Source organism: Triticum urartu, chromosome 4A (assembly GCF_056163025.1).
Source record: "Triticum urartu cultivar PI428250 chromosome 4A, HENAU_Tu73, whole genome shotgun sequence".
Lineage (NCBI taxonomy): Eukaryota > Viridiplantae > Streptophyta > Magnoliopsida > Poales > Poaceae > Triticum > Triticum urartu.
In genome coordinates this window covers 272,378,029-272,522,207 of record NC_141876.1, presented here as the reverse complement: position 1 = coordinate 272,522,207, position 144,179 = coordinate 272,378,029, and positions in this window count along the sequence as shown.

The following is a 144,179-nucleotide window of genomic DNA, read 5'->3' as shown; positions in this document are numbered from 1 at the left end:
CCTTGGCCAACTTGGCTAGTAGCTTGGCCCATTCATCTGGATAGTCCTCATTGCGCTTGAGGCTAGTGGGGTCAGCAATTTGGCCAGGTGCCAACGGAGGTCTTGGGAAAGGAGGTTGTAAAGCGAATTTCTTCATGTATTTTGGAGTTACATATCCGTACTCCCTCCATTCCCATGCCCATCTCCTTAAGATCCTCTGTGTGTGCACTTTGCGCTGATTCTTGTTCTCCTTGCCATGTCTGGCTTCATCAAGAGTGCAATAGTCCTCATAGATGTCATCTGGGATCTCAAAAGCTGTGTTTACTTCCGGTCTCTTCCCTCCCTCCCGAGGTCTCTTGCCATCAGCCATTTTCTTCAGCTAAGGAACTTGAACAGTAGAATTCTCTAAAGAGGTATGCAATTTGTCTTCGAGGAACGCTGCAAATGAGTTAAGTTGATGAGAACCTAGTGATTCAGGAGCGGACATGTGTACCTGTGAACAGAGTATAGGTGCGAAGAATTTGCAGAGGTCACATGCATTCTCAGAAGTTTTTCAAAATGAACAAGTTTGAGGAATTTGACTAGGAGTGTTATGAGGAATTTCATTAAGCGGTCTTTGACTTAGGTTCCAGAGTTGTATAGATTGAAAATCCACACAATTAAGGAATCTTGAAGAAAAACATTGCTTAGGGAAATAGATCAAGAATGCATGTGAGGTCTTTAACGAGTGGGGAAGTTGAAGAATAAACATCTTTTGAAGATTTTGTGAAAATCATCAGAATCAACAAGGGCAGTAAAAATAGATTTTATTCACCCTTGACTAAGAACACGATGAACTAGGAGTTGTAGATGGGAAGTTCGTCCGTTCAGATCTTCCACGCCCTAACTTGGCGGCGGAAGATAGCTACGGCGGTGGCGGAGTGAAGATTTCCATGGCCGACGTGAGTATGACGGCGACGAGGTCGAGGCAGTGAAGCTCTTCCTCACTAGCGATGATGGAAGTAGCGGCGGTGCTAGGTCTGAGAGCTCGAGCGAGGGGAGTGAGGTTGAGCGGGGTAAATGCAGCCTGAGGAGGGTGAGGGGTATTTATAGCTGAGGTGAAAAATTGTTCGCCTGAGGAAGTTGGATGAACGTGCCCATGGTCCTTCTCATCCTAGTGACATGTGTCACCCACGCATAGTGAGGTGGAGATCGTGTGAGATTGTGGGTGAATAGAATAATCTTATCATGGGATGTGGAACGGTTTGAGCGGCAACAACCAAAAATTCAGATAAGAATATTTTAAAGTTTCGTTCGTAAATTCTTCAGCTGACAAGGACACAATGAAGATTTTGAACGGGTTTCAAATAGAACGCACATGAAGAATTTGTGAATAGACTGGGTTGAGTTTAGCATAGAGGGGGAAGGGTCCAATCACATTCACTTCGCACAAAAGTCAACTTGAAGAATTAGCAATGAGTGAATGCTGTAGAGGATTGAAAACTCAAATATATATATATATAGCCAATGAAGAACACAGTCGGAAAGAGTGAAGACTTTGCAAAGTTGAAGAATTTGAATAACTGAGGAATTTCAAAAATGAAGAAAAACTCAAATTGAAGATTTTCAACTTTTTTTGGTGGCGTGACCCACCGTATAAGAATGATGATTTTAGACGCCACTTACAATTGTCGTAGGGCTCTGAGAATCAAATTCTTCGTTACTTTCTTCACACTTAGAGGGTTAATCTTCATTGATTCAAGAAAAATGTTACTTCGTGTGTTGCACATCTAAGTCATCAATTTTGCATAAGTGTTAGGATGTGTGTCCTTTTCAAAGAAGATTCGAAGATTCTAAGATATTTAGCTCACACCGCAACTTGCTAAATCTATTCTCATCCAAGGCCTTTGTGAAGATATTGGCTAGCTGTTCTTCAGTCTTCATGTGCTCGATAAAGATGTCGCCCTTCAACACATGATCTCGAGGAAAATGATGACGAATTTGGATGTGCTTTGTCTTCGAGTGTTGAACTGGGTTATGAGCAATCTTGATGGCACTCTCATTGTCATAGTAGAGTGGCACATTCTTCACATTGATGTCGTAGTCCTTGAGGGTTTGCTTCATCCATAGCAATTGAGCATAGCACGAACCAATAGCAATGTACTTAGCTTCAGCAGTAGAGAGTGGTACGCAGTTCTGCTTCTTCGAGGACCAACATACTAAGGATCGTCCGAGGAAATGGCATGTGCCTGATGTTGACTTGCTGTCCAAACGATCACCAGCATAGTCAGAGTCAGAATATCCAATGAGATCAAAAGCCGAGCCCTTGGGATACCATAGTCCAAGTATTGGAGTGTGAGCTAGATATCGAAGAATATGCTTCACAACCTTATGGTGTGATTCCTTTGGTGTAGCTTGAAAATGGACACACATGCAAACCAACAATGCCACATCTTTCATACCAAGGCCGGCATCAATGGACGATCCATCAAGGTCATCATCGATGGAGGGAGTTGTCATAATATAGCAAGTGAAGAACTTTGCTCCAAGCTCCAATTACCCAAGACGAAGCATCCACATCCATACAAAGTGCAATGGCTTATTGACTCTGGCACCATCCAAGTCGAGCACCAAGTACAAGTCTCCTTCAAAATCGGCGCCTACGAAGACACCTTGGAGTGCGACGTCGTTCCAATGACCGTTTGTCATCTTCTCCTTGGACGACCATGGCAATTCGATAGAGGAGTCGTCCACAACAGCCGAACGAACCACTACATCTTCAAGATGAAGGGGAAGGAGTACGTCCTCCATCCAATGTCGCCAAGTCAAGTGATCGCCGACAAGCAAGACACCCATCGTGGAGATCATAGTGAGAGAGCGAGCCACCAAAAAGAGAGTGAGTGCCACAAGCCCAAATCGAGTGCCTCCACGATGAGCGAAAACAAGAACCTAGTTCTATTTGCCACCAAACGTGAGATAAGAGAAGTGTGTGAGAACCCATCTAGTGTCCTACACTACGTCCTCGTGTGCAAGGACAATGCACCACAAACTAACACTTCTCACACTCTTCCTCTAGTCTTGTCTTCTCTTTTGCAGGAATTTCAAGATGTTTTCCCCGATGAGCTACCTCCGAGTCTACCTCCTCTACGAGGCATTGAGCACCGAATCGACCTCATCCCCGGAACACCTCTTCCAAACAAAGCTCCATACCGCATCAACCCCGAAGAAACCAAAGAAATACAAAGGCAAGTAAAGCATCTCATAGACCATGGACATGTGCGTGAAAGTTTGAACCCTTGTGCCGTCCCGGTCATTCTTGTGCTAAAACGTGACGGTAGCTTTCGCATGTGCTCCGATTGTAGACCTATCAATGTGATCACCGTTCGCTATAGGTATTCCATTCCACGCCTAGATGATATGCTTGATGAGCTTAGCGGTGCCACTATCTTTTCCAAAATTAATCTTAAGAGTGGTTACTATCAAATCCGCATACAAGAGGGTGATGAATGGAAAACCGCCTTCAAAACCAAGTTTGGTTTGTATGAGTGGTTAGTCATGCCTATGGGTCTCTCGGAGGCACCAGGTACTTTTATGCGTCTTATGAATCATGTCTTTCGCCCTTACATTGGTATATTTGTTGTGGTCTACTTTGATGATATCCTTGTTTATAGCAAATCTCTTAGAGATCATGTCACCCATGTTTGAACCGTTTTGCAAACTCTTCGAAAAGAGCATCTCTATGCTAATATGGAGAAATGCCTTTTTGGCGTTGACAAGCTCATTTTCCTGGGTTTTGTTGTTTCCTCCAAGGGTGTTCATGTTGATGAGTCCAAGATCAATGCTATTAAGACTTGGCCACAACCAACCAACTTGCATCAAGTGCGTAGTTTTCTTGGCCTTGCGGGTTTCTATCGTCGCTTTGTGAAGGATTTTAGCACCATTGCTTCGCCTTTACATGCTTTGAGCAAGAAGAATGCGCCTTTTGTTTGGGGACCATCCCAAGATACCACATTCAATGAGCTTAAGAATTTGCTTACTCATGCTCTCGTGCTTGCTTTACCCAACTTCGACAAGACTTTTGAGATTCATTGCGTTGCTAGTGGTAATGGCATATGGGGTGCGTTAACGCAAGAGAAGTGCCCCATAGCTTACTTTAGTGAGAAACTTTCCGGAGCGCAACTAAATTACCCCATCTATGATGCTTTAGTCCGCGTTTTGCATGAATGGGAACATTACCTTCGTACCCATGAGTTTATCATTCATACCGATCATGAGACTCTCAAGTATCTTAAGGGTCAAACCAAGTTGAACAAGCGTCATGCTAAGTGGAGTGAATTTATTGAGTCTTTTCCTTATGTCATCAAGTACATAAAGGGTAAAGAAAACATTGTAGCGGATGCTCTTTCCCGCATATGCATGCTTGTTACACAACTTGAGTTAGATGTCATTGGCTTCGAGCATATCAAAGACTTGTATGAGCATGATGCAACTTTTGCTACTCCTTATGCCAAGTGTTTGTCGCACACCTCTTGGGAATGCTACTACATAAAAGATGGATATCTTATGAGAGCTAACAAACTTTGCATCCCCGAGTCTTCTCTTCGTCTGTTGCTTTTGCAGGAATCTCATGGAGGAGGCTTAATGGGACATTTCGGTCACGACAAGACGTTTGGCACACTCTCCAAGAACTACTTTTGGCCCAAGATGTTTCGGGATGTCAATCGTTTCACCAACCGATGCTCTACATGTCGCAAAGCTATGTCCAAAGCTCAATCTCATGGCCTCTATATGCCTCTACCAATTCCATACCAACCATGGGAAGACATTAGCATGGACTTTGTACTTGGTTTGCCTAGGACTCAAAATGGGAAAGATTCAATATTTGTCGTTGTGGACCGTTTCTCAAAAATGGCACATTTTATTCCTTGCAACAAGATAGACGATGCTTCACATGTTGCTAATATCTTTTGTAGGGAAATATTGCGTCTACATGGTGTGCCAAAGACTATCGTCTCGGACCGCGATGTCAAGTTCCTTAGCTACTTTTGGAAGACCCTATGCGCCAAGCTCGGAATCAAGCTACTCTTCTCCACGGCTTACCATCCTCAAACCGACGGCCAAACGGAGGTGACAAGCCGCACACTCTCCGCTCTACTTCGAGTACTCATCAAGAAGAACATCAAGGAGTGGGAGGAGTGCCTACCTATCGCCGAGTTCGCCTACAACCGGGCAAGACACTCCACAACCGGCAAGTCACCCTTCGAGGTCGTCTACGGATTCAACCCATTGTCACCATTGGACATTCTTCCTCTACCACTCCAAGAGCGCATCAATTTGGATGCAAGTGCGTGAGGGACACATCTCAAGAAGGTGCATGAAGATACAAGAAACACCATCAAGCGCCAAGTACAACGCCTTGCGACCAAGCTCAACGTCAACAAGCACCCTACGGTCTTCAATATCGGTGATCTCGTGTGGCTACACCATCGCAAGGACTGCTTTCCCCAGGAACGCAAGTCCAAACTTCGACCAGGAGCGGACGGACCCTTCAAGGTGCTCGCATGCTATAATGACAACGCTTACAAGATCGACCTCCCCTGCGACAAGTACAACGTGAGCGATATCTTCAATGTCAAGGACCTCTCGCCTTTCCATGGTGATGAAGAATTCGATCCGAGGACGGATCTTCCCCAAGGGAGGGGAGATGATGCGGAGCATCCCAAGGTCATCCCCATGGACCTACCTACATCTCCCACGACACCACTTGGACCAATGACAAGAGCTCGTGCGAGAGCCATTGAGAATGATGTTAACTCTCTCCTTGTTGAACTTCCCTTTTACCCACTTGAGACATGGCTACTACCTCAAATGGAGATGCTTTGTGTGCTTAGGTACCATGTAAGCAACCAAGGAGAAGTCATGATGCAAGAAGGACATCAAGAGCATGAAGAACATCATCCCAGCTCAGAAGTCCCGGAACAACCGCCCGTGCACCGCCCAACTACCGCCTGGGCGGTATAACCGCTCGACCACCGGTCAACTACCTGTCAAGCTTCTGACATCAAGCGGTGCAAGGCCGGTACAACACCGGTTTATCCCTGCAACAGCCACCTGACTGGTACAACCGCCCCAGGCACCGGTACAACCGTTGAGCACATCCGGAAACGCCTACAGGAACCAGTACCTGAGCTTCCAGTGGTACACCGCCCCATGACCAGTACAACCACCCTGCCTACGCGCAGCGACATGGGTTTCACACCATGTATCCCCCAACTTACCCCTTGGACTATATATACTTGTCCCTTAGCGCCGTACTAGGGTTAGCAAAGGATTAGCTCATATTTGTGTGAGAGCTTTGCTCATCCACTTGGATACCTTCTCCACAGAGATTCAAGCCTCCATCGGAGAAGATCCCCCAAGTGGATTCAAGACCCCTCTTTAGGGAAGAACATCAAGACCTCCTCACGGAGAAGACCGGTTACCGTGTATCGTCCCTAGTTGATCGTGGATCGTCTATCTTACTTTATGTACCCGAGGATCTAGCACATGTGTGACTTATTCATGTTGGTTTGAGTGTTCCTCTTCGTTTCCCCTTGTGTTTCTCTCGTTTGCCCCTTTGTCTTCCTCGTGCTCTTCGCGGGATTCCGCTCTTGTCGTGAAAGATCGGCCGGTTAGGGTCCCTACCCTACATCATTCAGGTCTCCAGCAAATTCTTCAGATGTTTAAGTTCGCCTGGAGACCTCACCCTACATAAGAGATTAGTTCTTTTTCTTCACAACCCACATCTGGAGGGGTGGCAAAGAGTTCATCATTATGCGAGCTCCATAAGAGAAAGGTGGATTAGAAGCCAGTCCACTTCGTTTCACATAAGAGGGGTTAGAGTAGGCATATGAATAAGTAGAGAAATTCTTCGAGGACTTACGAACATAATGATTTGAAGAATAATGCATATATTCATAACCCTTAGATCTTCCCTACGAGATAGAAGTGTTAGCACGGTGATGTTCATATGAGGATCTGGATCCATATGAGGAATTTGATCCATGTGAGGAATTTGGTCCATATGAGGACTTGGAACCACATGAAGACTTTGGTCCATATGAAGAGTTTGATCTGGGGTTCCTATTCTTCACAGGTGGTGTCATGATGACATTCACCTAAAGACTTTCAATACACCTTTTGGGAACCAGATTTTCTTCATAGGGGGACCATTCCTGCAGTTCATGCCAACATATCTAGCAAATACTTCACCATTATGATTTTTGAACAGTTTATAGTTGGAGTCAAATGACTTATCATAAGAATATGAAGATTCACATGTAAAGCCAGATAAAGTGGATGGATCTACTGGAGGTCCTTTTGCAGCAACCCATGAGGTTTTGGGATACCGCTCAGGTTCCTAGTAGGTCCGATCAGCATTGAGTTTCCTCTCAAAGGCAATACCCTCTTTCCTAGGGTTCCTGTTGAGGATCTGCTTTTTAAGCACATCACAAAAAGCCTGATGCCCTTTGAGGCTTTTGAACATGCCTGTCACATACAATTCCTTCAGCCCTGCATTGTCAGTGATACTAGTAGAATCCTCCGATGAGGAATTTGTGATAGCAGAGACAGTTGAAGAATTTGCAGCAATAGAAGCATTTGAACTTTCAGGTGAAGAATTAGCAGATTCACGTTCAATGCATTTCAAACATGGTGGAATGAATTCAACTTGAGTGGAACTGATCTGTTGAGCAAGCAATGACTCACGTTCCTTCTGAAGATCTTCATAACTCACCCTTAGCTGCTCAAGATCTTGCTTTCTTTTAAGAAATTCATAAGAAACCTTCTCATGATCAGAAAAGAGAGTATTATGATGACTTTGAAGGTTGTCAAACTTAGTATGAAGTCTCTGAAGATTATCAGTCAGAGTTTGAGTTTGATCCATTTCTTCACCCAACAGGTCATCGCTTTTGTCTAGCATATTTTGAACCTTTTCAAAAGCCTTTTGTTGTTTCACAGCAATCTTAGCAAGTTTAGAGTAGCTAGGCTTGAGGTTTTCATCAGATTCATCCTCACTTGATTCAGAGGAGGGGTATTTGAGTACCTTGGAACCTTTTGCCATGAAGCAATAGGTAGGAGTGTAGTCATCATCACTCTCATCAGCTGTGTTGGGAAGTCATTTTCCTCAGAATTGAAGATGGACTTGATGATGAAAGCAGTAGCGAGGGCTAGGCTCGCCACACCAGAGTCTGACTCCTCAAATGCCTCCTCTTCCTCATTTTCCTCAGATTCAGCTTCAGAGTCCATTTCCTTGCCAATGAATGCCCGAGCTCTTTTGGAGCTGCTCTTCTTGTGAGATGAAGACTTTGAAGATTTTGGTGATGAGGATTTTGAAGATTTCTTCTTCTTCTTCGAGTCATAAGAACTGTAATCCTTGTATTTCTTCTTCTTTGATTCCTTCTCCCATTGAGGACAATCAGTGATGTAGTGACTGAGTTTCTTGCATTTGTGGCAAGTTCTTTTCTTGTAGTCACGGGATGAGGAATCTGATCTCATGTCATCACCTCTTGAGGATTTACCAAAACGACCATGTCTTGAGAACTTCTGGAATTTCCTCATGAGCATTGCTAGCTCCTGGCTCAGTTCTTTAGGATCACCAAGGCTGCTACTAGAATCCTCACCTTCAGATTCAGAGACTACCTTGGCCTTTAGTGCACGTGTTCTGCCATAGCTCGGTCCATAGAGATCTCTCTTCTCAGCAAGTTGGAACTCATGAGTGTTTAGCCGCTCGAGGATATCAGCAGGGTCAAGTGGCTTGTAGTCTCCACGTTCTTATATCATCAGTGCTGGAGTGTCAAATGAGGAATCAAGCGATCTCAACAATTTCTTCACCACCTCATGGTCGGTGATGTCAGTGGCTCCAAGTTGTTGAAGCTCATTTGAAATGTCAGTGAGGCAATCGAAGGTTTGCTGAACATTTTCATTGTCGAGTCTTTTGAAGCGGTTGAAGAGATTGCAAAGAACGTCAACTCGAGAGTCATGTTGAGTTCAGACTCCTTCGTTGACCTTTGACATCATGTCCCAGATGAGCTTAGCTGTCTCCAAAGCACTCACTCTGCCATACTGCCCTTTGCTCAGATGGCCACATATGATATTCTTTGCTTGAGAGTCGAGTTGCTTGAATCTCTTCACATCAGCAGCGTTAATGGTAGGAGTGACGCGTGGAACGCCATTTTCCACAACGCACCAGAGATCATTATCAATTGCCTCAAGATGCATTCACATCTTATTCTTCCAGTAGGGATAGTCCGTCCCATCAAAGGTAGGACACCCAGAAGAGACCTTGATCATACCTGCAGTCGACATAACTAAAACTCCAGGCGGTTAAACCAAAATCACATAGAACAAGGGAGTACCTTGCTCTGATACCAATTGAAAGTGCGTTATATTGACTAGAGGGGGGTGAATAGGCGATTTTTACAAATTCGTCACTAAGGAATTTTAGGGTGAGGAAATTCCTTAGTCACGAACAACTAGCAACGGAATACGTACTCAGATGCAAGCATAATAGAGCAGTAGCACAGTCATCATGATGAAATGAAAACAAGCACAGAGTACAATTAGCGTAAACACAGGATAGTAGGCTGAAGACAAAGTGACTAAAGAAATAGGATTGAGGAAATTGAGAAAGTATTCTTCAAACAGTAACAATCAAGTACTTCAGCATATGAATGACGAAATGAAAGGGTTGAGGAAATAGAACCAGTAGCTCGGTGAAGACAGTGATTTGGTAGACCAGTTCCAACTGATGTGACAGTCGTACGAGCGGCTAGGTATTTAAACATGAGGACACACAGTCCCGGACACACAGTCCTCACCGTATTCTCCTTGAGCTAAGGTCACACAGACCTCGCCCAATAACTCTTGGTAAGTCTTCAGATGACTTCCAAACCTTCACAGACTCGGTCACTCGGCGATCCACAATTTCCTCTTAGATACTCTAGACCATGATGCCTAACCGTCTGGAGGATGCACAGTCCTCAAAAGTAACAAGCGTCGGTTCCACACAGGAACAATCTCTTCAGTGATGCTCAATCACTTTGGGTTTGTAGGTGTTTGGGTTTGGGTTTTCCTCACTTGATGATTTTCGCACAAAGTCCTGGGAGGATGGGATGCTGTCAATGACAAGTGTCAGTTTCTCGCAGATAAGCTAACCAGCTAGTGGTTGTAGGGGGCGGCTATTTATAGCCTAGGGAGAAGCCCCGGCATGATAAGACATAAATGCCCTTCAATGATATGACCGTTAGGTGGGTAGATATTTTGGGACAGTTGGCGCGTAGCACAGCAATGGTCGGAAATTTGGCTATGAAATTCCTCATGGCTATCATGTTCCTCACTTGTAGGCAATGTGCACTGGCGAATTCCTAACTCCTCAGTCAGAACAAATTCCTCAGAGGCCAGAAGATCTTCATCTCTGTCATTGAACAAATTGACTGAACTGTATAAGATTTCCAATGGCTTCACTCGAAAGGATTGGGTAGGTGTAGGATTTTGAGATGAGCATCACTTGGAAACTTTTTCTTAGTTTTACCTCGACCCCCTTTAACAGTAAGGTGTTTTCTATGACTCAAGAAAGAGAAAAACAGAACTATGAAAACAAAATTCTTCACGCTTCATAATCCTCGCATGAATATCAAGTCTTCAAGGTCACACCAAATTCTTCACTTTCAAAGTCTTTAGAAAGCCAAAGTCTTCAGTTCAAGACATTCATTTTTAGGGGTCGACTTTCGCTATGAATATAAAACTCCTCATAGACTTATATACCCGTGTAAACTCACAAACACATTAGTCCCTTAACCTATAAGTCTTCAATACACCAAAATCACTAAGGGGCACTAGATGCACTTACAGATACCTAAGCCATCGTTCCCCCCTCCCATCCCATCCGCTCACCCATTCGTACACCGAGGCCGGGAAAACCCGCGAAGCCGCACACCCTCCTCTGTCCGCCACCCAGCCAGAGCCTCTTTCCCGACGATGTTGTCCACAGCAACACCTCGACGTCCCCCATCCACAGTACCGGATGAGAATCCGTCATCAATCTCGTCATCCCGCCGGTTCAGCCACCCCGTCCTCCACCTCCATGGAGTTGCCCCAACCTTCCCCTCATCTTTCATGCCAGCTCCATTCCCATGCCGCCGTCTTCATCTGCACCACCGGAAGAGCAGCATCGTCACCGATTCCTCGGATGAAGCTGAGGCCTAATCACCGCCACCAAAGAGGTTCTACACTAATCGCCGCATTTTCTTCTTGATTCGATCTCACGGTGTTGCCGGCGCTCAGTCCCGAGCCGACATGGGTTGGCTCCATCCACGGCGGCGTCATCGGCCACTTCCTCCACGGTGTCGCTCCCTCGGCGGCGACGTCCACATCAGTAGGAGCTTCTGCTGCTTTGGCTCTCACTCGCCCTGGTGCTCTGCTCTTGCTCTCGGTCCCTTGCCTGGGCTGCTCTTGCTCTTGCCTTCGCAGCTGCTCTCGCTCTTGCTCTTGCTTGCGCTATTGCTCTACTCTTGCGCGCGCTGCTGCATGAGCAGCAGATCCCGCTCTCCCTCGAGCCCCTGCAACTGCTACCCGAGATGCTGCTACACGACCAACTGCCCTGGCTCTCGCACGCGCTGCTGCTCCGGGCGTTGCTGCTGTTGCTACTGCTTTTCTGCTACTAGTGCGTTCAATTTCGACAGTAAAAATCAGTTTTGATAAAAAATTCAGTTTCAACAGTTAAATTCAGTTTCGGCAGTTAAGTTCAGAGATGAGCGGCTGATGTATTTTACATCTAGCACTTTGTGGTTATGTATTTTACGTCATCTATTGGAGATGCTATTAGAATTCCACTCAGGTTAACATTGTCTCTCTTGTCCTGCTTCAGCCTCGCCATCGTACAACTCACCAGAGCTGCTCCAACGACGAAACCCTCCATCACAATGGAACAATATCCCGGGCTCCATCTCCAAACCCCTAAGATCTTCTTCCCCTCATCCGACAGCCAAATCAGCCAGAGCATCGTCAGCGACCAACCCAATCACGCTGAGGTCAACATGGCTTCGCCAAAGAGGTTGTACACTTGTTGCATCGCTTTTTTACTCTACATGTTTATATATATTGTCCACTGAGCACACGTAGTAACGTGAAATACGATTAGTTTCTCCTACTATATGACAAGCAGTGAGGTACCAGGCAACTTAGCTATGTGTGATGGACTCTCTTGAACGCCATCATTATTTATCTCTGTGCGTTTGAGCTGCGCATTTGTAGATGGGCTAGGAGTTGAGCTAGTAGGGCAGTGGCCTAGGTCCAAAGTAGTAGAAGTAGCACAAAAACATTTTTTGAGTGTAGGCTTTTCCCTGCTCAAGCTTGCCTACTAGAATCGCCAGTGCTTGAAAGGAAAAGTGAAGGAAAAACATAGGAATTGGAAAGTTTCTTATGGTACTACTATTCATGCATTTGGTTCAAAGGAATGGAGCAAAGGAAAACTGTAGGATTTGTTCCTTTAGTGTCTCCTTGAAAGAAAAAACGTAGGAATTTTAATATCCACTTGTCCTCCTTTTCAAATTCGTATTCATGAAGCACAAGACTAAGAGATAGTAGCATAATAGCATTATAACCGTATATTTTCTTGTGGTTTGACTTAATCTCACCATGCTTCTTTGCATCATGTGATCTTCCAATTCTTGTGAACCAAACACCCAGATTGGCAGAAATCCTATGTTTTAAATTCTCTGTTTTGCACGTGCATTCCTATCCTATTCCTGTGTATTTCCTATCCCTGCATTGTTAGAATCCTCAAATTCAAACAAGCCCTCACACAATTACTTATGTTATAGATATGTGTCAAAGAAAACCTTGTGTGGTTTATCCCACTCATGATGCGTTGTGTTCCACCCCAGCTCAGCTACTCCAACGACGGAAGGGTTCACCACAATAGGGATGCGCCATCCAGACTGTATTTCTCCACCTCAGATCTTCTTCCCTGCCATCGGTAGCCACGACAACTGCATTACCATCATCAACTGAGCAGATGACCTTGAGGACTACACAGGTCCGCAAGAGAGGTCGCACTCTTTCGTGTCTGCTTACGTTATGCATCACTTAATATGATGGCATGCTACTTTATCATCCTGTTCACCTATTAGACTCCAAGTCAGGTCCAAACTAATGCTCAAACCTGAGTTTTTAAATGGTTGTGGGGTACATATTGGGGCAGCAATCAATACTATCTGGTTAACCTCGGGTGTCTACTATGAGTTTCATGTTGGGTGGAAACAAACATTAAAGGAGCCATTATTTGTATTTTTTAACTAAAGCTATTATCTGCCTGCTATCATTAGTTTTGGGTCTATCCATAGTTTGCTACCATCACCCTGGATTTGTGCATGCACTCCTTACATAATCTCACTATGTTTTATTCCTATGCATGCGAGTTATTGTACACAATGGAACTGAACATGTAGAGCAAAAGAGACAAGCCTTGCATGGCAATAAAATTTCATGCAGACATCGCTCCATAGTGGGCGCATTGGCAGCCCCCCTTGACCCATTTTGGATTGTAATCAAAAGGAAGATAACTGTTCTAAGGGGGATTCAAAAGGAGAAGACCACTCCTATTTACCCCCTTGAGGTCTTCGCTCTAACTTGGCATGCTGATGTTGGTAATATCATGCATATGGTGCCTTGCATTGCTTACTTTATACATCAAATATGTCATCTTCTTAGTTTAGACATGCTTTGTGTGAATGACATCTGTTTAGTTTCTTTATCGTATATGTGAATCATGCAATGCCATCTTGTTTAGCCAGGCATCATATATGTGAATTTTGCAATGCCATCTTGGTTAGCCAGGTATCTTATATGTGAATTATATTATGGCATCATTTTTTATTACGTATTAAATTTGTCAACAATTCCAGTACATTCAATTACTCTTCCTGTGCATCAGCCATTCGACACGGTCATGGAAAAATCTGGAGTGGAAACAAGGTCTTCAAAGCAGTCAAAGCTATCAGACGAAGCACATGTCTTACTGGTTACGGATAGCTCCTTAGAGGAGGATTCAGAGATAGATGACCAGTCCTATTCCCCCCCTGAGATGCATGCTCTAACTTGGCATGGTTATATTGCTCATATCGTGCATATGATGTCTTGCATTGGCATGTCATTTGCTTAGTTTAGACATGCTTTGTGTGAATGCCACCTGTTTACTGTCTAATTACCATGTATGTGAATTTTGCAATGCCATCTTGTTGCAAGACATTATATATGTGAATTATGCAATGCTATCTTGTTACAAGGCATTATGTACAATGTCATGTTGTTTAGCCAAGCGTCATATATGTGAATTATATCATGCCATCCTTTTTTGTATTACTCATTGCATTAGTCGACAATGTTTGTATATTCAATTGTTCTTCCTGTGCATCAGCCATTTGAATTGGTGATGGAGAAATTTGGAGTGAAAACAAGGTCTTCAGAGAAGACAATGCTACTTGCTGAAGCAGATATCTTGCTGGTTATAGATAGCTCCTTAGAGGAGGATTCAGAGGCAGATGACCAGTCCTATTATCCCCCTAAGTGTGTGTGCTCAAACTTGGCAGGGTTATATTACTCATATCGTGCATATGTTGTCTTGCAATGCTTAGTTTTTGCATCATATACACAATATTGAATGCCATCTCCTTAGTTGACACATCATATATGCGATTTCCCTCTACTCACTTACTTAGTATATAAATCATATATTTGAATTATATCATGCCATGATGTTTACATAGACAGCATGTATCTGAATTATGGCATGCCAATCCATTTTCTAAAGACATAATATAGCTATATCATCTCATCTTGTTTATATAGTCATCATATTTTGAATTATGTCATTCTATCCGTGAATTATATCATGCCATCATGTTTCCATCGATGGCATGTTTGTGAATTATGGCACGCCAACCACCGATAACCCACAAGTATAGGGGATCGCAATAGTTTTTGAGCGTAGAGTATTCAACCCAAATTTATAGATTCGACACGAGGGGAGCCAAAGACCCAAATTTATAGATTCGACACAAGGGGAGCCAAATAATATTTGAAGGTATTACCAGATGAGTTGTCAATTCAACCACACCTGGAAATTAATTATTTGTAGCAAAGTGATCAGTAGCAAAGTAATATGATAATTTTGATAGTGCTGACAGCAGCAATAGTAATGCTAACAGTGATAGCAGTAATTTTGTAGCAAGTGTAACAGTGATGATAGCAGTAGTAACTTAGCAAGATCAATATAAGATCAATTCGTAGGCATTACATCGGTGACTTGTTGGATGATATTCTTCATGAGACAGTTATAACCTTGGGCGATACAGCACTAGCTCCAGTTCATCAATATAATGTAGGCATGTATTCCGTAAATAGTCATACGTGCTTATGAAAAAAATTGCATGACATCTTTTGTCCTACCCTCCCGCGGCAGCGGGGTCCTATTAGAAACTAAGGGATATTAAGGCCTCCTTTTAATAGAGAACCGGAACAAAGCATTAACACACGGAGAATACATGAAGTCCTCAAACTACGGTCATCGCCGGGAGTGGTCACAGCTATTGTCACTCTGGGATTGCCGGATCATAACACGTAGTAGGTGACTATAACTTGCAAGATCAGATTTAGTACATGGATATAATGGTGATAACATAAACGTTCAGATCTAAAATCATGGCACCTGGGCCCAAAGTGACAAGCATTAAGCATGGCAAAGTCATAGCAACATCAATCTAAGAACAAAGTGGATATGAGGGATCAAGCCCTAACAAAGCTAACTCGATTACATGATGAATCTCATCCAAATCCTCACCAACCAGCGAGCCTACGAAGGAATTACTCACTCCCGGTGGGGAGCATCATGGAATTGGCGATGGAGAAGGGCTGGTGATGACAAAGAACAAAGACCCCCCTCTCCGGAGCCCCAAACGGACTCCAGATCTGGCCTCCCAATGAAGAACAGGAGGTGACGGTGGCTCCGTCTTATGGATCGCGATAATTCTTTCTCCCTGATTTTTTTTGGAAAAATAGGTATTTATGGAGTTCGAATCAGGGTCTGCGGGGCCACCAGGTGGGGACAACCCACCTGGGTGCACCTAGTGAGGGGGCGTGCCCTGGTGGGTTGTCCCTACCCAGGTGCCCCCCTTCGATATGTCTTGGCTCCATAAATTCTCTTTTATTATATAAAAATTCCTTGCAAAGTTTCGTTCCATTCCGAGAACTTTTATTTCTGCACAAAAACAACACCATGGTAGTTCTGTTGAAAACAGCGTCAGTCCGGGGTTAGTTTCATTCAAATCATGCAAATTAGAGTCCAAAACAAGAGGTAAAGCGTTAGGAAAAGTAGATACGTTGGAAACGTATCAACTCCCCCAAGCTTAAACCTTTGCTTGTCCTCAAGCAATTCGGTTGATAAACTGAAAGGGAAAAAGAAAAACTTTTACGAACTCCTTTGCTCTTGTTTGCATAAATAAGCTTAAACATCACCCAGGTATTTAGCCAACATTATAACTAACCATGCCGACAATAACTCTTAAAGATTATATTAACTCATATCAATGACATAATCAGCTAGCGAGCAATAATAAGACATCTCAAATGGCAACATGTTGTTAGAACAACCATGATATAATATGACAATAGTGGTATCTCGCTAGCCCTTTCTAAGACCTCAAAACATAAATGTAGAGCACCTCCAAAGTCCAAGCAGCGACTAAACATTGTAATTCATGGTAGAAAAGATCCAGTCATGATGCACCCAACATTAGCTACACACAATGCATAACTCATGACAGATGTGCTCTCAGGTTCTAGTGCTTGTTGTAGAAGCTGATGACACAACATAAAAGTAAATAGATAGTCCCTTCGCAGAGGGAAGTAGTGATTTGTAGAGGTGTCAGAGCTCAAGTTTTTAAAATAGAGATAAATGATATTTTGAGACATGCACCCTTCTCATTTACTTCACGACTATCAGTTATAAATATCTCCCATGCTAAACAAGCTAGTGGCGGTTCCCAAGCGATAAAAAGTAAAGGTTTTGACTCCATTGGGAGTTTTTGTTTGATTATTTGAGCGATTAACTCTTTTTGTGTTTGTGGTTTGTGACTAGGCATCCCTATTACCGCCCTTTTATCATGCAATGGTGAGTGAATAGACACTCGACCTAAGAATAACCTTCTTAGCATGGAAGATACCGACCACCTCCCATCGTTCCATGATCCAGGCACACAAAAGGATATATTTTTAGAAGTTTCTTAGAGGTGGCACATGCAAATTTACTTAGGACGGCAGGATAATACTACATATAGATAGGTATGCTGGACTCATCTGGAATAACTTTAGGTTCAAGGTTTTTGATGTACAAGCAGAATTCCCACTTAGTACAGGCGAAGGCTAGCAATTAGATTGAGAAGCGGCCAGCTAGAGAGCAACAATGATCATGATCATGCATTATGCATAAGTAACATTGGACACTAGCATGAGTAGGATATGATGACCATGAACATAAATGTCATAGAGGTTATGTTGGTTTTGATTCAAGTACATGCATGAACATGTGCCAAGTCAAGCCACTCGAACATTTAGAGGAGGATACCATATCATCATACTACATCACAATCATTTTAACGCAATGTTGATATCCAAGATAAATCATTATTCACTCGCAGCTACTTATGCATGGCATGAGGAACTATAATCTCTAATTGTCATTGCAAACATGTTTAATCATAATGGGCTGAATCATGGATGCTAGGTTAAACATATTTACACAAAAAGAACAAGTCGAGTTCATACCAATTTCTCTCTGCCACGGCCTGTTCATCGAATATCGTCATTATTACCTTTCACTTGCATGACCGAACGATGTGAAAATAATAATAGTGCAAGAGTGTCATGGACTAAGCTGGAATCTGCAAAACATTTTATTTAACATGAGAAGACAAGGTAAAATGGGCTCTTTATTAGTTCAACAGTTATTCATATGAGAGCCACTCAACATTTTCATCGTGGTCTTCTCCTCGGTACAACTCGAATAAAAGGAAAAGAAATTCAAAGAAACACACTGAAATATTTTTGGAGTTTTTGTTTTCTTGAACAAGCAAATAAAAGGAAAAAGCAAAAACGTGAAAAACTATTTACACGAGAAACCTTCCAACAAGCAAAAGAAGAACAAGGGAATCTTTTTGGGTTTTCTTTTTAATACTACAACTAAGCATGCACAGAAAGTAAATTAGCTACAACTAATTTCTTTGGTTTTTCTAAAGTTTTTGAAACACACAAGAAGAAAGCAAGAAAAATAAAATTTAAACATGGATGATACGATGGAAAAGTGTGAACACCGACAAGATGAATAAGTGGACATGAATGTAATGTCGGTGAGAACACGTACTGCCCCAAGCTTAGGCTTCTGGCCTAACTTGGTAATCGGTCAGTAGTCTGGATAGTAGTTGGCCTAACTTGGTGCGGATGCCTAGGCCTGTCGTGCTGCCTCCACTGCTGCGTTGTGAGCTTGGGCCTCGCTCTCCAGAACAAAATATCTTCCTTTGTTGTGATAGTCAAAAAGAGCAAGCACAGGCAAATATGTGTGCACAACGGATTTTTGGTTAAACAATAGATTATAAGTGAAGTTGTCAACCTTTCCCTTGAGAATCTTATGTTCTTTTAAAGTGTCAAAATCTAAATACTGTGTGGGTAGGATAGGCTGAAAGGGCAAGGGTGCAACACCCAGCCCTCATGCTAAACGCGTGGCATATATTCCACCATAGAAATAGCCATTGTTAGTGTTGTGCTGAAGTCTGCGTGCAACGACTGCTCCAAGGTTACAATTCCTTTCACCAGTGAGAGTGGTGTGTATGAGGCTCAAGTCTGGAGCACAAAGTGTACTACAGTCTTGCTTTCCTACTATACATTTTCCGTTAATGCAAAGTACTAAATTGTGGGAAAATGAATGCTCTTTATTCTACCTTGTGTCACTTCCCTCGTCTCACCGTAACAAAGACTAGACAATAATGTTTGATACTCAGCCCTTGGTGGTTCGTCAAGCGAACCCCGGAATGGGAGTTTGTAGTGGTAAGCAAAATTCTCTAGTGATATAGTGAATGGATTATCATAAAGCATAAACGGCACCCTAGACTCACGGGGAAGGAATTTAAATCCTTTGACAAATGATTCAGTGAGAAGGTGGTGTTGTTCACACTTATCTGAAATGTAGGGACCGAGACCGACATTGTGAACATATTGCTCAAATTCTTCTTTAATACCCACACGCATCATATACTCATCGCAAGGCCATAAGCATGTCTTGGTGGTGGCATCTCGAGTGGAATTTTCACTTGGTTCAACATATGACCGGCGAGCGGAGCTGTCACTAGAAGATGCCCCCAAGGATTGCCTCCTCAAAGAACTCCTTCCAAACAAGTTCATCATGTTCGCGTACACTTTTCTGAAATTTTTTGAGTGACAAAAATTTGTCAACAAAACTTTATATGATTGGTAGCAACTACTCATAGGGATACATAGAGGCCATAGCAAGCATTCAAACTACTTAGAACACTAAGAATTCAACATGCAAGCTCATCTACAGCAACACCAAGAGTAGATAATTATTCAAAATATAAACCACTAAAACAAAAACTATTTGGACAAACGGTGGAGTCACATACCAAGCAACAATTCCCCGAAACAGTTTCAGAAACGGAGCTTCGAGCAAAGAGATCGAAATCCGTGGGTTTGAGAGCAAGAACACGGGAGAGAGCAATGGAGATTTTTTCTGGAGGTAGGTGATGATGTGGTGTAAAGAGATAAGTGAGGGGGCACATGGGGACCACAACCCACCAGGGCGCGCCTGGGGGTCCTGGCGCGCCCAGGTGGGTTGTGCCCACCTAGTGCACCTCCCTCTGATGTTATTTGCACCAAAAATTCAGAAAAAATCGTATTAAATTTTCAGGGCATTATGAGAACTTTTATTTTTGGGTCATTTTTTTTTGACACAGGAAAATCAGAAACAGACAAATCACGACATTTTATTTTATTTAACTAATAAAAACAAAAAACAAAAAGTAGCGGAAGAAGGTAGTTTTTACTAAATTTATCAACTTCATACCACTCAAAAATGATCCATTAATAAGGTTGATCAAGTCTTATTAACAAACACTTTCGATTAACATGAAACCGAAGAACTTTCGTAATCACTAAGTTACGTCAATGGGGATCTGAATGTCCCCAACAATAAGCATTTCATATTTCTTTTTGACAGTAGGTAGAGGTATTTGAAAACTTCCAATAGTGATTGTCGGAGATTTTTCAATAACATTAATACCATTCACTTGGAATTGTTTCTTCGGAAAGTGCACCGTATGCTCATTACCATTAATATGAAAACTGACCTTGCTTTTATTGCAATCAATAACAGCCCTTGCAGTATTCAAGAAAGGTCTACCAAGTATAATCGACATGTTGTCGTCCTCGGGCATCTAAAGTATAACAAAGTCAGTCAAAATAGTAACATTAGCAAAAACAACGGGCACATCCTCACAGATACCAATAGGTATGGCAGTTGATTTGTCAGCCATTTGCAAAGATATTTCAGTAGGTGTGAGTTTGTTCAAATCAAGTCTTTTATATAAAGAGAAAGGCAGAACACTAACACCAGCTCCTGAATCAAACAAAGCCGTTTTCACATAATTCTTTTTGATGGAGCAAGGTATAGTTGGTATTCCCAGATCTCCAAGTTTTGTAGGTACTCCATCTTTAAAAGTATAATTAGCAATCGTAGTGGAGATTTTAGCTTCCGGTATTTTTCTTTTATTTGTGATGATGTCTTTCATATACTTTGCATAAGGAGGCATTTTCAAGATATCAGTCAAGCGAGTACGCAAAAACACTGGCCTCAGCATTTCAGCAAAGCGTTCAAATTATTCATCATAATTCTTTTTAGTTGACTTAGGTGGAAAAGGCATAGGTTTTTGAACCCACGGCTCTCTTTCTTTACCGTGCTTTCTAGCAATCAAGTCTCTTTTGTCATACCTTTTATTCTTAGGTTGTGGGTTATCAAGATCAACAAGTGGTTCTATCTCAACATCATTGTCTGGTTCTTTATTATTTAGTTGAGAGTCTTCATGAACATCAGCATTATCTTTTTCATTATCACTAGGTGAGTGTTCATTACCAGATTGAGTTTCAGCATCTGAGATAGAAACTTCATTATCATTGTCAGGAGGTTTTTCTATTTCTGGTTCACTAGGAGCATGCAGTCCTATCATTTTTCTTTTTCTTTTTCTTTTTAGAATAACTAGGTGCACTAATGTTAGCTCTTTGTGAATCTTCTTCAATTATTTTTGGGTGTCCCTCAGGATAAAGTGGTTCCTGAGTCATTTTACCTCCTCTAGTTGCCACTCTAACAGCAAAGTCATGCATATTATTATTCATTTCATCAAGCAATTCTCTTTGAGATTTAGCAACTTGCTCTAACTGGGTTTGAACCATAGAAGCATGCTTTCCAACACCTCTAACATCATTTGATATTCTAAATAACAAGTCACTCAAGCGAGCAATCATATCAGAATTGTATTTCAATTGTTTCATAACATTTTCATTGAACTGATCTTGCTTTCTAATGTAATTTTCAAACTCGTAAAGACATTGGCTAGGGTGCATATTGTGAGGATTATCATTATCATTGAACTTCATTAGAGAATTTACCTCTACCACCTTAGGTAGTGGTGGTGTATTAAGCCCATGTATTTCTTCAATAGGAGGTAAATTTTTAACATCCTCATCTTTAATACCTTTTTCATTCAAAGATTTCTTTGCATCTTGCATATCTTCAGGACTGAGATATAATATACCCCTCTTCTTCGGAGTGGGTTTAGCCGGTGGTTCAGGAAGAGTCCAATCAGCATAATTTTTCAATATGTTATTCAATAATTCTTTAGCTTGTCCAACAGTTTGTTCCGTGAAAACACAACCAGCACAACTATCTAGGAAATCCCTAGAAGCATCGGTTAGTCCATTACAGAATATATCAAGTATTTCATTTTTCTTAAGTGGATGATCAGGCAAAGCATTAAGTAACTGGCAAAGCCTCCCCCAAGCTTGTGGGAGACTCTCTTCTTTAATTTGCACAAAGTTAAATATTTCCTGCAAGGCAGCTTGTTTCTTATGAGCAGGGAAATATTTTTCAGAGAAGTAATAAATCATATCCTGGGGACTACGCACACAACCAGGAGCAAGAGTATTGTACCAAGCTTTAGCATCACCCTTTAATGGGAAAGGAAATAATTTGAGAATATAGTAGTAGCGAGTTTTCTCATCATGAGTAAAAAGGGTCGCTATGTCATTCAACTTAGTAAGATGTGCCACAACAGTTTCAGTTTCATAACCATGGAAAGGATCAGATTCAACCAAAGTAATTAACTCTGGGTCGATAGAGAATTCATAATCCTTACCATCAATAAAGATAGGTGAAGTAGCAAACTTAGGATCACAATTCATTCTAGTATTCAGAGAATTTTCTTTATACTTGCACAATAATTTCTCTAGATCATCTCTATCTCTGCAAGCAAGAATATCTCTAGTTATCTCCTCACTCATAACATAACCTTCCGATACCTTAAGCAATTCATATCTAGGAGGGCTAGTTCTAGTAGGTGTTTCGGGAGTTTCAGTTTCAAGCTCATCGTCAGATTCAACAACATCATGTTGTATAGCTCTAGCAATTTGTTTATCAAGAAAATCACCAAGTGGCACATCATCATTAAGCAAGGTACTAGCATCATCATAAGCATTATCCATAGCAGAAGTAGCATCATCAATAACTTGCGACATATCAGAATTAATAGCATGTGGTGGTGTTGCAAGTTTACTTATAACAGAAGGTGAATCTAAAGCAGAACTGGATGGCAGTTCCTTACCTCCCCTCGTCTTTGAGCGAAATATCTTAGTCTTAGCATCCTTCAGATTCTTCATAGTGATAATATGATAATAATCCAAAGTGACTCAACAAATATAGATATGCTCCTTTGCAACGATGCCATAAAAAGGTCTTGATAACCCACAAGTATAGGGGGTCGCAACAGTTTTCGAGGGTAGAGTATTCAACCCAAATTTATAGATTTGACACAAGGGGAGCCAAAGAATATTTGAAGGTATTAGCAGCTGAATTGTCAACCACACCTGGAGATTAATTATCTGCAGCAAAGTGATCATTAGCAAAGTAATATGATAATTTTGATAGTGGTGACAACAGCAATAGTAATGGTAACAGTGATAGCAGTAATTTTGTAGCAAGTGTAATAGTGATGATAGCAGTAGTAACTTAGCGAGATCAATATAAGATAAATTTGTAGGCATTGGATCGGTGACTTGTTGGATGATATTCATCATGAGACAATTATAACCTAGGGCAATACGGCACTAGCTCCAGTTCATCAATATAATGTAGGCATGTATTCTGTAAATACTCATATGTGCTTATGGAAAGAACTTGCATGACATCTTTTGTCCTACCCTCCCATGGCAGCGGGGTCCTATTGGAAATTAAGGGATATTAAGGCCTCCTTTTAATAGAGAACCGAAACAAAGCATTAACACACGGTGAATACATGAAGTCCTCAAACTACGGTCATCACCGAGAGTGCTCCCGGCTATTGTCACTCTGGGGGTGCCGGATCATAACACGTGGTACGTGACTATAACTTGCAAGATCGGATCTAGAACATGGATATAATGGTGATAACAGAAACGGTTCAGATCTGAAATCATGGCACCCTGGCCCAAAGTGACAAGCATTAAGCATGGCAAAGTCATAGCAACATCAATCTATGAACATAGTGGATACTAGGGATCAAGCCCTAACAAAACTAACTCGATTACATGATGAATCTCATCCAACTCCTCACCGACCAGCGAGCCTACAAAGGAATTACTCACTCCCGGTGAGGAGCATCATGGAATTGGCGATGGAGAAGAGTTGGTGATGACGAAGAACGAAGATCCCCCTCTCCGGAGCCCCAAACGGACTCCAGATCTGGCCTCCCGATGAAGAAGAGGAGGTGACAGCGGCTCCGTCTCGTGGATCACGATAATTCTTTCTCCCTGATTTTTTTCTGGAAAAAATAGGTATTTATGGAGTTGGAATTAGGGTCTGCGGGGCCACCAGGTGGGGACAACCCACCTGGACGCACCTGGTGAGGGGGGCGCGCCCTGGTGCGTTGTGCGCACCCAGGTGCCCCCCTTCGGTAGGTCTTGGCTCCAGAATTTCTCTTTTATTATATAGAAATTCCTCACAAAGTTTCGTTCCATTCTGAGAACTTTTATTTCTGCACAAAAACAACACCATGGTAGTTCTGCTAAAAGCAACGTCAATCCGGGGTTAGTTTCATTCAAATCATGCAAATTAGAGTCCAAAACAAGAGGAAAAGCGTTAGGAAAAGTAGATACGTTGGAGATGTATCAACCACTTTAATAAACACATCGTATAGTTATATCAAGTCATCATATTTTGAAGTATGTCATTCTATCATGTTCAGTTAGCCATCATACATGTGAAATTGTGTCATGCTATCATGTTTAATTAACCATGATATATGTGAAATTATGTCATGCTATTCGGTTTGGTTAGACAACATAAATGTGAACTATTTCATGCCCTGTTTTCATCCCTAGTATCCATTGCACCTGTCTATCTTACAATGTCTGTACATTCAATTACTTTTCTTGTTTATCAGCCATTTGAATTGGAGGGGGTGATGGCAGTATCTGTGGGAGTAAAAACACAGTCTTCAGAAAAGATCATGCTACCTGTCGATGTAGATAGAACCACAATTGTACTTGCCCAAGAACCAGCCCCACCACACATAACCCAGACTCACGCAGATTGTACCCCTACCCAGTTGGACAGAGAACCAGCTACACCCCTTCTAATAACCCCAACCCCAGCAGATAGTAAACCAGTTCTAGTTGACAGAGCACTGTCTCCACCACAGAGCACCCAAACATGAGCAGTTAGTAAGGCAACTGCAGTGCCCAAAGCACGAGGACCACCACTCCAAACCCCAAGTCAACGCTTAAAGTAGAAGAAGAATTGTTCTCAGGTCAGGTTCCATAGCTATGACTCATACTCCTTTGCTCTTGCATCATTGTATTTACTCATAACAACTAATTTAAAATTTGAAGGATGCAATTGAAACTCTAATGGCACAACAGGTATGCTTTAAACCAGTTTCTTTAACGTGTTTGCTGTTGTAACTTGCTCTACATTGATTTCAGTTTCAATTGAATAAACAGTTATGTTCTCGTGCCATGCACATTACAAGTGTTGTTATTGCTGTGTAGTTTCCCACACTTATATTTTTTCTATGCTGCTTTGTCTTAAATAGATATGATTTGAACTGTCTCTATCTTGATTTGGCAACATAAACGAGAATGATATAGACCACACAGTGACCATACTACATAGATATATGTTTGTTTCATGTTGTTATCCTGTCCACCTTACTACTGAACTGGATTACCAAAATGAGTTTCATATACAACATGGTAAACCAGTGATGTGTCTGTTTTTTCTCTTTTAGAATGCGGATAAAATATTGGAGAAGAGTACCCCGTTATGCAATGGTAAAGGAAGTAATGCAGATAAGGTTCAAGATAGTGTGACATCCCTGTTGGTCTCCAAGAAAGCTGATAAAAACTATATTGAAGACACTAAGACAACCCCAAAGTCATGTCTTCATGTAGTGTTCGAGTTACTAGCCACTACTGCTAGCACTAGCTCTTCGAACTCGCTGCCTGAACGTCAAGTTGAAAGACATAGATCAGATGTTCTATGACAGGAAGCCGAAGGACTGAGGAAGTCCTTGTAGAATTCATATGCATACTTTCTGGTGCAACAACAAGCGCTGGAGGATTTAACCGCCAAACAATAGAAAGTTAATAAGCTTGCTTAGCATCTTGCCAGCATTATGAGTACCCAGGATATTGTTTCTTCAGCTCTTCTGAGGTGATTTCAGTTCTGGACTTGTTTTGCTGCGGAGTTTATTTGCACCGCCCGCCAACTTTGACAACCAGTGTATGTGATATGTTGCTTTATTCCCTATATTTGCACTGGTCGCGAACCTTGATGCCCAGTGGATGTAATATGTGTAATAGCCATGATAGCCTAGCGTAAGATGATTGCTTATTTATTTCCTTGTTGTCTTGTTTATTTGTTTGCTTGTAGTCAGTGCAGTTCTCTTTCTGCGGTTTGCTAGTGGCCGCAATAACCTGTTTTTTTAACTTGGCCACAATAACCATGGGCTACATATTTACTGTAGTGACCATGGGCCTTCTACGGGGCATAGCATCAATGGGCCTTCTATGGGTTGTATGATCGATTGGCCAAACATGGGCCAATAACGGTCCGCATTATGGGCCGTAAACGGGCTAGAGTTGGAATCATCCGTTCATGGGCCAACCTTAACAGGTCGTCATTAATCGGCCATATTTGATGACGCTATGAAAACGACCCAATGGATTGACGAGTGACAAACGGGCCAACTGTAACAATGGGCTGAATTTGGCCCACAAGGAGAAAAGGCCAGTAATGGGCCGTAAGTAACCGAATGCTGGAAATGAGCCCAAGAATAAATGGGCCCTGAGAAGGCCGAAAGATAACACGGGCTGGAAACGGCCCAATGGAATAATGGGCCATTAATGGGTATAAAGTGATACACTGTTCATTACGGGCCAGTTTCACCATGGGCAGTTAATGGGCCAAGAGTTACAAAGGGCCTCATATGGGCTGAAAGACGTCATGGGCCATACATGGTTCGGAAGTTACAACGGGCTGGAATCATATTGGACGGCCCAGATGACGCTATTGGGCCTAATTCGGATAGGACGTAATGGGTCCTGACTGAGTGGGCTGTAAATGAGCTATATGCGAACAGGTCGTTAACAGGCTTTCCGTGGGCCGGCCCGCTACCTTTTGACCAAGTCAAATGGGCCGGCCTTTTCACCGGAATGGGCCTCTGTTGGGCCGTGCCACATGTCGACGTATCATAGGAGCCTTCGGTCCAATGAGTGGATGACATCTGTCCCAATGGTGAGCCAACATGTGGTTCCTCTGGCCATTGAGAATTTTACATGTGGAAAATCCCCATTGGTCCGGGATGTTAACGGGTTATCGGATCCAAACCGGAACCCCATAGCTTAACGGCGACCCGTTACGGTGGATGCCACATGTCGGTTGCCCTTGACGAAGGCAATTCTATGACATGTGATTTATCATCGTGGAAGTGGAAACTTCCGTAATGATAATTTTAGTAATTTCATGGAACACTTCTATGACAACACAGGTATAAATATCTTCATTCTGTCATGAAATCGTCATGGATGTACATGCATGACAAAAAACGTGACCTACCGTGACAAACACGTATCATCACGAAAGTGTATTTTTTGTAGTGTACCCCACTGCGACGCCCTATCGACAGCACGCAAGTGCTGATGGATTCGCTCTTGCTGTGCGGCGCGCCGCGCCTCTCGCTCTGCAGCACTCCAACAGTCTTGCTGTGCGGCGAACTGTAGCTTATCGACGCAGACGCGCCTAGCTTGCTCTGCGGGGCTGTGATGCCCGAATAATTAAGCTACAGTAAACCCCTGCTAACGGTGTCATGTCATCACATTACTATTGCTAATCCTCACTTGATCCAAATCACTGTTCGAAATTCAAATTCAAATTTAAAGTCAAAAATTCAAATATGTCAAACATGGAAACTAAAGGGTCCAAAGTGTGGAAAATGATCCCTGGATATTTGTCATGTTGAAATAACATTTTTATAAAGTTTTAAATGCTCTTAGATGAATAAAACAGGGGCTAAAACAATCATTAAATACTTTTAAATAATAAACAAATGTAAAACTATTTTATTTAGTTGCCAAATTATTTGTCGCAGTAATTGTATTACTAATACTAATTTAGGGGCTAGTTGTATATTTTACAAAAACTAAAATGAAAAGAACTAATAGAAAACATAAGCTATAAAAGAGAAAAGGAAAATACAAAATAGCAAAAGTAAAAGACAGAAAAGCCCCCCCCCCTCACTGCCCTAGGCCTCAGACCACAGTAGCAGACCCCGGCCCAGCCCCCTAGTCATCTCCTTCCCCTCCCCCTGTTCATGCGACTGGGTGCCCGGGTGTGTCCCCGCCGGACCAGGTGCGTCGCCCCAGGGTGCCACGCCGACGGGGAGACGATAAGGGTGCCACGCCCGCGCCTACTCAGGATCCCCTACCCACTCGACCACCCGCTCCCTCCCAGATCTCGCCCCCTCCATCCTCGCCTCCCCTACTCCGCCCATGTCTGAGCGGCCTCGCCGCCGCAATGCCTCACCACTGCGGCCACCGTCCTCCGTCTACTGGTGTCTGGGAGGAGCGCCGACGCCGTCCCCATCGACTACGCCGCTGGATTCGGATCGAGGAATGCCACCGATGTCGCCTTCGACTTCTTCCTCCCCGGTGTCGTCTGCCACTGCCGCCATCAATTCCACCACCCTACGATAACCGCCGGCCTCCACGGGCCTGTTGGGGAACGTTGCAGAAAACAAAAATTTTCCTACTCGTTTCACCAAGATCCATCTAGGAGTTCATCTAGCAACGAGCCATCGGATGCATCTACATACCTTTGTAGATGGCGTGCGGAAGCGTTCAAAGAACGGTGATGATGTAGTCGTACACGACGTGATCCAAATCACCGATGACCAAGCGCCGAACGGACGGCACCTCCGCATTCAACACACGTACGGGACGGGAGACGTCTCCTCCTTCTTGATCCAGCAAGGGAGAAGGAGAGGTTGATGAAGATCTAGCAGCACGACGGCGTGGTGGTGGATGCAGGGCATCACAGTAGCAGGGCTTCGCCTATACTACGCGAGAGAGACGTAACGGGGAGAGAGGGAGGCGCCAGGGGCTGGTGTATGAAGTCCCTCCTCTCCCCCACTATATATAGGGGTGCCAGGGGGGCGCCGGCCCTAGTAGATGGCATCTACTAGGGGGGGCAGCGGCCTAGGGTGGGGGGGCTTGCCCCCAAGCAAGGGGGCGCCCTCCTTTAGGGTTTCCCCCAACCCTAGCCGCATGGGCCCTTGGGGTGGCGCCCCAGCCCACTATGGGCTGGGTTCCCTCCCACTTCAGCCCATGGGGCCCCCCAGGATAGGTGGCCCCACCCGGTGGACCCCCGGGACCCTTCCGGTGGTCCCGGTACAATACCGGTGACCCCGAAACTTGTCCCGATGGCCGAAACAGCACTTCCTATATATAATTCTTTACCTCCGGACTATTCCGGAACTCCTCGTGACGTCCGGGATCTCATCCGGGACTTCGAACAACATTCGGGTTACTGCATATACATATCTTCACAACCCTAGCGTCACCGAACCTTAAGTGTGTAGACCCTACGGGTTCGGGAGACAAGCAGACATGACCGAGACGACTCTCCGGTCAATAACCAACAGCGGGATCTGGATACCCATGTTGGCTCCCACATGCTCCACGATGATCTCATCGGATGAACCACGATGTCGAGGATTCAATCAACCCCGTATGCAATTCCCTTTGTCAATCGATATGTTACTTGCCTGAGATTCGATCGTCGGTATCCCAATACCTCGTTCAATCTCGTTACCGGCAAGTCACTTTACTCGTACCGTAATGCATGATCCTGTGACCAGACACTTGGTCACTTTGAGCTCATTATGCTGATGCATTACCGAGTGGGCCCAGTGATACCTCTCCGTCATACGGAGTGATAAATCCCAGTCTTGATCCATGTTAACCCAACAGACACTTTCGGAGATACCCGTAGTCTACCTTTATAGTCACCCAGTTATGTTGTGACGTTTGGTATACCCAAAGCACTCCTACGGTATCCGGGAGTTACACGATCTCATGGTCTAAGGAAAGATACTTTGACATTGGAAAACTCTAGCAAACGAACTATACGATCTTGTGCTATGTTTAGGATTGGGTCTTGTCCATCACATCATTCTCCTAATGATGTGATCTCGTTATCAATGACATCCAGTGTCCATAGTCAGGAAACCATGACTATCTGTTGATCAACGAGCTAGTCAACTAGAGGCTTACTAGGGACATGTTGGTGTCTGCTATTCACACATCTATTACGATTTCCGGATAACACAATTATAGCATGAATAAAGACAATTATCATGAACAAGGAAATATAATAATAATGTTTTTATTATTGCCTCTAGGGCATATTTCCAACAGTCTCCCACTTGCACTAGAGTCAATAATCTAGTTACATTGTGATGAATCGAACACCCATGGAATTCTGGTGTCGATCATGTTTTGCTCTAGGGAGAGGTTTAGTCAACGGATCTGCTACATTCAGGTCCGTATGCACTTTACAAATCTCTATGTCTCCATCTTTAACATTTTCACGAATGGAGTTGAAGCGACGCTTGATGTGCCTTGTCTTCTTGTGAAACCTGGGCTCCTTGGCAAGTGCAATAGCTCCAGTGTTGTCACAGAAGAGCTTGATCGGCCCCGACACATTGGGTATGACTCCTAGGTCGGTGATGAACTCCTTCACCCATATTGCTTCATGTGCTGCCTCCGAGGCTGCCATGTACTCCGCTTCACATGTAGATCCCGCCACGACGCTCTGCTTGCAGCTGCACCAGCTCACTGCTCCACCATTCAACATATACACGTATCCGGTTTGTGACTTAGAGTCATCCAGATCTGTGTCGAAGCTAGCGTCGACGTAACCCTTTACGACGAGCTCTTCGTCACCTCCATAAACTAGAAACATTTCCTTAGTCCTTTTCAGGTACTTCAGGATATTCTTGACCGCTGTCCAGTGTTCCTTGCCGGGATTACTTTGGTATCTGCCTACCAAACTTACGGCAAGGTTTACATCAGGTCTGGTACACAGCATGGCATACATAATAGAACCTATGGCTGAGGCATAGGGGATGACACTCATCTCTTCTATTTCTTCTGCCGTGGTCGGACATTGAGCTAAGCTCAATTTCACACCTTGTAACACAGGTAAGAACCCCTTCTTAGAATGATCCATATTGAACTTCTTCAATATCTTATCAAGGTATGTGCTTTGTGAAAGACCTATGAGGCGTCTTTATCTATCTCTATAGATTTTGATGCCTAATATATAAGCAGCTTCTCCAAGGTCCTTCATTGAAAAACTCTTATTCAAGTAGGCCTTGATGCTGTCCAAGAGTTCTATATCATTTCCCATCAATAGTATGTCATCTACATATAATATGAGAAATGCTACAGAGCTCCCACTCACTTTCTTGTAAACGCAGGCTTCTCCATAAGTCTGCATAAACCCAAACGCTTTGATCATCTCATCAAAGCGAATGTTCCAACTCCGAGATGCTTGCACCAGCCCATAAATCGAGCGTTGGAGCTTGCACACCTTGTCAGCATTCTTAGGATCGACAAAACCTTCCGGCTGCATCATATACAATTCTTCCTTAAGGAAACCATTAAGGAATGCCGTTTTGACGTCCATTTGCCAAATTTCATAATCATAAAATGCGGCAATTGCTAACATGATTCGGACGGACTTCAGCTTCGCTACCGGTGAGAAAGTCTCATCGTAGTCAACCCCTTGAACTTGTCGATAACCCTTAGCGACAAGCCTAGCTTTATAGATGGTCACATTACCATCCGCGTCAGTCTTCCTCTTAAAGATCCATTTATTTTCTATGGCTCGCCGTTCAACGGGCAAGTCAGTCAAAGTCCATACTTCGTTTTCATACATGGATCCTATCTCGGATTTCATGGCTTCCAGCCATTTTTCGGAATCCGGGCCCGCCATCGCTTCTTCATAGTTCGAAGGTTCACCATTGTCTAACAACATGATTTCCAAGACAGGGTTGCCGTACCACTCTGGTGCGGAACGTGTCCTTGTGGACCTTCGAATTTCAGTAGGAGCTTGATCAGAAGTATCTTGATCATTATTATTAACTTCCTCTCTAGTCGGTGCAGGCACCTCAGGAACATTTTCTTGAGTTGCGCCATTTACCGGTTCAAGAGGTAATACTTCATCAAGCTCTACTTTCCTCCCACTTACTTCTTTCGAGAGAAACTCTTTCTCTAGAAAGGACCCATTCTTGGCAACAAAGATCTTGCCTTCGGATCTGAGGTAGAAGGTGTACCCAATAGTTTCCTTTGGGTATCCTATGAAGACGCATTTTTCCAACTTGGGTTCGAGCTTCTCAGGTTGAAGTTTCTTCACATAAGCATCGCATCCCCAAACTTTTAGAAACGACAGCTTAGGTTTCTTCCCAAACCATAATTCATACGGTGTCGTCTCAACGGATTTCGACGGTGCCCTATTTAAAGTGAATGCGGCAGTCTCTAAAGCATAGCCCCAAAAAGATAGCGGTAAATCGGTAAGAGACATCATAGACCGCACCATATCAATAGAGTGCGATTACGACGTTCGGACACACCGTTACGCTGAGGTGTTCCAGGCGGCGTGAGTTGTGAAACTATTCCACATTTTCTTAAGTGTGTGCCAAATTCGTGACTCAAGTATTCTCCTCCACGATCTGATCGTAGAAACTTGATTTTCCTGTCACGTTGATTCTCAACCTCACTCTAAAATTCCTTGAACTTTTCAAAGGTTTCAGACTTGTGTTTCATTAAGTAGACATACCCATATCTACTCAAGTCATCAGTGAGGGTGAGAACATAACGATAACCACCGCGAGCCTCAACACTCATTGGACCGCACACATCAGTATGTATGATCTCCAATAAGTTGGTTGCTCGCTCCATTGTTCCTGAGAACGGAGTCTTGGTCATTTTACCCATAAGGCATGGTTCGCATGTGTCAAATGATTCATAATCAAGAGACTCCAAAAGTCCATCTGTATGGAGTTTCTTCATGCGTTTGACACCTATGTGACCAAGGCGGCAGTGCCACAAGTATGTGGTACTATCATTATCAACCTTACATCTTTTGGTACTCACACTATGAATATGTGTAGCAATACGCTCGAGATTCATTAAGAATAAACCATTTACCATAGGAGCATGACCATAAAACATATCTCTCATATAAATGGAACAACCATTATTCTCAGATTTAAATGAGTAGCCATCTCGTATTAAACGAGATCCCGATACAATGTTCATGCTCAAAGCTGGCACTAAATAACAGTTATTGAGGTTTAAAACTAATCCCGTAGGTAAATGTAGAGGCAGCGTGCCGACGGCGATCACATCAACCTTGGAACCATTCCCGACGCGCATCGTCACCTCGTCCTTCGCCAGTCTCCGTTTATTCCGCAGCTCCTGCTGTGAGTTACAAATATGAGCAACGGCACCGGTATCAAATACCCAGGAGTCACTACGAGTACTGGTAAGGTACACATCAATTACATGTATATCACATATACCTTTCGTTTTGCCGGCCTTCTTGTCCGCTAAGTACTTGGGGCAGTTCCGTTTCCAGTGACCCTTCCCTTTGCAATAAAAGCACTCTGTCTCAGGCTTGGGTCCATTCTTTGGCTTCTTCCCGGCAGCTTGCTTGCCGGGTGCGGCAACTTCCTTGCCGTCCTTCTTGGAGTTCTTTTTACCCTTGCCTTTCTTGAACTTAGTGGTTTTATTGACCATCAACACTTGATGTTCCTTCTTGACTTCTACCTCCGCTGATTTCAGCATTGAGAACAATTCAGGAATGGTCTTTTGCATCCCCTGCATGTTGAAGTTCATCACAAAGCTCTTGTAGCTAGGTGGAAGCGACTGGAGGATTCTGTCAATGACCGCGTCATCCGGGAGATTAACTCCCAGCTGAGACAAGCGGTTATGTAACCCAGACATAGTGAGTATGTGCTCACTGACAGAACTATTTTCCTCCATCTTACAGCTGAAGAACTTATCGGAGACTTCATATCTCTCGATCCGTTCATGAGCTTGAAAAACCATTTTCAGCTCTTCGAACATCTCATATGCTCCATGTCTCTCAAAACGCTTTTGGAGCCCCGGCTCTAAGCTGTAAAGCATGCCGCACTGAACGAGGGAGTAGTCGTCAACACGTGTCTGCCAAGCGTTCATAACGTCTTGGTTCTGTGGGACGGGTGGATCACCTAGCGGTGCTTGTAGGACATAATCTTTCTTGGCAGCTATGAGGATGATCCTCAGGTTTCGGACCCAGTCCGTATAGTTGCTGCCATCGTCTTTCAGCTTGGTTTTCTCTAGGAACGCGTTGAAGTTGAGGACTACGTGGGCCATTTGATCTACAAGACATAGTGTAAAATATATTTAGACTAAGTTCATGATAATTAAGTTCATCTAATCAAATTATTAATGAACTCCCACTTAGATTAGACATCCCTCTAGTCATCTAAGTATTACATGATCCGGGTTAACTAGACCGTGTCCGATCATCATGTGAGACGGACTAGTCAACGTCGGTGAACATCTTCATGTTGATCGTATCTTCTATACGACTCATGCTCGACCTTTCGGTCTTCTGTGTTCCGAGGCCATGTCTGTACATGCTAGGCTCGTCAAGTTAACCCTAAGTGTTTTGCATGTGTTCCGAGGCCATGTCTGTACATGCTAGGCTCGTCAACACCCGTTGTATGTGAACGTAAGGATCCATCACACCCGATCATCACGGCGTGCTTAGAAACGACGAACTTTAGCAACGGTGCACAGTTAGGGGAGAACACTTCTTGAAATTGTTATGAGGGATCATCTTATTTACTACCGTCGTTCTAAGTAAACAAGATGCAAAAAACATGATAAACATCACATGCAATCAAATAATAGACGTGACATGATATGGCCAATATCACATAGCTCCTTTGATCTCCATCTTGGGGCTCCATGATCATCTTGTCACCGGCTTGACACCATGATCTCCATCATCATGATCTCCATCATCGTGTCTCCATGAAGTTGCTCGCCAACTATTACTTCTACTACTATGGCTAACGCGTTTAGCAATAAAGTAAAGTAATTTACATGGCGTTTCTCAATGACACGCAGGTCATATAAAAGAATAAAGACAACTCCTATGGCTCCTGCCGGTTGTCATACTCATCGACATGCAAGTCGTGAATCCTATTACAATAGCATGAACATCTCATACATCACATATAGATCATTCATCATTCATCACAACTTTGGCCATATCATATCACAAACCACTTGCTGCAAAAACAAGTTAGACGTCCTCTAATTGTTGTTGCAGGTTTTACGTGGCTGAATTAGGGTTCTAGCAAGAACGTCTTCTTACCTACGTTAAAGCCACAACGTGATTTGTCAAATTCTATTTACCCTTCATAAGGACCCTGTTCATCGAATCCGCTCCAACTAAAGTGGGAGAGACAGACACCCGCCAGCCACCTTATGCAACTAGTGCATGTTAGTCGGTGGAACCGGTCTCACGTAAGCGTACGTGTAAGGTTGGTCCGGGCCGCTTCATCCCACAATACCGCTAAAGCAAGAAAAGACTAGTAACGGCAAGAAAGTTGACAAATCTATGCCCACAACAAATTGTGTTCTACTCGCGCAAGAAGAACTACGCATAGACCTAGCTCATGATGCCACTGTTGGGGAACGTTGCAGAAAACAAAAAATTTCCTACTCGTTTCACCAAGATCCATCTAGGAGTTCATCTAGCAACGAGCCATCGGATGCATCTACATACCTTTGTAGATGGCGTGCGGAAGCGTTCAAAGAACGGTGATGATGTAGTCGTACACGACGTGATCCAAATCACCGATGACCAAGCGCCGAACGGACGGCACCTCCGCGTTCAACACACGTACGGGACGGGAGACGTCTCCTCCTTCTTGATCCAGCAAGGGAGAAGGAGAGGTTGATGAAGATCCAGCAGCACGACGGCGTGGTGGTGGATGCAGGGCATCACAGTAGCAGGGCTTCGCTTATACTACGCGAGAGAGACGTAACGGGGAGAGAGGGAGGCGCCAGGGGCTGGTGTATGAAGTCTCTCCTCTCCCCCACTATATATAGGGGTGACAGGGGGGGCGCCGGCCCTAGTAGATGGCATCTACTAGGGGGGGCGGCGGCCTAGGGTGGGGGGGCTTGCCCCCAAGCAAGGGGGCGCCCCCCTTTAGGGTTTCCCCCAACCCTAGCCGCATGGGCCCTTGGGGTGGCGCCCCAGCCCACTATGGGCTGGGTTCCCTCCCACTTCAGCCCATGGGGCCCCCCGGGATAGTTGGCCCCACCCGGTGGACCCCCGGGACCCTTCCGGTGGTCCCGGTACAATACCGGTGACCCCGAAACTTGTCCCGATGGCCGAAACAGCACTTCATATATATAATTCTTTACCTCCGGACTATTCCGGAACTCCTCGTGACGTCCGGGATCTCATCCGGGACTCCGAACAACATTCGGGTTACTGCATATACATATCTTCACAACCCTAGCGTCACCGAACCTTAAGTGTGTAGACCCTACGGGTTCGGGAGACAAGCAGACATGACCGAGACGACTCTCCGGTCAATAACCAACAGCGGGATCTGGATACCCATGTTGGCTCCCACATGCTCCACGATGATCTCATCGGATGAACCACGATGTCGAGGATTCAATCAACCCCGTATGCAATTCCCTTTGTCAATCGATATGTTACTTGCCTGAGATTCGATCGTCGGTATCCCAATACCTCGTTCAATCTCGTTACCGGCAAGTCACTTTACTCGTACCGTAATGCATGATCCTGTGACCAGACACTTGGTCACTTTGAGCTCATTATGATGATGCATTACCGAGTGGGCCCAGTGATACCTCTCCGTCATACGGAGTGACAAATCCCAGTCTTGATCCATGTTAACCCAACAGACACTTTCGGAGATACCCGTAGTCTACCTTTATAGTCACCCAGTTACGTTGTGACGTTTGGTATACCCAAAGCACTCCTACGGTATCCGGGAGTTACACGATCTCATGGTCTAAGGAAAGATACTTTGACATTGGAAAACTCTAGCAAACGAACTATACGATCTTGTGCTATGTTTAGGATTGGGTCTTGTCCATCACATCATTCTCCTAATGATGTGATCTCGTTATCAATGACATCCAATGTCCATAGTCAGGAAACCATGACTATCTGTTGATCAACGAGCTAGTCAACTAGAGGCTTACTAGGGACATGTTGGTGTCTGCTATTCACACATGTATTACGATTTCCGGATAACACAATTATAGCATGAATAAAGACAATTATCATGAACAAGGAAATATAATAATAATGTTTTTATTATTGCCTTTAGGGCATATTTCCAACAGGGCCTTCCCCTCAATGATAGTGACACCGCATCCCTCCCTTGCCCTCTCCTGTGCCCTTCAGTCGTCCCATCGACAAGCGCCATCCGCCGCCGCCCGCGAACTCTAGTGGTTGCGCTTGCTGCTGCTCCCGCCCTGCCCAAGCTCGCGTCCGTGCCTCGCCCGGCCGCGCACCCATGCGTTCTCACGCCATGTCGGCTTCCCCATGCGCGCTGCACTTCCCTTGCCCTGCTGCCGCTGCTGCCTGCTGGCCGAGCGCCAGCCGCCGCTCAGCTCGCCGCTGCATGCCACTTCGAGCAGCCCCGCGAGCACCATCAGCCGCGCGTGCCAGGGCTCCGGCCAAGCCCCGCACCGTGCCGCCTGTGTACCCTCGCTGCCGTGTGCCACTGGCCATGATCGTCCGCCGCTTGCCCCTGCGGCCGTCGCGCCTCGCCCGTCCGCCTGCTCTGCCCGCGTGCTATACCCACCGCTCCTCGCGCCCACCTTCGCAGCCTGCTGTTGCCATGCGCCCCGGCGTCGCCCTGCCGTGGGCTACCCTTTGCTGCCTCCGTTGGCCGGCCTTGCCATGCCCGTGACTGGCGCGCCCCTGTCTGTTGATCTGGGCGCCAACGCCCGTTTAGCCCGCCCCGTTAGGCCCCTGGGAGAATGACGCATGGGGCCTAGTCCTAGTAATAAAAGATTTAAAAAAGAATATAGGAAAATAATAATTAAAATAATTAATTAACTTAATTAAGCATGTCAATTAATCCTAATTAATTTTGTTTAGTTAACCAAATTAACTAATTACCTTTGTTTAGTTAATCAGTGTCATTGACAACCGGGGCCCATGTGTCTGTTGACCCAGTCAACTGTCAATGTTGACCGCTAACGTCCTACTGACGTTACGCAGATCTAGTAAACATATTTTTGAATTAAATTAATTCTGTTAATTTCAAAAATCTTTAAAACTTTGAAAAATCATATAAAATAAACCCTATCTCGGATGAAGAAACTTTGTACATGAAAGTTGCTTAGAACGACAAGACGATTCCGAATACGCAACCTGTTCGTCCGCCACGCGTACCTAGCATAGAAAACCTGCAACTTTCCCCCTCCGGTTCATTTGTCCGAAAACCTCAAACACCGGGAATACTTTCCCGGATGCCCCCCCCCTTTGCCGCCATCACCTATCCCTGCGTTAGATCACCCCTGGCAGTGCGTATTGTCTTGTTATGTTTTGTGATGCTTTGTTTGCTCCGTATTTATTGTTTCTTCCCCCCCTCTTCTTCTCTGATAAACCCCGAGACCGGCACTGATGCCACTGAGTACGACTACATCATCGACAACCCCTCCTTCTTGCCAAAGCTTCCAGGCAAGCCGCCCCCTCAATCAACCCGATATCACCTATTCTTCTCTCTACTGCTTGCATTAGAGTAATGTGGCATGTTGCTGCTTTTCGATAATCCTATTCTGATGCATAGCCTTTCTTTGCTACTACTGTTGTTACCTTTACTTGCAATCCTAAATGCTTAGTATATGATGCTAGTATTCCATCAGTGGCCCTACATTCTTGTCCGTCTGCCATGCTATACTATCGGGCCGTGATCACTCGGGAGCTGATCATGAGTATATACTTCATACATATTATATGATACATGTGGTGAATAAAGTCGGGTCGGCTCGTAGAGTACCCGCAAGTGATTCCGATGTGGTGGCTGAAGAGGCAGGTGGTTCCATCTAGGTAGTGGTGGGCCTGGGTTCCCGACGGCCCCCGACTATTACTTTGTGGTGGAGCGACAGGGCAGGTTGAGACCACCTAGGAGAGAGGTGGCCCTGGCCCTGGTCGGCGTTCGCGGTTACTTCAGAATAACACGCTTAATGAGATCTTGGTATTTGATCTGAGTCTGGCCACTGGCCTATACGCACTAACCAACTACGCAGGAACAGTTATGGGCACTCGACGTCGTGGTATCAGTCGAAGCCTTCTTGACGTCTGTGATTGAGCGGCGTGCGCCGGGTTGGACTGGAACGCCTGCTCTTGTATTAGGGAGGCTAGGTCAGCTTCCGGCCGCCCATGCAACGTGCAGGTGTGCAATGGGCGATGGGCCCAGACCCCTGCGCGCATAGGATTTAGACCGGCGTGCTGACCTCTCTGTTGTGCCTAGGTGGTGCTGCGACGTGTTGATCTTCCGAGGCCGGGCATGACCCAGGAAAGTGTGTCCGGCCAAAGGGGATCGAGCGTGTTGGGAAATGTGGTGCACCCTTGCAGGGATGTTTATCTATTTGAATAGCTGTGTCCCTTGCTAAAAGGACGACCCGGAGTTGTACCTTGACCTTATGACAACTAGAACCGGATACTTAATAAAACACACCCTTTCAAGTGCTAGATACAACCCGGTGGTCGCTCTCTCACAGGGCGACGAGGAGAGGATCGCCGGGTAGGATTATGCTATGCGGTGATACTTGGTTAACTTACCATCTACTCTCTTCTAATGCTTCAAGACGGAGGCTGCCAGAAGCGTAGTCTTCGGTAGGACTAGCTATCTCCCTCTTATTCTAGCATTCTGCAGTTCAGTCCACAGATACTACCCATTTCATTGATACCAATGCATATGTAGTGTAGATCCTTGCTTGCGAGTACTTTGGGTGAGTACTCACGGTTGCTTTGCTACTTCTTTCCCCCCTTTCCCAGTTATTGCGATCATATGATAGTGTCCGGGAGCTAGAGGATCCCGAGGATGATTCTACATGGAGTTCGGCTTCGAGGATTAGTTAGGAGGTCCCAGGCAGGAGGCCTTGCCTTTTCGATCGTTGATATTTTTGTGCTAGGCTTCTTAAGGCAGACTTGTTTAACTTGTGTGTGTACTCAGATATTGTTGCTTCCACTGACTCTTGTATATTCGAGCTTATGTATTCGAGCCCACAAGGCCCCTGGCTTGTAATATAAAGCTTGTATTATTTTAATTTGTGTCTAGAGTTGTGTTGTGATATCTTCCCGCGAGTCCTTGATCTTGATCGTACACATTTGTGTGTATGATTAGTGTATGGTCGAATCGGGGCGTCACAAGTTGGTATCAGAGCAGACTGCCTGTAGGAATCCCCCTTCCAAACTCCTTGGCTAAAGTTGAGTCTAGTCATTGAAAAAGTTTTTACTAACATGGCTGTGCGGCTTACAGTCCCACGTCGCCATTGGGTGGTATTAGGATCTTTCATTCCTCGCCTTTACTCTGGGACTCTGATCTCTCTACTATTCGGGTTAAATGAATGTGCTAACTCTGACATTAGGATCTCGTGATCACATCCACCCGGAGAGCCCCCTATTACAGAGGATCACCTGAATTTGCTGGATCAGAAGATTCTAAAGATACTCTCTGATGTTCTCTTGAGACTCTCTGCCTGTCGCTTTTGCAATCCCCTACCACCGATACATCCCTATGGATAATTACTTACACCGATCCTTCTTACTTTCATTCCCAGATGCTCTTATTATTACAAGATGCATCGAGTTATTCTTCGACTTTTAAGAATCTCTTGAACCATTGCCTTACAGATCTTTGCCGCATGAATACCCCTATGCATAATTCCTCACACTTATCGAGTATCCGCTCACCCCCAGTTGATTCATGTATTTCACAAAAGTCTTCGAAATACCATTCAATTTTCCAAAAATCCTCAAAAACCTATTGCTCTTGAAATTCTTGCTCGCTTGCATTATGATTAATCCGATAAGTCTAGTGATCTTATTGGCATCCATTGTCATTATCATTTTGAGTCCTTTGATTCAATATGTTGTGAATGCTCGCAATCCTTAATCAGATCGTAGAATTCATCCTTCCGGCTCAGAAGTTTTTTTAAAACATGGGCTGGATCTCGACCAATCAATTGCCATCGATTGTACCCCTAAGCCTACTCAACCTATCCATCCTTAACCAGAGTGTTGGCTACTGATCCCTTGATTTGGAAATCATAATTTCGTTGTAGTTAAGCATCAAATTATTTAGATGTTTTAATAATCTGATGCCTTTGCATTCTTTCTTCTTCTGGTTGGGTACCAATACTCACATCAGATCCCTTGTGTAACGCCAAATCCATTGTTGGATTATTATCTGATAGAGTCCTTCATATTCAATAACTTTGTGAGTTTTCCTCGGTTACATAATGCCTTTTGGTAAATCGTGTCGTATGCCTTTGGAGACTTTGTATCCTCTGCTTTGTCAACCGTGCTCTACTTTTGAGCTTGTGCTAATTAATCCTACAGTTTGTGGTATATGTTCCTAAGATGCCCCGATGGGTTGACCATATGCCATCCCTAATCTATGTGATCCCAAGAGTTATGTGGGTTATACCCTACCGACGCTTCGTCAGATAACTTTTCAACACTAAACCTTCCAAAATGGGAGGTAAATGTAAGGTTATGCATTGAAGAAGTGGGAGTTGACCTTGAACTTTGTGTTCATGCCCATGCCCATGATGTAGATCCTATCATGGAAGCTTCTTGCAATAATAATTATTTCCCTGATATAATATCATCTGGTATCGATGAATTGATCATTTGCAATCCTGGTTCCAACCATATTCTCTCCTTGATACCATTTCTGGGACAAGGTGAAGTACTTGTCTTCTATGGATCAATACACCAGTCCAACCTTTACTTTGATCTTTCACCGATTATTACACCTGGTATCTCGAGAGTATCACAGGACTGCATAACTTCTTATGAGTTCTCCATCAAGTACTACATTATCACTGATTCCAAAAAAAAATTCCTGGGCTCTGAGTCATTAAACACTCAAGGACACCGATAACAGAATCGAGTCCGCATCACGATTAAACAGCTAATAGTAATCTTCTTTAATTACGAGTTTGTACTTGATCACGTCATTTCTAGCCTGATCAACTATATCATTATCATGCTAAATTTTAACTGTGCTACTTGGTCCTTCTTCATGGAGCACAATTTTCGATGGTTAGCTAAGCTTACGTCGATTTTCCTCATCATATCATTTCGCCTTGAACCGCAAGCTTGATTTCGAGTTTGTGTCATAACCATGGTTCCAATAACCTTCCACTTCATCATTCCTTTGACTTGTTGTCGTCGCTGATTCATTGCATCTTCATGAAATCTCTCGAAAAATGTGTCATGATCATCATCAACCTAATGAGCTCTTCCATGATATCAATCTAATTCATGATGAGAAATACCATCCTTGCCCTTGATGATTTGTGTTATCATCAGCCACTTTATTGCCTTCCCTCCAACACAAACTTGATCATGTTTTGTGCTATACCTTGAGTTCCTTGCTATCCCGCATTTGTTCTTCTTTACCTTGGAATATTACCACCTTTTATGTCAAGAATGTCGTGGGAATTTCACCACCTCTCAAAAATTCTTGATGCAAGCGATACTTATCACCATCACCACTCTTTTCTTGGTCCCCGTGTTGTTTCTAACCGGGATACCAACAAGTGAACGGTGATGTTCTGATTCTGTACTTCTAGCAACCCAATTGCTTTGAAGTTAATGGTCGATAGTTTAATCTTAGACTATTGGTTATTGAATCACCATTCTAACATTGATCATGCTACCTGAGCCAATATTTTGGGTGCACCTTTCAACCAATGTTTAATTGTGTATATTTTCCTCGAGCATACAACATTACATCATTTGATCTGGCAAGTGTTATCTCCTTCACATAATGGTGGAAATCCATATTTTAGTAAAACTCGAGGAATTGTCGCTGAGCCCATCAGCCACCCCCTCATCATTTCCTTGGTTTAATGATGAAATCTTGTTTCGTAACTCGCCTCCGTAGTTCATTTCCTAAGAATTTTACAATGTCGTCTCATCAATTGTGTTGCACCTTTTCTTCTCAGGCATCCTGAGTCTGAGGTATCCTGACACCAATCAGGTCTGAACCTCGGTTAGATACAATGGTTGGGACATATTTCCAAGAGTTATAACATTGGTCCTTATATATCGGTAAGGTGATGTCATGCCTAGCACACCTGTCCGGAGAACCTATTGTTATAGTTTCCTTTTAGCAAGGTTATCCATTCTTCCATGAGGAAATTCTATGAATTATGCTCTAAGTTGTTCCTGATGGATCCTTGGTGCATCCAAAGTCTGACCTTTGCTTGAAAACCATGTCAATGCTATCTGGAAGCATGTCTATGGTACTCCAATTTTCAATAAAAACATTTGAAGCCAAATGCTAATATTTCCTGCTTAATTATCCAAACACCAATGTATGGGTAATGTCATGAAATTTCTCTCCCCTTACCTAAAGAGTTTTTTACATTATATCTCGTCATGGATATCATGCTCTGCTTGTCCTTGGGAAGGATATACCCTTGAAATATGTGCTTAAACAAATTTTCCTTTCCATTGTTCTGTTTAATTTGATAATCATAGTTTCCTTTCAATTGTTTGGTTTAACCTTTCTTGTGATCTATATGATCTAAACAGTAATATTCTCCTGCTTATGTAAACACCTCGGCGTACAATTCTGTCAGCAAGAACTTGTTACTATTGTTGATGACATTCCGGTAGACACCGATGGACAAGAACTTTGCCTATTGGTCCGCCTCGTTCAACGAGCAGGAAAATGGTTCTCTTCGTCTCTCGCCCTTAGTACCAACGTTGTTGCCGACATAACTAACAGGCTATTCTCTGGCATGCCTTGCTATCATTATCGTGCAAGATGGCAGCGCTCTCCCTAATTTTAACCCACATGGTGGGCCCATAACCCATAGTTCCACAGGATCGAAACATGACTCTCATGTACATCCTTGTTCCCAAAGTCAATCCTCATGTTTGGCTTCGTATGTAATTCATGGGTCACCTTCCTAGTGATCTATTCTAGAATCAGACACAATACGTATTCCTGTTGCTTTGAACCCCTTTCATGCCATGTTTCAGGCATCAAAAGATTGCCTGCCCGCTCGAAACTTCCCATGATACCTCCTTAATTTGCTCTTGATATTTTTCTTAAGTTTCAATTCGAGAGTTACTTTCCGCCACCTTCCCCGATGTTATCGACCAGGTAGTCAACTTTGCAGAGGTCCGTTCTCCACCCTTTATTCTTTCGTAAGTACGATGGAGCTCCCGAAGAAAGGATGCCGACTTCACAATATGACCTGAAGCAGAGCAATGAAGACATCAATGTATTGGATCGGCCTCTTTGAGAAGAGCAAGACAGAATGAGAAGACCCGCTAGATTCGTTACCAAACCTTTCCCCCTTTCACTACCTCTTAAATCCCGGGGCAAGATTTCTTGTAGTGGAGGAGAATTGTGACGCCCGAATAATTAAGCTACAGTAAACCCCTGTTAATGGTGTCATGTCATCACATCACTGTTGCTAATCCTCGCTTGATCCAAATCAATATTCAAAATTCAAATTCAAATTTGAAGTCAAAAATTCAAATTTGTCAAACATGGAAACTAAAATGTTCAAAGTGTGAAAAATGATCCCTGGATATTTGTCATGTTGAAACCACATTTTTATAAAGTTTTTAAATGCTCTTAGATGAATAAAACATGGGCTAAAACAATTAATAAATACTTTTAAATAATAAACAAATGCAAAACTATTTTATTTAGTTGCCAAATTATTTGTTGCAGTAATCGTATTACTAATACTAATTTACGGGCTAGTTGTATATTTTACAAAAACTAAAATGAAAAGAACTAATAGAAATCATAAACTATAAAAGAGAAAAGAGCAAAAGGAAAATACAAAAGAGCAAAAGTAAAAGAGAGAGAAAAGCCCCCCCCCACTGCCCTAGGCCTCAGACCATAGTGGCCGACCCTGGCCCAGCGGCCCAGCCCCCTGGTCGTCTCCTTCCCCTGCCCCTGTTCATGCGACCGGGCGCCCGGGCGCATCCCCACTGGACCGGGTGCGCCGCCCCAGGGTGCCACGCCAACGGGGAGGTGATAAGGGTGCCACGCCCGCGCTTACTCGGGCTCCCCTACCCACTCAACCACCTGTTCCCTCCCAGATCTCGCCCTCTCTTTCCTTTCCTCCCCAACTCCGCCCATGTCCGAGCGGTCTCGCCACCGCGGTGCCTCACCATTGCGGCCACTGTCCTTCTTCTATTGGTGTCCGAGAGGAGCGCCGACGTCGTCCCCATCGGCTACGCCGCTGGATTGGGATCGAGGAATGCCACCGACGTCGCCTTCGACTTCTTCCTCCCCGGCGCCATCTGCCACTGCCGCTATCAATTCCACCGCCCTACGATAGCCGCCGGCCTCCACGGGCCTTCCCCTCAACGATAGTGAGCACCGCATCCCTCCCTTGCCCTCTCTTGTGACCCTTAGTCGTCCCGTCGACGAGCGTCGTCTGCTGCCGCCCGCGAACTCCCGTGGTTGCGCCTGCTGCTGCTCCCGCATTGCCCGACTACGCGCCCACGCCTGCTCGCGCCACGTCGGCTTCCCTGCGTGCGCTGCACTTCCCCTGCCCTGCTGCCGCTACTGCCCGCTGGCTGAGCGCCAGCCGCCGCTCAACTTGCCGCTGCACGCCACTTCGAGCAGCCGCACGAGCACCTTCAGCCGCGCCTGCCAGGGCTCCACCCAACCCCTGCACCGCGCCGCCCGCGTACCCTCGCTCCCGTGCGTCGCTGGCCGTGCTCGTCCGCCGCCGCTTGCGCCTGCGGCCGTCGCGCTTCGTCCGTCCGCCCACTTTGTCCGCACGCTATACCCCACCGCGCCTGCTGCTGCCCCTTTGCCGGCATCACCTATCCCTACGTTAGATCACCCCTAGCACCGCGTATTGTCAGGTTATGTTTTGTGATGCTTTGTTTGCTCTGTATTTACTGTTTCTTCCCCCTCTTCTTCTTCGATAGACCCCGAGACCGACACTAATGCCACTGAGTACGACTACATCACCGACGACCCCTCCTTCTTGCCAAAGCTTCCAGGCAAGCCCCCCCCCTTGATCAACCTGATATTGCATATTCTTCTCTCTACTGCTTGCATTAGAGTAGTGTAGCATGTTACTGATTTTCGATAATCCTATTATGATGCATAGCGTGTCTTTGCTACTACTGTTGTTACCATTACCTGCAATCCTAAATTCTTAGTACATGATGCTAGTATTCCATCAGTGGCCCTACATTCTTGTTCATCTGCCATGCTATACTATAGGGCTGTGATCACTCAGGAGGTGATCACGGGTATAAACTTCATACATATTATATGATACATGTGGTGACTAAAGTCGGGTGGGCTCATAGAGTACCCGCAAGTGATTCCGATGTGGTGGCTGAAGAGGCAGGTGGTTCCATCCAGGTAGTGGTGGGCCTGTGTTCCCGACGGCCCCCGACTGTTACTTTGTGGTGGAGCGACAGGGCAGGTTGAGACCACCTAGGAGAGAGGTGGTGTCGGTGTCAAAACCGGCAGATCTCGGGTAGGGGGTCTCGAACTGTGCGTCTAAGGTCGATGGTAACAAGAGACAGGGGACACGATGTTTACCCAGGTTCGGGCCCTCTCTATGGAGGTAATACCCTACGTCCTGCTTGATTGATATTGATGAATACTAGTATTACAAGAGTTGATCTACCTCGAGATCGTAATGCTAAACCCTAGAGGCCTAGCTTGTATGGCTATGGTAATGAGTATTCGGCCTATCTACAGACCTAGCCTTCCGGTTTATATAGACACGGGAGGGACCTAGGGTTACACAAGGTCGGTTACAGAGAAAGGAATCTACATAGTTGGTCGCCAAGCTTGCCTTCCACGCAAAGGAGAGCCCCATCCGAACACGGGTGCAGTCTTCTGTCTTCGTATCTTCACAGCCCGTCAGTTCGGCCCATGGCTAACTGGCCGGACGCCCGAGGACCCCTTAGTCCAGGACTCCCTCAGTAGCCCGTGAACCTAGTTTTAATGACAAGGTATTGGGCGCGTAGATCTATCTTCGGCATTGCAAGGCGGGTTCCTCCTTCCGAACTCCAAGGTTTTCTCCGGATGTATTGAACGTGTCCGAACCTGTAACACACACACCACACACAACCGTAGAGAGAATATAATATTCCAGGAATCCAACCTCCTGTCAACTTTTTACAACGTGACATCATGCTCGCCCATTTTTTGAACCGTTTCTTGTCCCGCCGTTCCATGTTTTGAGGCACGGTTACTATTGGCACGTTCTGTCGAAGCAGAGATCGTGTCCCCTTATCGCGGGATTCTTATTAATACGAGCGCGGGTAACCCAACCGTTCCGTTGGAAAGATTTCTTAGGAATAGGCAGGCTTTCAGGCTCAGGAGGAGGCGTTTAATCCCCGCTGCCTTTATGATGGAACCAAGGGCCGTCTTTGTTACGCCAAACTTCTCCTCAGCCTCCCAAAACTCGAGTTCTAGCACCCAAGATTCGACTTCGTTGCTTGAAGCTTCCCCATTATGTCTAGACCCAACCCTCAAGGCCGATGGGCGGCTTCCTCCGTTACAGAGGAGGATATTGCGGAGCTTCGAGCGGCCATATACCTGACTGCGGAGATCCACCGCAGGCTTCCTGCTCAAGGGCAGGTTATCCCGACCCCCAGATCTGGCGAGAGGGTCGTATTCATCTCACACTTCCTTCGAGGTCTAGGGCTCACTCTTCACCCCTTCGTCCGGGGGCTAATGTTCTATTATGGACTAGACTTTCACGATCTAGCCCCGGAGTCTTTCCTCCATGTCTCGGCGTTTATCATTACGTGCGAGGCCTTCCTCCGAATCCCCCCACACTTCGGCTTATGGCTTAAGACCTTTAGTGTGAAACCAAAGGTAGTCAATGGAGAATAGGTGGAGTGCAGCGAGGCTGTAGTCAGCCAGCTCACCAACACTCCTTGGCCAAAAGGATCTTTTGCCGAAACTTCCAATCAATGGCGGTGTCGGTGTCAAAACTGGCGGATCTCGGGTAGGGGGTCCCGAACTGTGCGTCTAGGTCGGATGGTAATAGGAGGTAGGGGACACGATGTTTTACCCAGGTTCGGGCCCTCTTGATGGAGGTAAAACCCTACGTCCTGCTTGATTAATATTGATGATATGGGTAGTACAAGAGTAGATCTACCACGAGATCAAGGAGGCTAAACCCTAGAAACTAGCCTATGGTATGATTGTTGTCCGTCCTACGGACTAAAACTCTCCGGTTTATATAGACACCGGAGAGGGCTAGGGTTACACAGAGTCGATTACAATGGTAGGAGATCTACATATCTGTATCGCCAAGCTTGCCTTCCACGCCAAGCAAAGTCCCTTCCGGACATGGGACGAAGTCTTCAATCTTGTATCTTCATAGTCCAGGAGTCCGGCCGAAGGTATAGTCCGGCTATCCGGACACCCCCTAATCTAGGACTCCCTCAGTAGCCCCCGAACCAGGCTTCAATGACAACGAGTCCGGCGTGCAAATTGTCTTCGGCATTGGAAGGAGGGTTCTTCTTCAAATTCCGTGTACCTGTTGAATAGTGTCCGGTTTCTTGTAAATGTAGTGCTCCTTGGCTTCTACACCCAATAATGTAGTCCATAATAGTAAAACGAATACGAAAAGTCAGGGTGTTTTTTATATTTACACCCCTAGCCGCGTGAATGAGCCGCCTATTTAAGGGGACGCGGATTTAGATCCAAACCACACCTTCTCCCTTCCGCGAGTATTCATCAGAGCGTATCCGACAGAGATCCATTCCATCATGGCCGGCCGCCGCAGCTCCTCCTCTCGCCCTTCCATCCCTCAGCCTGGAGATTGGAAGAGGTGCTCCATCCCGCACAGCGAGCTAGTGACGCTCCAGACCAAGGGATTTCCCCCCGGCCTATATGGTCCCGGTTCGAGCCGGACTTGCCACCTATAATGGCGGAGAGCAAGCGGAGAGCGCCCCCAATCCCTCCAAAGGAGAGCGGGTATGCCTTGCCCCTTACTTAATAAGAGGGCTCGGATTTCCAATTCATCCGTTTCTCCGGGGCTTCTGGAGTTCTATGGCCTCCAGCTGCACAACCTCACGCCTGCCTCCATATTGCATATCGCGGGCTTCGTAGCCCTTTGCGAGCTGTTCTTGGGCTGCGAGGCTCATTTCGCGCTGTGTAAAAGGCTATTCTGCCTTGTGCCCCGCTCTAAGGAGGGGTCAATATATCAGGTGGGTGGAGCCGAAGTGTGGCGCATCGCCGGGACCGGATATATATCCGGAACCCCAAAGAAGGCGTCCGAGGACTGGCCTTCGGAATGGTTTTGTATAGAGGACGTCCCGCTGCCGGATCCTGTCCGGATCGGCCTCTCTGAGTTCGACAGTGCTCCCCTAAAGAAGCGCCTAAGCTGGCGTCCACGGAGCCCTCAGAGGGAAAGTGACAGGGACGTTATTTACCTGATGGGCCGGATAAGGTTGTTAGCTAATTCCGGACTGACCATGATCGGGGTCATGGCCGCATGCATCATGCGAGGGGTGCAGCCGCTTCAGTATAGAGGCCACCCATGTGGGACTTCAACGAGGAGGACGACGCCACCCGCTACGGTCGTAAGGGGCCGGATTCGGCTGCCGCTCTAATAAAGACCTTGTCCGCTTTGTACAAGGGAGAAGAGGAGGAATTTCTCCGCGTCAACCCACGGGGTGGATTTCTATGTACAATCCCCCAAGTTGGGTAAGTGGACACTTTTACTTGCCCATCCGTTTTATATTCCCATTGTTAAATTTTCAGTCTAACGACTTCAACGCAGGAACTGCGCCAGGCTGTTAAAGAAATAAACAGCCCTCCTCCACAACCCGAGGATTCGGGACGGTCCCTTGACCCGGCCTCTCAAGAGGATCCAGACTTATCTGTGGAGCTGATTGATGGAGTGTTTCATCAATTGAGCAAGGACAACGCCTTGGTGGCCATTACGGCCGATTATCCAGGGCTACTCCCAGCCTCACAGGTAACTGAGACCGGAGTCCCAGCACTTTGAAAAGGGATCTGTCCTCGCGTGTTTTTGATTGCCGTATGACAACCGTGTTTTGCAGGGGAGGTCCTTGAGACGGGAGGTCGAGCCTGCGGCGACTAGCCAACGAGGGGCGGCAAGGCCCCGCGAGCTAAAAAGAAGTGCGGTCCGGACTGAGGCACCGGTGCAAAGGTATAGCGAGCCACCTTATTCCCAGGTGTTATTCCTTCGAGGCATATTAACGCTCGTGCTCTCTTCAGGACGAAGAGACCTCACCGGACTATATCTGGAGAGGCTGCCAATCGCGCCTCCACCAGCCAGGCTCCAAAGCCTGGTCCGGAAGCGGAGGCGAACACGAGGCGCGCACCGGATGCTCCTCCGACGGAGGATACGGACAGGCTGTCTGCCACCAATTCCAAGGTGGAGAGTGCCATGAACCACACGCGTCGCTGGACAGTTCTTCGTGATGCTTGTTTCTCCCAAGAGGCATTGGATGCCTTCAATTCGGGAGACACGTACCTCCGTGCCGCTCAAAATGGTCTAGCCAGAGCCATGGAGCAGTATGTGAAAGACATACGGGTAAGAAAATTTTGGTAATTATATATATGTACCAGTAGCCCTCGAGACTTGAAACAGTTAGAATAACTGATTTAAGGATCATCTGTTATGCAGGTTCTTACAGAAAAGAATACCCTGCTATCCCAGGAGCTGGAAGAGTGCAAAGCCCAACTTGAGGCCGCACTAGCCGCGGCAGGGGAGCCCAAGGAGACCCCCTCAGGTAATATACGCTTCGAAAGATAAGTATTTTGCGAAGTGCGGCGTGGGTGCAAATCTGACAAATGAAATTACAGATGGCGCCGGATTAAATCCGGAAGTGCAACAACTCCGATGCCAGCTGAAGGCTGGTGAGAGCGTGCTGACAAAGGTGAGGCGGGAGAAGAACGATCTCCAAGATGCCAACACCAAGCTGGGCATTGAACTGAAGGACGTTCGTGCCCAGCTGTTGGACTCTGTGAAGGAGAATCAGCGGCTTCGACGCGGCATATATAGTAAGTGCTTAAATGAACTTTGAAAAAAGAGTTCGGCGAGGAAGTCAACAAACAGAGTAATGTCTGTAGGTATGCTAACAGGTCGTCCTGCAGAGGAAATGCCCGGTTCTACGGGTGACCTTCTTCCCGAGCTCTCACAACTGCATGAGCGAGTTTGGTAGGTGATGCAAGGCGTCGCCCAGGCTTTGTGGCCATCCGTCTCCATGCCCGAAGGGCTTGGAGAGCTTGTAGAGAAGCTGAAGGGAGCGCGGCGGCACTTCTGATTGTGGAAGATGTCGGCCTGCCATCAAGGCGCTAGGGAGGCCTGGGCCATGGTGAAGACGCGGTACACGAAGGCTGACCCAAACCACATGGCCGAGGTCGGACCCGTAGGGCCCGATGGGAAGGAGATCCCTGTGAGCTTAGTATACAGCCAAGTAGAGTTCGCCGCAAAGTATTCCCAACAGGACTGTAAACTAGACAGCCTGTTAGATGGTATTGAAGAGGAATACAATTAGTCAGATTGACTATGTAATTTTAATTGACATGTGTAATGCCTTCTAGCCGGATTGTAGATCGTATGTCATGGCCGACCTTTTCGCTTCAACCTCGGGACCTAACAGTCCGGAGTGTGTCCGAATACCCTCGCGGTTATATAAGAACCGAGGTATGCATGGAGACCAGGCGTAGGGGTCATTAGTGCTTGAACAGACAAGTGCCCAACTAGTTATGTTATATTACATGGTTAGTAAGAAACATCTTCCAGGGAGAATAGTTCCGTTAGGGGTTCCTTTCCCTGGGAGGCATGCCCTAAAGTGCATGTCCATTCTGCGAAAAGAGGTGCAGGAAAAACATCTGGGGGCATATAGATAAAAAAGATCATCTTTAGTTCACCGACCGAATATTCCCTTAAGAACGCTAGCTTTCGGCTTCACCCAGTCTGAGGTACACATCCGGCTGACCCGGCAGTAACAATCGCAGAGGTGCTCCCTTTACCACCTAGCCGAACAATCGGGAACGTAGGGGTAAGCACAGGAGCCAGGCAACCCAGCTTGGCCAAAACTTAAGTCATATTGATGCATATCATGGCGAATAAAAGGTACATGCGGAAGTTTGACACATGTGTTGGGCATGAAGCCCGTATAAATAAGCTTCTGTTTAAAGAAGCCCCCAGGTTTAATGAGCGCGGATAGCGCGTCATTTTATGAGCCTTTAAAGGCTATAAGAGAGAGAGGAGAAGGAGAGAAATGTAAGACAGAAAGTATGTAAAAAATGGACAAAGGAAGGAGACGAACACAGAGTCCGCGCTAGGCATAGAATCTTCGGAGACAGGATGCATTCCATGGGTTCGGCTCGAGTCGGTTATCCGATGCATCTCGTAGGCGGTATGCTCCACCAGTCAAGACTTGGTCAATTATGAAGGGACCTTCCCACTTGGGCTTGAGTTTGTCCTTTTTCTTGTCCGGCAGGCGTAGAACTAATTCGCCAACGTTGTAATTTTTGGCCCGTACTTCTCTGCTTTGGTATCTTTGAGCCTGTTGTTGATAGAATGCGGAACGGGCTTTTGCCACGTCTCGCACTTCCTCCAAGGCGTCCAAACTGTCCTGCTGATCGAGCTCGGCTTCTCTTTCTTCGTACATGCACACTCGAGGTGAGTCATGAATTATGCCGCAGGGCAAAACTGCCTCTGCGCCGTACACCATGAAGAATGGTGTGTATCCGGTGGTGCGATTCGGCGTGATCCGCAGGCCCCAGAGTACGGAGTCGAGCTCCTCTACCCAGTGCGTATTAGATTCCTTGAGGGACCGCACTAATCTGGTTTTGATGCCGCTCATGATAAGACCATTTGCACGTTAAACCTGGCCGTTGGTTTGTGGGTGATAGACGGAAGCATAACCGAGCTTGATGCCCATGTTTTTGCACCAGAGTTTTACCTCATTGGCCGTAAAGTTCGTGCCGTTATCAGTGATGATGATGTGGGGGATGCTGTAACGGTGTACAACCCCGGATATAAAGTCTATCACCGGTCCGGATTCGGCCGTCTTAATAGGCTTGGCTTCTATCCATTTGGTGAACTTATCCACCATGACCAGTAAGTATTTTTTCTTGTGGGTTCCACCTTTAAGGGGTCCAACCATGTCAAGCCCCCAGACCACGAAGGGCCAGGTGATGGGGATAGTTTGGAGGGCGGTGGGTGGCATATGGCTTTGGTTTGCAAAAAGCTGGCAATCGACGCATCATTGGACTAAGTCCTGGGCGTCTGCCCGGGCCGTCAGCCAATAAAAGCCTGTACGAAAGGCCTTGCTTACAAGGGACCGAGCTGCAGCGTGATGTCCACCGAGTCCGGCATGAATTTCAGCCAGGAGGTTCCGCCCTTCCTCTTCGGAGATGCACCTTTGAAGGACTCCGGTAGTGCTTTTCTTATAAAGCTCTCCCTCATGGACTTTATAGGCTTTAGATCGCCGCACTATGTAGCGTGCCTCATTTTGGTCCTCAGGGAGTTCCTGCCTGGTAAGGTAGGCGAGGAATGGTTCTGTCCACGGGGCGATGACGGCCATTATTACGTGGGCTGAAGGTGTTATTTTATTGGCAGAGCCTCCAATTATGTCAGAGTGTTCGGTGTCGGGCAGTGCGGTTGGGTCCGGGCTGTTATTGCCAGGTTCCCCTTCCCATACTACGGATGGCTTGAACAGCCTTTCCAAGAAGATGTTGGGGGGGGGACTACATCGCGTTTTGCGCCGGTGCTTGCCAGGACATCTGCCGCCTGATTATTTTCCCGGGCTATATGGTGAAATTCGAGGCCTTCGAACCAAGCTGACATTTTTAGGACGGCGTTGCGATAAGCTGCCATTTTTGGATCCTTGGCATCAAAGTCTCCATTTATTTGGGATATTGCGAGGTTCGAGTCCCCGCGCACCTCTAGGCGTTGAATGCCCATGGATACTGCCATCCGGAGACCATGTAAAAGGGCCTCATATTTGGCTGCGTTGTTGGAGTCTGTGTACATTATCTAGAGTACATATTGAACTGTGTCTCCTGTGGGGGACGTCAAAACGACACCAGCCCCTAGACCGGCCAACATTTTTGGAGCCGTCGAAGTGCATGACCCAGCTTGAATATGTGTCGTACTCTTTAGGGAGTTCGGCATCCGTCCATTCTGCGACGAAGTCAAGTCGGCCAAAACTTGCGACTTGATAGCTCACCATGGCTTGTAAGTTATGTCGAACGGGAGGAGCTCAATGGCCCATTTTGCAATCCAGCCCGTCGCGTCGCGGTTGTTTATAATATCGTTAAGTGGCACTTCCGAGGCTACTGTCATTGAACACTCTTGAAAGTAATGTCGCAGCTTCCGGGATGCCATAAATACCGCGTACGCAATCTTTTGATAATGCGGGTACCGTGACTTGCACGGAGTAAGGACAGTGGACACATAATAGACTGGCTTTTGAAGGGGGAATTTGTGTCTGTCCGTTTCTCGTTCGACGACGAGCACTGCGCTTACGACCTGATGGGTTGCTGCAATGTATAATAGCATTGGTTCACTAATGTTTGGCGCGGCTAGGACTAGGTTTGTTGCCAAGATGGCTTTTATTTCGTCGAGTCCGGCCGTGGCTGCATCCGTCCACTCGAAGTGTTCAGTGCATCGAAGGAGGCGGTAAAGGGGTAGGGCCTTTTCTCCTAAGCGGGAGATAAAGCGGCTTAGCCGCCACGCATCCGGTTAATTTTTGTATTTGTTTGAGGTCCTTCGGCATATCCAATTGTGACAGAGCTCGGATCTTGGCTGGATTTGCTTCAATTCCTCTACCGGATACAATGAAGCCCAAGAGCTTTCCGGGTGGAACGCCGAAAACGCATTTTTCCGGGTTGAGCTTGATGTCGTATGTTTGGAGGTTATCGAATGTTAGCCTCAAGTCATCTACTAGAGATTCGACATGTCTTGTTTTAACGACCACATCATCTACGTATGCCTCCACTGTTTTGCCGATCTGGTTTGCCAGACATGTCTGAATCATGCGCTGATATGTTGCGCCGGCGTTTTTGAGCCCGAAGGGCATTGTGTTGAAGCAGAATGGGCCGTATGGTGTGATGGATGCCGTTGCGGCTTGGTCTGACTCTGCCATCTTTATTTGATGGTAGCCGGAGTATGCATCGAGGAAACACAACGAATCGTGTCCTGCGGTAGCGTTGATAATTTGATCGATGCGGGGGAGAGGGAAGGGATCCTTTGGGCAAGCCTTGTTAAGGTCTTTGAAATCAACGCACAGGCGCCAGGATTTGTCCTTCTTTGGTACAATCACCAGGTTTGCTAGTCAGTCTGGATGTTTTATATCTTTGATGAATCCAGCCTCCAATAGCTTGGCTAATTCCTCTCCCATGGCCTGTCTCTTAGGTTCGGAAAAACGCCGAAGAGCCTGTTTGACTGGCTTGAATCCTTTTAGGATATTTAAGCTGTGTTCGGCCAGCCTGTGTGGGATTCCTGGCATGTCTGAAGGGTGCCAGGCGAAAATGTCCCAGTTCTCTCGTAGGAACTCTCGCAGTGCGGCGTCTACATCAGGGTTTAACTGTGCCCCGATGGAAGCTGTTTTATTGGGGTCCGTTGGATGGACCTGGAATTTGACTATTTTGTCCGCCAGTTTAAAGGAGGTGGACTTGGATCTTTTATCGAGTATCACATCGTTCCTATTCACCGTGGAGCGCAGCGTAGTCAGTTCCTCAGCCGCTAGGGCTTCGGATAGCGTCTCGAGGGCCAGTGCGGCTGTCTTGTTTTCAGCGCGGAGTGCTATGTCCGGATCACTAACGAGAGTGATGATTCCGTTAGGCCCGGGCATCTTGAGCTTCATGTACCCTTAATGGGGTATTTCTTGGAAGACTGTAAACGCTTCCCGCCCTAGCAGAGCGTGATATCCGCTACTGAACGGGGCCACCTGGAACGTGACCTCTTCGGACCTGTAATTATCCGGCATGCCGAACACCACATCTAGTGTGATTTTTCCTGTACAGCGCGCTTCCTGACTGGGGATTATTCCTCTAAAGGTTGTGCTGCTTCGCTCAATGCGGTTCCAGTCTATTTCCATTTTTGAAGGGTTTCCTCATAAATGAGGTTCAATCCGCTGCCGCCATCCATGAGTACCTTGGTAAGACGAAAGCCATCTACTATTGGACTGAGGACCAATGCGGCTGGTGCTCGGGCTGTTCGGAATTTAGGTTCATCTCTGGCGTTAAAAGTAATAGCCGTGTCACTCCATGGGTTTATTGTTGCTACTTGGTAGACTTCGGCAAGGCCGTGGAGTGTTCTTTTTCGCATATTATTTGATGCGAAAGTCTCGAAGACTATTATATCATACTGGTTTCTCTGGGGTGGCTTTCTGTGGCTTCTGGAATTATAAGATCTGCGCCAATTTTTGCCACCTGCCGGAGTATCCAACATGCTCTAAGGCTGTGAGTTGGTGTGGCGCCCTCTGCACTATGAATTTTACAGGGTCCATCAAGCCATCCTTCCAGTACGGTTCCGTGCCCTGTAGAGGGCTTTTGCTTTTTGGTATTGAACCCGGGTGTCTGACGATGATGCACCCTTTTATTTCGGACTGGGTTTGTATTCAGGGCCGGATTGTCCCAAAATTTTGTTTCGGTTTTCCAGGCGCTTTCCATCGCACAGTACTTTCGTACTATGGACGCCAAGTCAGCAAAGCGTGTAATATCACATCGACTTATGGCGTTGAGGATTCCCTTGTCCGTGCAATTATTGCAGAGGAATGAAATTGCGTCTTCCTCGCGGCAGTCCTTGATCCTGTTCATAACCAGGAGGAATCTGACCCAGTAATGATGTACTGTTTCTTCGTGCTCTTGCCTAATTTGGGATAGATCGCTTATGTACGGGTGGGTGGGCAGAATCAAATCCGAAACCTCACCCAATCTGAGACCCAGGGGCCAAGGAGTTTCCGAACTCGGAAGTTTGGATTCTTGGATGCTGTCCAATGAATCTAGCCCGTCACCTGACTTTAAGTTCAGGTCTTGAGAGATGTCCTCCCCTCCGCGGGTATCCTACTTGGAGGGATTGGGAATCCGGACATATCTAGTCCTTAAGATAGATGAAGGGTCGCCGCACTGTCCCTCTACCACGGCAACATGATGGGTGACCTGGGGGGAGTTAATCTCTCTCAGAGCGGGTTTAGACCCAATCAGGTCGTAATCCGTAGCGACTCCCAGGGCGGCGAAGCGATCCAAGAGCTCGTTTAGGGAAGAGAGCTCCATTGGATCTAGCTGCTCGGCGAATTCCGAGCTGACGTGAAGATTGCTTTTGATGACCCGAGAGGTCATCGTCGGTGCAGCAGCCGAACGGCTGGTCATAAGGAAACCACCTAGCCTGAGAGTCTGGCCGACAGCCAAAGCTCCCTTAGCAACGGTGTCGTCTTTAAAGACGGGATGAGGCATCCTTCCTGATGGTGACGGCACAGAGGAACTCTCAATGAAAGCACCAATGTCGGTGTCAAAACCGGCGGATCTCGGGTAGGGGGTTCCGAACTGTGCGTCTAGGTCGGATGGTAACAGGAGGCAGGGGACACGATGTTTTACCCAGGTTCGGGCCCTCTTGATGGAGGTAAAACCCTACGTCTTGCTTGATTAATATTGATGATATGGATAGTACAAGAGTAGATCTACCACGAGATCAAGGAGGCTAAACCCTAGAAACAAGCCTATGGTATGATTGTTGTCTGTCCTACGGACTAAAACTCTCCGGTTTATATAGACACCGGAGAGGGCTAGGGTTACACAGAGTCGGTTACAATGGTAGGAGATCTACATATCCGTATCACCAAGCTTGCCTTCCACGCCAAGGAAAATCCCTTCCGGACACGGGACAAAGTCTTCAATCTTGTATCTTCATAGTCTAGGAGTCTGGTCGAAGTATAGTCCGGCTATCCGGACACCCCCTAATCCAGGACTCCCTCAGGCGGCGAGAGTGGTTTTATGTTACGGAGCCCCGTAGCACCAAGTGGGTAGCTGCACCCACGTTTCACCCTGGCCCACCGTTACAGCTTGCATCATGGGCCAACAAGGGGCTGGATTGGGGATCAGTTGATGAAGTGCGGACTCTTCAAAGCCGCATCCGAACCCTCCTCGAGAGGGACATCGATCTTGTCAGCGTGATTCAAGTAATGCTGATTCACCGAATCCTACCATGCCAGCGTAGGCCTCTCTGTATGTGGGAGTTCAATCCAGAAGGACCACGAACCCTCCAACACTTCTTCGGCATTATGCACAAAGGGATGTGGCAGTTGTTTTTCGGAAAACGAAAACATTGGTCGGACACTACTGAGGACACATGCCTCGACTGTAACCGTCCAGATACCCTGGTAAGCCCTCAACTTCCGAACACCCCTTTTTTAAGTATGCCATAATACATTACTGAGCAAACTATCTCCAGCCCCTCTTACCTCAGACTCAGTAGGCCCCGTGTTAACAAGGATGCTGGCACCGACACCGCACCAGGCGCCAGCAGGGGAGGGCAAGGTGGAGAGTGAGAAGACCCGGGAGGACCTTCGTTCCAGAGGTAAATTAGATACTGAGTCCGAAGAAATCGACATTTCCTCGCCCAAAGACAAAGGCGAAAGAGAAGCCAGTGTCCCTTCTCCATTTGGGAGGAAAAGGGCCACCTCCGAAGGTTGGGAGGGGCGGTCTCCTAAGAGGGGCAAGATGCCACCGTAAAGCGGCTCGAGACTGGAAGGCGACGCCGTTGAATAGCTCCGTCATGAGGACAAGCCCTCAACCAAACCGTAAGTGAATCTGTTATGCTTTGATAGCGCTTCGCCCCTTTCCTGTTACCGAAAAGATATGTAACGTGCCTATGTATTTTTACAGTTCGGCACAGAGTTTCTCTGGGTAATCCTCTTCTTCGGGAGATCTCCTCCTAGAGATGATGGAAAGCGAGACGCCTCCCCAGACCTCCTCGCCCGATAAGGTGGACGACTCTGAGGTGTCATCTCGAAGGGTTTTTCTTGATTAACAAGCGGCGCAGGGGATGAAAGAGGTAATACCCAAAGGTGGACCTCCGATCGTTCGGGATGCGGGGGCCAATAATGAAGGCCCCGGACTGTACGGTTTTCGGGCAACGATGATTCTAGAGACGGGTGAACGGGTTCCTTCAAAGGATAGCCGCACTCCTACAGCGGCTTCCGAAGACCCCGGCAGTGCCGGATATATTGAGGGATATGCTGCGAAAAGCATCTGTCTCGGAGGAACAGCGTACCTTGATGGGTACGGTGGTTGAGAAGATTCTGTTCGCGAAGAGCGGATTGAATGAAGCTTTCCTGAGCCTGCTAAGAGGCTTCGAGGTTTGTGATGTAATGTTTTCAACTATATTTTATTTGCAAATATGCACCTGTGTATAGGTAGCTACCCCTGAGACTTGGGTTGGCTTCCCATGGGAGGCGAACGGAGGATCAAGAAGAAATATTCAAGGACTAATTTTATTAACTTGAACACAGGCTACTTCCCCCCTGGCTACTTCCCAGACTACGGATATTGCCGAGCTGCAGCAGAAGCTTGATGTGGCCGGGGAGGACATTGCGTTAATCAATATGCGTCTTGACGAGTCGCAAGGTATGTATTCGAGGCAGTCCCTTCACATACATTTTTGTGATATAAGCATGACGCTGAGAGTTATGCATGGCTGCAGATGGTGCTGCCGCCGTTGAAATTCTTCTGGCGGAGCTGGCTCGGGCCAAAGATCAGGCCCGGTTTAGTAATGCGGCTGCCAAAAAGGCATCGACTGAGATAAAAGCCGAACAAGCTGCTCGGTGCCAAGACGAGAAGAAGATAGCCACGATGGCGCTTGAACTAAAAAATGCTGCTAGCCGCTATGAACTTCTTGAAAAGGAGAATGAAGCCAAAACGGTTGAACTTGACCAGACCTTACGAGAGGCGAGAGAAGCGCGGTCTGAATCCAGAGCAGGCCGTGAGGAGATCCGGCAAGCTAGGGAGATTGTGGCTGGTAAGCCCTTTTTGCTGCAGGTTAAGTTCGGCGATCCGAACTATGCTTAGCTTAACCAAGTGTGGAGTTCTCCGGACGAGTTTTTAGACTTGTCGAAGAGTTCAACCGATGAGGCGCAGTTTTACCAAGCGCGAGAGAGGTATGCAATGGAGAAGCTTTTTTGGTCACAATTTGGCACGTCAAAGCGCCCCCTGTTGCTGAATGAACAGATGTCCCAATGGGCCGAGCTTCATAGGATATCTCGCGTTGCCATGAAGAACAGCATAATATGGCTGTGGCCGACTGAGCCAGTTCCGAATAGTTACTTTGGCTTGGTGCAGCAGCTTGTTGATGCGGTGCCACGTATCGACGCCGTTTAGCGGTCGGCGTGCATTGACGGTGCACGTATGGCCTTTGCCCGTGTCAAGACATTCTGGGGGAAGATGAAGGCCATCGATGTTGTGGCAAAGAGTCCACCCAAGGGCAAGGACTGTCACGTACCGGAGCATTATTTTGAAGACGTCTTAGAGGCCACCCGCTTGATAGAGGGTCAATGCTTGAAATACATAATGTTCGAGTGAGGTGTATGAGAATTGTAAAAAACAATTTTATAGTTAATCTATTTTTATATTTTGCTCGAAAGTTTGTGTTCCTCCTCTGCGGCCGTTTTAATGTAATCTGAAAGTTTTCCAGTCATCGGCTTCAGCCCCCTTGTAGGAAGTACGGGGGTGTTCGGAAAAGCATCTGATCACTCTTGACCCAACGTCTTGGTCCATGAAGGAGGTGATAATGCGGCGAACCAGGCAATCAGACTATAGGGCGTTAACACTTTCACTTAGCCATAGGAGTTTTATAGGGCGGACTACGATATAGCCCCTGGTATGTGTACGGCTTATTCCAATATGGTGCGTTACATATATGACCTGAAGAAAAAAGGTCCTTCGTGTTACACAGAGGGAATCGCGACAGATTCTGATAAGTCATCGAGTGGTTGACCAGCTCTCGCAACATCATGATAGTCAGTTTTCGGCTTTCTCTACTGAGGTGCTTGACCAGATGAACCGGAAGCACAATCGCAGTAGTTCTCCCTTTACTACCCTAGCCGATAGAGCGGAACGTAAGGTAGCAAGAACAGGAGCCGGGCAACCCAACCATTGACCCAAGACATGATTCGGAGCTGATGCGTATAAGGCCAAACTTGCGACGCCGAAGTACGCTTATAAAGTTGTTCGGACTTTGTTGGCAACTCATTTGTTCCCATACCGAGCCCCTAGCAGGTTGTGCCGAGGTATGGCTGTGAAACAGCTATAGGGGCCAGATTCATTTGTGACAAAGAAACAAATGATTAATGCGGATTATGTTTACTGGGACCTGAGTGGTATGCCGATGATTACTTTATATATAAAAATACCACAACCCCGGCTATTTGACATGCCCCGAGTCGAAGGCGGAGGAAAAAGGCATATTACAGGCTCGAAATAAAGAGTGCGGTCTACAAAAAGTTAATTTGGACCTCCTGTCGCACGTCTGCGCCGCCTATCCTCGGTGAGGGGAATCCTTGACGGAAGTAGCCCCGTAGGTTAGTGTACGGATCCGAACTCCGATAGAGTCAGTTTAGATGTTTGTCCTTCACGTCACCTGTTTTTAAGAGATATTAAAGAAAGAAAAAGGAAAGTAGATAAAAAATGTTACGGGAATGCTTGCCGGCTTGTCCATATTGTGCTTCCACCAATGCCCATGATATCTTAAGTGCATAGTGATGTATGCGCAGTACAAATTTTGCGGGTATATGGGGTGGGCGGCGGAAGCCGAACTGCTATTTCCGCTCCAGGGTTGATCGATCCTCGGGGGGAAATTGCTTCTGACCACCGGTATTTGGTTGGTGAACCTCTTCGTCATCCCTATCCTCCCCTTGAGTTTGGCGCTGAGTTTGCCGGCCTGCTTGATGACCCGATAGCTTCTTTTGGTATGGTTAGCTGATTTATCGGGGTGGCCGTGAATCTGGCAGGGTCGGTCCAATATCCTTTCTAGGTTGGATGGTTCATCTTTGTTCGCCTTGAATGGCTTTTTCCGTTGACCAGGTTTGGGATTGCTGAATCTGGCGTTGACCGCTGTGTCGCGTGATCTTTCATTATCATTGCGGCTGTTGTGTTTGCTTCGTCGTGGTCTGCCGTTGCCATCCCGAATTTCTGAAGTGCCCGAGTCGCTGGCGGTGTTGCTTCTACGAGCGAGCCAGCTGTCTTCTCCCGCGTAAAAGCGGGTCATTAGAGCAGTGAGGGCTATCATGGATTTAGGTCCTTCTTGACCGAGGTGGCGTGCAAGTCATTCATCCCGAATGTTGTGTTTGAAGGCCGCAAGGGCTTCCGCGTCCAGACAGTCGACGATTTGGTTCTTTTTAACTAAGAACCTGATCCAGAGCTTCCTGGCTGACTCCCCGGGCTGCTGGACAATGTGACGTAAGTTGTCGACGTCTGGTGGCCGAACATATGTTCGTTGGAAGTTGTCGCAAAAGGCGTCTTCCAAATCTTCCCAGCTGCCAATAGAATTTTTCAGCATACTGTTTAACCTGTACCGAGCTGGTCCTTTGAGTTTTAGTGGTAGGTATTTGATGGCATGAAGGTCATCTCCATGGGCCACGTTGATATGGAGGAGGAAGTCCTCAATCCATACCGCGGGATCCGTTGTTCCATCGTATGATTCGATGTTCATGGGTTTGAACCCGTCTGGGAATTCATGGTCCATTACTTCGTCTGTGAAGCAAAGAGGGTGTGTGGCGCCTCTATGTTGGGCCACACTGCGACGTACCTCCGATGGAGTCCATTTGCGGTTTTAGGCCGGGGCGTGCCTAGGTTTGTTGCGTCTGAATAGGTAGCCGTCGTCGCGTGTCGAGGCACGTCCTCGCGATCCGTAGATCGATCTTGTGTGTCCTGCTCTACTGTCCAAGTCATGTCGAAGGTCGTATGTACAGCCCCGAGCTGTTGTATTCTTGCCTTTACGGTGAGGTGGGGCGGTCTGGTGTTCGGCTTGAGTTGCCGCTTTATCCGGACAGAGTTGTGGTCGACCTGCCGCATTATGCGATGATGGTACGGGCTCCAGCGCCTCATCATCGAACTGAGGTAGCAATCTACGCTTCGGGTAGCTTTTGGCTGGGCCACTAAGGCCGTATTCTTCGGCGGCCAGGACTTTGGTCCATCTATCATTGAGCAGATCTTGGTCCGCTTGAAGCTGCAGTTGTTTATTTTCCAGGCATGCAGTGTCTATTAGCCGGCGTTTGAAGCGCTCCTGCTTGAGAGGTTCCTCATGCACAATGAAGTCCTCGTTTCCGAGGCTCTCCTCTTCCTCGAAGTGCGGAAGATAATTACTGTTCTTCGAGTCTCCGTGTATGGCCTGATCATCAGGGCTAACTTTCCCATTTTCCCGTTCCCCCTGTTCGGAGGTTACCTTGACGGGGTCTTCATTATTTTCGGCATCGTCCGGAGTATTATTTTTTCCGGTGCCCGTACTGCAGTCTTTGGAACGACGTGACTTAGAGCGGCTTCGAGGAGGCTGGCGCTTGGGCTATCTCTCAGGAGGTTTATCCTCAACTGGATCTTCTTTGTCATCGTTGTTAGTTTTTTCAGGCATGTCCACCATGTATACGTCGTAGAAAGAAGTGGTCGTCCGTCGTCCATTGAATGGCGGGTTTTGGCCTTGCAGCTTGTCGGCATCATCGTCCGTACTAGCGATGTCTTCGGGGACATGGTCAAGCATGTCGGTTAAATCCTCGAAAGTGGCTATGAAGTGGGTGGCGGGTGGGAAGCAAAATTCCCCCTCATCAGCCTCTAGTTCGAACCGTACATAGTTCGGCTAGGAGTCCCCCACCAAGGACAAGTTCTTTAATGAGTTTAGCACATCGCCCAAGGGCGAGTGCTGGAAGATGTCTGCGGCGCTGAACTCGAAGATCGATAAGCGATCAAGTTCGGTATCCGCGGACTCACATGGTTCGGAACTTACACCCGGAGACGAGTCCGGGGTTCCGATGACAAGAATATTGTGTGAGTTGAAGTCCATGTGCGGCTCCAACGTTGGGGAATCTGTGGCCTCTGTGGTGGGGTTGAGCCTCCAATCCTTGGATGCCGCAGCGTGCTTTGGATCTAAGGCCAGAGTGGTCACATGAGCTATCTCCTGGATGCGGTCTGATGACAGTTTAGGTCATGTTCGTCAAGGTGACCAGGAGCGGTCGCCGCGGTCTTGAATCCGGCAAAGATCAAATCTCCACGGATGTCCGCAATGTAATTCAAGCTCCCAAATCTGACCTGATGGCCAGGGGCGTAGCTATCGATCTGCTCCAGGTGGCCAAACGAGTTGGCCCGCAGCGCGTAGCCGCTGAACACGAAGATCTGTCCGGGGAGGAAGGTTTCTCCTTGGATAGCGTCACTATCAATGATTGAAGGGGCCATCGAACCTTTCATCGACGGCACAGTGGAACTCTCAATGAAAGCACCAATGTCGGTGTCAAAACCGGTGGATCTCTGGTAGGGGGTCCCGAACTGTGCGTCTAAGGTCGATGGTAACAGGAGACTGGGGACACGATGTTTACCCAGGTTCGGGCCCTCTCTATGGAGGTAATACCCTACGTCGTGCTTGATTGATATTGATGAATACGAGTATTACAAGAGTTGACCTACCTCGAGATCGTAATGGCTAAACCCTAGAGGTCTAGCTTGTATGGCTATGGTAATGAGTATTCGGCCTATCTACGCACCTAGCCCTCCGGTTTATATAGACACGGGAGGGACCTAGGGTTACACAAGGTCGGTTACATAGAAAGGAATCTACATAGTTGGTCGCCATGCTTGCCTTCCACGCCAAGGAGAGCCCCATCCGGACACGGGTGCAGTCTTCGGTCTTCGTATCTTCATAGCCCATCAGTCTGGCCCATGGCTAACAGGACTCCCTCGGGTGGGCCTGGCCCTGGTCGGCGTTCGCAGTTACTTCAAAATAACATGCTTAACGAGATCTTGATATTTGATCTGAGTCTGGCCACTAGCCTATACACACTAACCAACTACGCGGGAACAGTTATGGGCACTCGGCATCGTGGTATCAGCCGAAGCCTTCTTGACGTCAGCGACTGAGTGGCGCACGTCAGGTTGGACTGCAACGCCTGCTCTTGTATTAGGGAGGCGAGGTCTGCTTCCGGCCGCCCACGGAACATGCAGGTGTGCAATGGGCGATGGGCCCGGACCCCTGCGCACCTAGGATTTAGACCGGCGTGCTGACCTCTCTGTTGTGCCTAGGTGGGGCTGCGACGTGTTGATCTTCCAAGGCCGGGCATGACCCAGGGAAGTGTGTCTGGCCAAAGGGGATCGAGCGTGTTGGGAAATGTGGTGCACCCATGCAGGAAAGTTTATCTATTCGAATAGCCGTGTCCCTCAGTAAAATGACGACCCGGAGTTGTACCTTGACCTTATGATAACTAGAACCGGATACTTAATAAAACACACCCTTTCAAGTGCCAGATACAACCCGGTGGTCGCTCTCTCACAGGGCGATGAGGAGAGGATCGCCGGGTAGGATTATGCTATGCGGTGATACTTGGTTAACTTACCATCTACTCTCTTCTACTGCTTTAAGACGGAGGCTGCCAGAAGTGTAGTCCTTGATAGGACTAGCTATCCCCCTCTTATTCTGGCATTCTACAGTTCAGTCCATAGATACTACCCATTTCATTGATAGCAATGCATATGTAGTGTAGATCCTTGCTTGCGAGTACTTTGGATGAGTACTCACGGTCGCTTTGCTACTTCTTTTTCCCCCTTTCCCGGTTATTGCGATCATATGATGGAGTCCAGGAGCCAGAGGATCCCGAGGATGATTCTACATGGAGTTCGGCTTCGAGGAGTAGTTAGGAGGTCCCAGGCGGGAGGCCTTGCCTTTTCGATCGTTGATATTTTTGTGCTAGCCTTCTTAAGGCAGACTTGTTTAACTTGTGTATCTACTCATATATTGTTGCTTCCGCTGACTCTTGTGTATTCGAGCTTATGTATTCGAGCCCACGAGGCCCATGGCTTGTAATATAAAGCTTGTATTATTTTAATTTGTGTCCAGAGTTGTGTTGTGATATCTTCCCGTGAGTCCTTGATCTTGATCGTACACATTTGCGTGTATGAATAGTGTACGGTCAAATCAAGGGCGTCATAGGCGCGCCATCGATCATGTTGTGCGCCGAGCTGCAGCCTCTCGGTCCTGACATGCCTATCTTGATCTGCGATGCTGAAACACCATGCGCCAAGGGTCTGCTCAATTCTGGCGACGACGCGCATCACGGCGTCGTCCATCGTGTTACCAGGGAGCGCCTCGCCCTTGATGGGACATGGCACCTTCTCATTTTCCTCGTCGAGGAGGTTGATGGCAGAGGCGACACTTTGGTGGGTTGGCATGCTTGGAAAAGGGTGGATGTGCTATAGGTTGCGCTTGTTACCTCCGTGCATCGCACGCCGCCTAGGTTTATGCGCAGTATAGTTGGGTGGCGGCGGGAAACCGATAAGGAAATGGTGGGAAACGGTGGTGTGTTCATAAAACACCATAAATTAATGGAAACTTAGCATGGAAGGTACATCGAGCTAGCACGACGCGTGCGGGCACATTGCCCGCCCAAGGCTATGATCCCTATACTTGTGTGCCCAACAAAGCAGACTATTCACAGTAAAGAATATTGTTCCGTTTATCCTAGTAGAGCAGTGGCAGCAAGCATAATAAGAAGTAGATGATGATCAGATGATCGTTCATCCTAGTTAATTATGCATATAATAGTTTATTTGGTGTGTGGAAATGTCATGTGTGTACTAGCTACCTATGTAATTAGATGTTTGACGCGTATCACACACATCTTGTTTATGTGAAATGTTTCTGTTCTCTTGTCTCAACACAAACAATTTATTGGAATGAATTGTATGCTCTCCATTGCACACGCCTTGATCTGACTAAACCATTTTTGTTGTGTTGCCTAATCGAAAGTAGTTCATCCGAGTGAACCGTATGTCGTATATCGCAGACACCTTGATATGGCCGACCGTTTATTTTGTGTTTCCTAATCACAAACAGTTCATCTGAGTGAACGGTATGCCCTATATCGCACACACCTTCATTTGGCTGCCCATTTCTGTTGTTCCACCTTATCACAAACAGTCTATCCGACTGAACTGTATGTCGTATATCGCACATGCCTTCATCTGGCTGCCCATTTATGTTGTTCTACCTCATCACAAATAGTTCATTGAAATAAGCCTTATGCCCATCATCGCACATGCAACTAAAATCTGAAGCATGTTTGATGTATCCTTCATCGCAAGCGTTTTGCATCTGTTTTAATGGTTTTTTACATCATCATTTGCGATTAATGCATCACACACAGTTTCGTCGAAGGGTCTCTGATCGTAGTGTCGCGAGGTGCGATGCAAATGGTTTTTTAACTGTCACAAAGTGAGTGTGGGTGATAGAGGATTCCTTCCCACATGACCCAGAAGCCGTCGGGGATAGGCCCTACGGTCACACACGCTTGGCAAAATAAGGTCGTGTGCGATGGGCGAGCGATCACATACGGTTATATAGGCCCAATCGGTTTCGGTCGTAAGTACATCCCACGCAGTTAGTCCCAAACAAATGTTTCTGTTTGTTATGTACATTCCACATAGTCAATCCAAGGAATATGTTTCCGTTCTTATGTACATCCCACATGGTCAATCCATGGAAAATGTTTCCATTCGTATGTACATCCCACACAGTCAATCCAGGGAAAACGTTTCCGTTTGTTTATACATCCCACATAGCTTTATGTATAGCCTCGTGTGTGATAGGTGTAACTATTACACACGCTCTTCCTCGGTTAAGCATTTTCTTTTATTCATCTTCGTCACACACGATTTGATGAAGAAAACTGTTTGGCATTGGCCTATCCATGACAAGCGCTTTTACTGCTAGAACCGTTTGCAAAGTTCCATGACCCATTTAGCAGGATTATTAGTTTACAATTAATAATTCCAGTATAATGCAAATTCACATTTCATATCGAACAGTTGTGTGCCAATTTCATATCAGGCACATAAATATATTTTAACATCACAGTACGATAGCTACCTGAAAACAGCACAGTACAACATATAGCTAGTTCACCTTCATAAGAACAATATATTCATTTCCCTAATCGAGATCATCCAGGCTCGTATTATCCACCTCTGCTTTCCATTCACTAAGAACCTCTTTTGCACTGGCCAACTGGGAAAGTGCCTCCTCCTTCGCCAACACTATATTAGAAAAGTCTGATTTAAAAATCTGAGCTCATTCTCCATCTTCCTCTTTTTATCCCACATCTTCAAATATTCTTCAGCGTTGACAACACTTCCTCAAAGCCTACCTCTGTTCTCTTCATCATACATGCTCTAAAGCTTTGCTAGGCACATCTTCAATGATTGTGGCCACTCTTGATCAACCCACTCCAGGTAAGGACACTTCCGTTCATCCTATAATATTTCAAACTAGATCAATAACAATTGTAGGGGAAATGGGTTTCTAGCAACATAGAAAATCACCAAATACATATTTTGAAAAACTAAAGAAACTGGTTAACTATGACATATCTTCTCAAAAATATCAATGGGAAAATGAATTAATTGCTACTGAGACAACAACTAAATTCTGAAACATCAAAAGCTATAATTAACTACAACAATACTACAAGTTCTTAGTCATGTACTATAAATAACAAATTGAACATGTTATGAGGAAGCTAAATATAACTGCAACAACATAGCGACAGTGCTTGGATGACAACAAATTGATACTAACAGGTGCGTACATGCACAAATTTAGTAACATAGAACTAATAGCACTAAGACCGTCCACTATGTATGCCAAAACCGGTGTAAAGACAACTATTGCTACATTTGGCACCGGTGCCCTACACTGGTAAGCCGATGCAGCGGAAAAAATCAGGGACCCGGACTCCTGACCATCTAGTTGCGCTGATGCCTTGTTCCTCTATGCCATAAAGATTTAGCATTTTACTGCTTGGCTGCTCGGATGTGTGGACCAAAGTTGGCTGCACAAATTGCAGAAGCGGTGCCAAATAATTTTCTAATGGCACCGCTGATGAGATGGCAACATTTTTAGATACTAGGTACAAGCTGTGACACTGTCTTAACATGCAGAATAACATAGCACAGTGACAGTGTCTGAATCACATCTAACAAATGATTTGTAACAATGAAAGTGGGGCTCTGCAACTGCCAGAAACTTCCTCCCACTGTCCACAGATTCAAACGCAACACGCTTCATGCATGGAGATTGATGGTGACAACGAGCAGGTAGATCTTTAGCCACCCGGTGCCATTCGTTGCAACTGATGGTCCTAAGGAGCTACAAGAGGAAGAAATGACTCTAATCGACCACCGAGTTAAAATCCTTCATTCCAAGTCATAACCTGAGAGAGAGAAGAGAGGCATATCCGGGTGGTGACGGAGTCATCGTCAGAGGAGGAACCGCTGGAGAGGTCATTGAACAAGACCATGGCGACCCCAGCGGTAGGATGCGAGACGGTGAGAGCGAGGAAGCAGGCGAGGAAGTGGCTATAGCTTCGGAAGGAAGGAAGGAGGAAACAGGGGAAATGTGACTTGTGGTCGGGGCAAAAAGGGGGTGGGGAAGGGGGGACGTGGGTAGATATTTCGGCGGTAGGCCAGAATTTTCGAAATATGAAGGGAAACTTTGCGCACAATGCCGTCGGACACCATTCACTTTGAACGATTGTGTGCATTGCAAACGATTCTTCTGCTTTAGGCGCATGGGATGAGTTTGATAATTTAAATTTTGGTGGAAATTTCCCTGGGTACTGTCCTCATCCACGTCATTGCATAATTTAACAGCGCTTGCTAATTTTGGCACACAAAAGAGCGTACAACACACATACCACACTTACTGAATCGAGCAATTTTAGTAATTAAATAGAGCCAGTTGACCTGAACATTGCTCTAACAAAAGACTAGCATTAAAAACATAGCCTAAGTACGCATAATTTCAACAAAGCCGCCGCCGCATCGGCCCATGCATCGCCGGTGTGAGATGAGACGTTGATGCCTTGTCCTGGCGACATGCCGCCGTTGGTGGACTCCGCGTCCCCCCAGCTGAAGTTGGCCGCGTCCTCGTCCTCGGCGCCGCCCTCAAGGCTATAGTATTCGTAGTAGTGGCTGCGCCAGAGCTCGCGTTGGTACTCCACCATCGATTCCTCGATGGACAGACTCTTCTCCACCTCGACCTCACCCACACGCAACTCCTCCTCCCGGCACTCCTCGATCTTTGCCGCCTCCTGCATCTCCAGCTCCCACTAGGCGATCACATGAGGAAGCAGGTGCTCCATGGCCACCACTGCCTTTTCGGGCGTGGGTTGCATGTTGGATTCCGAGGTGGCCTGAAATATCTTCGTGTGTACGTCCTCGATCTTGGAGTGGATGGCATCGACCCATGCCAGGGCGACATCGGCGGCACAGACAGCAGCTCGAGCACTCTTGGCGTTTGCAGCCGCCGTTGCAGCAGCTGCTGCAGTCGGCGTGGCTGCTGCAGCTGCCCTGTCGGCTGCCACAAATGCCCTCTCGGCGGATGCGGCCGCGCTCAATGCGGATGCGATGGCGCTCTCGGCGTAGGAGGTCATGCTCTCAGCACAGGCGGCGGCGCTAGGGGAGGACGCGGCCACCGTACGGGCCCTCACAAAATGTTCCATGATGTCATCTTTGCAAGAAGGGGTTGCGGGAATGGCGATCGAGATTGCCGGATTCAGGGGTTGCCGACACTGGAGCAGACAAGCCGGCGAAGCTTAAGGAGGAAGACTTTAATAGACCCACAAGTTTTCATCGCAAAGGGTTCCTACAATAAAAACTGTGTGTGATGTTGTTGATATTTTTTATTAGCTATAATAGATGAATTTGGAGTAAAGTGGCAACGGATGGTGTTTTAAATGTACGAGAAATTTGTAGTACTGATACAAATGTCAAAATTTGGAAATTGCAGGGGTCATTTAACCTTTTAAGACATTTAAGTGAATTTCTAGCCATTTAGTGACTATAATTCAAATTTGAACTACATGTACTTGCAATAGCTAACCATAACGGTTTGAAAAGTCATATTTGTGTACTTGTGTGCGAGTTAATTCCATGTGCAATAAATTGGAAGGAATTTTCAAACATATTGGTCTCACGGCTGTGACACAAAGCATGGACTGCCATGGCATTTAAATTCAAAAAAATTAAAAAAAGATCAGAAACACATGAAACCTTGCTTGATGTAATGTCATGCCACCAAGATGACGTGGTAAAAAATTGGCATGTTTGATGAATGTTTGGACACACACCCCTCACAAACTAGAGCAACTCACTAGAAGGCTCGTGGTTCCGAGAGGGAACAATGCATGTTTGATGACGAACGGGCGATAGCTTCCTCTTACGGCCTTCAAAAAAATTCTATAGTTAACGTGCACTAATACAACTGTCATTTGAAAATTTGGAAAATTCTAAGGGTCATTTGACCTTTTAAAGACATTTAAGTGATTTTTCTAGCCATTTAATGAACGTAATTCAAATTTGAACTACATCTACATGCAACAGCTAACCATAATGGTTTGAAAACTCATATTTGTGTACTTGTGTGCGAGTTAATTTCATGTGCAGTAAATTGGAAAGAATTTTCAAACATATTGGTGTCACGGCCTGGACACATGTATGGAGTGCCATGGCATTTAAATTCCAAAAGGTTAAAAAAATCAGAGACGCATGAAACCTTGCTTGATGTAAAGTCATGCCACCAAGATGATGTGGTAAAAAATTTGGCATGTTTGACGATAGTTTCTACACACACCCTCATAAACCGGAGCAACTCACTAGAAGGCTCGTGGTTTCGAGAGGGAACAATGCATGTTTGATGACTAACCGCTGATAGCTTCCTCTTACGGCCTTCAAAAGTTTTCTACAGTTAACATGCACTAATACAACTGTCATTTAAAATTTTGGAAAATTCCAGGGTTATTTAACCTTTAAGTGATTTTCTAGCCATTTAAGGACCGTAATTCAAATTTTAAATACATCTTCATGCAACGGCTAACCATAACGGTTTGAAAAATGATATTTGTGTACTTGTGTGCGAGTTAATTCCATGTGCAATAAACTGGAAGGAATTTTCAAACATGTTGGTGTCACGGCCTGGACACATGCATGGAGTGCCATGGCATTTAAATTCCAAAAAAATTATAAAAAATATCAGAAACACATGAAACCTTGCTTGATGTAGTGTCATGCCACCAAGATGATGTGGTAAAAAATTTCGCATTGACGAAAGTTTGGACATACGCCCCTCACAAACCTGAGCAACTCACTTGAAGGCTCATGGTTCTGAAAGGGAACAATGCATGTTTGATGACGAACGGGCGATAGCTTCCTCTTACAGCCTTCAATTTTTTTGTATAGTTAACATGCACTAATACAACTGTCATTTGAAAATTTGCAAACTTCCAGGGGTCATTTGAACTTTTAAAGAAATTTAACTGATTTTCTAGCCATTTAATGACCGTAATTCAAATTTGAACTACATCAACATGCAAAGGCTAACCATAACAGTATGAAAAGTCATATTTGTGTACTTGTGTGCGAGTTAATTCCATGTGCAGTAAATTGGAAGGAATTTTCAAACATATTGGTGTCACAGCCTGGACACATGCATGGAGTGCCATGGTGTTTAAATTCCAAAAAATTAAAAAAAATTAGAAACATGTGAAACCTTGCTTGACATAATGTCATGCCACCAAGATGATGTGGTAAAAATTGGACTGTTTGACAAAATCTTGGACACACACCCCTCACAAACCGGAGCAACTCACTAGAAAGTTCATGGTCCAAGAGGGAACAATGCATGTTTGATGACAAATCGATGATAGGTTCATCTTATGGGCTTCAAAAGTTTTCTACAATTAACATGCACTAATACAACTGCCATGTCAAAATTTGGAAATTTTCAGGGGTGATTTGACATTTTTAAGAAATTCAAGTGATTTTCTAGCCATTTAATGACCATAATCCAAATTTGAACTACATCTACATGTAGCGGCTAACCATAACGGTTTGAAAAAAATTATTTGTGTACTTGTGTGCGAGATAATTCCATGTGCAGTCAATTGGAACGAATTTTCAAACATATTGGTGTGACAGCTTGGACACATGCATGGAGTGCCATGGTATTTAAATTCCAAAAAAATAAAAAATGATCAGACGATGTAAATATCTGGTGTTCAAAAAAGAAAATGTAAATATCTGGCAAGACAACTGGGCCCCATGAGATTGGCACTCTTTTTCACGCCTCGAGGTTTGGAAGGTGAGTGGCGCGGGTTATTAATCAGCCATGGTTCTGTATTGGAAACCATCAGCTATTAAGTTCACACACGGCTTTTGTTGCGGGAATCGTGTGTAATTCAAACTACAATATTCGTAAATTCTGGTGACTGGCATGTGTGCTGTTCCCGTCGATCTAGATTTCGGACGCCAATAAATACTACCTTGCTCACGTCGTACCGCCTACATTCTCATCTACATCCTCCCCTCGCTCGCCCTCTCTCCCTCTCTCTCTCAAATCTCTGCCATGGCGCCACGGATCTGCCCACGCGCTGACGAGGAAAGTGTCGCACCCCAAGCACGCTCAGTCGAAGAACAGCGACGAGGAGGACCCCTACGCGTCGCCGGACGAGGTTGCGCCAGACCCCTCAACTTTGGAGTGGTTTTGGGGCTAGTACAATCTTTGTCTGTGGAACTCGCTGCTGCCGGCCGAGAAAGGCGGGCAAGTGGCGTTCAAGAAGGAGATGGCGGAAGGAGGAATCCAGGTACCAGGCGGCCTGTGAAGCCCGTGATGCTGCCTAGAAAAAGGAGGTGGTGGAGCTTTGGGGCGGGCACGTCGTCGTGCGGAGTAGGTGTACAAAGACGGGTACTTTGGGAGGAAGGTCAAAGGCTCTAGGCGCCTCATCGCTACATGGAGGTGGGACGATAAGCTCCAGCGTGCCACCGACGAGGAGCTCCGATGGGTGCCCAATGAAATGGCAAGATCATTCGCGCTCGTCCACCAGCAAGAGGCAGATGGGTACGTCAAGCGTAGTGAGGCGGAGGAGGCGGAGTACTGCCTCTGCGCTGGGAAGACGCCGCGCACCAGGGAGATGCTGGCGACGTGCTGCCAGAATACTGCCCCTAGGAGGGATTATTAGTTTTAGTATTGTTTGTTCTCAATTTTATGCAATGCACCTAGTAGTTAAGTATCATCACGTATATGTGATGATATTATATATATATATATATATATATATATTCTATGATGAACTAATGAACAATTAGTATATATTATGAATTCCATTTTCTATTTGTTTTTGTATACTAATTTGTATCTAGCTGTTATCATCCACATATACAGAATGAAAAGCATATACACACACATTGAAATAGAACATATAAGAACGGAAAACAGAGTACACACATTGAAACAGAGCAATAAACAAAGCAATATTATGATTGCTGTGAATAGATAGCGATCCACATCGAAACGACTCAACAAAATAAAACGCGTCCATGAGACCATGACCAGCAACCCTTTCCTATGCTAGCTCTTGGCTCTTCCTGAACTCGTGCAGGCGTTCGTCCAAGCGGTCGACACGCTCACGGTACATCTGGAGCGCGATCTCGAGCCCCAAGTTGGCTATTTCATTGGAGATCACCAGCTCAAGAATGGGACGGCCATGTTCCTCTACTGCGCCCAGGTGGACACCTGGGCCAAGGAGGCGGTCGATCTTAGTGACCAGCGCGTTGGCATCGAGTGGGCCATAGACAAGGCGAACGGCGCAACCCATGCGAATGACACGGCGAGCATCTGGTGCAACTACGGCGCGGCCAACCTCTGGTGCAAGTATGGTCTAGACGGCCTCTGCCCACTCCTAGCGAGGAATGGGGGTACTGACGGGATGTGTACCTGGCTGCGACGCCCTGTTGACAGGAGGCAAGCGCTAATGGATCCGCTCTTGCTGTGCAGAGCGCCGCGCCTCTAGCTCTGTGGCACTCCAACGGTCTCACTGTGCAGCGAACCGCAGCCTATCGGCGTGGACGCGCCTAGCTTGCTCCGCGGCGTGCCATCGATCATGTTGTGCGGCGAGCTGGAGCCTCTTGGAGCTGACATGCCTATCTAGATCCACGGCGCTGAAGCGCCATGCGCCAAGGGTCTGCTCAACCTTGTCGATGATGCGCATCACAGTGATATGCCTGCAATGTATCTATAATTTATGAAGTATTGATGCCATGTTTACAATCATTTTATATGGTTTTGGTATGATTTTCTTCGAACTAACATAGACTAACGTTGTTTTCAGCAGAACTACCGTGGTGTCGTTTTTTGTGCAGAAATAAAAGTTCTCGAAATGGGCTGAAAATTTACGATGATTTTTTATGGACCAATAGAGACCCCCAAGGCATTGGAGTTGGGCCAGAAGAGTCTCGAGGTGACAGCAAGGTAGGGGGCGCGCCCTACTCCCCTGGGAGGGTGCTCCTGTCTTGCTGCTTCCTCATGGACCCCCTTGACGTGAGATCGACGCCAAAACTTCCAATAAATACCCAAACCGCCAAAAAGAAACCTAGATCGGAAGTTCCGCCGCCGCAAACCTCTATAGCCACGAGAAACCAATCTAGGCCCTCTCTGGCACCCTACCGGAGCGGGACATCATCATCAGAGGCCATGGAGAAGGAACCCGGAGGGGGCCATCATCATCATGGAGGCCAAGGACCAGAGAGAGAACCTCTCCCCATAAATGGGGTGTGCCATGGAGGAGCAAGCACAAGGGGGATACTCTCTCCCCCTCTCTCAGTGGCACCGGAGTGCTCCCGGGGGAACCATCGCCGCGGTGATCGTCTTCGTCAACATCACCATCTTCATCACCTTCCTCATCTCTTTTACACGGTCCACTATCCCACACCCTGTTGTAATTGAAGGAAATATGCCCTAGAGGCAATAATAAAGTTATTATTTTATTTCCTTATATCATGATAAATGTTTATTATTCATGCTAGAATTGTATTATCCGGAAACATAATACTTGTGTGAATACATAGACAAACTAAACGTCACTAGTGTGCCTCTACTTGACTAGCTCGTTAATCAAAGATGGTTATGTTTCCTAACCATAGACATGTGTTGTCATTTGATTAACGGGATCACATCATTAGGAGAATGATGTGATTGACATGGCCCATTCCATTAGCTTAGCACCCGATCGTTTAGTATGTTGCTATTGCTTTCTTCATAACTTATACATGTTCCTATGACTATGAGCAACTCCCGTTTACCGGAGGAACACTTTGTGTGCTACCAAACGTCACAACGTAACTGGGTGATTATAAAGGAGCTCTACAGGTGTCTCCAAAGGTACATGTTGGGTTGGCATATTTCGAGATTAGGATTTGTCACTCCGATTGTCGGAGAGGTATCTCTGGGCCCTCTCGGTAATACACATCACATAAGCCTTGCAAGCATTGCAACTAATGAGTTAGTTGCGAGATGATGTATTACGAAATGAGTAAAGAGACTTGCCGGTAACGAGATTGAACTAGGTATTGAGATACCGACGATCGAATCTCGGGCAAGTAACATACCGATGACAAAGGGAATAAAGTATGTTGTTATGCGGTCTGACCGATAAGGATCTTCGTAGAATATGTGGGAGCCAATATGAGCATCCAGGTTCTGCTATTGGTTATTGACCAAAGACATGTCTCGGTCATGTCTACATTGTTCTCGAACCCGTAGGGTCCGCACGCTTAACGTTACGATGACAGTTTCATTATGAGTTTATATATTTTGATGAACCGAAGTTTGTTCGGAGTCCGGGATGTGATCATGGACATGACGAGGAGTCTCAAAATGGTCGAGACATAAAGATTGATATACTGGAAGCCTATGTTTGGACATCGGAAGTGTTCCGGGTGAAATCGGCATTTTACCAGAGTACCGGAACCCCCCGGTAACCTAATGGGCCTTAATGGGCCTAGTGGAGGAAGAGGACAGGAGGCCTAGGGGCTGCCGCGCGCCCCTCCCCCCAAGTCCGAATTGGACAAGGAGGGGGGCGGCGCCCCCCTTTCCTTTCTTCCCTCTCCTCCTTCCCCCCAAGTCCTAATCCAACTAGGGAAAGGTGGGGAGTCCTACTCCCGATAGGAGTAGGACTCCTCCGGCGCGCCTCCTCCTAGGGCCGGCCGCACCCCCCCCCCTTTGCTCCTTTATATACGGAGGCAGGGGAACCTCTAGACACACAAGTTGATCCTCGTGATCGTTTTCTTAGCCGTGTGCGGTGCCCCCTTCCACCATATTTCTCGATAATATTGTTGCGGTGCGTAGACGAAGCCCTGCGACGGTAGAACATCAAGATCGTCACCACGCCATCGTGCTGACGGAACTCTTCCCCGACACTTTGCTGGATCAGAGTCCGGGGATCGTCATCGAGCTGAACGTGTGCTAAAACTCGGAGGTGCCGTAGTTTCGGTGCTTGATCGGTCGGGCCGTGAAGACGTACGACTACATCAACCGCGTTGTCATAACGCTTCCGCTGTCGGTCTACGAGGGTACGTAGACTACACTCTCCCCTCTTGTTGCTATGCATCACCATGATCTTGCGTGTGCGTAGGAATTTTTTTGAAATTACTACATTCCCCAACAGTGGCATCCGAGCCTAGGTTTTATGTGTTGATGTTATATGCATGAGTAGAACACAAGTGAGTTGTGGGCGATATAAGTCATACTGCTTACCAGCATGTCATACTTTGGTTCGGCGGTATTGTTGGATGAAGCGGCCCGGACCGACATTACACGTACACTTACGCAAGACTGGTTCTACCGACGTGCTTTGCACACAGGTGGCTGGCGGGTGTCAGTTTCTCCAACTTTAGTTGAACCGAGTGTGGCTACGCCCAGTCCTTGCGAAGGTTAAAACAACACCAACTTGACAAACTATCGTTGTGGTTTTGATGCGTAGGTAAGACTGGTTCTTGCTTAAGCCCGTAGCAGCCACGTAAAACTTGCAACAAACAAAGTAGAGGACGTCTAACTTGTTTTTGCAGGGCATGTTGTGATGTGATATGGTCAAGACATGATACTAAATTTTATTGTATGAGATGATCATGTTTTGTAACCGAGTTATCGGCAACTGGCAGGAGCCATATGGTTGTCACTTTATTGTATGCAATGCAATTGCGCTGTAATGCTTTACTTTATCACTAAACGGTAGCGATAGTCGTGGAAGCATAAGATTGGCGAGACGACAACGATGCTACGATGGTGATCAAAGTGTCGCGCCGGTGACGATGGTGATCTTGACGGTGCTTCAAAGATGGAGATCGCAAGCACAAGATGATGATGGCCATATCATATCACTTATATTGATTGCATGTGATGTTTTATCTTTTATGCATCTTATCTTGCTTTGATTGACGGTAGCATTTTAAGATGATCTCTCACTAATTATCAAGAAGTGTTCTCCCTGAGTATGCACCGTTGCGAAAGTTCTTCGTGTTGAGACACCACATGATGATCGGGTGTGATAGGCTCTACGTTCAACTACAACGGGTGCAAAACAGTTGCACACGCGGAATACTCAGGTTATACTTAACGAGCCAAGCATATACAGATATGGCCTCGAAACACGGAGACCGAAAGGTCGAGCATGAATCATATAGTAGATATGATCAACATAGTGATGTTCACCAATGAAACTACTCCATCTCACGTGATGATCGGACATGGTTTAGTTGATTTGGATCACGTGATCACTTAGAGGATTAGAGGGATGTCTATCTAAGTGGGAGTTCTTTAGTAATATGATTAATTGAACTTAAATTTATCATGAACTTAGTACCTGATAGTACCTTGCTTGTTTATGTTTGATTGTAGATAGATGGCCCGTGCTGTTGTTCCGTTGAATTTTAATGCGTTCCTTGAGAAAGCAAAGTTGAAAGATGATGGTAGCAATTACACGGACTGGGTCCGTAACTTGAGGATTATCCTCATTGTTGCACAGAAGAATTACGTCCTGGAAGCACCGCTGGGTGCCAGGCCTGCTGCTGGAGCAACACCAGATGTTATGAACGTCTGGCAGAGCAAAGCTGATGACTACTCGATAGTTCAATGTGCCACGCTTTACGGCTTAGAATCGGGACTTCAATGATGTTTTGAACGTCATGGAGCATATGAGATGTTCCAGGAGCTGAAGTTAATATTTCAAGCAAATGCCCGGATTGAGACATATGAAGTCTCCAATAAGTTTTATAGCTGCAAGATGGAGGAGAATAGTTCTGTCAGTGAGCATATACTCAAAATGTCCGGGTATAATAATCACTTGATTCAATTGGGAGTTAATCTTCCAGATGATTGCGTCATTGACAGAATTCTCCAATCACTTCCACCTAGCTACAAGAGCTTCGTGATCAACTGTAATATGCAAGGGATGAATAAGACAATTCCCGAGCTCTTCGCAATGCTGAAAGCTGCGGAGTTAGAAATCAAAAAGGAGCATCAAGTGTTGATGGTCAACAAGACCACTAGTTTCAAGAAAAAGGGCAAAGGGAAGAAGAAGGGGAACTTCAAAAAGAACAGCAAGCAAGTTGCTGCTTAGGAGAAGAAACCCAAATCTGGTCCTAAGCCTGAAACTGAGTGCTTCTACTGCAAGCAGACTGGTCACTGGAAGCGGAACTGCCCCAAGTATTTGGCGGATAAGAAGGATGGCAAGGTGAACAAAGGTATATGTGATATACATGTTATTGATGTGTACCTTACTAATGCTCGCAGTAACACCTGGGTATTTGATACTGGTTCTGTTGCTAATATTTGCAACTCGAAACAGGGACTACGGATTAAGCGAAGATTGGCTAAGGACGAGGTGACGATGCGCGTGGGAAATGGTTCCAAAGTCGATGTGATCGCGGTCGGAATGCTACCTCTTCATCTACCTTCGGGATTAGTATTAGACCTAAATAATTGTTATTTGGTGCCAGCGTTAAGCATGAACATTATATCTGATCTTGTTTAATGTGAGACGGTTATTCATTTAAATCAGAGAATAATGGTTGTTCTATTTATATGAGTAATATCTTTTATGGTCATGCACCCTTGAAGAGTGGTCTATTCTTATTAAATCTCGATAGTAGTGACACACATATTCATAATGTTGAAACCAAAAGATGCAGAGTTGATAATGATAGTGCAACTTATTTGTGGCACTGCCGTTTAGGTCATATCGGTATAAAGCGCATGAAGAAACTCCATACTGATGGACTTTTGGAACCACTTGATTATGAATCACTTGGTACTTGCGAACCGTGCCTTATGGGCAAGATGACCAAAACACCGTTCTCCGGTACTATGGAGAGAGCAACAGATTTGTTGGAAATCATACATACAGATGTATGTGGTCCGATGAATGTTGAGACTCATGGCAGATATCGTTATTTTCTCACCTTCACAGATGACTTAAGCAGATATGGGTATATCTACTTAATGAAACATAAGTCTGAAACATTTGAAAAGTTCAAAGAATTTCAGAGTGAAGTTGAAATTCATCGTAACAAGAAAATAAAATTCCTACGATCTGATTGTGGAGGAGAATATTTGAGTTACGAGTTTGGTGTACATTTGAAACAATGCGGAATAGTTTCGCAACTCACGCCACCCGGAACACCACAGCGTAATGGTGTGTCCGAACATCGTAATCGTACTTTACTAAATATGGTGTGATCTATGATGTTTCTTACTGATTTACCGCTATCATTTTGGGGTTATGCTTTAGAGACGGCCGTATTCACGTTAAATAGGGCACCATCAAAATCCGTTGAGACGACACCTTATGAACTGTGGTTTGGCAAGAAACCAAAGTTGTCGTTTCTGAAAGTTTGGGGCTGCGATGCTTATGTGAAAAAGCTTCAACCTGATAAGCTCGAACCCAAATCGGAAAAATGTGTCTTCATAGGATATCCAAAGGAAACTATTGGACACACCTTCTATCACAGATCCGAAGGCAAGACTTTTTTTGCTAAATTCGGAAACTTTCTAGAGAAGGAGTTTCTCTTGAAAGAAGTGAGTGGGAGGAAAGTAGAACTTGATGAGGTAACTGTACCTGCTCCCTTATTGGAAGGTAGTATATCACAGAAACCAGTTTCTGTGACACCTACACCAATTAGTGAGGAAGCTAATGATGATGATCATGAAACTTCAGAACAAGATACTACTGAACCTCGTAGATCAACCAGAATAAGATCCGCACCAGAGTGGTACGGTAATCCTGTTCTGGAAGTCATGCTACTAGATCATGATGAACCTTCGAACTATGGAGAAGCGATGGTGAGCCCAGATTCCGCAAAATGGCTTGAAGCCATGAAATCTGAGATGGGATCCATGTATGAGAACAAAGTATGGACTTTGGTTGACTTGCCCAATGATCGGCAAGCAATTGAGAATAAATGGATCTTCAAGAAGAAGACTGACGTTGACGGTAATGTTACTGTCTACAAAGCTCGACTTGTCGCAAAAGGTTTTCGACAAGTTCAAGGGATTGACTACGATGAGACCTTCTCACCCGTAGCGATGCTTAAGTCTGTCCGAATCATGTTAGCAATTGCCGCATTCTATGATTATGAAATTTGGCAGATGGATGTCAAAACTGCATTCCTGAATGGATTTCTGGAAGAAGAGTTGTATATGATGCAGCCAGAAGGTTTTATCGATCCAAAGGGAGCTAACAAAGTGTGCAAGCTCCAGCGATCCATTTATGGACTGGTGCAAGCCTCTCAGAGTTGGAATAAACGCTTTGATAGTGTAATCAAAGCATTTGGTTTTGTACAGACTTTTGGAGAAGTCTGTATTTACAAGAAAGTGAGTGGGAGCTCTGTTGCATTTCTGATATTATATGTATATGACATATTACTAATCGGAAATGATATAGAATTTCTGGATAGCATAAAGGGATATTTGAATAAGAGTTTTTCAATGAAAGACCTCGGTGAAGCTGCTTACATATTGGGCATTAAGATCTATAGAGATAGATCAAGACGCTTAATTGGACTTTCACAAAGCACATACCTTGACAAAGTTTTGAAGAAGATCAAAATGGATCAAGCAAAGAAAGGATTCTTGCCTGTGTTACAAGGTGTGAAATTGAGTAAGACTCAATGCCCGACCACTGCAGAAGATAGAGAGAAAATGAAAGATGTTCCCTATGCTTCAGCCATAGGCTCTATCATGTATGCAATGCTGTGTACCAGACCTCATGTGTGTCTTGCTATAAGTCTAGCAGGGAGGTACCAAAGTAATCTAGGAGTGGATCACTGGACAACGGTCAAGAACATCCTGAAATACCTGAAAAGGACTAACGATATGTTTCTCGTATATGGAGGTGACAAAGAGCTCATCGTAAATGGTTACGTTGATGCAACCTTTGACACTGATCCGGACGATTCTAAATCGCAAACCGGATACGTGTTTACATTAAACGGTGGAGCTGTCAGTTGGTGCAGTTCTAAACAAAGCATGGTGGCGGGATCTACATGTGAAGTGGAGTACATAGTTGCTTCAGAAGTAGCAAACAAAGGAGTCTGGATGAAAGAGTTCATATCCGATCTAGGTGTCATACCTAGTGCATCGGGTCCAATGAAAATCTTTTGTGACAATACTGGTGCAATTGCCTTGGCAAAGGAATCCAGATTTCACAAGAGAACCAAGCACATCAAGAGACGCTTCAATTCCATCCGGGATCTAGTCCAGGTGGGAGACATAGAGATTTGCAAGATACATACGGATCTGAATGTAGCAGACCCGTTGACTAAGCCTCTTCCACGAGCAAAACATGATCAGCACCAAAGCTCCATGGGTGTTAGAATCATTACTGTGTAATCTAGATTATTGACTCTAGTGCAAGTGGGAGACTGAAGGAAATATGCCCTAGAGGCAATAATAAAGTTATTATTTTATTTCCTTATATCATGATAAATGTTTATTATTCATGCTAGAATTGTATTATCCGGAAACATAATACTTGTGTGAATACATAGACAAACTAAACGTCACTAGTGTGCCTCTACTTGACTAGCTCGTTAATCAAAGATGGTTATGTTTCCTAACCATAGACATGTGTTGTCATTTGATTAACGGGATCACATCATTAGGAGAATGATGTGATTGACCTGACCCATTCCATTAGCTTAGCACCCGATCGTTTAGTATGTTGCTATTGCTTTCTTCATAACTTATACATGTTCCTATGACTATGAGCAACTCCCGTTTACCGGAGGAACACTTTGTGTGCTACCAAACGTCACAACGTAACTGGGTGATTATAAAGGAGCTCTACAGGTGTCTCCAAAGGTACATGTTGGGTTGGCATATTTCGAGATTAGGATTTGTCACTCCGATTGTCGGAGAGGTATCTCTGGGCCCTCTCGGTAATACACATCACATAAGCCTTGCAAGTAACATACCGATGACAAAGGGAACAAAGTATGTTGTTATGCGGTCTGACCGATAAAGATCTTCGTAGAATATGTGGGAGCCAATATGAGCATCCAGGTTCCGCTATTGGTTATTGACCAGAGACATGTCTCGGTCATGTCTACATTGTTCTCGAACCCGTAGGGTCCGCACGCTTAACGTTACGATGACAGTTTCATTATGAGTTTATATATTTTGATGAACCGAAGTTTGTTCGGAGTCCCGGATGTGATCACAGACATGACGAGGAGTCTCGAAATGGTCGAGACATAAATATTGATATATTGGAAGCCTATGTTTGGACATCGGAACTGTTCCGGGTGAAATCGGCATTTTACCGGAGTACCGGGAGGTTACCGGAACCCCCCGGTAACCTAATGGGCCTTAATGGGCCTAGTGGAGGAAGAGGAGAGGAGGCCTAGGGGCTGCCGCGCACCCCCCCCCCAAGTCCGAATTGGACAAGGAGGGGGGGCGGCGCCCCCCTTTCCTTTCTTCCCTCTCCTCCTTCCCCCCAAGTCCTAATCCAACTAGGGAAAGGTGGGGAGTCCTACTCCCGGTAGGAGTAGGACTCCTCCGGCGCGCCTCCTCCTAGGGCCGGCCGCACCCCCCCTTTGCTCCTTTATATACGGAGGCAGGGGGCACCTCTAGACACACAAGTTGATCCTCGTTATCGTTTTCTTAGCCGTGTGCGGTTCCCCCTTCCACCATACTCCTCGATAATATTGTTGTGGTGCTTAGACGAAGCCCTGCAAGGGTAGAACATCAAGATCATCACCACGCCGTCGTGCTGACGGAACTCTTCCCCGACACTTTGCTAGATCGAAGTCCGGGGATCGTCATCGAGCTGAACGTGTGCTAAAACTCGGAGGTGCCGTAGTTTCGGTGCTTGATCGGTCGGGCCGTGAAGACGTACGACTACATCAACCGTGTTGTCATAACGCTTCCGCTGTCGGTCTACGAGGGTACGTAGACTACACTCTCCCCTCTTGTTGCTATGCATCACCATGATCTTGCATGTGCGTAGGAATTTTTTTTTGAAATTACTACGTTCCCCAAGAGTAATCCCCTACTTGAACATGGTGCTTTATGCCACATATTATGATCCAATGATGTGTTTCCATCCTAAGATGTTTTGAGTAGATTTCTTTTTTCTTTGGGTTGATTGATGATCTAGATTGGTTTGAGTTGTATGTTTTATTTTGGTGCTGTCCTATGGTGCTTTCCGTGCCACGCACACGTGAAGGATTCCCGCTATAGGGTGTTGCAATACGTTCATGATTTACTTATAGTGGGTCGCTAGAGTGACAGAAGCTTAAACCCGAGTAAGGGGGTTGTTGCGTATGGGATAAAGTGGAGTTGATACTTAAATGATATGGTTGGGTTTTACCTTAATGATCTTTAGTAGTTGCAGATGCTTGCTAGAGTTCCAATCATAAGTTCATGTTATCCAAGTAAAGAAAGTATGTTAGCTTATGCCTCTCCCTCATATAAAGTTGCAATAATGATCACCGATCTTGTTAACAATTGCCTAGGATAATTTCGCACACAGATCCATTATTATTCCACACTCGCTATTTATAATATATAGTAATATATTCTAACTTTATGTTAACATCACCTATTTTTATATTTTAATTCTCTGATTTCATGCAAAGCTATCCTCTTCATACCCACAATGTAGTTTTATTTCACGTTTCTAGATGGAAGCAAACGTTCGGTGTACATAGAGTTGTATCAGTAGCAGATAGGACTTGAGAAAATATTGATCTTACCTTTAGCTCCTTGTGGGTTCGACACTCCATACTTATCACTTCCACCTTTGGAAATTGCTACGCTGACTCCTTGCACTCGGGGATTAGCAAGCTCTTTTCTGGCGTCGTTGCTAGGGAGCAATAGCGTGGGGTTGATATCCTCGTGTGTGGTTGTTTGCTTTCTTCACTAAGTAGATTTTTCTTTCCCTTTTGTTTTTGTTTTATTTAGTTGTGGGTGAAACAAAAATAATGAAAAATACAAAAAAAATACTTGCCTCTTATGCCTAAAACCTTTTTCAAAAAGAGAAGTGATTGGAAGGTTATGCATTGGACAAGTGAGGGTCGACCTTGAACACTTGTGTTCATGCTCATGGAAACAATGTAGAAGTTTTGATGGAAGTTTCTCAAAAATAATTATACCCTTGTATATATCCATTGTATTATAAAAATAATGTGCCAATGTTTGGCTTTAGAATGTTTAAATTGCTTGTTTGGTGTGTGCAGCAGAAAAAACAGAAACTTTCGTTGTAGTGACTAAATTTACATTTTTAATTGGAGCGTGATAAAATCAATACTCCTATGCAAATTTTTTATTTTGTCCTAATTTTTCATAATTTTTGGAGTTACAAAGGTATATGAAATTTCCAAATTGCTACAGATTGTCCTATTTTTGACAGATTTTTTTTCTATGTGGTGTTCACTTATTTTGATGAATATATGCGTTGTATAGGGGGGGTATGAACCATGATGAAGTTGGAATACAGTAGATATAATGCTAATATGAAATTGGAATGAGTTTACAATAGTACCTAAAAGTAGTGATTTACTTTATTATACTAACGGGTCTCACAAGGCTTTTTGTTAAGTTTTGTGTGGATGAAGTGTTCGAGGATCGAGGAGTTATAGATATGAGAAGAATAAGGAGAGTCAAGAGTTCAATCTTGGGGATTCCCAAGGCACCCCAAGTAAATATTTCAAGGATACTCAAGCATCTAAGCTTGGGGATGCCCAGGTTGGCATCCCATCTTTATTCCTCAACAATTATAGGTATACCTTGGTTTTTGTTTTTTTCACATGATATCTGTCTTTTGAGTTTATTTTTACTTTCTTTTCCTTTATGCACCATGCTAGTATGAGATAGTCCTTCATTGATTTATAGAATGCTTCATGTGCTTCACTTAAATCTTTTGAGTATGGCTTTATAGAATGCTTCATGTGCTTCACTTAAATCTTTTGAGTATGGCTTTATAGAATGCTTCATGTGCTTCACTTATATATTTTGAGCTTGTATATTTTTCAATCTATATTAATTGCAGAATGCTCTATGAACTTCACTTATATCTTTTAGAATATAAATAAGACTATCATCAAAATTGGGATTGGAAGAGTATCATTAAAATACCATGCCTAGCTAAAAAGGCATTAAAGAAAAGCGCTTGTTGGAGACAACCCAATATTTACCCCTACTATTTTTGTGTGTTCTCATGATTATGCTACTGTAGTAATCATGTTTTATAGCTTTTGTTTCAATAAAGTGCCAAGTAAGACCTTCGGGATGATCTATGGTGGTACTTGATTTGATCTTGCTGAAAAATAGAAACGTTTGTGCTCATTGCCAGAATTTTAAAAAATCACAGAAGCGTGCTTTTGATCTAAATTTTTTACACAAGATTGATATACAAATTGCCTAGGTTGTCCAAATTTTTTAGAATTTGTGGAGTAGCAGAAGTGTGGTTGTTGTTCAGATCACTACAGACTGTTCTGTTTCTGACAGATTCTGTCTTCAATACATAGTTTGCTTGTTTTCTAGTTTCTACGGCTTATATTGCTCAATATAAATTGTAGAAATGATATGGTACAGTAGGCATTGTGGGAGGACAATTATGAATCTTATCTTGACAGTACCAAAGTGAATGATTTGTCTTTATCACACTAACCCATCTCACGAAGTTCCGTTAAGTTTTGTGTGATTGAAGTTTTCAAGTTTTGAGTGAGATGCCGATATGAGGAGAATAAGGAGTGGAAAGACCCTAAGCTTGGGGATGCCCAAGGCACCCCAAGGTAATATTCTAGGAAGACTCAAGCGCCTAAGCTTGGGGGTGCCCCGGAAGGCATCCCCTCTTTCGTCTTCAAAACCATCGTTATACCTTACTCGGAGCTATATTTTTATTCGTCACATGATATGTGTTTTACTTGTAGCATATTTTCATTTTACTTGCTGTTTGAATAAAATCATCGGATCTGAAATCTTAAATGAGAGGGAGTCCTCCCATGGTAGTTAATTATTTAACTACTCATTGATCTTCACTTATATCCTTTTGAAGTAGTTTGTCATTTACTCTTGTGCTTCACTTATATTCTATGAGTAAATGGTTGAATGAATTGAATATCATAAATCTGAAATTATATATGTTTAATATGCTTATCCCATGGGGAGTAATTAATGTCTTCACATATAAGAAGTATAGGTCGTAAAATTTATTGAAAGTTAGCAAACACAACATTGGTCACTTGAACAATTCATGAAAGAATATTGAAGGAAGAGAGATTTCACATATAAATATACTATCTTGGACATCTTATATGATTGTGAGCCCCATTAATTATTTTCAAACTTGAGACTATTAGTTGAAGTTGGACAAGGAAGACAACGTAATGAGTTATGTTTGGGTATTTTTGTATAGAAGTTATATTGTTATGTATCCTCTAACATGTGGTGCTTGCTTAGGATCTTTTGCTAGCCAAAATTTTGTACTAAGTACATATACTAGTGCATCCAAAACCCTTAAACCCCGTTTCATGCCATGACTATCCACCTTATCTACCTATGGATTGAATAAGATCATTCAAGTAAGTTGTCATTGGTGCAAAAAGCAATAAAAATTGCTCCTAAATATGTATGATCTTTTATTGTAAGGGAAAATAAGCGTTGTACGAACTTGTGATGTAAAGAAATAAAAGCGACAGACTGCATAATAAAGGTTGCCATCACAAAGGGCAATACAACGTGACGTTCCTTTGCATTAAGGGTTTGCACACCCAAAATTAAAAAGCACATGACAACCTCTGCTTCCCTCTGCGAAGGGCCTATCTTTTACTTTCATGTATTTACTTTTATTCAAGAGTAAGTAGTATTCCTTCTTATTTCAACCTCAATTATTCTTTAGTTGGCAAGCATGATGTGCTGGGGAAAGATCCAAGCATATATTTCCATTCAAATATACTTGATCATGAATTATTATTATTGATAATTATCTGTATGATAAATAAGTTGGGAGGGGAAACAATAAGCCCCTATCTTTCTCTGTGTTCAATGGATGATATTTATTCTAAAAATAAGCTTTGAGTGTTAGCAATCATGGAAGACTATATGATAGTTGAGTATGTGGAATTTGCTAAATCAAAGCTCTTACATAGACCCTTCCTAAAAATAAGAAGAATTGCAATTGTTTGGTGACTGAAAACGTAGTTTGTTAGTTTTCAAGAAACTTTATGGTCTATAATTTAACATGTGAACAACTTGTTACTTGATCATGAGAAGTTTTATTGAGACGAGCTACTGTTTATGATATATAATGATGCTAGAAAAAGTGTTTGGAACTATCATTGATCAAATGTATGGACTATACTAGCAGTCACACTTCATAAATTATTTATTTTATCATTTACCTACTTGAGGACGAGCAGGAATTAAGCTTGGGGATGTTGATACATCTCCAATGTATCTATAATTTATGAAGTATTCATGCCATGTTTACAACAATTTTATATGGTTTTGGTATGATTTGATTAGAACTAACCAAGACTGACGCTGTTTTCAGCAGAACAACCGTGGTGTCGTTTTTTGTGCAGAAATAAAAGTTCTCAGAATAGGCTGAAAAATTACGGTGATTTTTTATGGACCAAAAGAGACCCACGAGGCATCGGAGTTGGGACAGAAGAGTCCCAAGGCGACGGAAAGGTAGGGGGCGCACCCTACCCCCCCCCCCCTCCCGGGGAGGGTGCTCATGTCTTGCCACTGCCTCATGGACCCCTTTGACGTGAGACCGATGTAAAAAATACTATAAATACCACCCCCCCCAAAGAAACCTAGATCAGAAGTTCCGCCGTCGCAAGCCTCTGTAGCCACGAGAAACCAATCTAGGCCCTCTCTGGCACCCTGCCGGAGGGGGCCATCATCATCATGGAGGCCAAGGACCAGAGGGAGAACTTCTCCCCATCTAGGGGGGAGGCCATGGAGGAGGAAGCAAAAGGGGGAGACTCTCTCCCCCTCCCTCTCGGTAGCGCTAGAGTGCCATGGGGGAACCATCACTACGGTGATCATCTTCATCAACATCACCATCTTCATCACCTTCCTCATCTCTTTTACGCGGTCCACTCTCCCGCACCCCGCTGTAATCCCCTACTTGAACATGGTTCTTTATGCCAAATATTATGATCCAATGATGTGTTGCCATCCTAAGTTGTTTTGAGTAGATTTCTTTTGTCTTTGGGTTGATTGATGATCTAGATTGGTTTGAGTTGTATGTTTTATTTTGGTGTTGTCCTATGGTGCTTTCCGTGTTGCGCACACATGAAGGATTCCCGTTGTAGGGTGTTGCAATACGTTCATGATTCACTTATAGTAGGTTACTAGAGTGACGGAAGCTTAAACCCGAGTAAGGGGGTTGTTGCGTATGGGATAAAGGGGACTAGATACTTTAATGATATGGTTGGGTTTTACCTTAATGATCTTTAGTAGTTGCGGATGCTTGCTAGAGTTCCAATCATAAGTGCATATGATCCAAGTAGAGAAAGTATGTTAGCTTATGCCTCTCCCTCATATAAAATTGCAATAATGATCATTGATCTTGTTAACAATTGCCTAGGATAATTTCGCACACCGATCCATCATTATTCCACACTCGCTATTTATAATATATAGTAATATATTCTAGCTTTATGTTAACAGCACCTATTTTTACATTTTAGTTCCCCGATATCATGCAAAGTTGTCCTCTTCATACCCACAACGTAGTTTTATTTCTCGTTTCTAGATGGAATCAAACGTTCGGTGTACGTAGAGTCGCATCAATGGCACATAGGACTTGAGATAATATTGATCTTACCTTTAGCTCCTTGTGGGTTCAACACTCCATACTTATCACTTCTACCTCTGGAAATTGCTATGATGATTCCTTGCACTTGGGGATGATCACACGACATTGTCCATTGCGTTGCTGGGGAGTGCCTCTGCCTCGATGGGTCGTAGCGCCTTCTCGTTTTCCTCATTGAGGAGGTTGATGGCAGAGGCGGTGCGTTGGTGGTTTGGCATGCTTGGAAAAGGTGGATGTGCTATAGGTTGCGCTTGTTGCCTCCATCTATCGCACGCTGCTTAGGTTTATGCGCAATATCGCTGGGTGGCGGCAGGAAACCGATGAGGAAATGGCGGGAAACGGTGGCGTGTTCATAAAATGCCATAAATTAATGGAAACTTAGCATAGAAGGAACGTCGAGCTAGCACGACGCGTGTGGGCACATTGCTCGCCCAAGGCTATGATCCATATACTTGTGTGCCCAATAGAGCACACTATTCAGAGTAAGAATATTGTTCCATTTATCCTAGTAGAGCAATGGCGGCAAGCGTCACAAGAAGTAGATGATGATCACATGATTGTTTATACTAGTTAATTATGCATGTAATACTTTACTTTGGTGTGTGGAAATGTCATGTGTGTACTAGATACCTATGTAATTGGATGTTTGCCGCGTATCACACACATCTTGCGTATGTGAAATGTTTCTATTCTCTTGGCTCAACACAAACAGTTTATCAGAATGAACTGTATGCCCTCCATTGCACACACCTTGATCTGGCTGAAACATTTATGTTGTGTTGTATAATCAAAAACAGTTCATCCGAGTGAACCATATGTCGTATATCGCACACACCTTGATCTGGATGAACGTTTCTTTTGTGTTGCCTAATCACAAATAGTTCATTCGAGTGAACGGTATGCCTATATCGCACACACCTTCATCTGGCTGTTCATTTCTATTGTTCCGCCTCGTCACAAACAGATTATCCAAGTGAACTCTATGTGGTATATCGCACACGCCTTCATCTGGCTGCCCATTTCTGTTGTTCTGCCTCATCACAAACAGTTCATTGAACTGAATCGTATGCCCCTCATTGCACACTCAACTAAAATATAAACCGTGATTGATGTATCCTTCATCACAAACATTTTGCATCTTTTTTTACTGTTATTTTTACATCATCATTTGCGATAAATGCATCACACATAGTTTCGTAGAAGGGTCTGTAATCGTAGTGTCGCGTTAGCAGTATCCTGCAGTAGTGGCATTTCTTTAAAACATAACCACTGCCGTGCTCAAAAAGATATAAGTGAAGCACTAGAGAAACTGCCTAGCTCAAAAAATTTAAGTGAAGAACATAGAGTATTCTAGCAAAGTACGATATGCATATGGTTCTCTCAAACAAGTGTGTTCAGCAAGGATGATTGTGACAAATTAAAAAGCAAACAAATCAAAGACTCATATAATACAAGACGCTCCAAGCAAAACTCATGATATGTGATGAATAAAAATATAGCTCCAAGTAAAATTACCGATGGTCATTAGAAGTAAGAGGGGATGCCTTTCAGGGCATCCCCAAGCTTAGTTGCTTGGGAGCCCTTGAATATTACCTTGGGGTGCTTCGCGCATCCCCAAGCTAAGGCTCTTGCCACTCCTTATTCCTTCATCCATCATGATCACACCCAAAACTTGGAAACTTCAATCACACAAAACTTAATAAAACCTCCGTGAGATCCGTTAGTATAATAAAGCAGATCACCTCTTTATGTACTATTACAAACCCATTCCTATATTTTTATTGCATTATAACTACTGTATTCTAACTTTACCATGGCTTATACCCCCCGATACAATCCATAGATTCATCAAATTAAGCACACAGTGCAACGAAAACAGAATCTGTCAAAAACAAAACAGTATGTAGTAATCTGAACATTGACCATACTTCTGTAACTTCAAAGGTTCTGAAAAATAGGACAGCGATGGCAATTTGTATATAAATCATGTGTAAAAATCAGAATTTTATCACGCTCCAGCAGAGCACATTAATTCTTCTATTAGGCGCAGAAGTTTCTGTTAATGCACAGAATCAAAGCAACTATCACCCAAATCATCCCAAAGGGTTTACTTGGCACAAGCACTAATTGAAACACTAAAACACAATCATAACAGTAACATAATTGTGTATTTATTGAAAAATAGCAAGGAAAACAAAAAATATAAGATAACTATTATGTTGCCTCCCAACTAGCACTATTGTTTTACGCCTCTAGCTAGGCATAATGCATAGTTTCAAGTGTTGTTATCTTTGGTTTTGATAGCCTTTGTGGGGGTTTTCTCAAACCCGGGAGGTTCTTTACGCTTCCCGTTATTATCAGGGAATGTAGCCATTTTAAGGTCTAGAATATTCAACCGCTTATTACAAAGAGTAATCAAAGTGTTCATGCGATTGAGGTTTCCACTAATATTTTTGAGAGGTTTGTTAGACTTTTGCATCTCAACCAAATTTTTCTGCATATCTCCTAATTTGTCTAATAGTTGAATCCCCTCTTGACTAAGAGAAAATCCTTTTGTGGTGGTGGAACCCCCAATATTACCTCTATTATTTCATAGGCGGTATTGGCATCACAATTAATAAAATTCCCTTTTGCGGCAAAATCCAAAAGTTGTCTATGGTGCATAGCTAAACCTATATAGAAATTGCGAAGCCAAATTTTTAAATCCCCTTTTACGGAACAAACACGGTAAGATTCCATTAATCTGTACCAAGCATCCTTAAGATTTTCTCCCTGTTTCTGTTTGAAGTAAAGAACTTCAAAATCCGGTGACAAAGGAAGGATAATTATGCTAGTCATGATGACAAGGTAGAACAACCAAGTAAAAAGTCAAAAGGAAAATATTTTTATATTTTTATAAAAACATTTTATAAGTGGGGGAGATGAAAACGAGAGGCAAATGGAAAATAATGTAAATGCAAGGAGATGAAAGTTTATGCGTAGGTACTTGATAGTTATTGGTGATGTCTCCCCGGCAACGACGCCAGAAATTCTTCCTGCTACTTGTAGCTGTGTTGGGATTTCCTTGAAGAGGAGAGGATGATGTAGTACAGTAGAGATAAGTATTTCCCTTAGTTATGAAACCAAGGTTATCAATCCAGTAGGAGAACCAAGCAACGACTAGTAAACAACGCCTGCACACAAACAACAAATACTTGCAACCCAATGCGTAGAGGGGTTGTCAATCCCTCAACGGTTATGAGCAAGATTAAACAGTATAGTTTTTGATAGATAGATCGAAAAAAATATAAAATAAAATTGCAGCAAGGTATTTTTGGTTTTAATATATGATAAAAGATAGACCCCGGGGCCATAGTTTTCACTAGAGGCTTCTCTCTTGAAAATAGCATACAGTGGGTAAACAAATTATTGTTGCGCAATTGATAGAAAAGAAAACAACTATGATGATATACAAGGCAATGATCTTATATAAGAATCACGTCTGAGACAAGTAGACCGAAACGATTCTGCATCTACAACTATTACTCCACACATCGACCACTATCTAGCATGCATCTAGTGTATTAAGTTCATGGGAAAATGGAGTAACACCTTAAGCAAGATGACATGATGTAGACAGGATAAACTCACATATTAATAAACCCCATGTTTTTGCCCTTAATAGCAATGATAAATACATGTCATGTCCCTTTCTGTCACTGGGATTGAGTATCGCAAGATCGAACCCATTACAAAATACCTCATCCCATGGCAAGATAAATCAATCTAGTTGGTCAAACCAAACAAATATGTGACGCCCCCGATTCAATCGTACACTAATCATAAACGCAAATGTGTATGATCAAGATCAGGGACTCACGGGAAGATGTCACAACACAACTCTAGACACAAATTAAAATAATAAAAACTTTATATTACAAGCCAAGGACCTCGAGGGCTCGAATACAACAGCTCGAATACAAACGAGTCAGCGGAAGCAATCATATCTGAGTACAGACATAAGTTAAACAAGTTTTCCTTAAGAAGACTAGCAGAAACATCTACGATGATTGAAAAGGCAAGGCCTCCTGCCTGGGAGCCTCCTAACTACTCCTGATCGTCGGCGGCCTCCACATAGTAGTAAGCACCCTCGTCGTAGTAGTAGTTGTCGTCGATGGTGGCGTCTGGCTCCTGGGCTCCACCATCTGGTTGTGACATCCGGAAAGAATGGAAAAAAGGGGAAAAGAGGGAGCAAAGCAACCGTGATTACTCATCCAAAGTACTCGCAAGCAAGGATCTACACTACATATGCATCAGTGTCAATGAAGAGGGTAGTATATATGGACTGAACTGCAGAATGCTAGAAGAGAAGGGGGAAAGCCTAGCCAACCGAAGACTAGCATCTTCAAGCAGCTCCAAGCATATTGCAGCATTTAGAAGAGTATAGAATAGCAATTTATATTTAGCAAACATGTTATAACATTAGCGCCCAGAGATCCTTTCTCGACTCCCAGCGAGAAAGCAATCTCGGAGCCATCATATCCATTTCTCATGTCTCTGCATCCAGTTCTAGTTGTATCGATCAGGATACAACTCCGAGCATCCGTTACCGTGGACAAGGCTATTCGAATAGCTCAATATTCCCTGCAAGGGTGCACCAACTTACCCAACATGCTTGATCAACTCCGACCGGCCGATCAACACGCCGCAGCCCTACGTAGGCTCACTAGAGAGGCTAGCATGCCGGTCTACATCCTAAGCGCGCAGGGGTCTTGGGCCCATCGCCCTTTGCACTCCTGCATGTTGCGAGCGTGGCCGGTGAGCAAACCTAGCTACCTCCTTAATAAAGGCAGGTGCTTACGCAGTCCAACCCGGTGTGTGCCGCTCCATTGCTGACGTGCATTGAGCTTTCGGCTGATACATACGATGCAGAGTGGCCATAGTTATTCCCACGTGGTGGTTAGTGCAAAAAGGCCAGTGGCCTACTCAGATCAAATATCCAAACCGTTAGTGTCTTGGTAGTGTGTCGTAATGAGCAGAGACACGATCATGTGACCCCGTCGCCTCGTCTCACGGACTTGTGGCAAGGGCTAAGAATGCCCGGTCACGCCGCGTGGAAAACTTGCGGGTATCCTCCAGATCAACCCGACTTCACATCACTCGCGGGTACCCTGATCCGATGCCATCATGGTTCTGTGGTAAATCAAAGTAACCGTGTGTCTGAAACAGCATGGGGGGAACCTGAGGAATCACCCTCGGTGGACTCTCACTCGATGTAACCATCAAGGTGGACTTGGAGGAATCACCCTCGTTGGTCCACACTTGAGGGGTTGCACGACAGAGTCGTTATTGGGAGTGGTGAAGGAGAAATCACCCTCGATGATCACGACCGAATAGCTACACAACAGGGTTAACATCAGAAGTGATGACGAGGTATCACCCTTGGCACTTGATAATAACTCTACAAAGTCATACAACTAAGGGGGATGATGTGCGGTGTCGGGGCCTGGACGTCGATCACGTTGATCGAGTCATCGAACATAAATTGGGGCAACTGGGACAAGGTGGGGTCACTGATGGATCTCTAACCAACCTATACTAAGTAGTTTAGAATAAGCAGGTAAGGTATGAAAGCAGGTAACAAAAATAGGGTATGCATTAGAGTAGGATCATACAAAAAGCAGTAGCAATTCTAATGCAAGCATAAGAGAGAAGGGAATGGGCGATATCGGAATGATCAATGGGGGGTTTGCTTGCCTGGAAGCTCTGCAGACATATACGAACCCTCGAAGGTGAAGTAGTCGATCGCCGGATCAACAGCGGTCGGGGTCTACCGAAAAGAAGTAACGGAGAGGAAACACAATAAATAATAGAGCAATCAAATCATCACAAAGCATAACAAGGCAATACGCGGTGTTAGGAGTGACCCAACATAGTACTACATGATACTAGCAAAGGGGGAAAACACTCGGGAATGCTTTTTCAAAGTTTGGCATTTTTGGACAAATGAACTGGAGGGGGCGGTTGCAGGTTCGCTATGCTAGGGACGAGTGGCAGACGAACAGACTGCATATTCGGATTCGTCTCGTCTTTCTGAGCAACTTTCATACATAAATTATTTCCATCCGAGTTGTAGATTATTTTCTATGATTTATAAAAGTTTAAAACAAGTTCTGAAATTATTATATTTAGTTTAGTCCGAATTGACCAAGTAAATTTGACTAGTCAAAAGGGGATGTGTGGCCCATGTGTCTTAGACTATTTACCTAAACAAATAAATAAATCTAACTTATTTTAATGAAGTCTTACATGTCATCTATTACTAGACTAAGCACTAATTAATACTCCCTTCGTTCCAAATTACTCGTCGCAGAAATGGATGTATCTAGAACTAAAATACATCTAGATACATCCATACTTGTGACAAGTAATTCAGAACGGGGGGAGTACTAGCTACACCTAGTAGTACTAATCTAAGTAGTACTAATGTAAGCAAGGACCGGCTACACACTCACGCGCACACACTACACATACACTCAGGCAGACACATAGCACACAGACTCAGGTGCACACACATAGCACGCACACACTAGCACGGGCACTCGGCCATGGCCAGCCACAAGCAGCAGTGTAGCGGCAAGGCAGAGCAGTAGTAGCTAGTGCAGCAGTTGACAGTGGAGCAGCTACAAGCAGCAACAGGGGGAGACAACAGCAATAGCAACTTGAGCAGCAGCAGTGGAAGCAAGGGCAGCACGCAGCGGCAAGCATCAGCAGGCGGTGGGCAGCAGCAAACAGCATCGTCTATGGGCAGCAAGGGGCGCGCGTAGAACGAGGGCAGATGGCGGGCGCGCCCGCGTGTGGTCGCGGGTGTTAGAAGGAAGAGAGATGGATTGGTGGAATAGTTCATTGTATTGCTTGAGGCTCATGGGCATATGTATAGGAGTACATGGTCATCTTGGAGTACAAGGAAAGGCAGAAATATCCTAGTCTATCCTATGTTTCCAATCTAACAATGATACTCAACATCCCCCCGCAGTCACAACGGTAGTGATGCAGACGGTGAGACTGGAGAAGACGAAGGCAAGCCGACGGACACCCCCCATAGTCGTAATGGTCGACGCATCGCTGGAAGTCATGGCTGGAGTGAAAACCAACGAGGTTGCTCAAGCAAGGTGGTAGCCCTTTGTGCCGTTTGTCGAGGTAGCCGGGAGCGTAGGTGGTGTAGCCGTGGTCGAGGTTGCCGTGCGAAGACGCCGTGGTCGATGTCGAGTCAGGGTAGCCGGGATCGAGGAAGTCGCCGTGGAGCTGCGGGCGCATGGGGGCGCCGAGTTAGCATGGGCGCAGTGATGTCAAAGTAGTGGTGCGCCGGGAAGAAGATGTTGTTGACGACGCGCCACGGTGGGTTTGCCAAGCCCGGGGATACATCGTGGACGAAGGAACGCATCGGTGCTGCCAGCATCGGGCATGCATAGACGGACGAAGACGAAGTTGACGAAGCGCCGCAGCAGGCTTGCCAGGCCCGAGGACACGTCGTGGACGAAGGCACGCATTGGTGTTGCCAGCACCGGGCATGCGTAGACTGAGACCTGCACGAGCTGTACGCCATGTCAGAGAATTCGAAGAGGCCAGCAGAGAAGGACTCGATGACGGTTGCAGCGCCAATCGTCGTGGGGCCGATGTCGCCCGTGGTTGTCGGAGTAGATAAAGTGGTCGGGGTAGATGACGACGACGCTAGCGATGGGCTGGTGCTGGAGGAAGACGAACGGGGTGGACGGGCGGCTGCAGCGGCTACGGGGGTAGCGGCGGCGGCCGAAGAAGAGTGGCGGCGGTGGCCTGACGGCGGCGGCTAGGTTAGGAGCGCAGGGTGATGCTCGAAGGAGGCGAAGAACCCGATAGCATGACAAAGACCGGCGCGGACGGTGGCATTCCTGCGCCAGGGGGGGCGCATACCACGTGAAGTCAATGCGCAGGGACGGCGGAGTGGACTGTGTGAAGTGGCGCTACGGCCAAAACGGGCAGTGCAGCAGCGGCGGGCAGGTCAGAGCGACGGCGGGAAGACTGAGGGAATCCTGGACTAAGGGGTCCTCGGGCGTCCGACCTATTATCCATGGGCCGGACTGATGGGCTGTGAAGACATGAAGGCCGAAGACTGTACCTGTGTCCGGATTGGACTCTCCTTGGCATGGAAGGCAAGCTTGGCGACCGACTATGAAGATTCTTTCTTATGTAACCGACTCTATGTAACCCTAGATCCCCCCCGGTGTCTATATAAACTGGAGGGGTTAGTCCGGAAAAGATATACTCATTACCATAGTCATACAGGCTAGGCTTCTAGAGTTTAGCCATTATGATCTCGTGGTAGATCAACTCTTGTAAACACTCATATTCATCAAGATCAATCAAGCAGGACCTAGGGTATTACCTCCATAGAGAGGGCCTGAACCCGGGTAAACATCGTGTCCCCCGTCTCCTGTTACCATCGATCCTAGACGCACAGTTCGGGACCCCCTACCCGAGATCCACCGGTTTTGACACCAACATTGGTGCTATCATTGAGAGTTCCACTATGCCATCGACGAAAGGCTTGATGGCTCGCCTTGTCCTTAAAGACAACATCACCTTCGGGGGAGCTCTAGCCCCAGGCCAAACCCTCCGGCTGGGCGGCTTTACTATGATCGCCCGTTCGGCCGTTGAGCCGACGATGACCTCTCGGGCCATCGAAAACCCCCTTCGCATCAACTCTGAGCACTCCAAGCGGATGGCTCTGACGGAGTTCTTGTCTTTGAACAAACTCCTAGATCACATCGCCGCTTTGGGAATCGCCACAGACTACGATCGGATCAGGCCTAAAACCGATCAAGGAGAAATCGAGACCCCACCGGTCACCCACCAGATTGCGGTGGTCGTGGAGCAGGACGGTGATTCTTCTTGTATGTCAAAGACGGACTATGTTCGGATCATCGTTCTAGAATAGTCGGATACTCACCCGCGAAAGGATGCGACCAGCCCTCCGAACATAGCATCGGACGACGGTCCTAAACAATCAGAAGATATTCCGGAACCCGGACTGTTAAGCCTGGAAGGTCGTCAGACTCCGGATAATCGGTCGGGTCGGGGTTCGGATTTAATTCCACCCACCCACCCGGACATAGACGCTCTCTTGAGCACAAAACAACAGTCTCAGGAAACAGTCCGCCACTTCTGGGCCAGATTCCTCCTTGTCAAGGCAAGGTAAAAGATTGTAGTGACGAGGACGCAATATCAGTGTTCTGCAACAATTGCGCAGACGAAGGAATCCTCAACACCATCAATCGCTGCTGCATACTGAAATTCACTGACTTAGCAACCATTGTACAAAAGTACAGTGCGATGGAAAGCGCCTGGAAAACTCAGGTAGCTCGCTTGGAACCGTTGATCCCAACTCAATTCCCCCTACAGGCGAAAAGGACGCACCCTCCCGCCACGCCCAGTCCAACAGTCAAGAAACACAAAACCGCTATGCAGCACGGCACCATTCTGGAGGAGTGGCTCGATGGCCCATGCAAAATACATACAACACCAGATACAATGGCAACCCACAGCCTTAGAGCATGTTGGATACTACAACAGGTAGCCAAGAGCGCCGAGGACATCCTTATCAAGGACGACCCAGAACGGCATCCCCCAGAAGACGATAAGTCAAGAGTATTGACGGTGTTTGAGACACTCGCTTCAAACAAGAAGCCCAAAAGGGCACTTCGTGAGCTCGCCGAAGTCTGCCAAATTGCTACAATAAACCCCTGGAATGACACGGCTATAACATTCAACGCCGGTGACGAACCAAAGTACAGAATAGTACGAACACCAGCCGCATTAGTCCTCAGTCATATCGTGGACGGGTTTCAACTTACCAAGGTCCTCATGGACGGCGGCAGCGGACTAAACCTCATTTATGAGGACACACTCCATAAAATGGAAACAGACAGGAGCCGCATCAAGCAAAGTAACACAACCTTCCGAGGAATTATTCCCAGTAGGGAGGCGCGATGCACGGGCAAGATCACACTTGACATAGTATTTTGCACGCCGGAGAACTACCGGTCTGAAGAAATAACTTTCCAAGTGGCCCCTTTCAGCAGCGGATATCACCCCATGTTGGGACGGGATGCTTTTACACTCTTCCAGGCCATACCCCATTACGGGTATATGAAGCTCAAAATGCCCGGACCAAACGGTATAATCACTCTCGTCAGTGATCCGGACATAGCACTCCGCGCTGAAAACAAAACCGCATCCCTGGGCCTGGAGGCGCTATCCGAAGCCCTCGCGGCTGAAGAATTAACCGCACTACGCTCCACGGTGGACAGGGACGACGTAATCCTCAACAAACGCCCTAAATCCACCTCCTTCAAACCAGCAGAAGAAATAGTCAAATTCCAGGTTCACCCAACGGACCCCAAGAAGACAGCATCTATCGGAGCTCAACTGAACCAAACAGTTGACACCGCACTACGAGAATTCCTGCGCGAAAACTAGGACATATTCGCCTGGCACCCTTCAGATATGCCAGGGATCCCACGCGAGCTGGCCGAACATAGCCTCAATATATTACAGGGGTTTAAACCGGTTAAGCAAACACTGCGGCGCTTTTCCGAGCCCAAGCGACAAGCCATGGGGGTGGAGCTGGCCAAACTCATCGAGGCTGGATTCATTAGAGAAATCAAACATCCGGACTGGCTGGCAAACCTGGTGATGGTATCAAAGAAGGACAAATCCTAGCGCCGGTGCGTCGATTTCAAATACCTCAACAAGGCTTGCCCCAAGGAAACCTTCCCCCTCCACCGCATTGATCAAATCATCGACGCCACGGCAAGACACGACTCACTATGTTTCCTCGATGCATATTCCGGATACCATCAAATCAAAATGAAGGAGTCCAATCAAGCAGCAACAACATTTATCACCCCATATGGGCCATTCTGCTTCAACACCATGCCCTTTGGGCTCAAGTACGCCGGCGCCACATACCAATGCATGATTCAAACATGCCTGGAGAAACAGATCAACAAAACAGTAGAATCTTACGTCGATGATGTCGTGATCAAAACTAGGCACGTCGAAACACTAATAGACGACTTACGTCTTACATTTGACAACCTCCAGGCATATGACATTAAGCTCAACCCGGAAAAGTGTGTCTTCGGCGTCCCCGCTGGATAACTGTTGGGCTTCATCGTTTCCAATAGAGGAATCGAAGCAAACCCAGCCAAAATCCGAGCTTTGTCACAATTGGCTAAGCCAACATACCTTAAACAAGTTCAAAAGCTTGTGGGTTGCGTAGCAGCTCTAAGCCACTTTATCTCCAGATTGGGAGAAAAGGCACTGCCACTCTATCGCCTTCTACGGCGAACCGACCACTTCGAGTGGACGGACGCGGCAACAGTCGGACTGGAGGAAATAAAAACCCTTCTTGCAAGCAATCCAATCCTGGCCGCACCAAACGCCAGCAAACCGATGTTATTATACATATCGGCAACACATCAGGTGGTGAGCGCCGTACTTGTCGTTGAACGAGAACAGGACGAACATAAATTCCCGCTCCAGAAGCCAGTATACTACGTATCTACTGTCCATACACCATGCAAATCCCGGTGCCCTCATTATCAAAAAATAGCATACACGGTCTTCATGGCATCCCAAAAGCTCCGTCACTACTTCCAAGAGTGTTCGATCACGGTGGCCTCCGAAGTACCACTCAATGACATTATAAACAACCGCGATGCTATGGGACGGATTGCCAAATGGGCCATTGAGCTCCTCCCATTTGACATTACATATAAACCACGTCGAGCTATCAAATCGCAAGTGCTGGCCGACTTCGTCGCTGAATGGACAGAGGCCGAACTCCCTAAAGAGTACGGCACATACTCCAATTGGGTCATGTACTTCAACGGCTCCAAAATGCTGGCAGGGTTAGGAGCGGGCGTCATTTTAACGTCCCCTACTGGAGATGTTGTCCACTATGTTCTCCAAATATTATACACAGACTCCAATAAGGCAGCCAAATACGAGGCCTTATTGCATGGTCTCCGGATGGCTGTCTCCATGGGCATACAACGCCTAGAAGTACGCGGGGACTCAAACCTTGCAATATCTCAAATAAATGGAGATTTCGACGCTAAAGATCCAAAGATGGCAGCATATCGTAACGCGGTCATAAAAATGTCGGCCCGGTTCGAGGGGCTCGAGTTCCATCACGTGGCTCGAGAAAGTAATCAAACGACGGATGTTCTTGCTCATATCGGCGCTAAGCGCAACCCCGTCCCACCTAATATCTTCCTGGAAAGGCTCTTTAAGACATCCGTGGTGTGGCAGGGGGAAAACGGCAATACTAGTCCCGATCCAAACATAACCCTAGATCCCGGAAACACCAATGTCGTCGGGGGCTCAGCCACCGAAATAACACCGTCAGCGCATCTCATCATGGCAGTCATTTCCCCATGGACCGAACCCTTCCTGGCCTACCTTAACAGGAAAGACCTTCCTGAGGACCAGAATGAGGCCCGCTGCATTGTCCGGCGTTCAAAGGCCTACAAGGTTCATGATGGAGAGCTTTACAAGAAAGGCGCCACCGGAGTCCTTCAACGATGTATATCCGAGGAAGAGGGGTGGTAGCTCTTGGCTGAAATTCATGCCGGACTCGGCGGTCACCATGCCGCAGGTCGGGCCCTTGTTAGCAAGGCCTTCCGTACAGGGTTTTATTGGACGTCGGCCCGAGCAGATGCACAAGACCTTGTCCAACGTTGTGTCGGATGCCAACTCTTTGCCAATCAAAGCCATATGCCCCCCACTGCCTTACAAACAATCCCCATCACTTGGCCTTTTGCGGTCTGGGGACTCGATATGGTTGGACCCCTTAAAGGGGAAGCCATAAGTAAAAATATCTGCTGGTTATGGTGGACAAATTCACTAAGTGGATAGAGGCTAAACCGGTCAAAACGGCTGAGTCCGGCCCGGTGATAGACTTCATATCCGGTGTTGTGCACCGTTATGGTGTCCCACACAACATCATCACTGACAATGGCTCCAATTTCACAGCCGACGAGGTAAAAACCTGGTGTACTAATATGGGTATTAAACTCGATTACGCCTCCATCTACCACCCACAAACCAACGGTCAAGTCGAACGAGCCAACGGTCTTATTATGAGCGGCATCAAGCCCAGACTAGTGTGGTCTTTAAAAGAATCAGACAAGCACTGGGTTGAGGAGCTCGACTCCGTACTCTGGGGATTGTGGACCACGCCCAACCGTACTACCGGATACACACCTTTCTTCATGGTGTATGGCACAGAGGCCGTATTGCCCTGCGATATTATTTACGACTCACCTCAAGTGCGTATGTACGAAGAGAGAGAAGACGAGCTTGATCGGCAGGACGGCCTAGATGCCCTGGAGGAGGAATGCAATGTCGCAAAAGCCCGTTAAGCATTTTACCAACAGCAGGCTCGAAGATATCAAAGCAGAGAAGTACGGGCCAAGACTTACAACATTGGCGAACTTGTTCTACGCCTACCGAAGAAGAAAAAGGACAAACTCAAGCCCAAATGGGAGGGTCCCTTCATAATTGACGAAGTTCTCACCGGAGGAGTGTACCGTCTTCGTAATGCATCAGATAATTGCCTCGAGCCGAACCCCTGGAACGCGGCCAGACTCCGAAGTTTCTATGCCTAGCGCCAAACCCCTTGTTCGTCTCCTCCTCCCCTGTAGTTTCCATTATTTTTTCTCTCTTTTCCGATTATTTTCTTCTTTCTTGCTTTAAAGCTTTGGTACGGCTAGACCGCACACCATTGACACATACATCTTTAAATATGTACGCCACTTGTACCTGGGGGCTTCTTGGATAGAGGTTCTTGCCATTCCTTGAGCATCACGCTCCTCACATATGAGTTTTTCCATATGTACCATTTCTTTGCCACTATATGCATCGATATGACTTAAGTTTTGGCCAAGCTGGGTTGCCTGGCTCCTGTGCTTATGCCCTACGTTCCCATTAGTTCGGCTAGGGCATAAAGGGAGCACCTCTACGATTGTTATTGTCGGGTCATCCGGATGTGTACCTTGTACTGGGTGAAGCCAAAATCTAGCGTTCTTAAGGGAATATTCGGTCGGTGAATTAAAGATGTTTTTTAAAAACTCACTCCATTCTGCACCCCAGAAGTTATACAAATTGTGGTGTTCGCATCACAATTCAGACATGCACATTAAATGTATGCACACCCAAGGAAAGGAACCCTTAACGGAACTATTCTCTCTGGAAGATGTTTCTTACGATATTAATGTAATATAACATAGCTAGCCGGATACAACTTGTCTGTTCAAGAAACTATGACCCCTATGCCTAGTTTTCCAAGCATACCCCGGCCTATTCGGCCGCGATGGTATTCGGAAACACTCCGCACCTTCGGGTCCGGAGGTTGAAGCGAAAAGGTCTGCCATGACAAATGATATACAATTCAGCTAGATGAGGAAAGTACACAGTCACTTGGCCTCGAACACCTCTTCCTCTACACCTTCCAACAGGCAGTCTAACTTACAATCCTATTGGGAATATTTGGCGGCCACCTCTACTTTGTCATATACTATACTAATGGGAATTTATTCCGCATTTGGCCCTAGCGGTCCGACACGAGCCATGTGATTAGGATCCAGCTTGGTATATCGCGTCTTCACCATGGCCTAGGCCTCTCGTGCACCCTCTTGGCAGGCAGATATCTTCCACAGCCGGATATGCCACCGCGCTCCCTTGAACAGCTCTACCAGCTTCTCCATGTTTCTTGGAGGGAAGTAGGATGGCCATGAAGCCTTGGCTACACTCCGCATCGCCTGCCGAGCTTGCTCGTGCAACTGCGACAGCCCTTGCAGAAGATCACTTGATGATCCGGACACTTCCTCTTTGGGGCGGTTCGTCAATACACCTGCAATTACAGCTATATCAGCTACCATTACCTCCAAACTTCTAGAAGATAAAAGAGGCCACGTACTGAATATGCCGCCTCGCAGTTTCTTGTTCTCCTTCACAGAGTCGGCTAGCTGCGCTCGCACATCTTTCAGTTCTTCGTCCAGTTTGGTGTTCAAATCCTGGAGTTTCTTTTTCTCTTGAACGACTTTTGTCAATACATGCTCGCCCACTGCTAGTAGCTTTTTGGCTCCGTGTTCTTCGCTTCGAGCGGCGTCCAGCTGCTCTCGTACTTGGTCTAATGACCCAACACAAAGATTAGAACCCAGATTCACACTATCGGTGTATCATTATGAATTTTTTGATAGAGGAAAATATTACCGGGAGATGCCTTGTATTTCTGTAGTTCGGCATTGGCAGCAAGCAACTGACGCTAACACTTTTCTAGTTCCTGAGGTAGCTGTGTATTCTTCTCCGTAAGCACCTGGTTGTACATTGATCCTTACATCAGTTGTTTCAACTCCTTTAAGTCTCGGGGGCTACTGGCATATGGTTATCATAGTCAGACAAAGCGAATTTACCTGCACATCTTTCAAATGTTGCTTTGTGGCCCTGTTAATCCCATCTCGAGCAGCCCGGATGTATGCATCGGCTGAGCTGAAGGCGTTAAATGACTCTTCTGAAAAGCCAGGGTCTTGTAAAATGGCCCGGCGGCACCGATGATTCATGGCGCTCTCCACTTCCGAGTTAGTGACGGATACATCATCTGAGTCCTCAGCTGGAGGATAGTCCGGCGTCGCCCCTGCATCAGCCCCTGTCTTCACGGTAGGATTTGAATCCTGGCTGTGGGAAGTACGGCCGCTCGCACCTCCGGATATAGTCCGGTGCACCTTCCTCCTGACACATGGAAAACGGGAAGGTCACGGTTGGACGTGACTACTCAGGTGCAGGTTGGCGAATTCATATCTCTTCGATGAAGGCACGGCCGTGTCTTCATTTGCTTTCCTCTTGGGCCCGGCGCAGGAGCCGATCTCTTTGAAATTGCCGAACGTCTCCCCTATGAAGCACGATACAGTGCGGTGGGTGAGGCAGAATAAGAGCACTCTTTTAGAGAAGGTGTTTCTTAATTATTTACATGTGAAGCAGGAAGAAGGCCAGGGTAGTCGGCGGTGATGGCCACTTCTGTGCCGTCATAGCTTGTCTGGTAAAACACTCCCCCCGCAAGCACCACGAATATATCCGGATCCTCTTCAAACCCAGGATCTAGCTCCCGGTTGTGGATCTCCGGCTGTGGGGTAGGACTATGAAGTCCTTCGGTGACCTTCCGCCAGGGTTGTCATAACAAACAGACTTGAAATTTATCAAAAGTAATCCGAAAGGGGAATGAGTGGAATAGAGGGGTCGAAGCTTTCCCAACTGGGAGGATCATACATAGAATACCCATCTCTGCGCATAATGCGAAGAAACTCCTCTTCCTCCCCTTTAAACAGCTCGGCCAAAATTTTGGCCAGAGCGATGGGGGTATCCGGACCCTTTCAGCCATAGCGGGAGGCGTCATCCTCTCCATTGTAGTGCCACATGGGCAGCCCTCTGTATTGTAGCGGCTAAACCCCTCGCATTATGGAGGTCGCCATTACCCCGATTATTGTGAGTCCGGACTGAGCGAGCGTCCTTATCTTGCTCATAAGCTGGCAAACTTCTGCGTTGTCATCCTCTTCAAGACTCGGGGGACACAAACTGTGGCGTTTCTTCAGCGGAATGCTCGCAAATTCAGGAAGACCCTTTCGAACTGGGTCAGGAAGCGCGACGTCCTCAATATAGAACCATTCGGAAGGCCATTCTTCAGATGCCTTCCTTGGTGTGCCGGACAGATATCCAGTATCGGCGATACGCCATACTTCGGCTCCGCCCACTTCAAATATTGACCCCTCATGATTACACGGGACAAGGCAGAACAACTTCCTCCACAGCTCGAAATGAGCCTCGATACCCAGGAATAGTTCGCATAAAGCGACGTAACCCACAATGTGCAGAATGGAGGCAAGGGTGAAGTTGTGCAGCTGGAGACCATAGTATTCCAAAAGCCCTCGGAGAAACGGATGAATGGGAAACTCAACGCCCCTTAGCCGGTAAGGGACGAAACATACTTGCTCTCCCCCGGATGGATTGGGGAAGTCATGTGCCTGAATCTCACCATTGAAGGAATCTAGCCCCGCTCGAACAAAAACTAGATCTGCGGGGGGAAGAAATCCTTGCGTCTGTAGCTTCGTCAATTGACTGTGGGACACGGAATACCTCTCCCACTAGCCTTTCTCTGGGCCGGAACGGGTGGAGGAGCTGGGGTCACTAGCCATGCTGGAATTGTTTCTCCTAAGTAGTTTCCGGGGATTTCCTCTGTGTGGTGCCGAATGGATCTAGGATCCAATCTCTTTAATATGTTCTCTTCCTTGCATGGACGGGGTGTTATCTGCAAAAATACCTTGACCTTCCACCCTCGCTTGACACATGGGAGGCGAAGTTATTTAACGCACAGAAGCCGAGGGGAGCGACATTGAACCGATGGCCGAATACATCACTTGCAGATCATTAAAGGAGGAAACCTCCTTGCAATGTCGAAGACAATTTATGTGCCGAACACCTCGCTATTGAAGACTGGTTCGGGGGCTACCGAGGGAGTCCTGGACTAAGGGGTCCTCGGGCGTCCGGCCTGTTATCCATGGGTCGGACTGATGGGCTATGAAGACATGAAGGCTGAAGACTGTACTTGTGTCCGGATTGGACTCTCCTTGGCGTGGAAGGCAAGCTTGGCAATCGACTATGAAGATTCCTTCTTATGTAACCGACTCTATGTAACCCTAGATCCCCCCCGGTGTCTATATAAACCGGAGGGGTTAGTCCGGAAAGGATATACTCATTACCATAGTCATACAGGCTAGGCTTCTAGGGTTTAGCCATTACGATCTCATGGTAGATCAACTCTTGTAAACACTCATATTCATCAAGATCAATCAAGCAGGATGTAGGGTATTACCTCCATAGAGAGGGCCCGAACCTGGGTAAACATCGTGTCCCCCGTCTCCTGTTACCATCGATCCTAGACGCACAGTTCGGGACCCCCTACTCGAGATCTGCCGGTTTTGACACCAACAAAGACCTCATGGCGGCGGCGAGGACCGTGGGCCGCGACGCTGCGGCACGAAGGGGCGACGCAACGGCGCTTTGCGAGTCGATGCAGCCACGGGAACGGCCTTAGGACGGCAGCGTGGACCGCATGTCACACTCTCTACGGCCTGACGAGCCGATGCAGCGGCGGCGTGAAGGTCGACGCAGCCACGGGATGGCCTGGAGCAGACGGCCTCGGGGCAGCAGGGACGGCGGGCCACGGTAGTACAGCCCGAAGGGGCGACGCAGCGGAGACGCCGGTCGGTGCAGCCGGGAGAAGAACCACGGGGCAGCGACACTGCGGCCCAATGGGGCGACGCAGCGGTAGCCCATTGCTGGATCGGTAGAGCGGCGCGCTGAACTCGGGATGGTCTTCACGCGGCCTGCGAAGGCGCGCGCAACCGACGTGCTAGGTCGGTCGTACGGCATAGATGAGGCGGATTGCGTTGGCGTGTGGGTGATCAATCCAATCGCGCGCGAGGTCAGGGACGCCGCTCAGTGGAGTCGGGGTGGCGGCGGAGTCCGAGATGAAACCGGCGATGATGGACGACGTGCGGACGAGCACGTCACCACCGACACCAGGGCCGCCAAAGCAACGCCGGCGTTAGGGCAGCGAGGCCCGAGTGACCAATGGAGTAGCATCTCCCGAGCTCGAGGCAGCCGACAGGCCTGAGGCAGCCGGGGACGAGGCCGGCGAGGCAACCCGCAGGGCCGCCGTGCAGACGCAGCGGAGGTGGGTGGCGTGGATCGATTTGTGGGCCGGCGCACAAGCGGCGGCTATGATTGGCCACCGCATGGCACAAGGACACCGGGTGGAGGTGATGCAGGTGCCCCGGTTGGAGAGGGCGGAGACGGTCGGCGTAGATCGACGGGCGGGCTGGCGCGCGGAAGACGGCTGTGAAAGGCCGCCTGTCATGCGAGGCCGCCAGCTCGGTGAAGAGGTCGGCCGATCGCGCCGGTGTCTGAGTAGAGGCACACGGGGTCGATGGCGGCGCTGGGCGACGCAAACCGATCAAGCATACATGAGAAAACCAAAAAGAAAAACGCCGATCAAAACGACTGGCGAGAGAACGAAAAAACCCGGAGCAAGAGCTTGGGAAAAAGACTCTCTAGGGCAGACGGTCAACGCGACCGGTGGACGAACCATAGGTACGGGCGACGCGTGATGAAGCTATGTACCTAGGGTAGGGTCATGGATCTGTCCAACATACCCTCCCCAAGGACATCCCTACAAAGAATCAGAAGCAGTCGAAGAGAAACCATCATTCACTCGACCAGGAAGATGTGCTCACTCGACCACCTTGAAGACACTCGACCACCAGGAGATGAGGAACCTTTCACTCTGCAACGGTCAGGGTTTAAACCATAGCTTTATGCATTTACAACACTTTACTTCAGATGTTACCTGTAATGTTCCCCTTTATGGGCATTAAATCCTGTGTAACGGAGGGGAGCTGGGGTCCTGGCGCACTCTATATAAGCCACCCCCTCCTCTGGGATAGGGGTTTGCACTTTCTATAATTCACATGCATATATTCAGTCGACCGCCCCCGGGCTCCGAGACTTAGGGCTGTTACTTCCTCCGAGAAGGGCCTGAACTCATAAAACTCGTGCGTACAACTCCTCCATAGCTAGGATCTTGCCTCTACATTCCTACCCCCCAATTCTACTGTCAGTCTTAGAACCACGACAGTTGGCGTCCACCATGGGGTAGGTGTCTTAGCGATTTGTTGGAGAAGTTACAATTTTTCCGATCCCCTTCGTCATGGTTCCAGGCGGAGGTTTGGCTGAGGGCCGCGAGATCCGTCTCGGCGCGCTCGTGTTTGTCGCCGACGACTCCGCTTGGCTTCAGGAGGCTCCACTCGACACCGACGTGCTCCCCGCCCGCGGGGCGACACACTTTCGCGCGTGCGTCCGCGACATCCTCCTTCGGCAACCGTCAACCCAGTATCAGTCGACCCCAGCAGCTTTCCCCCTCTGTGCGGCCCGCCGTAGCAAACGCTCCGGTCGGTCGAGGCTTTAGCGATGGGTGAAGCATGTGGTGGCCCGCCAATCGGCCACCCCTCAAGTCGCGGCGATCGAGCCCGACGAATCTCTCTATGGCCTGTTCGATCTGTCGACTGGCTCCGTAGAGACCGCATCCGAGTGCTACAGTAGCGACCCAGTGGCGGAAGTCCTGATGGTCAATGGACCACGCAGTCCTCCTGGCTTCAATCGTGAAGACGGAGGTGACGGGAACGGCGATCCGTCGCGCGTTCACGAGGAGTACCGCCCCGAACCCCTCTCCTCACAGCAGAGGGAGGAACTTCGTCGCCGGAACATGGATGCCCTGCATACTCCTGTACTTGGAGAAACCCCTGAGGCCCAGGCCTTGGAACAGGCGCGCTTGGCCAACCTGGCTAAGCTCACTCGACTGGAGAACCTCCAGTGCGCACTCGACGATCGCGCTCGACAACGTGCTCCTGAGTCCAGTCGACGCCAACTTTTTCCACCTCCGACTCAGGTATATCGAACCCCCATCCAGAATCTAGCAGCTGCTGCCCGGATAGCAGAGTCGATCCAACCTTCCCAATCAGAAGCTGGCCGAGGTCTGGTGCAGATTAGAGCCTTGCTCCGGGCAGCGGGGGAGCAGAATACGGTCGTATCTCAGTCGTGGAATAGGATCCATAGCAGATCTGTGGTTGCAGACACAGTTCAGTCGGCCCATAGCCCAAGATCACCCCCGAGGCGTGAAGGACGTGGAGATCCGCGTGATCAGTACAGGAACCGAGAGCAGTATGATCACCGAGCCGATCGCGATGATCGCCGTCGAGTGCCTACGCCTCCTCCAAGGAGTGGGTCATACGTGCCTCGGCAACATGAAGACAGACGCCCTCACAGTGTCGGACGAGGTATTCCAGTCGACCCCAGGGAGCCAGGCTTTGATGCGAGATCTATTCTCGTTCAGGGCTTGGTCGACAGAAACAGAGCTCACCGAGAGGGCCATGACAGAGATCCGCAAACCAGCAACAGGGCGCATGTCTCAGGTCCTGAGTGCTTCAGCAGAGCTATCAGAGCTGCGGTGATTCCCCCCCAACTTCAAGTTGGCGACTGGAGTCAGTAAGTTCACCGGAGAGTCCAAGCCTGATACTTGGCTTGAAGACAACCGAGTGGCTGTCCAGATTGGCGACGACAATGATGAAGTGGCCATGAAACACCTTCCTGTGATGTTAGAGGGCTCGGCTAGAGCATGGCTGAATCAGTTGGCGCCTGACAGCATCTATACTTGGGAAGATCTCGCCCGAGTCTTTGTCAGAACATTCGAGGGTACTTGCAAACGGCCAGCAGGTTTGACAGAATTACAGTGTTGCGTCCAGAAACCGAATGAAACTTTGAGGGATTATATCCAGAGATGGATCACCCTACACCACACGGTAGAGGATGTGTCTGATCATCAGGCAATTTGTGCTTTCAAGGAAGGTGTCGGGTATCGGGAGTTGAATATGAAATTCGGTCGGACAGGAAACATGACTCTGACTCGGATGATGGAAATTGCCACCAAGTATGCCAATGGTGAAGAACAAGAGCGACTCCGGAGTGGCAAGCACAAAGCAGTCACCCACGAAGCCGGTGGAGGAAACTCCGGTCGGAAACAGAAGCGCATGGCCGAGCCAGCTGCTCCAGGTGAAGCCTTGGCTGTAGTTCAAGGAAAGTTTAAGGGTAAGCCCAAGGGGCCGTGGAACCCCAAGAAAGTAAAAGATCAACATGGAAATGACGTGTTGGATCTGCCGTGCCATATCCACACCAAAAAATATGAAGAAGGTAATTTCATTTACCCGAAGCACACCACTCGGCAGTGTCGACTCCTAATCCAGCAGTTCCGAGAGAAACAGCCCAAGGAAAAGGAGAAGGAAGCAGACAAGGCTGAAGATGAGGAAGGGGACGATGATGGTTATCCCCACGTGAATTCCACTCTGATGATTTTTGCTGACGTTGAGAGCAAAAGTCGACTAAAAGTCATCAACACAGAAGTGAACATGGTCGCTCCGGTGACACCCAGTTACTTGAAGTGGTCACAGACTGCCATTACATTCGACCAGTCTGACCATCCAGCGCACATAGCCACCCCTGGGAGGCAAGCACTGGTGGTCGACCCGGTGGTCGAAGGCACTCGACTGACAAAGGTCCTGATGGACGGTGGTAGTGGCCTGAACATACTATATGCAGAGACATTGAAGGGAATGGGCATTCCGATGTCCATACTCGGCGAAAGCAATATGAGTTTCCATGGGGTCATCCCAGGCAAGAAAGCTGCATCCCTCGGTCAGATTGCACTCGACGTGGTTTTCGGTGATTCCAAAAATTACCGCAAAGAAAAGTTGACATTTGAAGTTGTGGATTTCCAGAGTGCTTATCATGCAATTCTGGGCAGGCCAGCTTATGCATGATTTATGGCTCGACTATGTTACGTGTACCTCAAACTGAAGATGCCTGGTCCCAAAGGAGTGATCACTATCTCTGGTAATCGGAAGAAGGCAGAAGAGTGCTTCCAGAAGGGCTCAAAGATCGCCGATGCTCAGATGGCTGTGGTAGAATTGCAAGAATACCAGAAAAATGCATATCCGAGTGACTTATTGCGAGCCAAGAAGCCAGCCACAGATTCGGCATTCCAGCCGTTCGGTGAAACAAAGTCGATTCACATTCACCCGACAGATCCCAGTGCAGCTCTGACTCACATTTCAACCACACTCGACTCCAAATAGGAAGAAGCGCTCATCCAGTTCCTCCATGAGAACCGGGACATCTTTGCATGGAAGCCTTCTGACATGCCGGGTGTTCCCAGGGGACTGGCTGAGCATCGTTTGTGAGTCGACCCAAAGGTGAAACTAGTCAAAGAGCATCTTCGACGGTCCGCAGTACAGAAAAGAAAAGCAATCGGTGAAGAGGTGGCTCGGCTTTTGGCAGCTGAGTTTATCCGAGAGATTTACCTCTCCGAGTGGTTAGCCAATGTTGTCATGGTCCCAAAGAAGGACGACTCACTTCGCATGTGCATTGATTTCAAGCATACCAATCGGGCCTGCCCGAAAGATCACTTTCCTCTCCCTCGCATCGACCAGATAGTCGACTCGACTGCAGGGTGCGAGCATTTGTCCTTTTTGGACGCCTACTCCGGGTACCACCAGATCCGTCTGTACGGACCCGACGAGATAAAGACAGCTTTTATCACCCCGTTTGGGTGCTTCTGTTATGTCACAATGCCATTCGGTTTGAAGAATGCCGGAGCCACATTCATGCGGATGATTCAGAAGTGCCTGCTCACTCAGATCAATCGGAATGTGGAAGCGTACATGGATGACATCGTGGTCAAGTCACGTAAAGGTTCCGACCTACTGACTGACCTCGCTGAAACCTTTGCCAACCTCAGAAGGTATGATATGAAGCTCAATCCATCAAAGTGCACGTTTGGAGTTCCGGGCGGAAAGTTACTCGGTTTCCTTGTTTCCGAACGAGGAATCGATGCTAACCTAGAGAAAGTGGGCGCTACAATCCGAATGAAATGGCCTGTGCGTGTGCATGATCTCCAGAAGCTTACTGGTTGCTTGGCCGCCCTAAGTCGATTCATTTCTCGCCTTGGTGAAAAGGCGTTGCCTCTTTACCGACTGATGAAGAAATCAGATAAGTTCGAGTGGACCCCAGAAGCTGATACAGCATTTGCAGAGCTAAAAGCACTGCTTTCCACCCAGCCGGTGCTTGCTGCTCCAATCAGCAAAGAGCCTCTACTGCTTTATATAGCAGCCACTGGACAAGTCGTCAGTATAGTACTTACGGTCGAGCGGGAAGAAGAAGGAAAAGCTTATAATGTTCAACGCCCAGTTTATTATATTTCTGAAGTCCCGACCCCATCAAAGCAGAGATATCCTCACTATCAGAAGCTTGTCTATGGGATTTACATGACCACGAAGAAGGTTGCACACTATTTCTCAGATCACTCTATTACAGTCGTCAGCGACGCTCCATTGTCAGAGATTCTGCACAACAGGGATGCAACTGGTCGAGTGGCAAAATGGGCGATTGAACTCCTTCCCTTGGATATCAAGTTTGAGGCAAAGAAAGCTATCAAGTCCCAAGCCATAGCAGATTTCCTCGCCGAGTGGATCGAACAGCAACTGCCGACTCAAGTTCACTCGGAGCACTGGACCATGTTCTTTGATGGATCCAAGATGCTGAATGGGTCTGGTGCTGGGGTAGTTCTGGTATCCCCCCGAGGAGACAGGCTCAGATATGTCCTCCAGATTCACTTTGATTCCTCCAACAATGAAGCAGAATATGAAGCACTCCTGTATGGGTTGCACATGGCCATCTCACTCGGCGTCCGTCGCCTCATGGTCTATGGCAACTCAGATTTGGTAGTTAATCAAGTGATGAAGGAGTGGGACGTCAGAAGCCCAGCCATGACTGGTTACTGCAACACGGTGAGGAAGCTTGAGAAGAAGTTTCAGGGGTTAGAGCTCCACCACATACCCCGATTGAAAAATCAAGCAGCTGATGATTTGGCAAAGATAGGTTCCAAGAGAGAAACCATTCCCAGCAATGTGTTTTTGGAGCATATTCACACGCCGACAGTTCAGGAAGATCCTTTTACTGAAGAGCCCCCGCAACCTAAGAGCGCCACAGATCTGACTGAAGTCGAGGTCCCGGCCATGGTCGACCTGATCATGGAGGTTCTGGCCATTACTCCCGACTGGACAGTGCCCTACATTGCGTACATCCTCGGGAAAGAACTCCTAGAGGATGAGGAAGAGGCTCGACAGATCGTCCGTCGATCCAAGGCCTTTACTGTAATAAGAGGACAACTGTTTAGAGAAAGCATGACTGGAGTCGGTCAGAAATGCATAACACCAGAAGAAGGTCGAATGATCCTCAATGAAATCCACTCGGGGACCTGTGGTCACCATGCGTCCTCCCGGGCCATCGTGGCTAAAGCATACCGAGCTGGATTCTATTGGCCACGAGCAAATGAAATGGCGAAAGATATAGTCGACAGATGCGAAGGCTGCCAGTTTTACTCTGACATGTCTCACAAGCCAGCATCAGCCCTGAAGACCACCCCCCTCATCTGGCCCTTTGCTGTTTGGGGACTGGATATGGTTGGACCACTGAGAACTGGCAAGAGCGGCTACACTCATGTGCTCGTTGCAGTCGACAAGTTTACCAAATGGATCGAAGCTAAACCTATCAAGAACCTTGATGCTAGCACCGCTGTCAGTTTTATCAGAGAATCGACATTCAGATATGGAGTTCCACACAGCATCATCACGGACAACGGGTCGAACTTCGATTTCGATGAGTTCAGAGCTTTTTGCACTTCTCAAGGCACTCGAGTCAACTATGCTTCGGTCGCTCACCTGCAGTCGAACAGACAAGCAGAAAGAGCCAATGGCTTAATTCTCAAAGGACTGAAACCCCGACTGATGCGTGATCTCAAACACGCAGCAGGTGCTTGGTTTGATGAACTTCCGTCAGTTCTGTGGGGCTTAAGGACAACTCCTAATCGGTCGACCGGACGAACTCCTTTCTTCTTGGTTTACGGAGCCGAAGCTGTTCTGCCAAGTGACCTGCTCCACAACGCACCCCAAGTCGAGCTCTTCTCCGAAGAGGAAGCAGAGCAGGCCCGGCAAGATTTAGTCGATCTCTTAGAGGAGGAAAGAGAGACGGCCTTGATCCGGTCAACCATTTATCAGCAAGACTTGCGTCAATTCCACGCCAAAAATGTGAAGGGTCGAGCCTTTCAAGAAGGAGATCTGGTTCTTCGAGTAGACCAACAGAAACCACACAAGCTCGCCCCGACTTGGGAAGACCCCTTCATCATCACCAAAGTTCTTCACAATGGAGCATACCATGTTTACAGTATTGAGCATCAGAAAGATGAGCCACGGGCTTGGAACGTGGAGCTGCTCCACCCCTTTTATACTTAAGCACTTGTTCGAATAAAATGTAATAAGAAACACCTTTGTAATTTGTTTATCAAAGACAAGAGCTTACGGTCCTCTCATTCGATTGGTGTGTTCTTATTTACTTCTGAAATCCCCCAGTGGGTGGGCTTAGTCGCAAATCCGTTTCGCCTAAGTTCGAAAGAAAATCCTACCGAGTGGAGAACAATCCTCCCACTCGGGGGCTTAGCTGCAGTCCAGCACTCGCCTAAGTTCTCTCACTAGGAGGCTTAGCTGCAGTCGGTACTCGCCTAAGTTTGAAAAATCCTACCAAGTGGAGAGCAATGCTCCCACTCGGGGGCTTAGCTGCAGTCTAGCACTCGCCTAAGTTCTCTCACTAGGAGGCTTAGCTGCAGTCCGGTACTCACCTAAGTTTGAAAAAATCCTACCAAGTGGAGAGCCATCCTCCCACTCGGGGGCTTAGCTGCAGTCCAGCACTCGCCTAAGTTCTCTCAGTACGAGGCTTAGCTGCAGTCCGGTACTCGCCTAAGTTTGAAAAAAATCCTATCGAGTGGAGAGCCATCCTCCCACTCAGGGGCTTAGCTGCAGTCCAGCACTCGCCTAAGTTCTCTCACTAGGAGGCTTAGCTGTAGTCCGGTACTCGCTTAAGTTTGAAAAATTCCTACCGAGTGGAGAGCCATCCTCCCACTCGGGGGCTAGCTGCAGTCCAGCACTCGCCTCAGTTCTCTCACTAGGAGGCTTAGCTGCAGTCCAGTACTCGCCTAAGTTTGAAAAAATCATACCGAGTGGAGAGTCATCCTCCCACTCGGGGGCTTAGTTGCAGTCCAGTACTCGCCTAAGTTCTCTCACTAGGAGGCTTAGCTGCAGTCCGGTACTTGCCTAAGTGTGAAGAAAATCCTACCGAGTGGAGAGCAATCCTCCCACTCGGGAGCTTAGCTGCAGTCCGGTACTCGCCTAAGTTTGAAAAATCCTATCGAGTGGAGAGCAATCCTCCCACTCGGGGGCTTAGCTGCAGTCCAGCACTCGCCTCAGTTCTCTCACTAGGAGGCTTAGCTGCAGTCCGGTACTCGCCTAAGTTTGAAAAAATCCTACCGAGTGGAGAGTCATCCTCCCACTCGGGGGCTTAGCTGCAGTCCAGTACTCGCCTAAGTTCTCTCACTAGGAGGCTTAGCTGCAGTCCGGTACTTGCCTAAGTGTGAAGAAAATCCTACCGAGTGGAGAGCAATCCTCCCACTCGGGAGCTTAGCTGCAGTCCGGTACTCGCCTAAGTTTGAAAAATCCTATCAAGTGGAGAGAAATCCTCCCACTCGGGGGCTTAGCTGCAGTCTAGCACTCACCTAAGTTCTCTCACTAGGAGGCTTAGCTTCAGTCCGGTACTCGCCTAAGTTTGAAAAAATCCTACCGAGTGGAGAGTCATCCTCCCACTCGGGGGCTTAGCTGCAGTCCAGTACTCGCCTAAGTTCTCTCACCAGGAGGCTTAGCTGCAGTCCGGTACTCGCCTAAGTGTGAAGAAAATCCTACCGAGTGGAGAGCAATCCTCCCACTCGGGAGCTTAGCTGCAGTCCGGTACTCTCCTAAGTTTGAAAAATCCTACCGAGTGGAGCGCAATCCTCCCACTCGGGGGCTTAGCTGCAGTCCAGCACTCGCCTAAGTTCTCTCACTAGGAGGCTTAGCTACAGTCCGGTACTCGCCTAAGTTTGAAAAAATCCTACCGAGTGGAGAGACATCCTCCCACTCGGGGGCTTAGCTGCAGTCCAGCACTTGCCTAAGTTCTCTCCTAGGAGGCTTAGCTGCAGTCCGGTACTCGCCTAAGTTTGAAAAAATCCTACCGAGTGGAGAGCCATCCTCCCACTCAGGGGCTTAGCTGCAGTCCAGCACTCGCCTAAGTTCTCTCACTAGGAGGCTTAGCTGCAGTCCGGTACTCGCCTAAGTTTGAAAAAATCCTACCGAGTGGAGAGTCATCCTCCCACTCGGGGGCTTAGCTGCAGTCCAGTACTCGCCTAAGTTCTCTCACTAGGAGGATTAGCTGCAGTCCGGTACTCGCCTAAGTTTGTAGAAAATCCTACCGAGTGGAGAGCAATCCTCCCACTCGGGGGCTTAGCTGCAGTCCAGTACTCGCATAAGTTTGAAACATACCCCTATCCGCAAGGACGACGAGGTGTAGGTCGACCGCAACCTTCTCCTTCGGAGCTACGGCACAAGTACAATGTACGCTCCATCCCTATTCGCAAGGACGACGAGGTTCAGGTCGACTGCAACCTTCTCCTTCAGAGCTACGGCACAAGTACAACGTGCGCTCCATCCCTATCGGTAAGGACGACGAAGGGCAGGTCGACTGGAGCCACCACTTCAGAGCTGCGACTCCAGCGCAAAGACTATTCCGAACAGTGAGCAAAGTCCATTCGAAGGCAAACGCAAGCACATTCGGAGATAAACCAAATTCGAATAAATCCTAAAAGTTCCAAGCAGCAAATCAAAAGTATTCGAGCATCAAGCCCGAAGGAGTTCAACGGTTACAGCAATCACTCGGCATTTTGAGACAAATTTAAAGCAGATTCAAGTTTCATAAGTTTGTTCACTCGGCCGGAGGAGGGCTGGCAGGCTCCACGAATGAGTCCAGGTCGATCCCATCAGCGATCCGAGTGGCGGCAGCAATGAAAGTCTCCATGAAGGACTGGAATTCATGCTTCTTGGTGTTGGCGACTTTGATCGCAGCCAGCTTGTCTTCACGCGCCTCCTTGCAATGGACTCGCACCAAGGACAGCGCCACGTCAGCACCACACCGGGTGGAGGATTTCTTCCATTCTTGCACTCGGTCAGGGATCTCGTTCAGTCGAGCCATCAGGGATTCTAGGTCATTTTGAAGCGTCGCCCTCGGCCAAAGCGATGAGTCGATTCGGGAGACTACCTCCTTCAGGCGCACGAGGTAGCTTGTGGCGCTGGCGATACGAGACTCCAGTCGAAGCACATTCATTGCAGTCTCGTCGCAGACTGGAGAAGCGATAGGGTCCAGACCCGTCTCGACCCTTCTAGTTTCCTCGTCAAAGTCTTGGCAGAATTCTGCAGCCAAAAATTAGTGGATCGACCGAGCAAGATCTGATCGCACGCATCAACACAGTCGGTTAAAAGAAATACCTTCCAGCGTGAGATAGAGCTTCTTGGCAAGAGTCCTCAGATAAGCTTCCATGTCATTCCTCTTGCGGATCGCAGACTCCAACTTTTCATTCAGGACAACCTTGTCCTTCTTCAGACTGGTCACTTCTCGGTTAGCTTCATTAAGACAAGATTTCAGTTTGTTCACCTCCCCTTCCAGCGTTCCGATTGAAGCAAGCTTCTGGTCTGCGAGAGCAGTTTTATCCTGAGCTGCTTTTTGCACGGTGGCGAGGTCCGAGTCCTTCTTCTCCAGAGCCAACTTCATTTTCTCTGCAAAAGAAGCAATCAAATCAAAGAAGAGACCAAAGAAATATATTGAAAGTCAGTCGACAGTCAGTTACCTTCCATACCAGCGGCTTCGCCTTGAGCTTTTTTCAGATTCTGCTGGGCCAATTCCAAGTCTAGGTTGAGTTGCCTCTACTTCTCCTCAAGTTAAGCAAACTTGGAAATAAGAGTACAAGACTTCTGCAGAAGGCAAAAGACGGATCAGTCGATAAGATCAAAGGTTGTTTACTTCTGAGTGAATTAAACGTAAAGAAGTTCACTTAGACCCCAGCCGACTGCACACAGTCGACTGCGGTCTCAGGGGCTACACCCAGCGGGTGCACTTGGCGTGCCCCCGCTGACTAAGACCTAACTCGATCGGTCCGCCCGGACCCAAAAAAAGCTATTCGGACCACTGCGGTCTCGGGGACTACACCCAGTGGGTGCACTTGGTGTGCCCCCACCGGTTCAGATCCTACTCGACCGGTCCGCCTGAGTCGAGTGTAAGAAAAAGATAGGAAAGTAGAACTCAGACCCCAATCGACTGCCAGCAGTCGACCGCGGTCTCGGGGACTACACCCAGTGGGTGCACTTAGCGTGCCCCCACCGGTTTAGATCCCACTCGCCCAGACCGAGTGGAAGAACGGAACTATCGAAAACAACAAAACACCCAGTGGGTGCTCTAATTCGACGCGAACAATAGGATATTGTGTAGAAGAAGATTTTTCGGGTAACATATCCCCATAGAGCAAAAGCATTCGGAAAGTCTACTCAGCTGGACATTGGCCCGAAGAGCAGCGCTGGCGTCGTAGGCAGCCTGGCTATTCTCATGCACTGTCTTCACCCGCTCCATCATCATGTCAGCTTGTCGGATGGCTTCCGCAGCCGCTTCTGACTGGTTGTTCAGGATGGGGTAGCTGGTGAAAAAGTGAGCAGACGACCCATGTGCGGTGGCTTGGAGCTCCGTGGCGTGGAGTTGGATGGTTGAAGGAATCACAGGTGCAGTCGACGGTGCGGGGTGCTCACTCGACAAGGGTGCAGTGAAGGTCACAGAGGCCCTGCCCGCGTCTTCAGGTTGACGGACGGGAGGTGTTGTAGTTGGTTCTTGCCGAGACATCCTGCCAGCTGCTACCTTCTTGCTCTTCCTAGGCTTAAGAGCCACATCTTCATCGTCATCTGGAAGATCGATGACGTTGGGTGGAGCTGCAAGGCAGATCATTCGACCCCAAGTGAACCACTAGAATGCAATCGACCAAGGAATCAAGAACAAAATCACAAGAGTTTATACCTGGGTTGGAGGTAACTGCATCTTCCATCTCCTCATCCAGGTACTGGAGAGAAGAGGTTCCTGACGTAGCAGCACTGCAAAGACCCGCATTCAGTCGGTTACGTCCGGTTAATCGAGTCAACGAAAAAGACAAGTCAGATGATTACCCGGAGAGAGTGGGGACGATCACTTTGATCCTGGGCAAAGCCTTTGGCAGTTTGGAGGAGGTAGCTTTCGGTGTTGGAGGCGGCACAACTTTGGACTGCTTGGGAGCCTTCTCAGTCGGCGTTGGAGAAGACGTCCTGGGACGCTTCGAAGACTGTCCAATCGGCGCGGCCACCAGGTCTGGAGCGCAAGCCGGGTCGTGAGCATGTTTGGATCTCCTCTCCCTGCGAGGGGGCGAGTCGACTTCCTCGTCATCAGTCGATTCGTCGCTCTCCTCGTCCTCCTCGGCATCCGAGTGCCCTTCGCCGCTCTCGCCCCCGCTCGCTTCTTCCTCGACATCTTGCTCCTGCACTCCATTGGGCATTGAGTACATGTCGATGAGGGCCTGAAAAGACAACGATCAAAGGAAATTCAGTCGACCATAAACAAGATGTCACACAGTGAATCGGAAAGATACTTGGTAAAACAGAATCACACCTACGCCGGCTGATGCGAGTTGTCGAATGGAATCACCCTCCTAGACCCCCGAGGGTTGTCTTTGTTGCTGGTGATCCCCATCAACCACTTCTCCAAGGTGTCCTCACTGAGGTCCTCCGGGTGGATCTGAGTGGAGTCCTCGATCCCGGAGTACATCCACATCGGATGATCGCGTGCCTGAAGCGGTTGGATGCGTCGACCGAGAAATACCTCCAGCATGTCCATCCCGGTCACCCCATCGCGGACGAGTTGGACGACCCACTTGACCAGCACCTTGACCTGCGCCTTCTCTTTTGGAACCACCTTCAGGGGAGCAGGCTTCTCCACTCGAGCTAAGGAAAAGGGAGGAAGTCCAGTCGACTGACCCGGGGTCGGCTGATCCTTGCAGTAGAACCAAGTCGACCGCCAGCCCCGGACCGAGTCGGGAAGGATCATGGCTGGGAAAGTACTCTTGCTCCTCATCTGGATCCCCGGACCCCCGCACATTTGGATCACTTGTGTCCTCTCGTCACTCGGATTGGCCTTTTTGACCGACTGGGAGCGGCAGGTGAAGATGTGTTTGAAAAGCCCCCAGTGCGGTCGACAGCCCAAGAAGTTTTCACACATCGACACGAAAGCAGCCAGATAGACTATGGTGTTTGGAGTGAAATGGTGGAGCTGAGCCCCAAATAAGTTCAAAAAACCCCGGAAGAAAGGATGGGGAGGCAGTGAGAATCCGCGATCTACGTGGGTGGCGAGGAGAACACACTCACCCTCCCTTGGATGCGGCTCGGTCTCGTTCCCCGGGAGCCGTGCCAACTTGTGGGGGATCAATCCCCCCTCCACCAGGTCGTCGAGGTCGTCCTGGGTGATTGTCGAGCGGATCCAGTCACCTTGGATCCAGCCCGCCGGCAGGCCAGATCTCGACGAGGATTCGCCCTGGCTGGTCCGCTTGCCCTTCGCCTTCGCGGTCGCCTTCTTCGCGCATTCCAGCGCCACCGTCTTCTCCTTCCCCATGGCGACGGGTCGAGCTCGAGCGAAGGTCCGGCGACAAGGGCAGAAGCGAGCGTGGAAGAGAGATCGGGGGAAGAAGAAGAGGTAATGGGAGCGCACGGGGCAGAGGCCTAGTCCGGTGCCTTTTATAAGGTCGTTCCTCGAGTGACTGACTGGTGGACCCAGACGATCTAAACAAATCCTGCAACAGTCACGCGCGCAGTACGTGGCGAAAAAGGTGGCGCGGGGATCGAGGAGACTTGCCTAATCCGTCCCGATAACCACGGTTCCGCCCGCCTGGCGCACTTCCCGAAATTCGAATCCTGCGGAATCCGCGGAGAGCAGAGCAACTTGCCAGACTAAAGACAAACATCCTCTACATTATCATTCGGAATTCTACCGTGAAAATTCACTTGAAAAAAACCAAGAATGGACAAAGGCGACTGAGAAAGGAGTCGACGTCGTCCCCTCAACTCACTGTTCCAGAGCAAGATATACTCATAGCACGAAGAATGGGTCGGAAGTGTTCCCAACTCCTTCCTCACTCAAACCCTGATCCATTCGGGGGCTAATGATGAAGCTATGTACCTAGGGTAGGGTCATGGATTTGTCCAACATACCCTTCCCAAGGACATCCCTGCAAAGAATCAGAAGCAGTCGAAGAGAAACCATCATTCAGTCGACCATGAAGATGTTCTCACTCGACCACCTTGAAGACACTCGACCACCAGGAGACGAGAAACCTTTCACTCTGCAACGGTCAGGGTTTAAACCATAGCTTTATGAGCATTTACAACACTTTACTTCAGACGTTACCTGTAACGTTCCCCTTTATGGGCATTAAACCCTGTGTAACGGAGGGGAGCTGGGGTCCTGGGGCACTCTATATAAGCCACCCCCCTCCTCTGGGACAGGGGTTCGCACTTTCTGTAATTCACACGCATATATTCAGTCGACCGCCCCCGGGCTCCGAGACGTAGGGCTGTTACTTCCTCCGAGAAGGGCCTGGACTCATAAAACTCGTGCGTACAACTCCTCCATAGCTAGGATCTTGCCTCTACATTCCTACCCCCAATTCTACTGTCAGTCTTAGAACCACGACAGCGCAGCCCCCGGCGACGGTCATGGAGGCCGACCACCCCAGGGACGGCGCCCGGATGCGGAAGCAGCGGCGGCTAGGGTTTAGAACCCGGAAACTGATACCATGTTAGAAGGAAGAGATAGGGATTGGTGGAATAGTTCATTGGGTTTATTTTTGGGCCCGGAAACTGAAACAATGGAAAAGCTTACCTTCTTTTTTCTTCACTTTTTCTTGTCTACATGTTTTTGGGTTTATTTTTGTAGTTAATAAAACACATGTATCCTTGTTCATGGCAATTTTTAACCATGGATATGGCAATTTTGATCATTCACTTGCCATATCCCCATGTTTTCTTGTCCATGGCAATTTTTAACCTTAGAGATGGCATTTTTTGCCATTTCCTTTGTGCTCCATTTTTTAATACTTTTAGTTTTATGATTATTTTACCTATCTAGTTATCTCATTATGCAATTTCACTAGGTTTTCTATATAAACAATGGCAAATTCACTTCTGATTTTGTGTGTGTTTTGTATAGGCTTTAAGTGTAACTCATGGTAACTTTATCTTCTCACCACTAGCAATTTAACCTTGATTCTATTAATTTCATATCTTCATCGAGGTTGCACAACGCCATAGGGTATCCCATGAATGTTTGTGTAAGTTGAACTAGAACTTCAATGATGGTCAAAAAAGGTTGTCACGGATATCAGGATGCCTTCCATGATGAATATCCAACCACCAATCTCCACAACCCTATATGCGACTAGCTTGTAAAGATGTACGACAAGGGTTCCCAAAGTTTTGTCATCCCCATGTGTGGCACAATCCCACTAGTAGAGGAATCTAGGGTGGTTGGCCATCTTTGCGTGCTCTTTAAAAGTCCATTTCTAGTGGCTTAGTGGGACGTGATAATATACCACGCACGACACCTTTTACTCTGTCCTTTTGATCAACAACGTCGGGTGCTTACTCGTAATCAATCTATGGCATGTTTTGGGGGGTGCAAGCCTGGTCTTTAAGCGCTAGGGTCTGGCCAGACGGAGCGTTCTAGGCTGTCTCCCAGGCTTGACCACTACAGCTGGCCGGATGGTGCATTTTTCTCATTCTGCTTGGAATTTCGACCCTGCGGTCTCACCGGCTGATGTATTCTCTGCATGTGCTTGCTAATTGCACTTTTCCTTGGATTGTCAGTTGTCTGGTCGGTTTACATGGTTTCGTTATGCTCATGTGGTCTCTCATTCGAGTGCCCAGTTTTGATGGTTCGCGTCACTTGTCGTGCAGGTGTCGGCGGGTTTTCTATTGACGACTTATGGTTGGAGTAAGAAAAAAACTTAGGTCAACTCACCAGGTCAAGTAAACGGCTTATGTGTCGCCAAAGTAAGACATGGGCAACAATAGTCATCATCTGTCATTAGTAAGTACAAGGCAAATATAGATCCAATACGGACATAATCACTTGTAGATAATTCACGGAAAAAAATCTTCGGATAGTTTGCCTAAGGTCTCCGTTGCATTCGAGCCACGACTGATGCACCCAACCCTGTCACTGTCCACGCCATGGCCCTGAAGCCAAAGAAGGAGCTCGCCCCGGAGAAGAGAGCGGCCAAGATGGTGAAGCGAGCCAACCGGAGCATGAGGGGCAAGGAAGCGAGCCAACCAGGCATTCGGAATCGCCGTGCATGCCAACATTGCCGCCAACATATGCCTACCTTCCAGACACGCCCCGCCAACGTCTTGCTTCTCCACCTCACTGTCGGTGTCAAAACCGGCGGATCTCGGGTAGGGGGTCCCGAACTGTGCGTCTAGGGTCGATGGTAACAGGAGACAGGGGACATGATGTTTACCCAGGTTCGGGCCCTCTCTATGGAGGTGATACCCTACTTCCTGCTTGATTGATCTTGATGAATACGAGTATTACAAGAGTTGATCTACCACGAGATCGTAATGGCTGAACCCTAGAAGTCTAGCCCATGAATATGGTAATGAGTATATATGTTGTCCTTTCCGTACTATCCCTTCGGTTTATATAGACACCGAGGGGATCTAGGGTTTACATGGAGTCGGTTACATAAGAAGGAATCTTTGGTCGCCAAGCTTGCCTTCCACGCCAAGTAGAGTCCAATCCGGACACGGTGCAATCTTCGGTCTTCATGTCTTCACAGCCCATCAGTCCGGCCCATGGATAGCAGGCTGGATGCCCGAGGACCCCTTAGTCCAGGACTCCCTCAGTAGCCCATGAACCTGGCTTTCAATGACGAGTGAGTCCGGTGTGCAAATTATCTTCGGAATTGCAAGGCGGGTTCCCCTTTCTCCGAACTCCAAGATAGTCTCCGGATGCGATGATAGTATCCGGACCTGTCACATACCACACACAACCGCAGAGAGAATATATATTTTCGCACGAGTTCTATCCACTGACAGCTTTTCACAACATGACATTACATCTGTCCAGTCATAATTTCGAACCGCTTTTCGTCTGCCACTCCACGTTTTGAGACGCGGTTGCCATTGGCACGTCTCGTCAAAGTAGAGATCGTGTCCCCATATCGCGGGATTCTCATCAATGCGGGCATGGGTAACCCAACCATGCCATTTATACAGCCCTTGGGAATAGGCGAGTTTTTTGGACAAGTGGGGAGGCGCTTGATATTCGCGGCCTTCATAAGGGGATAAGAACACTCTCCCTTTACTCACACCCTTCTTCATCTTCAGCCCTTCCGTCCTCGAGCTCTAGTGCCCAAGCTTTAGCTTTTCCTCTTTCGAGAAGGCACTCCAATCATGTCTGGATCCGGAGCTGGAGGCAAGTGGATGGCCTCCTCCGTTGAGAAGAAGAACATTACGGAGCTCCGGGAGGCCGGCTATTTAGCCAAGGAGATTGCTCACCGACTCCTGGCAAAAGGGCAAATCGTCCCTACCCCCGAGCCCCGTGAGAGGGTTGTGTTTCTCACACACTTTGTCCATGGGCTGGGATTCCCTCTTCATCCATTCGTCCGTGGATTGATGTATTACTATGGGTTGGACTTCCACGATCTGGCCCCCAACTTTATCCTCAATATCTCCGCATTCATAGTTGTGTGCGAAGCCTTTCTCTGCATCCCACCTCACTTTGGCTTATGGCTGAAGACTTTTAATGTAAAGCCAAAGGTGGAGCGCGGCCAACAGGCCGAGTGCGGAGGTGCCATGGTGGGCAAGATGCCCAATACCACCTGGCTCGAAGGCTCCTTTGTAGAGACGGTGAAGGGATGGCAATCGGGGTGGTTCTATATCACCGAGCTGCGCGACGCCAACTGGGTGGCGGCTCCCGAATTCCGATCCGGAGTCCCGATGCGGCTTACCTCCTGGCAAGAGAAGGGCCTGACCTGGGGATCTTTGGAAGAGATCACGGGGCTCAAAACGTGCCTCCAGAATATGATAACCCGGAAGATCAAGCTCGTTGATGTGATCCAAGTCATGCTTGTACGCCGGATCCTTCCGTGTCAGTGCCGGACATGTTATTTGTGGGAGTTCGATTCGGGCAAGCACCAGATGCTGCTAAGGCTTTTCGGCACGATGCACAAAGATATCTGGAAGGTGCTCTTCAAGGGCACCGACACACCGCCACCCTTGACCAAAGACCGCGGGCTCAACTTTAAGCGTCAGGCCAATTTGGTAATCTGCCATGGTATAGTCTTTAAGGACACACTTCGAGGAAGGATACTAAGCCTTCTTATCAATTTCTTTTTCAGGCCTGGGTTGACCTAGCGGGACGGATTAATAGTCCGGCTCCGCTGCCTGAAGATGAAGAAACCCCACTCCTTATGAAGATGCTATTTCCGGCGCCTTACGATGTACTGGAGAAGAAGGTCAAAACCACGGCCAAGGGGACCAGGAGTGGGCTTCGCCGAAGGAGCACCTTGGTCATCTGGTCTAACGATGAGACAGACCCCTCAGCCGCCGACGATGACGACGAGGAGGGAGGCAACTCCCGTCCTGCGAGAGGAAGGGAGAAAAGGGAGGCCCCCACGAGTTTGGAGGCGGAGGCGCCCAAGAGGGGAAGAGACTCCCTCGCAGATAACGCCGCGTGGGATGTTGATAGCAGTCCGAAGCGACCTCACTGGACCAAGCCTCAGGCCGCCTCGTGAGTACCAGAATCAAAAATATCTGGCCTTCTCGGTTTGTAATATTGATACATATTAAACCTTGTCATTGCAGTCTGGCACGCGATGGATCCCCGCTATCCTCGATAGAGGATTCGCTGGACTCGAAGGATATGGCTAGTATGTCTCCGCCACCTGCTCATTCCATCTCACCCAAAGGTGATAACGAGGTGGTGTCCAAAAAGACTTTCCCAGGCCCGGGGAGATTCCGGAGACCATCGGGGTGACGTCCCAGGATGACTCCTTGGCCGCCGGATATACGGGGGGAAAGTCCCCATGAGGGCTGGTGACGGGGCCCGAGTTCCCTTCAGGCCTCAGCCGGATACCATTCCGGAGATCTACATGGCTCTGGGGTCCAGCGAACGACATTCCCGCAAGGAGGGAATGTGCCTGTTCCACCGGTGACCTCTGTCCAACCAGAGGCACCGGATAATCTGCTGGAGGCGCTACGAGGCGCCTCTATCATGGATGAGCATCGGTTCCTTATGGACACGGTAATAGAGAAGGTTCAGTTTGTCAAAAGCGGACTGACCGAAGCCTGCACGAGCCTTCTAATGGGCTTTGAGGTAAGTAATGTGATTGTAGGAAAAACATCATCGTATAGACAGTAGCCCCTGATGCTCTATTTGGTGTTCGGGAGGAAAAGCCAAACAAAGGATCGAGAATGAATTTCGCATGAGTCTAACATGAGTTGTCTATGTGAATAAGCAGGTATCGCTGCAGGCTGCCACTGCTCATGTTGCGGAAGTTTCCGGACTGAAGCAGAAACTGGAGCGGGCCGAGGAGGAGCTCGGCCTCATGAAGAAGCAGCTGGAAGATAGCCAAGGTATGCAGTAACCTATGGGTACATTTCGAAAAAATGAGTAGTCCAGCCGGACTAAAGTGTCATAAACTTTATTAGTGGCCACGACCGAGGTGGCGGCCCTTAAGAAGGTGCTAGATGAGGCCGAGGACAAAGCGGCCAAGGAACGCGCCTCGCGCGAGGAGCACGTGGCCCGGGTTGGCGAGGCGCAGCAACAGCTCCAGGGCGCGATAGAGAGGTTTGAGTCCTTAGAGCGCGATTTTAAGGTGCAAGAGTCTGAATTGGCAAAGGCCCACCAGAGCACGTAGGATGCACGAGCCGAAGCCCTGAACGCCCTCCAGGAAATTCACGGCCAAGAAGATTACGGCAGGTAACTCTTTCATCATGCATAGCAAGTGTGTAGAAGAAACGTTCCTTGTACTTATCCTGAATTTGGATTTTTCAGGGGCGTTTACAAATCTGCCGCATAGTGTGTCAAATGCTGCCGAGCATTATAGAGCCGAAGAAGGGATGTCTGCGGAGAAGCTATTCTGGTCCCAATATCTGGGATCTGAACATCCGGTGCCCTTCAGCGACCAGCTAAACCAGTTGGTCGAGCTGCATAGGTTGGCAGAGCTAGCCATGAAGGACCTAATAGTCTGGATGTGGCCTGCCGATCCTATACCTAGCAGCTACTTCGGGCTTGTGCAGCGGCTTGTGAGTGACTGTCCGCGGGTCGAAGTCGTGAAGCGGTCGATCTGTATTGAAGGTGCGTGTATGGCCTTTGCTCGCGGCAAGACGCATTGGGCAAAGCTGGATGCCAAGAAGCTGATGACCGAGGGACCGCCGGAGGGCAAGGAGCATCGTCCGCCCAAGCACTATTTTGAAGGTGTCCTTGAGGGGTCCCGCCTTGTGGCGGAGCAATGTTCGAAGGATATCATATTCCCATGAGAACATGTGTATTACCTTGCCCTATAATATGGAACAATGGTGTTTATGTAGTATAATGCTTATGATTTAAATTTACCTCATGTGCGGCCGTTTATTAACTCTGAGGGTTGACCAGTCGTCGGCTTCTGCCCCCACGTTGATAGTATGGGGGTGTTCGGGATAAATCTAAACACTCTTTACTCCACATTCTGGTCCTTTTAAGGAGGTGTTTAGCGCAACAAACAAGGCAATCAGACTATGTGGCCTTTACCGCCCTCACTTAGCCATAGGAGTTTGACAATTGAGAAAGTTGGCGAAGCTCCTGGTATTCGGAAGACCGAACTAGGGGCGCTATGCGCGCCTAATCGGGGGAACCGATTCTTCGCAAGAAGCAGAAAAAAAATCTCTAACGATATGGAACCTCTCGAACAGCTGACCGGCTCTTGCCGCATCATGACAGTCAGTTTTCGGCTTTCTCTACTAAGGTGCTCGTCCGGAAGAACCGGGACACAATCGCAGTAGTTCTCCCTTTACTACCCTAGCCGATATAGCGGAATGTAAGGTAGCAAGCACAGGAGCCGGGCAACCCAACTATTGACCAAAGACATGATTCGGAGCCGATGCATATAATGTTATAAGTTCGGGGTGCCGAACTGTACTATAAAAGTGTTTGGACTTTTATTGCCATAGTGTTGGGTGTAATGAAGCCCCTGGCGTAGTAATACATACCATGGTGTATGTGTGCGGTGAGTACATAATACCGAGGTGAGTAAACGAAAATATGAAATAATGAGCTGATGCTACTGTGTATTCACCATTGTGATGCAACTAGTACGTCAAGGCGTACTTTGTACAAGTAATGTGATAGGCAAAATAGGGCTATTTAACATGCCACAACCAAGGGCGAGCTACATGCGGGTATGAAAAGCGAGTATGGCAATCGTTTAGTAGAGACCACCTGGGGATTCCCTTGTAAGCCAGAGCTCCTTGCCTCCTTGGTGTGTTCTGCAAGCAGGTTGTCCGCGTAGACCTTCAAAAGAGAAGAAAACTTGTAAAAAGAAAAAGTAAAATCGTGCGAATCCCAGGGTCGGTCGAGCCGTACAGTGGGTCGCGAACGAGTTATGCCTCCGTCAATTCCCCTAGGGTTTTGAGTGCGTAATTTATGTACGCGCAGTATTGGTGCCATTGCCTCATCAGGGGTTAGGACAGAGGTCAAATTGCTAATTCGTCCGAGCCGAGCTGTCCTGCTGCAGTGTGGTCCGGACCCTCTTGATGATGTCTAGGGGCTCGGCAGCCGGATTACAATGCTTCTTGAGAAGGCCGCTCTGTACTTCTGCTGCTAGGGCGGCAGTGTCCTCCTCTGTACGGAGGGAGCATTCCGTGTTTCCATTTACTGTAATGATGCCACATGGGCCGGGCATCTTGAGCTTGAGATAAGCGTAATGTGGCATCGCATTGAATCTAGCGAATGCGGTTCGTCCGAGTAGGGCGTGATAGCCGCTGCGAAATGGGGCGATATCGAAGATTAGTTCTTCGCTTCGGAAGTTATCCGGGGAATCGAATACTACCTCCAGTGTTATTGAGCCCGTACAACGGGCCTCTACGCCTGGTATGACTCCTTTAAAGGTAGTCTTCGTGGGCTTGACTCGTGAGGGGTCGATGCTCATTTTACATACTGTATCCTGATAGAGCAGGTTGAGGCTGCTACCGCTGTCCATTAGGACTCGTGTTAGGTGAAATCCAGTGATGATTGGGTCGAGGACCAGTGTGGCTGAAACGCCATGGCGGATGCTGGTGGGATGATCTCGGCGGTCGAAGGTGATCGGGAATGACAACCATGGATTGAATTTTGGGGCGACTAGCTCTAACGCATAGACGTCCCTAAGTGCGCGCTTGCTCTCCCTTTTGGGATGTGTGTAGCGTATATCATGTTCACCGTTTTGATTTGAGGGGGGAATTTATTTTGCTCCCCAGTGTTCGGCTGCCGGGCTCCGCGTCATCGTCCTCGCTCTGTGATTCTCCTTCCTTGTTTCTGCTATTGACCTTGCTGGCTTGTTTAAATACCCGGCAATCTCTGTTAGTATGGTTGGCCGGTTTGTCTGGGGTGCCATGTATCTAGCAAGGACGATCGAGTATGCGGTCCAAGCTGGATGGTCCTCCGCTGCTCCTTTTATAGGGCTTCTTTCGCTGGCCGGACTTGGAGCCACTGAATCCGGCGTGAATTGTAGTGTCATCGGCGTTATCGCCATTGCTTCAGCGTTTGTGTCTGTTGCGCCGGAGCTTGTCGGTGCTGTTTTTGGCCTCGGCAGGGCCTGTGTCGTTGGCTAAGTTTGTACTGCGAGCCAGCCAACTATCCTCTCCCGCGCAAAAGCGGGTCATAAGTGACTATTGACTTGCAAGATAGGATCCAGAACTCACATATATTTATGGAAACATAATAGGTTCAGATCTGAAATCATGGCACTCGGGACCTAGTGACAAGCATTAAGCATAGCAAAGTCATAGCAACATCAATCTCAGAACATAATGGATACTAGGGATCAAACCCTAACAAAACTAACTCGATTACATGATAAATCTCATCCAACCCATCACCTTCCAGCAAGCCTACGATGTAATTACTCACGCACGGCAGTTAGCATCATGAAATTAGTGATGGAGGAAGATTGATGATGACGATGGCGATGGATTCCCCTCTCCGGAGCCCCGAACGGACTCCAGATCAGCCCTCCCAAGAGAGATTAGGGCTTGGTGGTGGCTCCGTATCGTAAAACGTGATAAATCCTTCTCCCTGATTTTTTTCTCCCTGAACGTGAATATATAGAGTTGGAGTTGAGGTCGGTGGAGCCTCAGGGGGCGCGTCCCAGGGGGGTGGACGCGCCCCCACCCTCGTGGATAGGTGTGGGCCCCCTGGTGTTGATTCTTTCGCCAGTATTTTTTATAAATTCCAAAAATATTCTCTGTGAAGTTTCAGGTCATTCCGAGAACTTTTATTTCTGCACAAAAATAACACCATGGCAATTCTATTGAAAACAACATCAGGCCGGGTTAGTTCCAGTCAAATCATGCAAGTTAGAGTCCAAAATAAGGTCAAAAGTGTTTGGAAAAGTAGATACGATGGAGATGTATCAATGCCCATCACATGTTTGATGGAATGCAGACCCCGATGCCCGATGACCCAAGGTACTAGGATGATCTCATGGCGGGCATGATCAATGAGGGTGGCCAAGGGGATGGTGGCCAAGAGACTCAAGGCAGAAAGACCGAAAGAAAAGATACTCAAGGCCAAGAGACGGAAGGCCAAGAGAGTGTCAATATCGAGTAAGATCCATTGTTTGAGGAGGAGCTATCTCATCAAGCCCGGTCACAAAAGAGGTGGTAAAGTGTGACGACCGGAGCATACACGAAGGAGGAGGACAAGTTGTTTTGCGAGGCTTGGATGAAAATTGGACAAGATCCCAAAACGGGCACCGAGCAAAACGGTTCAACATTTTGGAAGAGAGTCCATGATTTCTTCCATGAACATAGGAAGTTTGAACCCTACAAATTTGAGAGTGACCGAGGTGATGTGTCACTTCAAAAGAGGTTGAGCTTCATCCGAGTAGGCGCTAGCCGAATCGACAGCCAGAGTGTAGGCGAATGCGCCCCCACCGCCACCAGCCCCGCCCGCATCAGAGCTTGTGAAGGAGGATTGGAGGGGCCGTGGTAGTTACAGCGCAATCGTGGTAGTGGATGAACATGTGACGCCCTCGATTCAATCGTACACTAATCATACACGCAAATGTGTACGATCAGGATCAAGGACTGACGGGAAGATATCACAACACAACTCTAGACACAAATTAAAATAATACAAGCTTTATATTACAAGCCAGGGGCGTCGAGGGCTCGAATACATAAGCTCGAATACACAAGAGTTAGCGGAACCAATAATATCTTAGTACAAACATAAGTTAAACAAGTTCTGCCTTAAGAAGACTAGCACAAACATCAACGATCGAAAAGGCAAGGCCTCCTGCCTAGGAGCCTCCTAAACTACTCCAGGTCGTCAGCGGCCGTCACGTAGTAGTAGGCACCCTCAGGGTAGTAGCAGTCATCAGTGGTGTCATCTGGCTCCTGGGATCCATCATCTGGTCGTAACAATCGGGTATGGGGAAAAAGAGGTAGCAAAGCAATCGTGAGTACTCTTACAAAGTACTGCAAGACTTACATCAGATCTAAACAAAGTATGCATCTGTATCAAAGGAATGGGTTGTTTCTGTGGACTAAACTTCGGAATTCCAGAAGAGAAGGGGAAAGCCTAGCCTATTGAAGACTAGCATCTTCAAGCAGCTCCAAGCATCTTGCAGCATCAAAAGAGATAAGAGTTGCATATTATAATATTAGTAAGTATGTTGTAACATTGCCCAGAGATCACTTCCTCGACTCCCTGCGAGGAAACAATCCCGGAGCCATCATTTCCATTACATGCCTCAGCATCCAGTTCTAGTTGTATCGATCGGCATACAACTCTGAGTGTCCGTTACCGTAGGACAGGCTATCGATAGATGGTTCCTTCCCTGCAGGGGTGCACCAACTTACCCAACACGCTCGATCAACTCCGGCCGGACACACCTTCTGGTCATGACCGGCCTCGGTCGATCAACACACCGCAGCCCTACCTAGGCTCGACAGAGAGGTCAGCACGCTGGTCTAAATCCTAAGCGCGCAGGGGTCTTGGGCCCATCGCCCTTTGCACTCATGCACATTGCGTACGCGGCCGGTGAGCAGACCTAGCTACCTCCTTAAACAAGGCAGGTGCTTATGCAGTCCAACCCGCGTGCGCTGCTCAGTCACTGACGTCCGGAAAGCTTCGGCTAATGTATATGATGCAGAGTGCCCATACTTATTCCCGCGTGATGGTTAGTGCTATCAGGGCAGAGGCCCCTTAGCTCAAATATGCAAAATCATAGTGGATTAGGAACGCGCGGTAACGAGCAGAGACTCACGATCGATGTGACCCCGTCGCCCCGTCTTGAGGACTCGTGGCAAGGGCAAAGAATGCCCAGCCACGCCTCGTAATTATCTCGTGGGAACCTTCCAGGTCAACCTGACTCCACATCACTCGCAATTAAGCTCGCGCGGGTACCCCTCGGGGCCAACCCGTCTTTAGTAACATGGTTCAGTGTAAAGTCGTAGTAACCATAGTACCCGTGTGTCTAACACCAAGGGGAACCCTGAGGAATCACCCTCGATGGAATTCCACCTGATGTTATCGTCAAGGTGAAGGAATGAGGAATCACCCTCGAGGTCCACTCTTGAGGATTGCACGACAGTGTCGTTATTGGGAGTGGAGAAGGAGGAATCACCCTCGATGACCATAACCGATGAACTAACCTACAAGGTTAACATAAGAAGTGCTGATGAGGTATCACCCTCGGCACTCGATAGTAACCCAGTAGTGTCGAGCAACTAAGGGGAAAGTGATGTGCGGTGCCGAGGCCTGGTCTTCGATCCCGTTGATCGGGTCTTCTGATAATCCAGTGGGGCAGTCAGGGCAAAGTGGGGGTCTCTGATGGGTCTCTACCCAGCCTATACTAAACAGTTTAGGATAAGTAGGTAGGTAACAATAGCAGGTTACAATAAATAGGCTATGCAGCAGGATAACAGTAGTAGCAGCAGATTCTAATGCAAGCATAAGAGAGAAGGGAATGGGCGATATCGAAATGCTCAAGGGGGGTTTGCTTGCCTAGAAGCTCCGCTAAAAGGGAAGAAGGATCGTCGTCGACGTAATCGATCATAGTGGCATCAGCATTGGTCTTGGGGTCTACCGGAGAGAAGAGGGGTAAGAAACAGTAAATACAAGCAAACATAAGCAAGACATGACGATACGCGGCGCTAGGGGTGATCTATGATAGTACTACACGATACCCACGAAGAGGGATAACATCTGGGAAAGTTTTCCCAAAATTTGGCTTTTTCGGACAAATGAAAGAGAGGAGATGGTTGCACGTTTGTTATGCTAGGGATATGTGGCAGACGAACGGACCACGTATTCGGAACCGTCTCATCGTTCTGAGCAATTTTCATTTATAAAGCTTTTTCATCTGACTTACAGTTTAATTTCTATGATTTTTCAAAGATTTAACAATATTATGAATTTATTATTAATTCTAAAATGGAGTTATTGCACCAGCATGACATCATCGGTCAACACTGACCGTTGACTGGTCAGATAGGGCAGTGGGGCCCGTCTGTCATTAACCCAGCTTAACTAAACAGGTTTAACTTAACTAACCTAGTTAATTAGGTTAACTAATCAAAATTAATTAAGTTAATTAATTAATTACTATTATTATTTTAAAATCTCTTTTTTTTAATTTCTTCTACATGGGCTGGGCCCCGCCTGTCAAAGGCCCATAGGCCATAGCGGGTGCCGGTTATTGGGCGCGGGCACGGGCGCCCGACGGGGTGAGCCCGAGCGCAGCGTCGTCCAGACGCAGGGGTGCGCCGCCGAGGAGGAGCGGCTCAGGCACGGTGGCCGGCGCGGCAGGGCGGGGCGGAGGAGGGCAGGGGCGGTCATGGCGAGGTGTCGGCAGTGGCCGTGAGCGGTGAAGGCGCGGGTCGCGGCGGAGGCAAGGCCACGGCGGGGTCGGGAAGTAGCGGGCGGGCGCTGGCTGCACGGGGTGGCACAGCATGGCGGAGGAGGAAGTCGGAGACGAAGCGCGGCGGGGTAGCAGCAGCGGGGCGCATCGGTGGCAGCTGCGGGTGAGCAGAGACGAGCGAGCACGACGGCATGCGATGCGACGCGGAGCAGGGCGCGGGCCGTAGTGGTGGAGCAGCAACAGCCGAGGCGGCTCGACGGGTGCGGCAGGGCGCCGCCAGGGGTGGGCTAGCAGTGTACAGAGGGGGATGCCGGGGAGGCATTGCGCGGCTGGAGCGCGGGCGCAGTGGGCGGCAGCAGCGGCCGGCAGAAGTGGACGGCGGCGATGCGAGCAGCCGCGGGCGGAGGCATGGGCGCAAGCGGCGACAACGGGTGCGGGGTGGGCAAGCGGCGGCGACCTACAAGGGCAGCAGCAAGCCCGCGCGGGGCGACGCGGCCTGTCAGAGGTCCGACGCGGGGAGGTGGGCACGTAGCACGCACAAGTAGTAGAAGCAGCAGTGGCACGTACAGAGGAGCTCGGGCTCCGGCCATGGCGACTATATACGAGCACGAGAGCGGCGACAAAAGGCATCGATCGAAGGGGAAAAGTGACAGATCAGTAGAGAGGCTCATGATCGTTGCAGAGAAGGCCCGGGGACGACTCGAGGTGCTCGGGGCAGTGCAGATCGACGACGAGCTCCGATGCGTCCGACGGTGGAAGACGACGATGGAGCGAGTGCTGCCGTGCTCCCCGGCTCCAGGCGCTTGGCGTAGACGGTGAAGAAGACGCCCGCGAGGCGAATGGACAGGGAGGCGCGACGCGGGGATGAAGGTGGGCGCGGCTACGCCGGAGCCATGGCGACGGTGGCTTGGTCTCTTGCGCGAGGAAGAAGAAGCGGCGCGAGGAATGAAGGGGGAAGTGTCTAGGGTTTGCCCGAGGCTCGAGGGAGACCTTATCTGCATCAGGGAGCCACGGGATAGATGTCGTGTGGCCATCCGCAGCCATGGACGGGGCTCATGTGTCCACGGCGCTCCTGGTGAGCAGTAGGAAGGAGGAGGTGGCGAAGTGGGGTGGGCTCCCACTGTTGAACTAGAGCCCAGTCCACCAGTAGTTTAGATCTTTTACTTTTTTGTTTTAATTATTTGTTTCCTACTTTGCATTTTATTTGAGCTACTACATGAGTTTTTTTTAATACAAAACTTGGCACAAAAATACAATGCAACATTCTAGGTTGCTAAAAAAAGTTCCAAAGCATGTGGGAGTGTCTAGCTATTTTCAAAAATTGTAAAGGCCAACTTTAAATGTTGTTGGACCACTAAATAAATTTCCAGGGGCACTTTGGGAATCAAAAAGAGATTGGTTCCAACATGACAAATATCCAGGGATTATTTGCCACCATTTGAACATTTTAGATTTTATGTTTGAAAACTTTAATTTAAATTTGAATCTGGACCAGATTCGAACCAATGTGAGTTTAACAATAGTAATCATGATGATGTTGCATCATTAGCAGGGAATTACTGTAGCTTAATTATCCGGGCGTCACAATTCTCCTCCACTACAAGAAATCTCGTCCCGAGATTTAAGGGGCGGAGTAAGGGGGAAAGACTCGGGAAGGACGAAGCTCAACACAAGATAGTTACCTGGGGGCTATCTCAGTGAACGTGGCATAGAGGCACCTCTCGAGTTGAAATTCAAGAAAGACGTTGAGAGCAAGGTAAGGAGGTGCAACAAGAAGCTTCAACCGGGTAGGCAATCGTTCGTTGCCTGAAATAGAGGGTGAAGGGGTTCAGAGCAATGGGAGTAGGTATTGCATCTGATACCAGAATAGATCGCTAGGAATGTGGCTCGTGATTTACATACGAAGCCAAGTGTGAGGAACAATTTTGGAAAACAGGGATCTACAGGAGAGTCAGGTTTCGATCCTGTGGAACTGTGGGTTAAAAAATAGGAAGGGTGTTGACATCTTGCACGGTCATGATAGCAAGGCATGTCAGAGGATAGCCTATCAGTTATGCTGGCAACAACGTCGGTACCAAGGGCAAGGGACGAAGAGAACCATTTTCCTGCTCGTTAAAACGAAGCGGACCAATAGGCAAAGTTCTCGTCCATCGGTGGTTACCGGAATGTCAACGGCAATAATAATAGGGTCTTACTAACAAATTGTACACCGAGGTGTTTACATAAGCAGGGAACTATTACTGCTTAGATCTCATGAATTATAAGAAAGATTAAACAAAAACAATGGAAGGGAAAATATGATTGTTAGTTTAATCAGAACAATAGAAAGCAAAATCTTTTTAAACACAATTGTAAGGAGTATTCCCTTCCCAAGGACAAGCAGAGGACGATATCCCTGGCAGGATAGTAAGTAGATAACCAACTAGGTAAAGGGGCGGAGGAATTCATGTTGTTGCCCATACAATAGGGTTTGGATAATCGATCAAGAAACATTTAGCATTGCGCTTCCAATGTTCTTATGACGACCGGAGTACCACAGACATGCTTCGGGATAGCATTGACATGGTCATCAGGTAAATGTCAGACTTTTGGATTCACAAAGGATCCCGCGGGAATTGCTAGAATAGTTCATACAGTTTCATTATGGAAAGGATGAGGATGTGTCCGATGGGTTCAGCAGCAATCCATCAACATGTCAAAAGGATGTAATGCCAAAATGATAAGAACAAGTTTGTGTTGGGGGAAGGCAAGAATGTTGTCGATGATAACCAAAATCATCGAGGGGCAAGGATCGTATTTCTCATCATGAATTCGATTAATATCCTGGAAGAGCATCAGAATGTTGGTGATGATCATGACACATTTGTCGAGAGATTTCATGAAGATGTAATCGATCGGCGATGGCATCAAGTCAACGGAATGATTGTAGCGACCAGACCTCAAACAGTCTGATCTCTGTGCTCCGGTGTCATCCCTGGATCAGTAATGCTGACACCACACAGTACTCGGAGGATTATAGCAGAGTAGCAATCACACACTTATTACATCCAGTGTCTCAAGAGAGAACTTATTACAATAAATATGGCTTAAGGCCATCTAATAACGATAACAGCGGAAGGCTTGGAAGATAAGTGAGTCCATCAACTCCAACAGCATCACTGAGTATAGAACCACGACTTAAAAACTCCTTAATCATCATCTGAAAAGTCTGCAACATTAACGTTGCAGCCCGAAAACGGGTCAGCACATGGAATATGTTGGCAAGGTAACACATAGAGAGTAATGGAATGAAACACCTATACTATATGCATATTTGGCTGGTGGAAAGCTCTATGGTTACAGTTTTGCGTAAAGCTAATTTTTCCCTACTTCAAAGGAATAAAATTTTAATTACTATCAAGGTGGTTGTTAAACATTGAGAATGGTTGACAGCATTCCCAATCCCAATTAAGTATCATCATTAAAACCCAACAATATTAATTAAAGTAACATGATGAGATTCATATGATAATCCAAGTACTAGATACTCAAGATGTCCATAACCGGGGACACGGCTAATCATGATTAGTTTGTTACACTCTGCAGAGGTTTGCGCACTTTTCCCCACAAGACTCGATCGCCTCCGTTTGTTTTCTCGCACTACATGGTGTTTGAGAAGACGGATGACTGAGACATAGTCTTTCAGAAGCGCTAGCACCTTACCATCGGGTAGATCGTACCACCTACATCCCCTACATCTGCTAGTCTACCACTATAGGAGTTCCCACAACTTAGTCAACTATGCTAGAGCCCATAATAGCTTGTGGCTGCACACAGAAGTTTCTAGTATGAATAGTCTCATGATCCCTTTGAGCCTGGGTGGCGGTCCAAAAGAAAACAGGCAAGTCCTGGAATACCCAGGTGCCTCAATCCACCCAGATGTGTGTTTAAGTTGCCACCTTAGATAAACCATTAATTATCAATCTCACATCTGTCATGGATATCACTCACCCAATCCACGTCTAGTAGCATAGCATGGCATAATAAGCAAACGTAGAAGTAACTCCCAAAGGTTTGATAATAAACAGGTAATAGGTACTACCTCATCTACTTCTCATCCCACAATTTAATTAGATCCTAATCATGCAATGTGTGAGGATTGATCTAATGCAATAAAACTGGTTAGTAGCAAAGGTATGATCAAAGTGTTACTTGCCTTGCTGATGATCCGGGAAACCTAACGATTCGAAGTAACACGCGGCGCACTCCGGGTACTCTATCACAGACAAACAAACAAGCATACAATAAGTACTCATCTAATGCACAGGTAAAACTCAAATAAGAGATCTAAGCAGAAGGTTCAACTTAAGAACTCCGGTTGGCAAAAAGAATCAAATCGAACGAAGCAACGAAAGTCAAACGGCGAAAGAAAACAACTTCATTCTAGTAATCTGGATCTAGGGCAAGTTTTACAGTAGCAAAATCTTGTTTAAGTTGGTTAAACGGATAGAGGGTTTCGAGACGAAACTCTAGGCGCTTGAATCACCTGATTCCGATAAACGAGCAAAAAGTTATACTAAAACGAAAATCGGATCAGGAATCGCGATCGGAAAAATCGCGGATTTAATCCGAGAAAAAGAAAATGACGAACGGATTAACGAACGAACGTTCGTTATCCAGATCTAAACGATGAACGTGTTCGTTTGAACGAACAAACGAGCGAACGCTCGCTATTTAACCTAAATCGAAAAAAAATGATCTAAAAAATGAAAACTAAAAAAAATCCGAAAAAAACCCGACGGAAAACCAATCAGTTTTCTAAAAAAAACGGGCGGCGCGGATTACGAGGCGGCGGCGAACCTCGGCGGCGCGGCGGGGCGGCGGCTCCGGCGGGCGGCAGGGCGGCGCGAGCGGCGGCGGCGGCGCTGGCGGCTGGGGCGGCTCGGGGCTTGGGCTAGGGTTCCTCCCCAGGGGGCTGGGCCGACTTTTAAAGCCTGCCGGGCCAGAGTCCTATCCGGACACGGCCCGGTTTGGTCGGTTCCCTTTTTTTAAATATTCCGCTCGGAAGAAAAATAAAAATAAATACTAAAAGGACTCCAAAAATCCCGAAATAAATTTTCCCGGGCTTCTAAAATCAAGCCCGACAAAGTGAACATTTATTTGGGCCCTAAATGCAATTTTGAAAAACGCACATTTTTCCTAAATTCAGATAAAACATCAAAAAACTCCAAAATAAAATCTTGTTTGATTTTATTATTAAATCCTCAATATTTCTCTATTTTGGGAAAGTCATTTATTCCCTCTCTCATATTTTTGTAATAGAAATAATTGATGATAAAATAAATAAAATCAAATGATCCTATTCTCAAAATTTGAGAAAACTCAAATATGAAAATAACGAAATCCCCAACTCTCTCCGTGGGTCATTGAGTTGCGTAGAATTTTCTAGGATCAACCAAAATGCAAAAATAAAATATGCTATGCAATGATGATCTAATGTATAACATTCCAAATTGAAAATTTGGGATGTTACAAACCTACCCCCCTTAAGATGAATCTCGCCCTCGAGATTCGGGTTGGCTAGAAAATAGGTGAGGGTGGTCTTTGAGCAAATCTTCCTCTCGCTCCCAGGTGGCTTCATCCTCCGTGTGGTGGCTCCACTGAACTTTGCAAAACTTGATAACCTTGCTGCGAGTAACTCGGCTGGCAAACTCGAGGATCTTAACTGGTTTCTCCTCGTAGGTCAAATCGTTATCCAACTGAATAGTTTCCAAAGGCACTGTATCTCTCAATGGTACGTCAGCCATCTCCGCTGACACTTCTTTAACTGAGAAACGTGGAACACATCATGTACTCCTGACAATCCTTCGGGCAATTCCAATCTGTAGGCTACTTCCCCCATACGTTCCAATACTCGATATGGTCCTACAAATCATGGTGCTAACTTCCCTTTAACTCCAAAACGCTTTGTTCCCCGAAGTGGAGATACTCGAAGATAAGCTCTATCTCCGACTTCGTAAACTGTCTCCTTGCGTTTAGAATCCGCATAACTCTTCTGTCTGGATTGGGCTACCTTGAGCCTATCGCGAATCAATTTCACCTTCTGTTCAGACTCTTTAATCAAGTCAGGATCAAACAACTGGCGGTCTCCAACTTCGTCCCACGACAGCGGTGTCCTGCACCTCCTTCCGTACAAAGCTTCGAAAGGGGCCATCTTTAGACTGGTTTGATAACTGTTGTTGTAAGAGAACTCTGCATATGGCAAATTATCGTCCCAACTAGATCCGTAATCTAGCGCACAAGCTCTCAGCATATCCTCCAAAATCTGATTGACTCTCTCGTCTGTCCATTTGTCTATGGATGAAAAGTTGTACTGAATTCTAGCCTGGTACCCAAAGTTTCGTGAAACTGCTTCCAGAACTTTGAGGTAAACTGGGTTCCTCTATCTGATACGATACTCCTTGGAACTCCATGCAGACATACTATTCTGGTCATGTATATCTTTGCCAACTTAGCACCGGTGTAAGTGGTCTTTACTCGGATGAAATGAGCTACTTTCGTCAATCGATCAACTACAACCCAAATTGAGTCATAGCCTGAACGAGCCCTAAGCAATCCCGTGATAAAATCCATGCCTAACTTATCCCACTTCCATTCGGGTATCGGCAATGGTTGTAACAATCCTGCTGGCTTCTGATGCTCTGCCTTTACTCTCTGGCATACATCACAAACTGCTACATACTCCGCAATATCCTTCTTCATTCCCGTCCACCAGAAAATATCCTTCAATCCAAATACATCTTGGTATTTCCTGGGTGAATTGAATACGGTGAATCGTGTGCCTCTTGCAAAATCAACTTCCTGATCTCCGGGTTATTGGGCACGTAAACACGGCCTTCAAACCATAGGGTATCGTGCTCATCCTCACGAAATCCTTTAGCTTTTCCTTTGCTCAGTTTCTCCTTTATAGCGGCAATCTCTTTGTCAGTTCTCTAAGCTTCTCTGATTCTATCCATCAAAGTTGACTGAATCTCTAGTGCTGCTACATAGCCTCTCGGAACTATTTCCACACATAGTTCACGAAGATTTTCTGCTAACTCCTTGGGTATCCCTCCCATCATTAACGTATTGACATGGCTCTTACGGCTTAACGCGTCAGCTACTACATTAGCCTTTCCGGGGTGATAATGCAATTTCATATCATAATCTTTGATAAGCTCCAACCATCTCCTTTGTCTGAGATTCAACTCCTTCTGTGTGAAAAGGTACTTCAAACTCTTATGATCCGTGTACACCTCACAATGGTATCCAATGAGGAAATGTCTCCATGTCTTCAATGCATGCACTATGGCTGCTAACTCCAAATCATGCATGGCATAATTCAACTCATGGGGCTTCAGTTGTCTTGAGGCATATGAAACAACTCTCCCTTCCTGCATAAGCACTGCTCCAAGTCCTCGACGTGAAGCGTCACAATACACCTCATAATCTTTGGTCTGGTCTGGCAAAATCAACACTGGTGCGGTAACCAAGCGTTTCTTCAACTCCTGAAAACTAGCCTCACACTCCTCCGTCCATATGAACTTGGTATCTTTCTTCAACAACTCCGTCATAGGCTTCGCAATCTTTGAGAAATTCTCAATAAGCCTCCAGTAGTATCCTGCGAGTCCAAGAAAACTCCGGATCTCTCCAACTGTAGTTGGGGCTTCCCACTTGGTCACGGTTTCAACTTTAGCGGGATCTACTGCTATACCTTCTCCGGATATAACATGTCCGAGGAATCCTACTTCCTTCAACAAAAAC